Raw genomic sequence first — 122,391 nt, 5'->3', positions numbered from 1 at the left:
TTAAGTATTCGCCAAGATTAAAAAGAAATAGGCTCTAATGCTAGTAAAGGAATAAACTTGGGGGCCTGGAGAGATGGCTCAGAGGTTAAGGGCATTGCCTGCTCTTCCAAAGGTTCTGAGTTCAATTCCCAGCAACCACATGGTGGCTCACAACTGTAATGGGGTCTGGTGCCCTCTTCTGGCCTGCAGGCATACACACAGACAGAATATTGTATACATAATAAATAAATAAATAAATAAATAAATAAATAAGTAAGTAAGTAATTTTTTTTAAATAGGAATACGCTTAGTAGCCAGAGTTAAGGCAAAGAGGTAAAAAAAAAAAAAAAAAAAAAACACACCTTTTTTTCTTCAGTATACTTTATATGTGACATATATACCAGAACATGAGATGCTGTTATAGTTGGGTCAAAGTCTTTGTTTGAATCGGATTTTTTTTTTTGAGATTTCAAGACAGAAATTTATCTGTGTAGTTATGGAACTCATTCTGTAGGCCAGACTGTATGCCCAGATTTGTTTTTAAGCAAAGGTAGGGCCTGCTGCCTTTTTGCTCAGTGCCTGTCTTCTATACAAATTTCTATGTGGTCTGTGAGTTGGTAATTTTGTGGGGTTGACTGTGTGTAAATTTGAGTGTTAGAACAAAGAATGAACGTTGTCACTCTGAGGCCTCCTGGTGTGGGGGAATGGAGCAAGGTCTCTCCATTGTCCTGCAGAAGTCACAATGCTGAGGTGTTTTGGGAACAAATCCTATTTCTAAGGGAAGAATCATGGTTTCACAAGGTTTCCACAGATATGAGAGTGACTATTCCAAAAGACAAGTGTTCCCATAGCTCTGCAAAATGGGATGCTCCATGTGGACAAAGACATATACACATCCCTTGCATCTGCCTATTGGTCTGTTAGCTGTGCATTTACTGTATAGTCTTGTGGGTTCCAACATCTCTCTCTGTTCCCTCAGCTTGTCACCATGGGTATTCCTTTATTGTCATTAAGTCTACTCCTTTTTTTTTTTTTTTTTTTGAATTTTTCGAGACAGGGTTTCTCCGTAGTTTTTGGTTCCTGTCCTGGAACTAGCTCTTTTTTTTTTTTTTTTTTTTTTTTGGTTTTTCGAGACAGGGTTTCTCTGTGGCTTTGGAGCCTGTCCTGGAACTTGCTCTTGTAGACCGGGCTGGTCTCGAACTCACAGAGATCCGCCTGCCTCTGCCTCCCAAGTGCTGGGATTAAAGGCGTGCGCCACCACCGCCCGGCTGGAACTAGCTCTTATAGACCAGACTGGCCTCGAACTCCCAGAAATCCGCCTGCCTCTGCCTCCCGAGTGATAGGATTCTAGTATATATACAAAACATTTGAGACACCCAGTCTGGTGGGACTGATCAACAACTAGATTCTTGAACTTTCCATTCCCTGACAGCCATTGTTGGACTTTACTCTGTAAATTATTCCAATAAATTCTCATATACACACAGATAGGAAGAAAGAGAGAGAGAGAGAGAGAGAGAGAGAGAGAGAGAGAGAGAGAGATTTAGTCCATAAGTTCTGTGACTCTAGAGAATCCTGACTATTATACTGTGATTTTTAGCCAATTAAAGTTTTAAACTTTTAGTTGCTAATTTTTCTATTTATACTCTAATTACACATCTGAAAAGCTTTTTAGCAAATACTTTAGTATCATGTTATAAACATTTTAAAACAATAATCTTTCATATTATAATAAGATAAGCAATATGGGAAAGAGTGAAGCAAAGGGTTGAGCGCTACTTCTGACAAAAATAATTTATAAAAGAGTATGATGGGCTGGAGAGATGGCTCAGTGGTTAAGAGCATCACCTGCTCTTCCAAAGGTCCTGAGTTCAATTCCCGGCAACCACATGGTGGCTCACAAACCATCTGTAAGGAGGTCTGGTGCCCTCTTCTGGCCTGCAGGAATACATGCAGACAGAATATTGTATACATAATAAATAAATAAATATTAAAAAAAGATTATGAGCCATTAGATTCATAACAAGATTTGTCTATTTGTTTGATCAAGTTGATAGGTACTTGCTAGTGGAAAGCTATTTATTAGTTTAATCTTGTAGTCATTTGTTCCTTAAGTCTATTAAAATTTAAAATTAAGTAAATTGATGCTTAAAAGGGAAAAACCACCATCAAAGCTCCAACCACCAAAGAATGGTAAAGTAAACTCTATCTCCAGTTCTAAAGTCACATTTAGAATTGTAATTGAATGATGGGGTTGGAGAGATGGGATTTTCTGAGTTCTAAACCAGTCTGGCCTACAGAATTAGTTCCATAACTACACAGAAAAATCCTGTCTTTTTTTTTTAAGTATTTATTTATTTATTTATTTATTTATTTATTTATTATGTATACAATATTCTGTCTGTGTGTATGTCTGCAGGCCAGAAGAGGGCACCAGACCTCATTACGTATGGTTGTGAGCCACCATGTGGTTGCTGGGAAATGAACTCAGGACCTTTGGAAGAGCAGGCAATGCTTTTAACCGCTGAGCCATCTCTTCAGCCCGAAAAATCCTGTCTTGAAATCACCAAAAAATAAATCCGAATCAAACAAAGACTATGACCCAACTTTAGTCAGCATCTTACATTCTGGTAGCAGCAGTCACATATAAAGTATTTAAAAGAAGAAAAGTCTCTTTTTTGCCTCTGTGCTCTGGCTCTGGCTCTGGCTACCAAGTTCATTCCTGTACTAGCATTAGCGCCTACGTCATTGTAATTTTGTTGAATACTTAAACCAGCTGAGACATTGAGCACTGTGGGCAGAACAACTACTGGATTCTTCACGTGATCTTAGACAAAGGCTGAGAAGCAATCTATTGGATTCTTCAATTGCCATTGGTATGCAGCTGTCCTTAAGTTACCTGGACCACAGCTTGTGAGACATTCTATTTTTTTTTTTTTTTTTGGTTTTTCGAGACAGGGTTTCTCTGTGGTTTTGGAGCCTGTCCTGGAACTAGCTCTTGTAGACCAGGCTGGTCTCGAACTCACAGAGATCCGCCTGCCTCTGCCTCCCAAGTGCTGGGATTAAAGGCGTGCGCCACCACCGCCCGGCGCTTTTTCTTTTCTTTTCTTTTTTTTTTTTTTTGTGAGACATTCTAATAAGCTCGCTTTTTACATAATGGTGAGAATCATTCTACCTGTCCTGTTCATGTAGAGAATCTTGAATACTGCAGTTGTATATTTTATTTACCTGACCATGGAGGAAGACGTGCTGGCTGACAATAGTGCTCATGAAGACATTCTTCCTAGCTCCATTATTCTCTATGTATTCAAATTTCCAGGGGCTGGAGAGATGGCTCAGGGGTTAAGAGCATTGCCTGCTCTTCCAAAGTTCCTGAGTTCAATTCCCAGCAACCACATGGTGGCTCACAACCATCCGTAATGAGGTCTGGTGCCCTCTCTGGCCTGAAGGCATACACGCAGACAAACTATTGTTTACATAGTAAATAAATATTTTTTTTTAAAAAAGTTATCTCATCTTCAAACCAATTGAAACCATAACAAAATCCTTATGGATTTTTATTCTCCAGCATGGTAATATGTATTTTTCTACCATCCTTGCTGCAATCACACAAGGTTTATTGACAGGAACCAGCACACTGGGGCCAAGACTCATAACCCACACAAGGGTAGAGGAGTTTGACCCCAAGTAGCTGGGAGAAAAGGTATTTAAGGGAAGAAAGGACAAGCCAAAGGGGATAGGGAGGGAGTCATTGGAAGATTTCAAAATTACCAGTGATAATCACAAGGGGGTAACTCCCCGTTTCTCAAGATTGTTCTTCAAGATTATAATCTAACTTTGTGGTCAGCCAGTTCCTGGAACAAAGTCACTGAACAGACCAACCTAGAGTTTTGGCTCTATTCTTCCTGTTAGGGGAGGGTGTCTGGATTTATCCTGGTCTTTCACTAGCATAAGCTACTCCATTTAGAAACTAATGTTGAATTTCATTCAGTATGTTAAATTTATTTATTTTTATTTTATGTGCATTCTTGCTTTGCATTCTTAGATGTCTTGTGACAGTGTCATGTCCTCTAGAACTGGAGCAACAGACAGGTGTGGGCTTCCATGTGCGTGCTGAGAACTGAGCCAAGATCCTCTAGAAGATCAGGCAGTGCTCTTAACCACAGTACCATCTCTCCAGTGCCATCATTCAAGTACAATTCTAAATGTGCTTTTAGAACAGGAGACAAAGTTTACTTTCTCATTCTTTGGTGGTTGGATTTCTGATTGTGGTATTTCTCTTTTAAGCATCAATTTACTTAATTTTTAATTTTATTAGGTGTACAGAACAAATGACTACAAGATTAAACTACTAGATAAATAGCTTTCCACTAGCAAGTACCTATCAACTTGATCAAAACAAATAACCAAGTCTTGCCACAGATCTAATGGCTTTATAAATATTTCATCAGAAATAGCTCTTAATACTATGCTCCACTGTTGCCAATATACTTTATCTTATTACACTATGAAAGGTTATTGTCTTCAAATGTATATAATGTGATACTAAAGTATTTGCTAAAAATGTTTCAGGTGTGTAGTTAGAGTATAAATAGAAAAATTAGCAACTAAATGTTTAAAAATTTATTGACTGAAAATCACAGTATATTAGTCAGGGTTCTCAAGAGTCACAGAACTTATGGGTTAAATCTGCAATCCATCTATCTATCTATCTATCTATCTATCTATCTATCTATCTATCTATCTATCTGTGCGGGGATTTATTGGAATAACTTCCAGAGTGCAGTCCAAAATGGTTGTCAGTAAATAGAAAGTTCAAGACTCTAGTAATTGCTCAGTCCCACAAGACTGGGTGTCTCAGTTGTTTTATGAATATGCTATTATCTCAATGAGGTAGACTTCCATGAAATGAAAGAATACCTGTGCTGACAAGGTGAGGGAATGCAGAGAGATGTAGAACCACACGATTATACAGTGTATGCACAGCTGACAGACCAATAGGCAGACCCATGGGAAGTGTATACATTAAAGTCCACATGGAGCAACCCATTTTGCTAAGCTGTGGGAATGCTTGTCTTTTGAAAAACCCACTGTCATTTCTGTGGAAACCTTGTGACACAATTCTTCCCTTTGAAATGTTTGTTTTTTCCCCCAAAACATCTCAGCAATGTGACTTCTGTAGGGTCACAGAGTGACCTTGCTCCATTTCACACACACACACACACACACACACACACACACACACACACACCAGGAGGCCTTATCCTTTGTTCTAACCCTCAAATTTACATAGAGTCAATCCCACAAAATTAGCAGCTTACAGAAAACAGAAATATTTATAAAAGACAGATACTGAGCCAGAAGGCATCATGCCTCCCCCCCACCTTTGGTAACAAACAAATCTGAGCATGCCAAAAGCTGGTGATCAGCAAATAGATTAGATAAGGAGAATGGGTGAATCCAGGAGTTAGGCTTGTTTAGTAACTTTCTAATGTTTGGAACGTGAGGTATTTCCCCTTGAATGCTGGCTGTAATTGTTTCTTCAAAAGAACAAGTCCATTCACTCTTAGAATCAGTCTGGTTTCTTAAGGATGCTGGAGAACATGTTAATACCAGTGGATTCCATGACTGTGGGCCCATTCTCATGCTTCTCTGGCTGTGAAGTGAGTTCCCTGGCCAGAAGCAATACTGTGTGGAATACCATGCTGCTGAGTAAGAAATTCTACAAATGCATTGATGGTGGTTTTGCAGAAGCATTGCATGTACTAAGGCAAATCCATAACCAGAGTAAGTTTCTACTCCAATAAGAACAAAGACTTGTCCTTTCCATGGAGGAAGCTGTCCAGTGTAGTCAGCCTGGCTGTAAGTCCATGTTATTGAACCCATATCTAGCTCTCATCTTTGGCACTATGGCCCTATTCCTCATGGGCCCATTGGACATTGACATGAAGAGTTGGTAAAAGAGGCTGACTAACAGCAGAGTCCTCCTGTCTACTTGAGTATTGAACTCCTTCTCAGCTGCATTCACCTTTTGATCAGCATTTACATGGAATACAAGGATCTTTATACCCTTTTCCCATTTGCAGAGAACATCCACATTCTTCTTCCTCAGATGTCGTCTCTCACCAATTTTCTAATCATGCTCTTTACTAATCCCTGACCATCCAGCCAAACCACTGGACAGAGTCCATCAATCAGTGAATTGTTAGTCACACATTAGGCCATTTCTCCTAGCAAATAAATCATATGGAAGTGTGTACTGTTTGAAATGTAGCCCACTGTGAAGATTGCCCTTCACAAGTATCCTTCATGGTTGTCCCAGAAAGGGGATGTAATCCTGCAGCTGTTCAATTCTGCATGGTTCCATCATGATGTATAGAACCATCAGCCTGACCTTAGTCTTCTCTTCTTCATTCAACGAATCTTAGGGATTAAATACCTCATGAAACTATAGGTGTATGCTTGGCATCAGAAGGCATTGTGGCAGGAGTAGGAACCATTGGCATTTGGCCACTTTTTCATAGAGCTTCTTTATGCCTTCAAGACTTGCTTGGTGCTGATGTCTTATATACCACTTCCATTTGATAACAGATTGCAGTTGTACATATTCGAAGTTATAACTTGATGGAGCCAATAATACCCAGCTCATGATGGGCACTTCAGGACACATGGTAAACTAGTGACCCTCTGTCAAATATTCAGTTTCTCCCAGTGACTGGAATTAATGGCCTATGCTCACATGTTTCACTATATTTATGTTTGAAATTGATTATATGGGCAAAAGTGGCAAATACTTTAAATGAATTTAAGAGGTACTATATTATTACAACTCTCCAGTGCTCCTTTTGCCTTTTGTATGTTATTCAGTTCCCCCCCCCTCTCTCTCTCGTATGTGTTTTTGTGTGCAGACTATTTAGCACAAGCTACAAAATGCACATTGAATTTCCAGCCTCTGTGTCCAGATTACTGCTACTAAAGAAATATACTATCACGTACAGCTTGAAAAAGAAATTTTATGTTGTAAGTCTCTCTTTCTTTTTGTTTTCCCAGTAATAAATAGGCATTGTATTTTAAGCAGGAATCCATAGAAGTTTTATGACTTCAACTTATACAAAGTAGAAAAATTTACAAATAACCCCAAACATTGCAGGATTCTGTTGTGGATTCTGGTTACTTGAAACATTTCTGGATTAATCTAAATTAGCATGTTCCAGCTGCTTTTCCTCTGCTTTGAACTGTTCCCCTTTTTTGTACTGGCAGAAGGAACATGTGGACCACCTGCAGTATCTGTGTTTAATCCACTGGGTCTTCTTGATCCTCAACAGTACTTCTTCTCTCTTCAACTGTCTGTGCCCAGGGTGTAACACATCATTTTCCGGGGACTGGTGATGACTCAGTAGCTTTGCCTGCCTTCTTTCTAAGCCAGTTGTTTATTTCTCTCAATCCTCTGTTGCTTCTCTTTCTTAGACTTCTTCTTGATTCAGAGGCCAACTTCTTGCTGTCATCTGAGCTTGTCAAAAAGGGATCAACTCCAGATGCAGTTGCATTGAGGTGAGAAGATTCTTTAACTTCATCTTTAATTCCAGCACTTGGGAGGAACAGGCAGGCAGATATCTGTGAGTTTAAAATCAGCCTGGTCAATAAAACAAGTTCCAGAATAGCTAGGACTGTAACACAGAAAAATTCTGTCTGGCCGGGCGGTGGTGGCGCACGCCTTTAATCCCAGCACTCGGGAGGCAGAGGCAGGCGGATCTCTGTGAGTTCGAGACCAGCCTGGTCTACAAGAGACAGGCTCCAAAACCACAGAGAAACCTTGTCTCGAAAAACCAAAAAAAAAAAAAAAAAAAAAAAATTCTGTCTGAAAACCCCCTAAAAAAAAGGGCAGTTTTGGTGCACACCTTTAATCCCAACACTGGAGAGGCAGAGGCAGGAGGATCTCTGTGGTTTCAAGGCCAGCCACTCTAGGATCATCAGCTATAGGCTCAGTATTTGTTCACCCATTATTTTTTTTAAAGATTTATTTATTTATTTATTATGCAGTGTTCTGTCTGTATATGTTTCTGCAGGCCAGAACAGATGTTTGTGAGCCATCATGTAGTTGCTGGGAATTGAACTCAGAACCTCTGGAAGAGCAGCCAGTGCTCTTAACCTCTGAGCCATTTCTCCAACATGTTATTCACCCATTCTTAACAAGAATAAAGTTGGAAGGTATTTGTGGCATGGAAGGAATGAACAGATAAAATGAAAAAATGATTTAATGTCATTTTTAACAAATTTTGAAAATTAATTTTAAATTAAAAAGAGGAGCTAGATAGACGCCTCAACAGAGTACTCAGTGCTTTTACAGAGGACCTTGATTCTATTCCAGGACCCTGCAAGCTAGCTAAACATTTGCTCTAACTAATCCCAGCTATCTCCTCCCTTCTTCTGCACTCTGTAGATATTGTGCACAGACACATGCAGGCAAAACACCATATAACTAAATATGTTATAAAGATAGAAGAAAGAAAGAATGAAATTCTACTGTTGTGTCAAACTCTGAGACAACAAGCCAGGGCTAGTTAAAATGGACTCTCATTTGTCTTGCATGAGAGCAGCTGTGGCCTTTTGCCTGGTCAGCCTGCTCAGAACAAAAGCAGCTTTGCTCTGATATTAATAAAGATCATCGTAACTGTTCCTGCAGAAGGACAGTATATAGGACTGTTAGGTGACTCTTCCTTAAAGTTTTCTTGTTTTGTGTTCTCCATCTTTTGTGTTTGTGAGAATTATGGTGTTGGTACAGCTATCTTTTAGATGAAACATCAAGATTGACAATTGACTTTTCAAGTATCATTTTCTTGATTTTAAGCTAAGAACTTATGATATAGTATGAACATGCCAGAGGCATTTCTTTCCATCATTTGTCTATTTGCATTTGTTATTACATGACTTTGAGGTAAGAATGTCCCTAAATATCTCTGCTTTTATGCTGTGATCATGTTTAGGTGTGGATTTGTTAACTGAGCATGCTTAAAAATAGGGAGAACATTACATGAGCATGTTAAGACTTACTATGTAAAATCCCCATGCTTCCTTTGTTGAGGAAAACAGCTGTTTTGAAAATTATTCCCTTGCTCTTCCTGCCTCATGCAGGGTAGATTTTTTCTCATTTCTTCTGTCTTGGCTTTTGAGATGTCTATTATTGGTAGTCAAACTGACTATATCTGGGATTAACTAATACACATAGAACTGATTTTACCTGAGAGATTTTACTCAAAGGTGATGAAATGGGAAAACCCTCCATTAATCTGGAAAACTTGAGATGATATGATCCACCTTTAGCTGCTTGTTGTCACTGAACACTTAAACACCATCACTCAAGAGGCAGAGGCAGTGGGATTTTCTGAGTTGGAGACCAGTCTGGCCTACAGAATGAGTTTCAGAACTACACAGATAAATCCTGCCATAAAAATCACCTGAATAAGCCTGGTCTACAAGAGCTAGTTCCGGGACAGGCACCAAAGCTACAGAGAAACCCTGCCTCGAAAAACCAAAAAAAAAAAATCACCTGAATAAATAAATAAATAAATAAATAAATAAATGAATAAAAATAAACCCAAATAATACAAAGACTATGATCTAACTTTAACCAGGATCTCACAGTCTGGTATCAGCAGTCACATATAAAGTATACGGAAGAAGAAAATTCTCTTATTTTAGCTTTTTGCTCTACCTCTGCCTACCAAGCTCATTCCTTTACTAGTATTAGAGTCCACTTCTTTGGAATTTTTTTTTTTTAAGTTTTTCGAGACAGGGTTTCTCTGTGGTTTTGGAGCCTGTCCTGGAACTAGCTCTTGTAGACCAGGCTGGTCTCGAACTCACAGAGATCCACCTGCCTCTGCCTCCCAAGTGCTGGGATTAAAGGCGTGCGCCACCACCGCCCAGCCTTTCTTTGGAATTTTGATGAATACTGAAAACCAACTTAGACATCGAGCCTCATGGACTGAAAAACAACTAAATTCTTCACTCGATCTTAGACAAGAGGCTGAGTAGTAATCTAGTGGATTCTTAATTGCCATTGGTAGGCAGCTATTTTTAGGTGACCAGGACCACAGCTAGTGAGACATTATAATAAGCCAACTTCCTACTTAAATGGTGAGATTCATTCTACCTGTCCTGTTCATGTAGAGAATCTTGAAAACTGCCATTGTATATTTTATTCACCTGACTTGGAGGGAGACGTGTTAGCTAACAATAGTGCTCACGAAGACATTTTTCCTAGCTCCATTATTCTCCATGTATCCAGATTTTCATGAACACACCCTCTTTATTATTATGCATTTGCCTGGAGGTTGCTTTGAATTTTAGGAATAAAACCCATAAAGCAATGGAAACATCATCTAGCTTTCCAGTGTAGGAAAGACCTGTCATTTTTTTGAGACAGGGTTTCTCTATAGTTTTGAAACCTGCCCTGGAACTTATAGAACAGCACTTATAGAACAGGCTGGCCTCGAACTCACAGAGATCTGCCTGCATCTGCCTCTTTCCCACCTCCCCCCTGAGAACTGGGATTAAAGGTGTGTGCCACCACCACCTGGCAAGACCTATCATCTTGTTTGTGATCTTGTTCCTGCTTTTCTCTTTTTAGTTGGAAATCTCTATGAAAGCCATGTTAAAAGTACATTCAGTTCATCTGACCTCAGCATGAATCCACAGAATAAGCATCTCCTTTTGTAACTTTAAAACTCTCTCTACTTAGTAATATTCTGGGCTTTCTTTCCCCTGTGGGACAGGAAATTACTCCACAAACTAGCTAGCTACTTTGCGTCCAGGAGGAAAAGGGGAAAGTTCCTATGCAGTGCAAGAAGATGACAGTGACTGCTTCTGTAACCTGGGGCAAGGGCATGCATATGTTCTCAGATCTGGAAAAGAATTTTTGATGGGGTGAGAGGAATGACCAGGAACAAATGTGCTGTCTCTTTAAGAACACTATAGCCCTATAGCCCTATGGGTGGTGTTTCCTCCACTCCGGCCTAACTAGCCAATCATACCCTCCAGATGACCTGCCAGTCAAAGCAGGGCAGGTCTCTTCCGGGCAGGTGCCTTCAGGCTTTACTTTGAAGGGGAGCTGGCTGCAGTGGCTTCCTGTGCTGGGGAGCAGTTGCTGGTGCTGGGAAATGATGAACTGAGAGCTTTGGCGACCTGGAGAAGGACAACATGGTGAGCAGGGAAATGCTGTCTCTTGGTGCGAACCAGCAGAGGGTGAGATGTGGGAGACATTATGGTATATCTTCCCGGGATCTAGGTGGGAACCTGCCGCCATATTCCCTGTATTGTGAAGTCCCACGTGGTCCCTGCTAACTCATGGGCCTAGGGGCAGGCCTCTGAATAACTTTGCTCTGTGACTTAATCTGCTTAAAATATTGGGAACAGGAAGCTGTGTGTACAAACACCTTTCTAGTCAACTTCAACAGGCTTGTTGAATCCATGGAAACAAGTTGCCAGACTCAGGCCTACATTCCCCAGTGTCTTTTCAATATTGAGCACATTGCACTTAACCTTTAAATTTAATTGTTAAGAATAAGAGCAGCCCCGCCAGTGCAAGAAATCCAATTAGGTCAAATCAAACCAAATCAAAATGCCCATCGTTTTATTAAGACGATCTCAGGTTGCCAAGCACATGGTGGGGAGACAGGACAGCAGCAAGGAGCTCATGCAGTCCCCAAAAACACGTGTTCCCCCTCTAGGAGGCCCCTTAAATACCCTGTGGGACTGGTCCTGACCCTTCCCTGTGTTGGGGGTCAGGACCTTGCATGCTGGCATTTGGAGTCCAGAACAAAGCAACTCCCAGGCCAGTGGCTGGAGCTAGGCCCCCAACTTAATAATAATATGAATTTATATTTAAATTTGTGGACGTTATCTAAGGCATCTCATGTGTTGGGTAGCAATCCACTACTATACCATAATGTAGAAGAGGAGAATTGGTGATACAAAGGATTTACCAATGCTTAGTGAGTAATTAAGTCTCACAAAGTAGAATTTAGCAGAGGGAGGACAGTGTCTAAAACACCCAAAAGCTAAGAATATGCTCATCAGGGCTGGTAGAGCTTAGGATGCTTGGGTATGCATTGATCACCAGGACTGCCCAGATACTTGGCTACAAACCATCTCCCTAAATGTCTAGACTGGCAAGTTGCCTGTTTCTATTTCAATTGTTCGAAGTGTAATCTGGACCGTGAACCTAAGGCATACTTAAGGATAATAGAATATATTAAATGCAAAATCTGTCTAACCTGCTTACCCTTGATTATTGGCCAGAGATTGAGGCATGCCATCATTAAAGAGACATTCCTTTATTAATCTCCTAAGGGTCTGAAGTGATTTCTCAGTGGAAAGGCATATAAATTCCAGAACTGCTGCATTTCCATCCAGATAGAAAAATTCTTTCTCAGACAACTTCTCTTATGTTGACTCAGTCCCTGTCTGTTGTTGTCCAGGGCAATGACCTTGAGTGTCCTCTGCATTAAACCTTCAAAATTCTTAAATGACTTCAGCACCTCACAGTTTTAAAATTATGCATTTGAGTCATGTAGTTGACTATCCAATGCACTCACAGGGAAAGGATTTGCATATGGAACATCCCTTCTCTCTTCAGACCACAATAGGGAAAATAGTTTATTATGTGCACTGCAGGGGATACAGCATAGGGAATCAGCCACTGGAGCCACCATTATAAAAAGGGCCCAATTGTGATAGTGGGAGTGGTTTGTAATTTCCACGCATGTTTAAATTATTGTCATGTGAATGAACTCAGACCAGAGTACATGGGTGTCCAGATTGGGAAGCTTTTCTTGAGTCAAGGAACATTGAATGAGCAATTAGGCAATTATCCTCTGCAGATATGATCAACAGTCTTGCTTGGTACAGTTATATTGGCTCAGTTATTTGAAAAACAGGCCATTGCCTAACTCTATGTGTCAGGTTACAGATCTCAGTAACCAACATATGTATATGGGCAACATCAATCTATCTCTTATTAATGACATCCCATCTCTCAGGGAAGGGCCTACTCTTTTTTCAAAGTCAATATAGAAAATTTTATTTTATCTTAAAAGTACATTATTATCATCACTTTAAAAACCACTTTTTCTTGTGAGTTCGAGGCCAGACTGGTCTACAAGAGCTAGTTCCAGGACAGGAACCAAAAGCTACGGAGAAACCCTGTCTTGGAAAAAAAATAATAAAAAAATAAATAAAAACCACTTTTTGGTATCAGTTTCAAAACTTTCTTTAAGTATTTAAGTATTGCTGCTCTTCTCTCTATTTGTTTCTGTTTTCCAATGTTTCTAAGTCATTGATAGTTTCATTTTATTTCTTTCAAGTTATGTTGATTTCTGTGTAGAGCAATGTCTCCTGTACTTTAGGCTTGCTTCATGCTATGTAATTCAGAATTATTTTAAACACCTAATCCTGCCTCTGTTGTCCAGTGCTGGGAAGACAGTCCTGCAAATCCTTCTAGGTTTGGCCTTGACTAGTGAGAGAGAAAGAAAAATAGAGCAGTTAATGAGTGTCTGCTAATCATTCTGACTTTTATTGGGGACTTAGAAATGAAGAGGGTTTTGTATAAGAATTGAACTCATTGACTAACTTTGAAGTTGGTGGAGACACAGTACAGGAAGTGAGAGGTTGTCCTGAGGGTGAGAGCTTTCCTCCTTCAACTGAGATTACTTATGTGGAATCAGGTAGTCCATTGTAGATGCTGTATGATTGTCCTGATTGACCATTGTTTGCAGTCCATGAACCTGCACAATTAAGAATCTGGGTAAGGGACTGAACTTATCCTGAAACCTAATTCCTATATTTACAGTAGTTCATCCAAAATAGAAGATCTGGGTTAAATGCTGTGTCCCTCCTTAATAGGACTGCTACTTTTCTGGATTAAGATCTTCATCTTTTGAGAAAATATATGAAATATATTTATTGTGCTCTAATACAAATTCCTAGTCTCTGGAGCACATGGCCATAAAGCTTGTCTCAACTTTTCAAAATAATTTTTGAGATTAAAACTACATCATATTCACATTGTCTTTGTTCCTTCCAAGCCATAACATGATCCCAATTGTTTTCTGATTCAAGGTCTGTATTTCTTTAACAACACTTACACAGTAACAGTAGATACTTTATGAATGGGACCTGTGTTTGTCTGCAGGATTTTGCATCTCTGAGTCAATGGGATGTCTACACTGGAAAGTGAGTGTTCAATGTATTGTCTACACAAAAACCCTGTACTTTGTGTGAGGATCAGGATGTGCTCTAGGCGAGTCAAATAATGTGTACTAAATACAAATTTTCTAAACTAGGGCCTGGCCTGCTGGGCTGGAAAAGCAAAACTGGAAGGACTGTGCTGTCTAAGTCATTTGATCTCTGATCCTCCTATAGAGGAGCTGCTAATATTGTGAGGGCCAGCTGGGTAGCCCTAGGCAGTGGGGGATTCTGGGAAGTGTTAGCAATGGGACGTATTGGTGGCAGACAGTTTGTGGGTTCTTTCCATGATTCTATTCTGTCTCTGCAGTAGGAGTAGTAAGGAAGATCACAAGCTATACCATGGTGAGTGTTGGGTTTTGAGGTCTGTTTAACTGTCATTTCTGCTGTGACTTGGACTGATCATGAACGAGACTGTAGCTATGTTGGTCCATGTGGTTCATGTTGGCAGTGTCCCTTGTCCTCTGAGCCTCCCTGTATATGAATTTATTGGGGCAGGGGAGTCTCTGGAAATTCAGGATATGATGCTGATTCTCCAGAGTGCACACATGGACACTGCTCTTGGTGTGCAGTGGGAAGAGAGATTAGAAAACTGAAGGTTTTGATTCCAGAAGTTCTCAATATTGCATTCCAATTTCAGGTTTGTGTTATAAAGATTACAAATAGTTTAGAAACTGGTAGTAAATGATATTGATCTTCTAGCAGTGCACGATTAGAATGCTTTTAATGTGATCCTGCCACTATCTGCAAAGGTGTGATCCAGTGAAGCTTAGTTCCAAGGGACAAAGGAGTTTCTGATCTGCAGACATTTCTCAGGAGTGCCTTGTGTTGGGCAGGTAGATAGAGCATAATCCGCATCTTCTTGGACCATAATCCATGTAGGAGAAAATAAATTTTAAATCATTTTTCTTTTTTTATATAAACAACTTTATTCGTGACACATTATTTAAAAAAAAACCCATCCCTTTTAAATGAGTTTAAAAACAAAATCCAGCCCACCTCCTGAAACAACAACAGCAACAATACACTGCAAAACTTCCCGAAACAAAGTAGTGTGTTTCCCCAGGGGTAAGTGGAATTTACACTGAATCCACTGGGAGTGAGTTCTTTCCACTACAAAAACCTGCAAAGAAAGATACTCAAGACAGAAAAATAAACAAAAAAGCAAACAATAGTTCACCAGACAAATTTGAGGAGCAGGAGCCCCTAGGAAAGAAAGGCAGAGTTTGCCTAGACCTGAAAGGACAGGAGAAGGCAGGCAGGGTCTGCAAAAGGCAGGCAGAAGATGAGGGAAGGAAACAAGCTGAACAGATTGGTGCCCTTCCAGAACTCTGGGTGAAAAAAGGCCTCCTACCACCCATGCTCACCTACCATTAACCAGGCCCAAAGACAGTGAAGTAGAGCAGGCAAACAGGGAGCAGCTTGCACATTTGAGAAGTGTCTATATTGAATCTCCAGAGGGAACATGGCACCACTGCCGCAGTCCCTGGGCCTGCCCTACTACACAGAGCAGGTCCCTCCTCAGTTAGTTATGGGATTCTCCCCCTTCCACAGTATATCTTTTTAAAAAAAAATATTTTTCCATCTTCTGTTTTTCTTTTAATTCTTTTTTTTTTTGATTCCAGAATCAAGACTGGGAGCTGTTGTAATTGGCAGTTTGGGCACGGTATTGGGCACACGGGTAACCCATCTGTGTGCTGATGGGAATCACCTTGATCTGTCTCCCTCTAAACAGGGAATCATCTAAAGCCAGGGAAGTCCTCACTGACTTTTGTCTAATAATTCTACATATGCAAACCCTTTGGCAAGACCACTGAATTTGTCACAGACTGTAGTAACACGGTTGACTGAACCACAGCCATGAAAGTGAGCTTCCAGCTCTTCTGCTGTTGCACCATAGTCCACATTGCCAACATAGATGGAATTGGCATCAGCCTGCATCTTCTCTAGAGACGTGATCACTGAGCCAGCATTGCCTGGGGTTGTACTCTTATTCATCTGCTTCTCTACCTCATTTTGTAGCTCCTTTAACTTCTCATCCTCTTCCTCTATCTCCCTGACTCCCTGAAGCTTTGATCACATAGCTCTGGGCCCTCAATGATGCTATCCCTGGGTTCACCTTAAGTAGTACTGGCTCTTCCTGCTGCTCCTGGCTGCCAGGGACTCCCCAGGTGTGCCCAGAACCTGTAGAGGGGGGCACAGGACCAGTGCTCTTTGGGCAGGCTGTTTCCATGGTCCCCTGTACCTCTGGCTCTCCCTCCCAGGCTCCCCAAAGGCCCCGGGCCCACTGCTCAGGTACGAATTTCCAACCACCTGCTTCCCCCACTACTCCTTAAATCATTTTTTCTAGGTTGTTTGGGATTGGGTATCAGTAGAGCACTATTTATCTGAAATCAGAAGAAAGCACCAGGGGATGGGGAGCCATCACAAGAGAGCTCCTCTGTTTGCAAAGAGAACGTCTATGTCATGAGGCTTCTGTCTTTGAAAGACATATTAGTAACTAGGGGTCAGAAACAACAGTTTAAGGGTTACTTTGAGATAACTTTGTGAAAGTTGTGTAGTTTCTGTTTATTTAATCACATATAATCAGAGGTAGCTGGGTAACATTGGTCAAGATCACACTTTTCCTTGCCTAAGTTTTCTTAGGTCTTTTGATTAAAAGTTGACTATTTCTGCATCTGCTTTTGCCTTTTTATATCCTTCCCCTTAATTCTTTTACAAAAATTGTGCACATTTTTTATTTATGTATAATTGTGGAAAGTATAGAAGTCATTATACATGAATTTTTATACTAATTTTTTTCTGTAATCTAACTGTAATATAAATATATTATTGGTTATCTTTAAAATAATGGACCTTCATCAATTTTCTTCAGAAAATTTCTTATTTTATCAGGTCATTATTTTTTGGAAAGTTTCTGTTGAAAGACTGCTTTTTTCTTCTTAGGTGCCTGACTCTTTTCATATCCTGGCGTATCTGTGTTTTTAGTGTTGCCCTCTTCATATTTGAATCTTTGCTACTTAAGTGTTGGTATGATCAATACATAATCCCTTGAGCCTTCTGAGTGTTTCCACTGTGAATATTGGTTTGTTATCAGCTGTCCAGTTATAAATTGTTGTGCAAAGCTATTTGTATTCATTTAATGGTGGGAACTTTCATACACAAAATCATAATTTTTATAGATCATCTTCATAAGGATCATCTTTTTCTTTTTTATGTTTTGTTTTTCTTGTTTTTATTAATCTGAAAAAGACTTGACTTACTGGATAAAAGCTTTTATGTGTCTGGGGAGGTGGCTCAGCACATATTCTTTTTGTGGATGACTTGAATTCAGATACCCTACACGCTAGTGGATAGGTTAATTGTTGAAGCCCGTGTTGGTCCAACACAGATAATTATTTTCCCTAACTGGACTGGAAGGGAGTCACAAGGAATGATCAGATGCAACCTACAGGGTCATCCTGTAGGGCAAGATCTCTCGACGATCTCTTCTTGTTTATTATCCAAACACCTTATATATCATCACATAAATTGAGCGGGAAAACACATTAGGCTGTGTCCTAGGCAACCAGGTGAATGGGCTTTTAGTCATGTCCACATCTACCTGTAAGCTAGCTTTCTCATAGGCCATGAATTAGTGTCTCTATAAGACTTCCTCCAAATTACCAAGAAATAAGCACCAAACATTCTGACCAGTTTCAGCCAACACCTCTCTTCAGGAGATCTACATTTCTAACAAAAGAAGAAAGGAGCTATACATCCTTGCTATTGTTATGCAGAGACAGCTTGTCTGCTGAGCTACATGATCAGCTCAGATGGGACCTATAGCTTTTATGCTTGGCTGCTACATCATACACAAATATGGGCCTACAGTTAACAAATCTCCAATATTCCCAATTCAGCAACCTTCCTTTCTGTATGTCACCTGTTTGTGTATCTGTGTGTGTATGTGTCTGTGTGTGTATGTATGATATTCTCTCTCATGCACAAACACACAAAAATAGCAGTAATCTTATTTTCAAAAGTGCTTGGAACTTATAGAGCAGTTGGAGTAAAGCAAGTTGCTTTACATGTACACTGATACTTTAAAAATCTCTTCTCTTGAAATTCCATTTAAAAAGATTTCATTTCCTCACTGTGATGCAGACTTGGATTCCATCACCAGTTGTAGGAAACAACATGGTAGTGATCATAACAGATATCATTTTCCTTATCATAAGAGAATGAGATGCTTTGAGTAATCAAAACTATTTTCTGTAAAGTAAAAACACCAGAAGACTTCAAGAGAATATTGTAAATTTTGGTGAAACAGCCCTTTTCACCAAACCCATTTTCTATTATTGGTAAAGGACAGAACAGGAGTGTACAGGATGTGTGATGGCCAGTGATTTCTTGGGAATTGATTTTGATTAGAATTTTACAGTTCTTTAAGAAACACACACACACACATATATATATTTGTGTTTGTGTCTTGTTTTGTCAATGGAGTCATCTATATTGTTGATTTTGTGAACCATAATTTAATTATATCATTCATTGTCTTTGAAAATGATTGACCTTCTCCAGTTTGTACTCAGAATATTTCTTATACTCTTTGGTGATAAACAGTTTTACATTCTCTTCTTGGTCTCAGATGCTTGCTTCTAATTATTTTTTCATTTATATTTTAATAATAAATCTTGCCTGAAGATCATAGAGTAAAACAGATGCCATGGCCCACCTTACACCCCAGGCAATACTGACACACACCTTTAAACCCAGTAGTCACACCAGTTTGTTGTAGAGTCAAATGCTGGTGTCGCATATCTTTAATTCTATCACTAAGCAGTTGCAGATAGGAAGTAGCATGCCTGGGCAGAGAGAGGAATATAAGGTGGTAAGAGAGAGGAGCTGAGGATTGTGTGTTTTGTAGAAACAGCATTCAGTCTGAGGACTTATAAAGACAGGATACCCCATTTCATCACTCTAGCATAATTCACCTAGGGGTTCCCTTGGAGGGAATGCTGAGGCTAAGGAAAAGTTAGATTAAGAGAAATGAAGACAGAATCATAGGTTAGACTGAGAGGGTGAAAGGTCAATAGAAAACAGCCCGAGTTTATTTCTCAGCCAGCATATATACTGAACACAGTCAAAATGCAGATCAAAAAGCAGTACAGTCAGCACCACACCTCCCTGCACTGTTTGGAGACAGTTTAAACCTGTGCAGTATCCGATTCAGCTAAGCAGCTTCTAATCACTAACAAGGAGTGCCCCTGGCTGCCCTACACTAGCCCAAATCTTTTTTTTTTTTTTTTGGTTTTCTAAGACAGGGTTTCCCTGTGGCTTTGGAGCCTGTCCTGGAACTAGCTCTGTAGACCAGGCTGGTCTCGACCTCACAGAGATCTGCCTGCCTCTGCCTCCCGGGTGCTGGGATTAAAGGCGTGCGCCACCACTGCCTGGTTTAGCCCAAATCTTAATAGAAAAAATGGACTCTTTCAGCTGGGCAAAATCCTTTTTCTGTTGGCTAACACAGATGTTATTCACAGCCCTCAAGGTTACTGGAAGAAGCACAGCAGGCATGCTTGAGCTCAAAGGGGTTCCTTAAGTCTGAAATGACTCCAGATGATCATTATGATTATCAAAATTATGGCAAAATGGATATTTGTTGTTAATCTCTCCCAAGAAATTACTGCAAGCTCTTTGCCAGTGTTTACTTGCTGTCCATTATGATTCAATTTTAACATTAGTAAAAGAGTCCATAATTTAACCTTGGTTAATTCTTGCTAATAGATGAAGTTTCAATTTTCTTTTTAATATCAACTCAGATTTTTTTCCACATAACTTTATAGCTTTTAGTCTGTTTATATGGTAAAAATATTGATTTAAAAATAATATCTTTTCTCTGCAGTAAAATTCTTATAGGGGAATGCATAGAGGTTAAAATGTCTAGAATGAAGACCATGAGGTGGTGGCTCAGCCTTTAATCCCAGCACTTGGGTGGCAGAGGCATATGGAGTTCATGACCAGCCTGGTCTACAAGAGCTAGGAGTAGTACATGTTCGAAAACTAAAGAAAAAGCCTGTATCAAAAAAAATGTCTTGAATGTAACCAAACTTCAGATCCAAACAATCCGTATGTGCATCCTGTAATTTTATTTCTACGAAACCAATTTTTTTCTCTGCTTTAGATGATAATTCTCTTTGACTATTTAAAATCTTGTCACCTTTTATAGTTTGGTTCTAATTACTGTTTTGAATTTTTTACCCAAACAGTGGGATATAGATGGTCAATACCTTGCAGCAATTTCAGAAAATTATTAAGATTCCACAAATAATCTCTCCTAATTTTTAAATTTAGGACTCATTTTTGTAAAAGTATTCTATTTATTTTTATTTATTTATTTATTCTTTTTTAAAATATTTATTTATTTATTTGTTATGTATACAATATTCTATCTGTGTGTATGCCTGCAGGTCAGAAGAGGGCACCAGACCTCATTACAGATGGTTGTGAGCCACCATGTGGTTGCTGGGAATTGAACTCAGGACCTTTGGAAGAGCAGGCAATACTCTTAACCGCTGAGCCATCTCTCCAGCCCCTATTTATTTATTCTTATTTTTTTTTTGAGACAGGGTTTCTCTGTGGTTTTGGAGCCTGTCCTGGAACTAGCTCTTGTAGACCAGGCTGGTCTCGAACTCACAGAGATCCACCTGCCTCTGCCTCCCAAGTGCTGGGATTAAAGGTGTGTGCCACCACTGCCCGGCATAAAACATGCTGAATAATAAATAGACTCCTTTTTGTATATTTTCAGAAGAAATTTTTAATCCCCAAGGAGACAAAGTTTGCTTTACTTCAGCAAACATTTTCTCTAAAGTATGTTCATTTGAATCATCTAATAAAATTCTGTATAATGTTGAAAACTTACCTAACTTGAGTATAATTTCAATTATAATAAGTAACAAACTACTAACCTGCAGGACTTTATATCCTCATTTGCTTATGATAAAACTTTTGGGGACTACAAATTTTCATTGCATGTTTAAGTGAGTTGTATTAGGTACAACCTTGAGTAAGAATATAACATCAAAGACAGTATGTTTTAACAAAAATTATGTCAAGTTTGTATCAAAAGGAAGCATCCATATCTATATCAATGTAAAATGTATAAATAAGTAGTTAATTTTAAAATTAATTTTAATGGTCTACCCTTCTATCTCATCATACATACATATGCCACTTTATTCTTTTTAGAGCAGATTCAGTAATCTACACTTTTATCCTATTATTTCATTGGGTGCCTTTTTTTAGGTGGATGTATATTTATGAGTGTACAGTGGTAGAAACTGGCTATGTCCCTCTATAAATCCAAGCATGTTGTTAAAATAAAATATTAGAGTTTTTGTCTCATATGAGGAGTATGGGGTAAAAAAAAATTTAGAAATTTTTTCATTTTTCTTCATACCTATTTTTGTCTCTATTGTACATGCCATTGAATATATATGTCTATATATGTCTATATAAATAGTGTTTAAGTTTTCCACAATGAACAATGAATTTTCCTGCAGTAATTTTTAAATTTCCAGGAAGAATATTGCCCCCCACAACAACAACTCAACCTGGTTGATATTATTACGTCAGGATGATAATGCTTTTGTTTTTTAAAGATTTATTTATTTATTATGTGTACAGCATTCCTTCCATGTGTGCCAGAAGGGGGCACCAGGACTCATTACAGATGGTTGTGAGCCACCGTGTGGTTGCTGGGAATTGAACTCAGGACCTCTGGAAGAGCAGTCAGTGCTCTTAACCACTGAGCCATCTCTCCAGCCCTACTAAAATGCTTTTAACATCGTTATAGGCTTGATCTCTAAATCACATAAAATATAGCAGAAACAGTTGTTATTCAGTCCTCAGGACTGCTGTTTTCATTGTTTCGTTTGCTTATCTGAGTAACTGTGTGGCTCTCAATTCCTGTAACTAAGGGAAGGCATCATTCCTGGCTCTATTTGTTTTTATGTTATTGGATGATGGTCCTAGAATGTAGGTATTTTTTATGTCAAGTATATGCTGCTGTGCTGAGCTTCATAATGTCTTGAATTTTAAAAATTGACAGAGGGCATCACTCTGATTGCCAAGATGCCATGTATTCATAACATTAGTACTGCCTGAGTATTCTGAGTCATTAACTGGAGTGAAAACAATTCTTTGTGGGAAGTTCAATAAAAATCTTTCAGTTCTTTCTATCTCATTGTTTCTTTCATTCCGGTTTGCAATGGAAAGAGGGACTTAATGTGTATTTCCACCTCTCCTGGACCTGATTGCTTAGACTTGACTGACATTCAACTCAGAGACAAATATTCCCACCTGTGTGTTCTGAGTGTTGTGGTTAAAGGCACAATACTTCAATACACCCAGTTTGTCCATCTTTTTTTCCTTTCTGTAGTCAGTAATTTTTTATACAATTTTCTCAGGCATACAATGTACTGTTGATCTTTTCTGGTTTTCTTTCCCTATGAATAGACATTGCTCTTATAAGGTGATATACCATACAAAGGGTACAGAAATAAAAGAATTGACTATCCTTTTAAATTTCATTCTAAAGTGAGTGTCTATGTCATGGAATAGGAATGGGTAACACCAGAATCATACAACTGTACTTTCAAAGAAGTATGCATTCCAATGTTGCCAATGTCATGCTTACATTGTACACATGTGTGGTATATTTTTGAAGGCAGTGACCTATGATGATGTGCATATCAACTTCACTAAGGAAGAGTGGGATGTGCTGAATCCATCCCAGAAGAATCTCTACAAAGATGTGATGCTGGAGACCTACAGGAACCTCACTACTATAGGTAAAAATAAATTTCTTTCATGTTTCAAAATATGGAGACAACTTTTCCTTGGTTTATGTTGTTGTTCTGTAATTTGATTTAGAAAGAAGGAATATGAGGTGAATAACAGTCATAGTTCTTAGGATAATAAGCTAATTATTGCACAATGTTGAATAATATAACATACATATTCTGGTACTGTATTTTAGGATACATTTGGGAAGACCATAACACTGAAGAACATTGTCAATGTTGTAGAAGGCATGCAAGGTAATTTTCTTGTGCAAGTTTATAACAATGTGCCTCTGATGAGTTTGTAATGTGTATTGACACTTAAACAAAACAACAGTGTAAATAAGCACAGCTTTAAATGCATTGATGGTTATTAAATTCTCACAAATCCATATACCTCAATTTCCTGTATGTGAATTGCATTTGCAAGGCATTCATTTAAGAAGTAGTCAAGGAATCAATGACTAAACAGATATTACCACTAACCATGAGAGCTATATTATAGATCTGTCAGTCTATTTGTTTCTTGCTACTGATGACAGAAACTGTATACACATTTCAGTGATGATGAGTATAGCTACAAAACTTTCTACTAAATCAATAGCCTGTGGTATGCTTTGTATTACTCATATACTTTTTGTGACTGTGCTAAGTTTAGTGAAAGCAGCTGTTAGAGTCAAGGATCAAGGGGCAGATGTTGTAGAGAAACCTTAATATCTATACCACAAGTCTGTGAGGAACAGAAAGTCAAACCATGAGAATTCAATGTGGAAATCTTTTATTGACTAGTCTTCCTTCCCTATATATATCATGTGTTACTCGTGACACAAGAGTATGAGCATAGTGATATGGAAAGATTTAGCATACCTCTCCTTAAGAACAATTAAGAAGAGAAAATATAGTTCCTATGTAGAGTATACTTGTTGAAATTGATCCAAAAATTCAAAGTTAATTCATTTTCTACCATCATTGTTAATACATAAACTCACATTACAAAAAAACACGATGAGTTCTAGGCCTGTCCAAATACTTTTAGGTGTCTTAGTTCACTTAGCAAATGTATAATGATTCACATTATAGTCAAATTTATAAATGCAGTAAAGTTGGTAAAGCACTCAGTGTATGCAGTTCTCTTCAAAAATGTAAAAAATATCCTAGAAAAAATATAGGTATAGATGAAAAGGTAAACCATGACACAAAGGAAATTATCATCACAAATATTTTTTGAGATGCAAAATGACCCCTAATGGGTAAACATAGCATGATTTTTTTTTTTTTTTGGTTTTTTGAGACAGGGTTTCTCTGTGGTTTTGGAGCCTGTCCTGGAACTAGCTCTTGTAGACCAGGCTGGTCTCGAACTCACAAAGATCCGCCTGTCTCTGCCTCCCGGGTGCTGAGATTAAAGGTGTGCACCACCACCGCCTGGCCATAGCATGATTTTAAACAAAGTTATAAAACCATAATGTTTGATTCCGTTTTACAATTGGAAAAAGATATGAAACTAATTCATATAGATATGAGGTTTAACAGTGCGTTGAATGTGGTGAAGCTTTTACATGTGTAAATTATCCATGCAGGATTGAAAGAAATCAAACTGGAGCGACGTTTTCCGTATATTCTCACTGTGCTAAAGCCTTGTCTTATAACACTCATCTTCTAAGGAATGAAAAAACACATACCGGAGAAAAATGCTCTAAAATTAAGCAATTTGATAAAACCTTTGCTTATCAAAATCATCTTCAAATGCATAAAAGAACACATAATAGAGAGAAACCCTATGAATATAATCAGCATGGTAAAGCCTTTACTCAAAACAGTGTTCTTCAAACTCATAAAGGAACACAAACTGGAGAAAAACCGTATGAATGTAATCAGTGTGGTAAGGCCTTTTCTCGAACCAGTGCTCTTCAAATACATAAAAGAATACATACTGGGGAAAAACCCTATGAATGTAATCAGTGTGGTAAGGCCTTTGCACATCATAGTTCCCTTCAATTGCATAAAAGAACACATACTGGAGAGAAACCCTATGAATGTAATCAATGTGGTAAGGCCTTTGCATATCAAAGCAATCTTCAAATGCATAAAAGAACACACACTGGAGAGAAACCCCATGAATGCAATCAGTGTGGTAAAGCCTTTGCACGTCATCATGAACTTCAATTGCATAAAAGAACACATACTGGAGAGAAACCCTATGAATGTAATCAGTGTGGTAAGGCCTTTGCACGTCATTATGATCTTCAAATACATAACAGAACACACACTGGAGAGAAACCCTATGAATGCAATCAGTGTAGTAAGGCCTTTGCATGTCATAGTCATTTTCAAAGTCATAAAAGGACACATACTGGAGAGAAACCTTACGAATGTAATCAGTGTGGTAAGGCCTTTGCACAACATAGTCACCTTCAATTGCATAAAAGAACACATACTGGAGAGAAACCCTACGAATGTAATCAGTGTGGTAAGGCCTTTGCACAAAATAGTCACCTTCAATGGCATAAAAGAACACATACTGGAGAGAAACCCTATGAATGTAATCAGTGTGGTAAGGCCTTTGTGAAAAACAGTACTCTTCAAATGCATAAAATAACACATACTGGAGAGAAACCCTATGAATGTAATCAGTGTGGTAAGGCCTTTGCACGTCATTATGATCTTCAATTGCATAAAAGAACACACACTGGAGAGAAACCCTATGAATGCAATCAGTGTGGTAAGGCCTTTGCTAAACACAGTGCTCTTCAAAGGCATAAAGGATCACATACTGGAAAGAAACCCAGTATACGAGACATTCTGCAGGACACAGCAGATAGTGAATGAACTACCTTTGAAATTTTCTGCTTTGTGGAAGTGTCTGCTGGAAACTATGGGCCTGTAGGCCGAAGATGGATGCCCCAATGGTACAGAGGAACTTTGGGTGACTGTTCAGGCAGCAAGATGTCTCTGTGATTTCTAGAGTTTTGCAAGTTGCTTACTTCTCATTTACTTAGGTAATGTTATATCTTTCTGGAGTCTTTGATGGAGTAGAAGAATAGATATAGTTTTCCTTAGTTATGATGAAGAAAAATAGCTGTAAATATTGTAATTCTTAATGTAACTGTTTTGTTATATGTAATTTTACTATGTTAAAGTGAAAGCCATTCCTTTCTGTTTAAACAGAAAAAGGGAAAATGATGGAGGAAGGTCATTGGTTAATAAAGAAACTGCCTTGGCCCATTTGATAGGCCACCACTTAGGTGGGTGTAGTAGACAGAACAGAATGCTGGGAGGAAGAGGGAAGTAAGGCAGATGTCATTTCCTCTCCTGTCCGGGGCAGACGCGATGCATCCAGCCACCAGGTCAGACATGCTGAATTTTTCCCGGTAAGCACACCTCGTGGTGCTACACATACTATTAGAAATGGGCTAAATTTAAACGTGAGAATTAGCCTAGAATAGGCTAGATATAATGGGCCAAGCAGTGTTTAAATGAATACAATTTGTGTGTTGTTATTTCGGGCATAAGCTAGCCAGGCAGCTGGGAGCTGGGTGGCAGAAAGTGGCCCACAGCTCCTTCAATCATCTCCAAATACATGTAGAGAAACTCTGAAGTTAATGTGTTTAATCTTCAAAAACATGAGAAAACATCATACTGGTGTAAAACTCTATAAATTAATTCAGTGTCATATTGTTTTGTGCTTCATATAAGAGTAAGACTTTGTGTGTAATCAATCTGATAAAGCTTGTGCATATTATCATAATCTTTTGGACCTGAGGAAAAAACTAGGGGCTTATTTTAAATTATTCTGTAAGATCTTAAGCCACTTACAGTCAGTTAACCAAAAGCAGCTATTGTGTAGATAAAAATTTGATAGTGTCCACATCCACAATCTATTTAGGCATTATGATACCTCTTTTTATTTTAGTTTGAACCAGGATTGTATTTGATAAAACCTTTTCTGAAGTATTATGGGCTACAACAAGGGTATTCCAACATTAGGCCTGAAGCCAGAGCCAAAGAAAAGCACTTTGTTTCTGAATCTAGAACTAGTTAAAAAAACAACATCTCCCTGAAAACAGCGAAAACATTAAAAAAAGGACCAGTGAAAGAAACACAATTTGGCTCTCAAACTAGAACCATAAAATCATAAAATTCAATGATGTTTTTAAGCCCAAAGGATACCATTAAGTGAAATATGAGAGTCATGAAGAGTCAAATCTCTCATACGTTTACTTGTACGTTTTGTTTAAAATTTCCTCAGAAGTTGGTGTATAATTATGGTTATTAGAAGATTGGGAGTGGTCATCAGGAAGGTAGATAGAAGGGGTTATAAGGAATAATTGGGTTTTTTTTGGATTTTTCAAGACAGGGTTTCTCTGTAGCTTTTGGTTCCTGTTCTGGAACTAGCTCTTGTAGACCAGGCTGGCCTCGAACTCACCATGATCCGCCTGTCTCTGCCTCCTGAGTGCTGGGATTAAAGGCGTGCACCACCACCGCCCGGCAAGGAATAGTTTTTGAAAAAAATGGGTACAATTAATATATTATGGAAACATCACCATTAAAAATAGCCAGAATTAATATAAAATTTTATGGAATAACTTACTAAAGAAGTGAAAGGACTGTAGGAAATGAACATTAAATCTTTGAAGTAAACAACTGAAGAAGACACCAGAGAATGAGAAGATGTCCCTTGCCCTTGTTAGGCAGAAATCGAGATAGTGAAAATGAAAACCTTTCCAAAAGCAATCTACAGGTTCAATACCATTTCCATGTAAATATCAGAAAAATTCTTCACAGACCTCAAAATAAAAATACTCAACTTCATATAAAAAAGCAAAAAAAAATTACAGGATAACCAAACCAACCGTATACAAAAAATAATTTCTGGAATCATCACATTCCCTGACTTTAGTCTACTACAGAGCTACAGTACTGAAAAGAGCCTGGGATTGGCACAAAAACAGACAGGAGGACCAATGGTACTGATTCTAAGAATTGGATATCAATCCACTCACCTACTACATCTGAATTTTGTCAAAGAATCAAAAAATATAAGATGAGCCCTTTCCCCTGGCTAGCAGCATGAAGGCCGCATGATGCCTGGAGTTACTGTAAAAGATGTTAACCAGCAGGAGTTCCTCAGAGCTCTGGCAGCCTTCCTTAAAAAGTCCGGGAAGCTGAAAGTCTCCGAATCAGTGGACACAGTCAAGCTGGCCAAACATAAAGAGCTTGCCCCCATGATGAGAACTGGTTCTACACATGAGCTGCCTCTACAGCACCATACCTGTACTTGCGTGGTGGTGCCGGGGTTGGCTCCATGGCCAAGATCTATGGAGGACAGCAGAGAAATGGTGTCAGGCCCAGCCACTTCAGCAGAGGCTCCAAGAGTGTGATCTGCCGTATTCTCCAAGCCCTGGAGGGACTGAAAATGGTGGAAAAGGACCAAGATGGGAACCACAAGCTAACACCTCAGGGAAAGAGAGATCTGGACAGCATTGCCAGACAGGTGGCAGGTGCAACAAGAAGCATTAGAACAAAGGATGCTGGGTTAATAAATTGCCTCATTCATAAAAAAATATGTATGTATGTATATATATATGAAAAAGAAAGCATATTCAACAAATTTTGCTGGCATAACTGAATATCAAGGTGGGGAAGAATGAAAGTAGATACACATCTATCATCATGAAAAAAACACAAGTCCAAATGGATCAAAGATTATAACAAAGTCAAATACACTAAACCACATAAAAGACATAGGAAGTATACTTGAACACACTGGCAAAAGAGACCACTTTCAAATTATAACGCCAGCAGCAGAGACACTGAGATAAATAATTAAGAAATGTGACCTTCTGAAACAAATGTTTCTGTGAACCAAAGGACATGATCAGAAATACAAAAAAAGGCAGCCTGTAGTATGGGAAGAGATCCTCACCTACCCCACATTGGACAGAGGAGTGATCTTGAAAACATACAAAGAAATAAAAAAATTAGACATAAAAAGAACAAATAATTCAATGAAAAATGGAGTACAGACATAAACAAAGAACTTTCAACATATGAATCTAAAATTACTGAGAGACACTTAGTGAAATTTCCAAACTCCTTAGCCATTAGAGAAATAAAAATCAGAATAACTCTGATCAAAACAAAAACATTGATGACAACTTAAGCTGGAGAGGATATGAGGTTAAGGGAACACTCCTCTGTAACACCCAATCTTGTGTTACTCCCTTGGAACAGTTCAGGCGCCACTGTACAGTACACAAGTCAGGCAAGGGCCTGGAGATTGAAAGAACACACAAAGAGACCTGGGTCATTCGAAAAGAGATCAGCTGAATGCCGTTTATTCAACCTTGGGGAAATCCTTATGTACCTAGCTGCTACACAAGGATTTCCTCCCAGGCAGGTGGGAAATTACCATGCCAAAGATGGAGTCAACAATGCCCTACAGCTAATCACCAGGCGCTGCAGGAGGAGCACAAGAACAAACAGAATGCTTTAGTTAGCTGGCTGACCAGAAACTGTCCTCAAGATGCACTTCAGGACCTGGGCCCTACACTCCTCCATTGCTGATGGGGTTACAAACTCAGTCTGCTACATTGGATATCAGTATGGTTATTTCTCAGAAACTTAGAAAGCCACCTGCCTGGGTGTGAGGCATGCCTTTAATCCCTGCACTTGGGAGGCAGAGACAGATCTCTGTGATTTTAAGGCCAGCCTGGTCTAAAAGAGCTAGTTCCAGGACAGACTCCAAAGCTAGAGAAATCATGTCTTGGAAAACCAAAAATTATTAAAAAAAAAAAAAAAGCATGAAAGAAAATTAGGAAACAACTTATCTTAAAACCCAGCAATACCACTTTGGATATGTACCCAATGGACACTCAAACATACCACAAGCACAAGTGCTCAACTGTTCACAGCAACATTATTTGTTCACAGTCAGAACCTGAAAACATCCCCTCCACTGAAGAATGGACAAAGAAATTCACATGGATAAAGACAATTACGAGCCGGGCGGTGGTGGCGCACGCCTTTAATCCCAGCACTCGGGAGGCAGAGGCAGGCGGATCTCTGTGAGTTCGAGACCAGCCTGGTCTACAAGAGCTAGTTCCAGGACAGGCTCCAAAACCACAGAGAAACCCTGTCTCGAAAAAGCAAAAAAAAAAAAAAAAAAAAAAAAAAGACAATTACGTCTTCAAATTTATGGGCAAATTTCTGGATCTAGAAAACATCATAAAAGAGTGAGTTAACCCAGACCCAGAAAGAAAAATATAAATGTACTCCTTTTTTCTTTCTTTCTTTCCTCCTTTTTTTTTTTTTTTTTTTTTTTTTGGTTTTTCGAGACAGGGTTTCTCTGTGGTTTTGGAGCCTGTCCTGGAACTAGCTCTTGTAGACCAGACTGGTCTCAAACTCACAGAGATCCACCTGCCTCTGCCTCCCGAGTACTGGGATTAAAGGTGTGCCCCACCACTGCTCGGCTAATGTACTCACTCCTAAGTGGCTTTTAGATATAAAACGGAAGACAACCAGTCTACAATTCACAATGCCAGAGAACATAGACAACAAAGTGGAAACAAAGAGATATACATAAATCTATTCTATATAGGACCTAGGCAAAGACAAGATCTTAGTAAATTGGGAGCATGTGGATCATGGGAAAAGGGGAGGGGACAGGAAGGGAGAGTAGTAGAAAAATATATATTTGAATAAAAAACAGTTAAAAAATCCTTGGTAAACAGCACTTCATGGGTGAATTATACAAAGTGATAGTAAGAAATGAATAGCTGAAATTTGGAACTTTGCTTAATTTTGTAGTTGAATAAAATAATTCCTCTTCCTAAGGCAAACTGATTAATGACATTTAAGTAATAACAATCCACACATATTTTCCAGAAGAAAATTGAAGGTTCATACCATATCTCCCCATGTTCCTAAACCTATACTCACACACACACACACACACACACAAATGAGAGAGAGAAGTGTTTGGTTTTACTTAATATACCTGCACTCATTCTAAATTCATCATTCAACACTGACTTCATGTTTTTATTATGAATTATGAAGGTTGTACATGTCAGAGTGACAGACCCTGAAACTAGATGAGTAATAATTGAATCTTTGACATTTGAAAATACCAAGTTAGAGTGTAAGAATATCTTGGGCTTTACAATAAATCTAGCAGCCAGAATCAAGAGCTGTAATCAAGAAAGTGACCACACACTTTAAAGATTGATTTATAATGTAAGAAACCATGTCCAAGAGAATTTGTATCTTAAAAGCTTTTGCCTGAAGGAGCTCTCACAGCACCTACCCCTTTTGCTTAAATAAGAAATTCCAAACTCAATATTGCTCAGACTTGAAAGTCAAGGGACTTTGTGGTAAGAGGGCAGCATTTGATGGGAGCCTTCTTCTGTTACTGAAGGTAGGACACATCCTGCTTCCTGGAGACCATAACCAGCAGGCTTAGCAAATTATCTTTATTAAGTCAACTAAAAGAACGAACCTACACTGCATGGTGGTGGTGTATTCCTTTGATCGTAACACTTGGGAGGCACAGACAGGTGGATCTCTGTAAACCCAAGGCAATCCTGGTCTAGATAACTAGTTTCAGAAATGTCAAGGCTAAAAAATAATCTGTCATAAAAAACTAAAAAAAATTACAAATTAGTTGTCTCTTATGCACCCACCTATATTTCAGGTACACTGGGGAAAAGGTGGGCAAATACCTCTGATCTTGTAGAAATGCAAGTCTATACAGTGAGTTCCAGGCCAGCCACAGAGGGGGAAGACCCAGCACAGCTGAGTGGAGGAGAACAGTTCATGCCAGCTCGTCCTCAGGTGCACCTTAAACACTGCTCTCTGGCATTTGATCCTTGGGCTTTCACAAGCCTCCATTTCTATCAGTTCACTCAAATTCCACAGCTCTTTGTGGATGCCTGATCACCTTAACCTAATAGTGACTTCAGTTTTGTCTCTGAAAGCCCTCACAACCTTGATGTTATCTTGAGTTATCACTCCTTAGAGCTCCTAACTGAATGTTTTTCAAGCACCTGGAAAACAGAATATGGTACCATTTCTCCAAGTCAGCCTTCATGTCTGCAAGTTATTATTTTCTCTTTACAAGAGGAATGAACTCAAGCAGGGTTACACCTGGTATGTTAGCTTCAAGCCTCCAATTGTGGCCAATTGCTTTGATTAAATAGTTAATCACCTTTTAAAGACTTTTACTATCAGTTTGCATCCTGATTACTTTTTATACTTTTCCCTCATTATTGGGAGACTTGGGCTCAGAAATTCTTTAAGAAGCAAGACTAAGTTAGTTTCCCATGCTATCACTCTTTTATTTCTCCTGGGTCATCAAGGCTGTGATAAAGATGGATTTAGATCAGCCATTTATACCACACTGTTAGTAATGACATGTTCATGAGACTCAGCACTTAGAACAATGATAACTCATCCACAGGGACTAACACTGATACCCAGCACCCACAACTGTGTGTACTTCCAGTCAGAGGGGATTAGACACTGTCTTCTGGTCACCCTTCCACTGACACCCTTACTTGAAAAGTGTGATGAGACATGTTCTAATATTTCAATGACCAAGGGAACACTTCAATGATGGGAAGGCCATTCTATATATTACATCAGAAAAATACCTATTACTAGGTAAAGGCACAATAGAAGCTGAACAAAAGCCATAGAAGGAATAAAATGACTACAAAATAAATTTTAGTAAATGGAGTTGCCACAATATACAACACGTTAGTACCTACCTCAAATGTTTCAAAATAGAAACCAAAATGCAATGATTTCCAGCATCAGTCTTGAGTGAACGTGTTACATAATTTACTTCCTTCAAGGCTATGATGAAAAATAGTTTTTCTTCAAGCTGAAGACAACTTTGATGGATAAAGTCACTAAAAGTTGTCTTCATGAATAGGGCTTTCTGCTTTATGAGTTTGTTCCTATTTCCAAAATTCAATGAGATATAAATAGACATTAAAATATTTATAGCACTAGAGTCATCGCTAGGTGACTAAGAAATTTTCATTCCAAGGACTCAGGTCAGATTTTTAACAGGTTTCTGTAATTTCTGCTACAAATTCTAAGGTGTTTAACTTTTCCAGGATACAGAATGCAGAATTACATTCCCCCCCACACACATCACATCATTACAATAATAGCAAATTTTTAAACAATTTTTCACTCATGAAAATTTTTCTCCTGTAAGCATTTATTAATGTAAAATAGGACTCCAGGCATCTTACAGCTCACTTAGAGTTTTTCTTTTTTTTAAAAACATTTATTTGTTATGTATTCAATATTGTGTGTATGCCTGCAGGCCAGATGAGGGCACCAGACCTTATTACAGATGGTTGTGAGCAACCATGTGGTTGGTGGGAATTGAACCCAGGACCTTTGGAAAAGCAGGAAATGCTCTTAACCGCTGAGCCATCTCTCCAGCCACCCGAGTTTTTCTTCATGAAGAATTGATTCATGTAAAGAGAAAGCAAATTCAAACTTGAAGTAAGAGAAATTAATTCTTGTAAGTTGATGGTATCATGAGGGAAGATTTAGGCTATGAGAATTCACATCCATACACCAGTTCCAGTTCCAAGACTCTGCTTCATGTGGAACATTACAGCTGGGAGTTCTTAAGTTCCAGTTTTAGTGCCATGCTGACACTTTTTGTCATGGCTCTTTCATGGTGATCCTTTTATCAAATAAAACCATGGCCTGAATAAGATGCTTTTATATTGTGAAATAGACATCATATCACAAGCAAAAAGGAGGCAGTACACATCCATAAATATTTGTACCTGAATTACATATTCCATGCAGTTGAAGAGAAGTATAAAATCTAAAAGTTACATTATTGTTCAAATTCATCTTGCAAGTCTTAAAACTCTGGAAGGAAGGATACGCTGACTACCAAAAATTAGGCAATACCAACAGCTGTGAAAAGAAGGTTGCCCCACTAGATGTAGCAATTCTCTTCCTCTCTGAGAGACAGTCATTACACCTGGGCTCTGCTCCATTCTTCCATGAAAACTTCCCAGCAGAAATGTCAGTTTCGGATCTGCTCCACTCTCCTAAGGGAGTCTCCCATAAGAGGTGTCCATTGCTTCTGTGCTCTTCTGAGCTAAGTGAATTTCCAAATAGTGGTGTCAACTGTATCTCGGTTCAACTCCAAGAGATTTTGGGATGGAAGAATCCAGAGTGTGACTTCCTCTGCTGGAAATGGGCAGCTACCAACCAAAGGAGCAGATGACTCATATAGGGCTTCTTGGAGCCAGAGCATTTCAAAGGAGATTTAGAAGGTGGGAATTGGTCAGATTTAAATGCCTGTGTTGAACAAGCTCAGAGATGGGCTAGATTTTGTGCTCTGGGGTTGGTTGGTTTTGAGCTCAGAGAGATAAGGGTAGATTGTATTTCTTTGGCTCTGGTTTGAGAGCCAAAGCAGATTTCTTTCACTGTCTGTTTTTGATTATTGACTGAGTTTTCAGGGTGATGTTGTACCTTTCACTAGTTCTGGAGTTGGGACAAAGTGTTTTCCTTTGTATCTCATTTCAGTACCAGGTTGTGATTCTTATCCTGGCTCTATCTCCTTCCCATAAGACTTCCTAAAATCACAAATTAGGTTTTGTCCATGAGTTTCCTGGGGCAAATAAAATAAAAGCTGGTATCATAATGCTTGAACAGACTGTTGACACTATAATTTTTTTACAGAATAAATACTGTTGGTTAATAGATTGTAAGTGTAATGGATTCAGGTACCTAAAAACTATCAGATTGATTACACACAAAAAGTTTTACTCCTGTAAAAAGTACAAATATTTACCACACTAAGTTTATTTTTTCACTACAGTATGATTATTCTCATGTTTTTGAAGAGTACACTCCTTAAGTTTACAGTTTCTCTCCAGGATGGTTGTTTCATGTATTTGGAGATTATTCTGACAAAGGGTTTGCCAAACAAATTCCATTCACAAGTTTCTCTCCAATCTGTGTTCTCTTCTGCATTTGAAGATGAATAAGACAGGAAAAGACTTTTCCAAACTCATTTCACGCATACAGTTTTGCACCTGTGTGTGTTCTTTGATGCATTTGAAGAGCACTGTGTTGAAAAAAGGCCTTACCACACTGACTATATGCATAGGGTTTCTCTCCAGCACGTGTCCTTTTATGATTTTAAAGATGACTGTGTTGAGCAAATGCCTTACCACACTGATTACATTCATAGGGTTTCTCTCCAGTATGTGATCTTTTATGCCTTTGAAGAGCACTGTGGTAGGTAAGCAAGGGCTTACCACAGTGATTACATTCATAGGGTTTCTCCCGAGTATGTCTTCCTTCATGTACTTGAAGATCACTGTGGTGAGCAACGGCCTTCCAACACTGATTACATTCATAGGATTTCTCTCCAGTATGTGTTCTTTTATGCTTTTGAAGACCACTGTGTTGAGCCAAGGCCTTATCACACTGCTTACATTTTTAGGGTTTCTCTCCAGTGTGTGTTCTTTTTTTTTTTTTTTTTCCGAGACAGGGTTTCTCCATAGCTTTTTGGTTCCTGTTCTGGAGCTAGCTCTTGTAGACCGAGCTGGGCTCGAACTCACAGAGATCCACCTGCCTGTGCCTCCCGAGTGCTGGGATTAAAGGCACAGTGTGTGTTCTCTTATGTGATTAAAGATGACTGTAATTTGTAAAGGCCTTACTACACTGATTACATTCATATGGTTTCTCTCCAGTATTTGCTCTTTTATGCAATTGAAGAAAATCATGATGTGCAAAGTCCTTACCATACTGATTATATTCATAGGGTTTCTCTCCAGTATGTGTTCTTTTACAGTTTTGAAGAGTACCTTGTAGAGCTAATGATTTACCACACTGATTACATTCATAATGTTTCTATCCAGTATGCATCCTTTTATGCCTTTGAAGTTTACCATGACATGCAAAGGCCTTGCCACACTGATTACATTCATAGGGTTTCTCTCCAGTATGGCATCTTCTATGTCTTTGAAGATGATAGTGTTGAGCAAAGGATTTACCACACTGATTACATTCATAAGGTTTCTCTCCAGTGTGTGTTCTTTTATGCAATTGAAGGTGACTATGTTGTGCAAAGGCCTTACCACACTGATTACATTCATAGGGTTTCTATCCAGTATGGGATCTTTTATGGCTTTGAAGATTATGGTGTTTAGCAAAGGATTTACCACACTGATTACATTCATAGGGTTTCTCTCCAATATGTGATCTTTTATGGTATTGAAGGTGACTATGACATGCAAAGGCCTTACCACACTGACTACATGCATAGGGTTTCTCTCCAGTATGTGTTCTTTTATGCATTTGAAGAGTACTGTTTTTCACAAAGGCCTTACCACACTGATTACATTTATACGGTTTCTCTCCAGTATGGGTTCTTTTATGATTTTGAAGAGAACTGTGGTAAGAAAAGGCCTTACCACACTGACTACAAGCATAGGGTTTCTCTCCAGTATGTGTTCTTTTATGCTGTCGAAGAGTACTGTTTTGAGCAAAGGCCTTACCACACTGATTACATGCATAGGGTTTCTCTCCAGTATGTGTTCTTTTATGATTTTGAAGGTGACTATGACATGCAAAGGCCTTACCACACTGATTACATTCATAGGGTTTCTCTCCAGTATGTGTTCTTTTATGCTGTCGAAGAGTACTGTTTTCAGCAAAGGCCTTACCACACTGATTACATGCATAGGGTTTCTCTCCAGTATGTGTTCTTTTATGGTAATGAAGGTGACTACGACCTGCAAAGGCCTTACCACACTGATTACATGCATAGGGTTTCTCTCCAGTATGTGTTCTTCTATGCTTTTGAAGGTGACTATGACATGCAAAGGCCTTACCACACTGATTACATTCATAGGGGTTTTCTCCAGTATGTGTTCTTTTATGCTTTTGAAGAGAACTGTGGTAAGAAAAGGCCTTACCGCACTGACTACAAGCATAGGGTTTCTCTCCAGTATGTGTTCTTTTATGGTTTTGAAGAGTACTGTTTTGAGCAAAGGCCTTACCACACTGACTACATTCAAAGGGTTTCTCTCCAGTATGTGTTCTTTCATGTATTAGAAGAGTACTGTGGCGAGCAAAGGCCTTACCACACTGATTACATTCATAGGGCTTCTCTCCACTGTGTGTTCTTTTATGCGTTTGAAGATTGCCTTGACATGCAAAGGCCTTACCACACTGATGACATTCATAGGGTTTCTCTCCCGTATGTGTTCTTTCATGTATTAGAAGAGTACTGTGGCGAGCAAAGGCCTTACCACACTGATTACATTCATAGGGCTTCTCTCCACTGTGTGTTCTTTTATGCGTTTGAAGATTGTCTTGACATGCAAAGGCCTTACCACACTGATGACATTCATAGGGTTTCTCTCCAGTATGTGTTCTTTCATGTATTTGAAGAGCACTGGGTCCAGCAAAGGCCTTACCACACTGCTTACATTCATAGGTTTTTTCTCCAGTTTGTGTTCCTTTATGAGTTTGAAGAACACTGTTTTGAGTAAAGGCTTTACCACAATGATTACATTCACAGGGTTTCTCTTCAGTCTGTGTCCTTTTGTGAATTTGAAAAGAATTGTGATGAGCAAAGGCTTTATGACACTGATTAGATTCATAAGGTTTCTTACTATCATGAGTTCTTTTATTCCTCTGAAGCTGATTGTCATATTCCAAGGCTTTAACACATTGAGGAATCACTGAAAGTTTCTTTCCATAATCATTTCTTTCAGTCCTGCAAGCATAATTGGAACATATAAAAGCTTTACCACATTCAATACGCTCTTGAACCTACATTTCTCTATGTATTACTTTTATAATTTAGTCCAATTGTAAATAGAAATCAGATATTAAGGTTTTATAACTGTGTTTAAACTCAGGCTTTCTTCTTTAATTAAGGCTTGTTTTGCATTTTTGAAGACACCTGTCATGGTAAATTTCTTTATTACGTGGTTTACCTTTTCACCTTTACAGAAACATTTTTCTTTTCTTTTTTTTTTTTTTTTTGGTTTTTCGAGACAGGGTTTCTCTGTGGCTTTGGAGCCTGTCCTGGAACTAGCTCTTGTAGACCAGGCTGGTCTCGAACTCACAGAGATCCGCCTGCCTCTGCCTCCCAAGTGCTGGGATTAAAGGCATGCGCCACCACTGCCTGGCTCAGAAACATTTTTCTATTTGACATATTTCTCATATTTGAAGAGAACTGGATAACCTCAGAACAACTTTATTACATTCATAAACTGTCCTATACTATGAATCACACTACATTTGCTAACTGAACTAGAACAAACAGAAGTATTTGCACAATTCTAGAACTCATGTGGCTTCTCTGCACTCTGAGTTTCTTTATGTATTAACAGTGATATGTGAAAACCAATTATTTATATAGTTGAATCAATTTCAGCAAGGGTACTCAACATGGGGACTAATGCTTATCTTCTAATTGTTTTTAGAGAGAGCTATGCTGCGTTTTCCCATATTCCTATGCTCATAGGCTTGTATTGCGAGTAATATGTGGGGGGCTGGAGAGATGGCTCAGTGGTTAAGAGCATTGCCTGCTCTTCCAAAGGTCCTGAGTTCAATTCCCAGCAACCACATTGTGGCTCACAACCATCTGTAAAGAGGTCTGGTGCCCTCTTCTGGCCTGCAGGCATACACACAGACAGAATATTGTATAATAATAAATTAATAAATTTTAAAAAAAGAGTAATATGTGGTATACACAGTAAAGGAAGAATCACAAACAAAAAATATCCACTCTGAATTATCACAGTGTGACTTTCTCTTCCTTATAGATGTGTGGTAGATGTATTAAAGTTTCTTCACAACAACTGCCACTGAACTCTAACTGCTTCTCTCACCAATCTTTTTTTTTTTTTTGGTTTTTCGAGACAGGGTTTCTCTGTAGCTTTGGTGCCTGTCCTGGAACTAGCTCTTGTAGACCAGGCTGGCCTCGAACTCCCAGAGATCCGCCTGCCTCTGCCTCCCGAGTGCTGGGATTAAAGGCGTGCGCCACCACCGCCCGGCTCTCTCACCAATCTTAATATAGTAATAAGAAGTATATGAGTAATACAAGATTTACTATGTGCTCTCGGTTTATAGAAAGTCTTGCAGATATACTTATCATCACTTCAATATGTACACATTTTGTATTATGAGCAAAAGAAATAAATGGATTGGCAGATCTACAACATTGCTCTCATGGTGCTAAGATTCAAATGGTGATATCTGTTTAGCAATTTCTCACTTGTCATTTTAATTAAAAGAATGCCTTGAAAATGCAATTCACCAACAGGATGATGGTGGCGCACGCCTTTAATCAGGCACTCAGGAGACAGAGGCAAGAGGATCTTTCTGAGAGACCAGCCTGGTCTACAGAGCTAGTTCCAGGACAGGCTCCAAAGCCACAGAGAAACCCTGTCTTGAAAAACCAAAAAAAAAAAAAAAAAAAAAAAAAAGAAAGAAAGAAAGAAAGAAAAAGAAAAGAAAATGCAATTCACCTACATGAAATTCTACATGGATTTTTCAGACGTTAATAAATCTTCTAGGACACATTATCATTTCATCAGAGGCTCATTGTTTTCAGCATGCACAAGAAAATTACCTTTCATGTCTTCTAGAACGTTGACAATGTTCTTTACTATTATGTTCTTCCCAAATGTATCCTAAAATGCAGTACCAGAAAATGTATGTTATAATATTGAATACTGTGCAACATTTAAGTAGCTATTTTAAGGAAACCTTAGAACCGTGCCTGGTTTATTCACCTCATTCTTCTTCTCCTTTCTAAATCAAATTATTGAAGAACATCATTAAACAAGGAAAAGTTGTCCCTTTATTTTGAAACATGAAGGAAATTCATTTTTACCTATAGTAGTGAGGTTCCTGTAGGTCTCCAGCATCACATCTTTGTAGAGATTCTTCTTGGAAGGATCCAGCAAATTCCACTCTTCCTCAGTGAAGTTGATATGCACATCATCATAGGTCACTGCCTTCTAAAATATGCCATATGTGATAGTGACATGATAGTGACAACATTGTAAATGTATACTTCTTTGATAGTATAGTCATATAATTCTATTGTTCCCTAATCATATTCCAAGACATAGACAGTCAGTTTAGAAGGTAATTGAATAGGAGAGTCTTCTCTGTCATTTCTGTACTCTTTGAATAAGCTATCACCTTACAAGAGAAATATCTATTAGCGAAGAGAAACAAGGAAACAGATCAACATTTCATAGTACAAATGAGAAATTTTTATGAAGATTAACTAACTATAAATCAAAAAATAATTTGGACAATCTGGGTGTATTGACTCATGCATTTAAGCTCAGACCTTCAAAAGCAGAGTCAGGTATATTTTTCTCTGAGTTAAATGCCAGACATGTCTATGCAATCAGGTCCAGGACAGATGGAAATACATAGTAAGACCCTATCATCCAGGAAGTGGTGATTCATGCCTTTAATCCCAGCAATCAGGAGAAAGAGGCAGAAGGGTCTCTGTGAGTTTGGGGCCAACCTGTTCTATGAGAGCTAGTTCCAGGACAGGCTCCAAAGCTACAGAGAAACCCTGTCTCAAAAATCAAATAAACAATAAACAAACAACAAACAATAAACAAACAAAAGGCACTGTCTCCATTACAAAAATTGGTGAATCAAGCAAGAAAAATAGAAGAACTCAGAGGTTTTTACTGAAGTTCCTACAAAGAAGTATGTGTTCACTCCACTTCTCTCTTTATCTTCCAAACATCCGTAGTGCCCTATTTAAACTGTATTACCAATAACATTTTACAAACAGAGCTTTATGTTTAAAACAGTTACAAGTGGACAGATGAAAACATTAGCAATATATATCTTGGGCATAAATAATAAACCCAGGCTGGGAGAGAGATGACTGAGTAGTACCTAGCTTTTGATGGTCTTGAATAAATGTGGCAGAATTGCCAGTACTTATTTGGGAATCATAAATATCCATTATTCCAAGTTCACAAATTCTGAGATCCTTTGATCATGTTGAGGACCAGATACCCATGTGGTGCATAGTCATGCCTACATATAAATTAGTTATATTAATTTTAAAAATGTAAAGTAAGTATAACAAGCAGGAAGAAGTTCATGCACCTACAAATCAATGACTCTGAATGCTTAGGCAGTACTAATGTCACACCTACTGAAAAACTTCCAGACCCCAAAATGAGGAAAAAAATCTACTTCTATCATAGGCAACTCAGACCAGAATACCAAAGAGCAAATAGAAACCAAGGAACCAAACGTGCATCCAAGAAAGACAAACAGAGATACTGGCACCTAGATCTGCAGTCACCTCAAACCCAGATACCTGGACAACAGCACAATAACATGATCAACAACAGACAGAACAATATGTCACTACCATATTCAAACTCTCCTACTACAGCACACCCTGAATATTCAAACACAGTCAAAGTACAATTAAGTTAGATCAACTATGAAGATGCTATCGTCCTTAAGAAGGAAGTGAATGAATTCTTTAAAAACGCAGGGGAAAGATAAATGAAATCTTGGAGAATAATAATAAACCCTTTAAAGAAAGTCAAACAAGCAAACAGTTGACAGAAATGAATATATCAGTTCAAGAATTGAAAATGGAAATAGAAGCATGTAAAATAATGCAAGCTGAAGATATTCTGGAGATAAAAAACTAGATAAATGAAAAGGAAAAACTGGCAAATTAAGGTGAAGTCTATCCTATCTTTGTGAGTCTAAACTTTAATATATAATTTACACACAGCTTAACTAAGGAAAACGTTAACGATATAATCGTTTTCAACTCAATCAAAGAACCCAGGGCATAACATTAGCCTGGAAGGTTTGTGGCAGCAAAAGCAGAACGTCTTCTCCAAAATAACAAATTTTGAAGTCAAGATACCTTTAAAGTATGTGTGGGGTTACCGTAGCAGCCCCCAAATCAATCTCTCTCTCTGCAGTCCAAAAATTCAAAGAAAGCACAATGTGTAACCCAGACTCTGTGTGTATTTTCTATCTTTTCAAGGTCCATTAATTGTTTTACTTATTTTTTTCTTTAAGAACCTTAGTGCAAATTCCTTAAAAAACTATTTTTAATCCATGACTCTGTCTATATTTATCCTCTGTGTTTTAAGCCCATGGACATTTATCTAATAAACTATCACCCACTCAGAGGCCTGTTTATCTGGATGTTTTTACTGTATATCTGTAATCCTTTTCTGATAAGGAGTGTTTTTGTATTTGAAAGCTGCATTTGACTTCCATTTTTGTGCTTTTACAACCCCTTGTTTTAAACTTTCTTAGGGTTTATGTGGATTTAGTTGCCAAAATTTGGTGTCATATTGTAAATGGGGACTACACTTTCATCTTCTGGCTGCCTAGACCCAAATAATCACACACAAACTATACAATTACATCTGCATTTTAAAAATGCTTCAGGCATATTCCTAGTTTGATTTTACATGTTCAATTCATCCATTTCTATTCATCTATGTATCACCACGTAATGTTTTGGGATATTTCACCTTTAGTGAATACATGCACCAACCAGTCTGGTCTGTCTTCATTAAAAAAAAAAACAATTAACAAATGCTGGAAAGTAATGAAATTGCTCTCCAACTACAATCACGTCCTTTTTCAAATTGTGACTCCAGCAGTCCTATTTTCCTGTGCAGTGCACACTCAAAACTGTTGCTTCTATTCTGGACTGAGGTAGAAACCACTCTCCACATGCAAATCCTTTTCCTTTTCCTTTACCTGCAATGGATATTCCGTTTCATAACTCAAATTTATAACTTTGAAACTGGTGGTAGAATCATTAAATTTAAGATTTTAAAGGTGTAATGTAGGACAAGGTCATTGTTCAGGAGAGGAGAAGACAGGGACCAAATCCTTTTATGTCAAGATAAGATAGATAGTGTTAAAAATTTTTCTGAAATACTAGAAGTACTGCAGTTCTAGAATTAATATGACTTCCTAGGGAGAAATCACTCCACATGTTTGCCAAATTAATAAAGAAAAAAATCATTTAATAATATTCACATACATCTCTGACTAATGCTCAAAGAGGGCCCAGGCTAGAATAATTTTCTGCATTTCACATATTTTCTTATCCTTATGTCCTTTAGGTTCAGGCTCCACACTCTTAACAATTTAAATAGAGGTGGAAGGCTACAGGTCTACCCACCTGGACAGATGGAAGACTTACACAGTAAAGTCTTCCCAGCATTATTTCTTACATAAACCAGTGACCTTAAACAGAAAGACCATCACAGGATCATGATATGTCAGACTTTTCTTCCATTTTTACAAGCTTTTCATTAGCCTCTTAAATGAGTTGATGGCCCTGATTTTGGTACATTTCTATCCAGAGTTACAAGATGGAGATTCCGGGGAATGTGAAGGATAGGAAAAGTATAAGGCAGAAAAGATAAAAACAGGTTAGGGAAGTCTTGCACAAGCTATGTCTCATGTCAAGTAAATTTCCTAAGAAGAATAGATTTGGGCTGGAGAGATGGCTCAGTGGTTGACAGTATTGACTGCTCTTTGAGAGGACCTGGGTTCAATTCCCAGTACCCACATGACAGCTCCTAAATATCTGTAAATCCAGTTTCATGAGATCTGATACCTACATACCATCACATATAAAATAAAATAGAATAACTCATAAAATATCCAGTATTTATACTGGCTGAGAAATAAACTTGGGGCTCTTTCATATTGACTTTCAGGCCTCTCAGTCTGTTTTATGCTTCTGTCTTCATTTCTCTTAATCTAACATTTCCTCAGCCTCAGCATCTCTTCTCAGGGAATCCCCAGCTGAATTCTGTTGGTCAGACCATATGGGGTATCCAACTATGCTTGAACAAAATTTACTGCAGTTTCTGTATGATGTTGCTTCGATACAAGGAATTACTTTGCATATTCTTTCCATAAATTAATAGCTTAGCTGGACAGAGCCTTACACGTTAGGGCACCTTGTTAAGATTTAAATGTAAAGCAAGGGCCTTCTCTTTAGCTGTGTAAAATCCTTGAAAATCCCTCTTTCTTTCAATACTGGACAGCCATCAGAAGCAACCTAGTGCATTTTTCCTCAACAAAACATAGATTTTTTTCATTCTTTTTATGTGTCTTTTGCACTGTAGATTTGAAGGCGTCAGCAGTAATAACCATCCAACAGAAATAATACTTTGTCTAAGATATGAGTCCATTAATTTTTAATTCTGCCTTAGTCACTTTCTTGGGACATGGAAAGATTAAGAAAGAATGGGGGCCAAAGTGTCACACAGCTGATCCCCAGCAAACTTTTTATGAAGTTTTCTAAGCTCCTGTACTTACTTACAAGGCCAAAATAAATCAATAGGGCCACAAGGAATAAAGCCAGGCTTGGGCTGGAGGGACCAGAACAAGATGAGGTTATGAGAGCAATCAGAATTATTACATCTTTATCAGAAACAGAAAATAATGGCAATTTCCAGGATCAATACAGTGTAGTTGCCAGGATATCATGAAGACTGCAAGCTATACAGGGAATACAGGATTGTGGTCTCAGACCAAGTGTACTGTTGAACTTCCATACTTCCTTGACCTCTAAGGGATTACTCAGAGAAACAGGGATTAGCCTGAATGACTCACTGCTAAAGGGAGTGCATCACCATGTCAGCAACTTAAAAAGCACACTGTGCCCCAGGAGCCATGGATTTTAATATGAAATAACTAAGACACATGTCTCTCAGGGTAGATGGGCCAATCCAGCTCCTTTGTTCCCTGCAGAGCCTTTTGTCCACTAAAATCCTATAACCTTGACCTCCACTGCTTGCCACTATTTTCAACACTCCTATCTTTAAGGCCCTACAATGACAGTCAGTTAAGCTGTGTAGAGTTTTCTATGACTTTTGCCATCGAAAGTCCTGTTAGCTTGAAAATTCTTCCACAGTCAATATTCCCAAGTCCATTGCAGGAACAAAACCACTTTTATGGTACCATTTTTATTCCAACTTGCTTCTTTGTTCCTGTGATTAAGTTATCTAACCTAAAGTAAAGCAACTCTGGTAATGGACAGGTTGATTTGTTTGTTACCCCTAAGTCAGAATCCACCACTGTGGGTGCTTAGGATAGAAACTCAAGTTAATCATTGGAGGCAAAAGCGTTGGAACCATTCTTTACTGGTTTTCTCTTGTGCTTTGTCACTGTTTTGTGCTCAGCTAGCCCCCTTAATCAGCCCAGGCCCACTTACTTAGAGACATTGCCAACTCAGTGGAAGAGTCTTCTTCCAATATCAATCATCAATCAACATAATCACTTTCAGACAGAAATCAGACATTCTGATCTAAGCACACACTCTATTGATAATTCCTCAGATGACCCTAGGCTTTGTTTTGACAGCTGAGGCTAATTACCACACAGAGGCAATATTGTATGAGAATGTTTTAAAGAACCAAAAATATAATGTATTATTCCTGCCAATCACTTAAGCAGCAAAGACCTAAACATGAGGATAACAACAAATGGAAAACACAGATTGCCAGAAAATGGAAAGAGATAAGGATCTAAGATCAAGAAGAGAAAACTAAAACTGTCACTCCACAGAAACTATTCAAAACAAAAACTTAAGGAACTGATAGCAGAGGAAATATTCTGAATACAAATTGATGAAGGTCCATTATTTTTGAAATTTTAATGATATAATTAGATTATGGTCCATAAAATCAACACAGATGGCACAACGCCAAAACAAGACTCAAAGACAGACCTACGAATATATATTATGGTCCCTTAAACAAGAACTACAAGATTCTAGTCAAAATCAAACTCCAGAAAATCACTGGCCATCACTCATCCTGCACACTCCAGTTCTCTCCTTTTCCAATAACAGAAAAAGGGTTGGGTAAGAAGGGCTCTTCCACCAAAATTCACAAGATTCACTTGACGCCTTCAGATATTTTTGCTTTGTAGAAATAGTTTTGATTACTAAAAGGATCTCATTCTCTTATGATAAAGAAAATGATGTCTGTTAGGATCACTTAGACACGATTTCATTTCCTACAATTGGTGATTGCCTCTAAGTCTGTATCAGAGTGAGGAAGTATAAACTTTTTAAATGAAATTTCAAGAGAACAGATTTTATAAGAATCACTGTGCATGTGAAGTAACTTGCTATACTCTGCCTGCTTTATAAATCGCAAACAATTTTGAAAACAAGGTTATTCCTATTTTTTGAGTATGTTTGTGCATGGGACAAAATGCCTGTGATATACAAAACAATGATTGTCAGATCTCTTGGACTGGGAATAGTAGAGATTTATTAACCTGCAAACTTGAATGTAGGTCATCCACAGGGGTAAAAAATATGTGCTGGACCACCTGCCAAGACACATAATAAATTTTATCAAATAAGCCAAGTCTTTCTCAGATTAATACAAACAAGAAAAACAAGACAGCTTCGGGGGGGGGGGGGGAAGAAAAACAAGACATAAATAAAGAAATGATTTTTGGGAATATGAGGCATCAGAATTAAGATGATATGTAAGGTAAATTTGTAGCATTAAAGGAATACAACTCAATAACTTCATCCAAAAATCTATAAGAGGAAAGCTAATCACAAAGTAACATTCACAGTGGAAACACTCAGAATGCTCATTGGGTTTGTGTGTTAATCACATCAACATTTAAGTAGCAAAGACTCAAATGTGAAGATAGTAACAACTGGAACACACAGATATGCTAGGAAATGGAAAGAGGTAGGCATCATAGATGAAAAAAAACAATCTGCACAGAAACATCCCCCAAACCTCAAACTTAAGGAACTGATGATGTAAGAAATTTTCTGAATAAAATTGGTGAAGGTCCATCATTTTCAAGAAAGTGAATAATAAATTAGATTTCAGTTGTAGATTACAAAAAAAAATCGTATACAGATTCACATAATATGCTTTCTGCATTTTACACAAAGATCCATCAATTAAGAATGGGTACAATGAGTCGGGCGATGGTGGCACACGCCTTTAATCCCAGCACTCGGGAGGCAGAGGCAGGCGGATCTCTGCGAGTTTGAGACCAGCCTGGTCCACAGAGCTAGTTCCAGGACGGGCTCCAAAGCCACAGAGAAACCCTGTCTCGAAAACCCAAAAAAAAAAAAAAAAAAAAAGAATGGGTACAATGTTTGTGAAAGAATAAAGGTGTTAAAGAGAAAAAACCCAAACAAAAGCAGGAATATGTAGTCAATTTTTAATCCAAAGACCAAAGTAAACTTCGGCAAGGAAAGTGTGATCTTGGTCAATGCTCCCTAGCTATTTTTAATTATATGTGTACAGAAATTAAATAAACATAAACTGTTCAACTTTCACAAAGATATCTCAAAGTGACCCTTAAACTGTTGTTTCTGACCCCCAGTTACTGATCTGTCTTCTGAGATGCAGCCACATGATATACATGCTCTCTTTGCAAATAGAGAGGATCTCTCGCTACAGCTCTCCAGATCCTTGTGCTATCTTCTGGTTGAAGGTAAACACAGTCCCACTGATGTCCAATCCCAAAACAACCTAAAAAATGATTTAAAATCTGCTTCCTGCCACATGCATTATGGCAGAATTGGTGGATTCTGCCCTATCTACCTGGCTAACACAATGCACACCTGAGAAATCTCTGCACATCAGAAACTCCTTTTGTCCCCTGCTAAGCTTCACTGGATCACACCATTGTGGCAAGTGGCAGAATCACATTAACAGAATTCTACTCAAGTATTGCTCTACCAGTTCCTAAACAATTTGTAATCTTTAGAACAGAAACTTGAAATTGGACAGCAATATTCAGATATTCAATATTCGAGAAATTAGAACTTCAGCTTTCTAATCTCTCTTCCCAACGCACAACAAAAGCAGTTCCCATGTGTATACTCTGGACATAGATACAACCAGCATTATATCCTTCCATTCTAGGGCTGCAGAGTGGCCCCTTCCCCACTAAATCTACACACAAGGAGGCTCAGAGAACAAGGGCCACTGCAGGCATGAACCACATGGACCAACATAAGTACAGTCTGGATCATGATCCTTCCAAGTCACAGCAGAAATAACAGTTCAACAGACCTGCTCTATACACCACCCCCACTCACCATGGGATGGCTTGTGGTCTTCCTTAAAGCTACCTACTACAGAGTCAGAGGAGAGTCATGGAAAGAACCCACAAACTATCTGCCACTAGTACTCTGATTGGCAATGCTTCCCAGAATTCCCTCATTGGCTAGGGCCACCCAGCTGGGACTCACAATATTAGCAGCTCCTCTACTGGAGGATCAGAGATCAAATGACTCAGACAGCACAGCCCTTCCAGTTCTGCCCTTCCAGCCCAGCAGACAGGGCCCCAGTTTAAAAACTTTGTATTTAGCACACATTATTCCACTCTCCTAGAGCACACACATCCTGTTCCTCATCCAAAGTGCAGGGTCCTTTGGGGACACATTCCATTACACACTCACTTGCCAGTACAGCCATCACCTTGTCTGAGAGATGCGAAATTTTGGAGAACATCAGGTCACATTCATAAAGTAATTACTGCTACTGTGTAACTGTGGTTACTTTGTAACTGTTGTCAAAATGACAGAATATGAATTAGAAAACAATCCAGGCATATTAGGACTTGAAGGTAGCAAAGAGAATGTAAATATGACATAGTCTTCATCTCAAAAATTATTTTGAAAACTTGAAGCACACTTTATGGCCATGTGCTCCGGAGACGAGGGATCTGTATTCATGCACATTAAAGATTTCTCATATATTTTATGTAAAGTTGAATGTGTTAATGCAGAAATGTAGCAGTGCTTTTAAGCAGGGCCACAACATTTTACCTAGATCTTCTATTTTAGATGAAATTCTGTAAATAGAGCAATTAGGTTTAAAGATGTGGTCAGTCCCATTCCAAGATTCTTGACTGCTCAGGTCTGTGGACTGCAATCAATGGTCAATCAGGACAATCATAGAGCATCTACAATTGACTCCCTCATTCCAATAGCTAATCTCAACTTCTATTGAAGGAGGAAAGCTCTCACCCACAGTTCAACCTTTGTGATTCTGCCCTGTGTGTGGTCTTTCTGACCAGCTTCAAGTTGATCAATGAGCTCAACTTTGCACAGGTCCCTCTGCTTCTACGTCCCCAATAAAAGCCAGAAAGATCAGCAGACACTCATTAACTGCTCTATTTTTTCTCATTGACACATCAAGGTCAAACCTGTAAGGAGTTGCAGGACTGTTTTCCCAGCACTAGGCAGCAGAGGAAAGATTGATTAGGAGTTCAAAATGATTCTCAATTACACAGCATGAGGCAAGCCTAAACTATAGGGCACCTTGCTCTACACAGAAATCAATAATCAACAAAACTTGAAAGTAATAAAATGCAACTATTAATGACTTTGAAATGTTAGAGAACAAAAACAGAGACAAGAGCAGCAATACACTGAAAGAAAACATCTGAAAATAACACCAATAAGTGATTTTTTTAAATGACAAATACTGCACTTTTAAGATTAAATAAAGCTTTCTATATTGACTTTGGGTTTTTTTTTTTTTTTTTTTGGTTTTTTGAGACAGGGTTTCTGTGGTTTTGGAGCCTGACCTGGAACTAGCTCTTGTAGACCAGCTGGTCTCGAACTCACAGAGATCCGCCTGCCTCTGCCTCACAAGTGCTAGGATTAAAGGCCTGCGCCACCACCGCCCGGCTTCTATATTGACTTTGAAAGAGCAGGCCCTTCTATAAGAGAGGGGATGTCATTAGTAAGAGATAGATTGATGGTGTCCATATACATATGTTGGCTGCTGAGATCTGTAACCTGACACATAGAGTTAGTCAATGGCCTGTTTCTCAAATCTCTGAGTTGACATAACTGGTTGATGCAAGATCAACCACATCTGCAGAGGATAGTGGCCTAATTGCAAATTCAATGTTCATTGGCTCAAGATGACCTTCCCAATCTGTACACCCACACAAATCATCTGCATTCATTCACATAGGATTAATTTAATAACACATACTGGGAAATTACAAATTCACTGAACCTATCACAATCAGACCCTTTTTCATAATGGTAGCTTCAATAGTTGATTGCCTCCACTGTTTCCCCTGCAGTGTACACAATAAACTATTCCTCCTAGTCTGGTCTGAAGACAGAAGGAATGTTCCATATGGAAATCCCTTACTCTGACAGCATTGCATAGTCAACTACATGACTCAAATGCATAAGTCTAAAACTGTAAGGTTTTACAGGCATTTTTTAGGGGAATTTTGAAAGTGTAGTATACCAAGGACACCTGAGTCAACATAAGAATTTGTCTCAGAAACTATTTTTTTTTTTTGGTTTTTTGAGACAGGGTTTCTCTGTGGTTTTGGAGCCTGTCCTGGAACTAGCTCTTGTAGACCAGGCTGGTCTCGAACTCACAGAGATCCGCCTACCTCTGCCTCCCAAGTGCTGGGATTAAAGGCATGCGCCACCACCGCCCGGCAGAAACTATTTTTTTTAACAGGATGGAAATGCAGCTGTTCTAGAATTAATATGCCTTTCCATTGAAAATCACTTCATACACTTAGGAGATTATTACATCTTTAATGATGATAGACATCAATCTCTGGCTAATGCTCAAAGAGGAGACAGCTAGACAGATTCCACATTTGCTGTTGTCCTTAAGCCTCCTTTTAGGATTAGGCTCTAGGTTACACTTTGAACAATTAAAATAAAAACAGGCAACTTGCCAGGCTAGACATTTAGGCACATAGGAGAGTTACAGAGCAAAGATATTTCCAGGATAATTTCTTCTGTACACTGGTGATGTGAATCAGCAGATCATACTTCAGTGACAGGGGATGAGTATGTCACAGGGGATGACAAAGTTAGGAAAAGTAAAATGTGAAAAGTTAAAAATTTAGGGTGGGGAGGTCTTGCAGATGCCGAGTAAGCTTCCCGAGAAAAACAGCAGCTTGCTGGGCATTGATGGCTCATACCCTTGCTGAGCCAAGGGACCTCTATGAGTTCAAAAACAGCCTGGACTCTGCAGTGAGTTCCAGGATAGTCAGGACAGTCCTACAGAGAAACACTGTTTCAAAAAATTTTGAGCCGGGCGGTGGTGGCGCACGCCTTTAATCCCAGCACTTGGGAGGCAGAGGCAGGCGGATGTCTGTGAGTTCGAGACCAGCCTGGTCTACAAGAGCTAGTTCCAGGACAGGCTCCAAAACCACAGAGAAACCCTGTCTCGAAAAACCAAAAAAAAAAAAAAAAAAAAAAAAAATTTGAAAAAAGGAGTAAAAGAAGAATAGCATCTTGGATACTTCCAGAGGGGAAATGGAAGGAAATGGGAGAATTTTATAAGAAGTCAGTAAATAGCCGGGCAATGGTGGCGCACGCCTTAATCCCAGCACTCAGGAGGCAGAGGCAGGTGTATCTCTGTGAGTTCGAGACCACCCTGGTCTACAGCGCTAGTTCCAGGACAGGCTCCAAAGCCACAGAGAAACCCTGTCTCGAAAAACCAAAAAAAAAAAAAAAAAAAGTCAGTAAACAATATCATATGATTTTGGGAGGAGGTTAGTCAGATAATTACACCCAATTTGAACACAGGGTATCCTCAAGAACTTTACTGCCGGGCGATGGTGGCGCACGCCTTTAATCCCAGCACTCGGGAGGCAGAGGCAGGCGGATCTCTGTGAGTTCAAGACCAGCCTGGTCTACAGAGCTAGTTCCAGGACAGGCTCCAAAGCCACAGAGAAAGCCTGTCTCGAAAAACAAAACAAAACAAAAAAGAACTTTACTAAGAGCACAGTGGCCTGGGGACTGATAACCATAGCTCCATATGATAAAAGGGTTGGGTTCTTAGGACCTAAAGGAACCCCTCCACAAACGCCTTGGAACCAGACCATAACCAGCTCGCCAAAGCATATTCCTGGTTTTAGAGGAGAAGCTTTGTTTTATTATCAATACATCAGGTCCTTAGGGAAACTCACAAGGCTTAGCCCCCTAGGATGTCACGAGATCTCCTAGGAATGTCCCTGAGGGAATAAATAAAACCCTTTATTGATCAGGTAACTCCTCACAACAATGTTTTGCATTTCAAATATATGTCACCTGGTGCCCTATTCCCCATCTGGAAGAACTGTGCTTTTCGAAAGAAGAAAACTGGAACTTTGAGACACATCAGGCCTTAAGGTTGTTTAGGAACCTGTAATGCCTCCTTGAAAAGCTTGCTAGAGGTTTTTTTCTTACATGAGGATGTGCCTGGTGACTGGTTTTAAATCAGTGGTGGCTTCTCTGTAGTAGTTTGGAGCTAAATATCTGGACAATCCAGTTGAACAAAGTGTGCCCTAGCATCCTAAACTCTAACAGCCCTGATTAAAACACTTTTATCTTCTGGGTGTTTTAGAGGCAGCACTCCCTAGAGTTCATTCTACTTTGTGAGACTGAACTATTTCCAAGACATTGGAAAATCCTTTATAGCAGCAATTCAACTCTTCTACGTTGCAGCTTAGAAGTGCAGCGCTACCCAAAAGGTGAGCTGCCTTGACCGTCCACATAGTTAAAGACAAATGGAGATTGTATGTAAAGTTAACTGCAACGTGCTCAATTATGAGAAGATACTGGAGAAACTAGGCCTCTCGAGTATGGCACATTGAAGTTGAGAAGAAAGATTTTTGTACACACATCACCCTGCTCCCAATTCTCTAAGCAGAATAAGCCCACAGCACTAGGTCTACGAATTAACAGGACCACATGGGACTTCACGAGGCAGGGAATATGGCGGCAGGTTCCCACACAGATCCCGCGAAGATGCACCATGCTGTCTGCTGCACCTCACCCTCTGCTCCTCCCCATCTGGAGAAAGCATTCCCTCGCTCACCATGTTGTGGTTCCCCAGATCGCCAAAGCTCTCAGTTCATCATCTCCCTGCAGCAGCAACTTCACCACAGGACAGGAAACAATGGCACAAGCTCCTCCACAAAGGGGAGTCTGCAGGCGGTGCCCGGAAGAGCCCTGCACTGTTTCTGACTGGCAGGTCACTTGGAAAGCCTGATTGGCTGGTGCTGTCTGAGTAGCAAGAACACTGTCCACAGGGCTACAGTGTGCTTAAAGACACAGCACACTGGTTCCTGGCCATTCCAGCTACCTGAGTCAAAGATCTTTTCTAGATTGGCCAAGCTTTGCATTTCAATAGCACTTGCCCCTTGCTCCAAAAGGAGACAAGGTCCTAATCTTGCACTCCACAGGAACTTTCCCCCTTTCCTCCAGGACACAATGTGGCTAACTAGCTTGTACTGTGCACTGTGCTGTGCTACGTGGATGCAGTGATTTCTTGTCCTACAGGGGGACGGGTGCACAGAATATTAACAGCTAAAGATAACTTTAAGGTCACAAAAGATGATTGTTCTCTGGCTTCCTGCTGAGGTCACATGAACCGAAGGTACTTTTTACATGGTTTTCACAGGGATTTCACACAACAGAAAAGAGAAAAGGAGAAACCAGATCTTGAACAATATGATTAGTTTTCCCCAACTAATGGCTGGATGATGGCTCCATTGCTTTATGGGTTTTATTCCTGAAATTGAAAGCAAATTCCATGCAAATGAATAATAATAACAAAGTGTAGTGTTATTAAAATTTGAATACATAGATAATAATGGAGCTAAGACGAATGTCTTCATGAGCACTATTGTTAGCCAGCACATCTTTCCATGGTCAAGTAAATAAAATATACTACTGCAGTATGCAAGATTCTCTACATGAGCAGAACAGGTAGAATGAATCTCACCATGATTGTAAGAAATGGGCTTATTAGAATGTCTCACAAGCTGTGGTCCAGGTAACTTAAAAGTGGCTGCCTACCAATGATAATTGTGAAAATCCAGGACATCACTTCTCAATGTTTTGTCTAAGATCAAGTGAAGAATTCAATAGTTTTTCAGTCCACGAGACTGGCTATTGTGTGTGTTTTGTTTTCTGCTATGAATTTGAGCAGTGTGCTTTCAAGGTCTGGGAAGAAGAGTTTTGGGATGTTGATGGAGATGAAATTAAATATATTAATTGCTTTTGGTAGGGTTGCCATTTTTATTATGTTGATTCTACCTATCCAAAGGCATCTTTCCATTTTCTTGTAATTTCTTCAATTTCTTTCTTTAAGTCTTAAATTTTGATATTAGAGGTCTTTCACTTCTTTGTTTTCTGTTAGCTGAAGATATTTTAAATTATTTGTGGCTACTTGGGAGGCAGAGGCAGGAGGATCTCTGTGAGTTTGAGACCAGCCTGGTCTATAAGAGCTAGTTCCAGGACAGGCTCCAAAACCACAGAGAAACCCTGTCTCGAAAAGCCAAAAAAAAATTATTTGTGGCTATTGTAAATGGTGATGCTCCTCTGATTTCTTTCTTAGCTTCTTTTTTATTTGTATATAAGAGGGCTACTGATTTTTTTGAGCTGATCTTGGATCCTGACAAATTACTGAAGGTATTTATGGGCTGTAGAAGTTCCCTGATAGAGTTTGTGGGGTCACTTATGTATACTATCATATCATCTGTGAATAGCAAAAGCTTAACTTCTTCCTTTCCAGTTTGGATCCCCATGTTCTTCTTTTATTTCCTATTTTCTCTAGCTAGAATTTCAAGAACTATGTTTACTAGGTATGGTGAGAAAGGAGAGCATTGAATTGTTCCTAATTTTAGTGGGATCATTTTGAGTTTTTCTCCATTTAATTTGCTCTATGCTTTCTGTATATTTCTTTTATTATATGAAGATATCTTCCTTGTATCCCTGATCTCTCCAAGACCTTTATCATGGAGGGGTGTTGGATTTTGTCAAATGATTTTTCAGCATCTACTGAGATGATTATATTTTTTCTTTCAATTTATTTATATGGTGGATTACATTGACAGACCATATGCTTCATATGTTAAACCATTCTGCATCCATGGGATGAAGTTAGGTTCATCATGGTGAATAATTTTTTTGGTGTGTTCTTTGATTCAGTTTGTCAGTATTTTATTGAGTATTTTTGCATTAATGATCATGAGAGTGATTGGCATGTGATTCTCCTTTTTGATTCTTTGTGTGGAATTAGAATCAGGGTAACTGTAACATCATAAAGTGAAAATGTTTGTGTGGAAATGCTCCTTCTGTTTTTATTTTGTGTAACCATTTGAGGAGTATTGTTGTTACCTCTTCTTTGAAGTTTTGGTATAATTCTTCACTTAAACCATCCAGTCCTTGGCTTTTTTTTTTTTTAGGTGAAGGGAGGCTTTTGATGTCTGTTTCTATTTACTTGAAGGTTATATGTATTTGAATTGTTCACCAGGTCTAGATTTAATTTTGGTATGTTGTACCTATTTAGAAAATTGTCCATTTACCTTACATTTTCCAATTTTGTGGAATACAGGATTTGAGGTATGATGAAATGATTCTCTGGATTTTCTCAGTGTCTGTTGCTATGCCCTCCTTTTCATTTATGATTTTGTTAATTTGGATGTTCTCTCTCTGCCTTTTGGTTAAGTTGGATAATGTCCCTAAATGTCTCTGCTTTGTGATTATGGTTAGAAGTGGATTTGTAGCCAGGCGGTGGTGGCGCACGCCTTTAATCCCAGCACTTGGGAGGCAGAGGCAGGTGGATCTCTGTGAGTTCGAGACCAGCCTGGTCTACAAGAGCTAGTTCAAGGACAGGCTCCAAAACCACAGAGAAACCCTGTCTCGAAAAAAAAAAAAAAACCAAAAAAAAAAAAAAGAAGTGGATTTGTTAACTGAGCATGCTTCAGGAAAGGGAGAACATTGCATGACCATGTTCAGACTACCTACATAAAATCCCCATGCTTCATTTGTTGGGGAAAACACTGTTTTGAAAACAACTCCCATGCTCTTTGTGCCTCCTGCAGGCAAGAATTTTTTTTCTCGTTTCTTCTGTCTTGGCTGTTGAAATGGCTATTTTTGGTAGTCAAAACTGACTACCCCTGAGATCATCTTATACACAAAGAATTGATTATACCGGAGAGATTTTACTTTAAGGTTTTGAAATGGGAAAATCCTCCATTAATCTGTATAATTTGAGATGATCGGACCCACCTTAACCTTCTTGGTGTCTGTGTACACTTAACCAGGGAGCCATCTCTCCAGCCCGTTTCTGTGCACAGTTTTAACACCATCAGTCATGAGCAGAGCTAGTGGGATTTTCTGGTTTGAGATCAGTCTGGCCTACAGAATGAGTTCTAAAAATACACAGAAAAATCCTGTCTTAAAATCACCAAAAAAAAAAAAAACTGAATCAAAGAAATACTATGACCCAACTTTAATCAGCATTTCCCATTCTGGTAGCAGAGTCGCATATAAAGTATTTTTTCTTTTCTTTTTTTCCTATTTTTTTTGTTTGTTTTTTGAGACAGGATTTCTCTGTAGCTTTTGGTTTCTGTCCTGGAACTAGCTCTTGGAGACCAGGCTGGCCTCAAACTCACATATATCTGCTTGCCTCTGCCTTTCGATTGCTGGGATTAAAGGCATGTGCCACCACCGCCCGGCTATAAAGTATTTTGAAAAAAAAAGTCCTTTTTTTAAATTTTTTCAAAACAGGGTTTCTCCATAGCTTTTGGTTCCTGTTCTGGAACTAGCTCTTGTAGTCCAGGCTGGCCTCACCTGCCTCTGCCTCCCAAGTGCTGGGATTAAAGGCGTGCACCACCACCGCCTGGCGAAAAGTCCTTTTTTTTGCCTCTGTGCTCTAGCTCTGCTTACCAAGCTCATTCCTTTAGTAGAATTAGTGCCTACTTCATTGTAATTTTGGTGAATACTTAAAACCAAATGAGTCACAGAGCCTTGTGGGCAGAACAACTACTGGATTCTTCACCTGATCTTAGACCAAAGGCTGAGAAGCAAGCTATTGGATTCTTCAATTGCCATTGGTAAGCAGCTGTTCTTAAGTTACCTGGAGCACAGCTTGTCAGACATTCTAATAAGCTCACTTTTTACATAATCGTGAGATTTATTCTACCTGTCCTGTTGATGTAGAGAACCTTAAATACTGCAGTTGTATATTTTATTCACCTGCTGATGGAGGGAGATGTGCTGGCTAACAATAGTGCTCAGGAAGACATTCTCTCTAGCTCCATTATTATCTACGTATTCAAATTTCCATGAACACTACTCTTTTTATTATTATTCATTTGCCTGGAGTTTGCTTCAAATTTAAGGAATAAAACCCATAAAGCAATGAAGCCATCATCTAGCTTTCTGATGGGGGAAAGAGCAATCATCTTGATTGAGATCTGGTTCCTGCTTTTCTATTTTCTGTTGTATAAAATCCCTCTGAAAACCATGTAAAAAGTACCTGCAGTTCATCTGACCTCAGAGTGAAGCCACAGAACAAATATTTCATTTTGTAATTTTAAAACTTTCTTTAGTTCTTAGTATTCCGGGAATCCTTACCTTTGTGGGACAGGAAATTGCTCCACTCACCTAGCACAGTGCACCATACAAGTCCCGTAGTGTGCTGGAAGAAAAAGGGAAAGTTCCTAGGAATGCAAGAAGATGACACTGATCGCTTTTGTAGCCAGGGGCAAGTGCTATTAAAATGCATGTGGTCTCAGATCTGGAGAAGTTTTGTGTTGGGGTGAATGGATTGGACAGGAACCAGTATTCTTTTTTTAAATGTTTATTTATTTATTATGTACACAATATTCTGTCTGTGTGTATGTCTGCAGGCCAGAAGAGGACACTTCTTTACAGATGGTTGTGAGCCACCATGTGGTTGCTGGGAAATGAACTCAGAACCTTTGGAAGAGCAGGCAATGCTCTTAAACACTGAGCCATCTCTCCAGCCCCCAGGAACCAGTATTCTGTCTCTTTAAGCACACTATACCCCTATGGGAGGTGCTGTAGCCTCTCAGGACTCACTAGCCAATCATGCACTTCAGATGACCTGCCAGTCAGAAGCAGTGCAGGTCTCTTCCGGCTTTGAAGAGGAGCTGGCACCAGTGGATTCCTGTTCTCGGGTGCAGTTGCTGTTGCAGGAGACGATGAGCTGAGAACTTTGGCAAAACGGAGAAGCACAACATGGTGAGTGAGGGAACGCTGTCTCCTGATGGGGAGGAGCAGAGGGCGAGGTGCTGAAGACACTATGGTGTCACCTCCATGGGTCTGGGTGGGAACCTGCCGCCATGTTCCCTGTATTGAAGTCCCTCATGGACCCTGCTAATTCATGGGCCTAGGGGCAGGCCTCTGAATAACCGTGCTTTGTGGCTTCATCTCCTTAGAGTATTGGGAGGAGGAAGCTCCCAAACTCCCTTTTAGTCAACTTCAACAGGGTGCCTGCATTCATGGATACAACTTGCCAAACTCAGAGAAGCCTCGTTTCTCCAGTATCTTCTCGATATCGAGCACTTTGCATTTAAGCTTTAAATAAAATCTGAATTGAGATTTAAATTTGTGGAGGTTATCAAAGGCATCTCACGTGTTGTGTAGCTTTCCACTACTGTAATATAATGTAGAAGAGTAGAATTGGTGATACAATAGATTGACCGATGCTTAAAAAATAATTAAGTCTCACAAAGTAGAACATAGCAGAGGGAGAACTGCGTCTAAAACACCCATTCTTTAAGTATATGCTAATGAGGGCTGGAAGAAATTAGAATGCCCGGGTATACATTGTTCACCAGGATTGTCCAGATATTTGACTCCAAACCATTTCAAAGAAGCCGTCACCGATTTAAAGGTGGTGGTTGTGCACACCTTTATTTCCAGTACTCTGGAGGCAGAGGCAGATGGATTTCTTTGGGTTTAAGACCAGCCTGATCTACAAGACAGGCTCCTAAGCTACTGAGAAACCCCTGTCTCAAAAAATCCCCGAGTGCAGGGATTAAAGTAGTGTACCACCACTGCCCGGCTAAGATGCTATTTTTCTTCAGAAGCTTACTAGGCATGGGGCGCATCTTCTGCAATACCTCCCCACCCTATCTTTTTTTATCTTTTACTTGTCCAGTCCAGTCTTTCTCCTCCCTTGTGATCTTCACCTTAAAACCCTGTCAGTGAAGAATGACCTGCTGTAACAGGTCATTGGCATACTTAAGAGAATATTCTGAGAATATTTTTGCCTAAATAATTAGACTGGCAAGTTGCCTGTTTCTATTTCAATTGTTCAGAGTATAATCTGGACCATTATCCTAAGGGATAATTATGGATAACAGCATATATTGAATGCAAAATCTGCCTATCCTAGCTCCCCTTGAACATTGGACAGAGATCAATGCATAACATCATTAAAGAGACTTCTCTTTATTAATCTCCTAAGTGTGTGATGTGATTTCTCAGTGGAAAGGCATATTAATTTTAGAAGAGCTGCATTTCCATCTGGATAGAAATATTGTTTCTGAGACAACTTCTGTTATGTTGACTCAGGTGGCCTTGGTCCCCATCTGTTGCTTTCCTGGGCAACCTTGAGTGTCCTCCATATTACACCCGCAAAGTTATTAAGTGACTGTACCAATTCACAGTTTTAAAATTATATATTTGCCGGACAGTGGTGGTGCACGCCTTTAATCCAAGCACTCAGGAGGCAGAGGCATGCAGATCTCTGTGAGTTTGAAGCCAGCCTGGTCTACAAGAGCTAGTTCCAGGACAGGCATCAAAGCTACAGAGATACCCTGTCTCAAACAAAATCAATAAAATAAAATAATGCATTTGAGACATGTAGCTGACTGCCCAATGCAGTTGAAGGAAAAGGATTTGCATGTGGAGCTTTTCTTCTGTCCTCAGACCACAATAGGAAGAATAGATTATTGTGTGCACTGCAGGGGCACAGTGTAGACAATCAGCTATTGGAGCCATCACTATAGAAAAGGGCCTGATTAAGGTAGCAGGAGAGGTTTGTAATTGCCCAGCATGTGTAAATTAATGTCATGTGAATGAACACAGAGTAGATTGTGTGGGTGTCCAGATTAGGAAGGTTATCTTGAGTCAAGGAACATTGAATTTGCAATTAGGCAACTATCCTCTACAGATATGATCGATCTTTTTTTATAGATATTTACTGAGCTCTACAATTTTCTTTGCTTCACTCCCTGCCTCTCAACTCCCCCCTTCAAGCCTCTCCCAAGGTCCCCATGCACCCAATTTACTCAGGAGATCTTGTCCTTTTCTACTTTATACTTCCAATGTAGATTAGATGTATGTAAGTCTCTCTTAGCATCCTCATTTTTGTCTAAGATCTGGGATTGTGGTTTGTAGGCTGGCTTTCTTTGCTTTATGCTTAAAAACCACCTATGAGTGAGTACATGTAATAATTATGTTTCTGTGTCTGGATTACTGCACTCAAAATAATGTTTTCTAGCTCTACCCATTTTATTGCAAAATTCAAGATGTCATTATTTTTTCTGCTGTTTAGTACTCCATTGTGTAAATTACCACATTTTCCTTATCCATTCTTCTATGGAGGGGCATTTAGGTTGTTTCCACATTCTGGTTATGACACACAAAGCTGCTATGAACATAGTTGAGCACATGTTCTTGTGGCACGATTAAGCATCTTTTGATTATATACCCGAAAGTGGTATTACTGGGTCTTGAGAAACGTTTTTTCCTAATTTTCTGAGAAATTGCCACACTGACATCCAAAGGGGCTGTACCAGCTTGCATTCCCACCAGCAATGCAGAAGTGTTTCCATTTCCCCACAACCTCTTCAGCATAAGTTGTCATTGGTGTTTTTATTCCTGGCCATTCTTTCAGGTGTTAGATGGAATCTCAGAGTTGTTTTGATTTGCATTTCTCTGATGAATGATATTGAACATTTCCTTAAGTGTCTTTCAGCTATTTTAGATTACTCTGTTGAGAGTTCTCTGTTTAGGTCTTTACTCCATTTTTTTTATTGGATTATGTGATCTTCTGGTGTCCAATATCTTGAGTTCTTTGTATATTTTGGAGATCAGACCTCTGTCTGATGTGGGGTTAGTGATGATCTTTTCCCATTCTATAGGCTGTTGTTTTGCCTTGTTGATCATGTCCTTTGCTTTACAGAAGCTTTTTAGTTTCAGGACGTCCCATTTAATTGTTTCTCTCAGTGTCTGTGCTACTGTGGTTATATTTAGGAAGTGGTTCCCTGTGCAATGCCTTCAAGTGTACTTCCCACTTTTTCTTCTATAATTTTCAGTGTGGCTAGCTTAGCTTTATGTTGAGGTCTTTGATCCATTTGGACTTGAGATTTGTGCCTGGTGATAGATATGGGTCTATTTTCATTTTTCTATATGTTGATATCTAGGTATGCCAGCATTACTTGTTAAATATGATTTCTTTTTCCATTTAATATTTTTTGCTGCCTTGTCAAATATCAGGAGTTTGAAAATATGTGGATTGATATCCACATCTTCTATTCAGGTCCTTTGGTCCTCCTGTCTGTTCTTATGTCAATACCAGGCTGTTTTCAGTGCTCTACCTCTGTAGAAAGATTGAAGTCAGGGATTGTGATGCTTCCAGAAGTTCTTTTATTGTATAAGATTCTTTTGGCTTTCCTGGGTTTTTTTGTTTTTTCATATGAATTTGAGTACTGTTCTTTTGAAATCTTTGAAGAATTTTGCTGGGATTTTGCTGGGCATTATATTCAATCTGTAGATTGCTTTTGGTAAGAAATATGATTGATCTTGCTTGACAGAGTATGTCGGTTTGGAGATTTGAAAAACAGGACATTGCCTAACTCTATGTGTCAGGTTACAGAGCTCAGCAGTCAACATATGTAAGGGCACCATCAATCTATCTCTTGTTAATGACATCCCCTCTTCTAGGGAAGGGCCTACTCTTTTTTGTAAAGTCAATACAGAATATTTTATTTAATCATAAAAGTGCATTTTTTGGTGTATTGTGACAGGATTTCTCTGTAGCTTTGGAGCCTGTTCTGGAACTAGGTCTTGTAGACCAGGCTGGCCTCAAACTCACAAAGATCCACCTTCTTCTGCCTCCTGAGTGCTGGGATTAAAGGCGTGTACCAGCACTGCCCAGCTAAAAGTGCAATATTATCATCACCTTAAAAATCACTTTTTGGTATCAGTTTCAAATACTTTCTTTGAGTGTATTGCTGCTGTTATTTCTATTTGTTTCTGTTCTCCAATGTTTCTAAGTCATTGAGAGTTTCATTTTATTTCTTTCAAGTTATGTTGATTTCTATGTAGAGCAATGTCTCCTATACTTTAGGCTTGCCTCATGCTATGTAATTGAGAATTATTTTTTTTTAATTTTTATGGATTATTTAACTTTATTTTATGTGCATTGGTGTGAAGGTGTCAGATCCCCTGGAACTGGATTTTCAGACAGTTGTGAGCTGCCATGTGGGTGCTGGGAATTGAACCCGGGTCCTTGAGAAGAGCAGTCACTGCTCTTAACCACTGAGCCATCTCTCCAGCCCCTTGAGAATTATTTTGAACCTCTAATCCTGCCTCTGCTGCCCAGTTCTGGTAAGACAGTCCTGCAACTCCCTCCAGGTTTGTCCTTCACTAGTCAAAGAGAAAAATAGAGCAGTTAATGAGTGTCTGCTAATCATTCTGGCTTTTATTGGGGACTTAGAAATGAGGAGGGATTGGTATAAGAATTGAACTCAATGACTAACTTTGAAGCTGGTGGAGACACAGTGCAGGAAGTGAGAGGTTGGCCTGAGGGTGAGAGCTTTCCTCCTTCAACTGAGATTACTTATGTGGAATCAGGTAGTCACTTGTGATGCTGTATGATTGTCCTGATTGACCATTGTTTGCAGTCCACAGACAATGGCAATCTAGGTCTGGGACTGACCTTATCTTGAAACCTTATTGCAATATATACAATATTTCATCAAAAATAAATGATCTGGGTAAAATGTTGTGGCCCTGCTTAACAGGACTGTTACTTTTCTGGAGTAAGATCTTCATCTTTAGGGAAATACATGACAAATATTTATTGTGCTCTAATACAAATCCCTAGTCTCTGGAGCACATGGCCTTTAGCCTATTTCAACTTTTCAAAATAATTTTTGAGATTAAAACTAATTCATATTTGCATTGTATTTGCACCCTCCAAGCCCTAATATCATCCTGATTGTTATCTAATTCATGGTTTCTTTTTGTTTAACAACAGTTACAAAGTAACCACAGTTACACAGGAACAGCGATTCCTTTATGAATGTGACCTGTGTTTGCTTTCAGGATTTCCCTTTTCGAGGCAATGGGATGGCTGCACTGGAAAGTGAGTGTGCAATGCAATGTGCACACAAAGGACCCTGTGCTTTGGATGAGAAACAGGATGTGGTGTAGGAGAGTCGAATTGTGTGTACCAGATACAAGCTTTCTAAACTAGGACACTGTTTTCTGGGCTGGGAGGGCAGAAATGGAGGACTGTGCTGTCTGAGTCATTTGATCTCTGATCCTCCTATAGAGGAGCTGCTAATATTGTGAAGCCCAGCTGGATGGCCCTAGCCATTGAGGAATTCTGGGAAGGGTTAGCAATGGGGAGGATTAGTGCCAGGCAGTTTGTGGGTTCCCATGATTCTATTCTGCCTCTGCAGTAGGAGTAGTAAGGAAGATCACAAGCAATACCATGGTTATGTTGGGTGTTCAGGTCTATTGAACTGTCATTTCTGCTGTGACTTGGACTGTTCATGAGCCAGACTGTAGTTATATTGGTCCATGTGGTTCATGTTGGCAGTGTCCCTTGTCCTGTGAGTCTCCATATGTATGAATTTATTGGGGCAGGGGAGTCTCTGTGAGTTCAAGACCAGCCTGGTCTACAAGAGCTAGTTCCAGGACAGGCTCCAAAAACCACAGAGAAACCCTGTCTCAAAAAAAAAGAAAAGAAAAGAAAAATGGAAAGTTGTAATTCCCATAAGTACTGGCAAATGTGTCCACCTCCATTGAAGATCAGCAAGAGTGCTGTATTACTCTGCCCTCTCTCCAGCTCTGTGTTGATTATTTATGACCAACATTTATATTTCTAGTACTTTCATCTGTCCACTTGTAACTCTTCTATACAGGCAGTTCTTTTTTTATAAAATGTTATTGGTATTGCAGTTTATGTTAGGGTACTTCAGGGTCTGGAAGATGATTACAGAACTGGAGTGAAAACAATTCTTTGTAAGGACTTCAATAAAAGCCTTTTATTTTTTCTATGGTATTGTTTGTTTCATTGAGGTTTGCAATGGAGACAGGATCTTACTATGTACTTCTACCACTTCTGGACCTGATTGCATAGATTTGACTGTCATTCATCTCAGAGACAAATATACCCACCTCTGTTTTCTGAGTGCTGTGGTTATAGGCAAGATACATCAATATACCATGGTTGTCCATATATTTTTTCTTTCTGTAGTCATTAATTTTCTATATAAGTTTCTCATGCATACAATGTACTGTTGATTTTTTCTCTTTTTCTCTCCCTGTGAATAGATATTGCTCTTATAAGGTGGTATCCTATACAAAGGGTATAATAAATAACAGAATTGATTCTCCTTTTCAATTTCCTTCTAATTATGGAATAATAATGGGGAACACCAGAATCATAAAACTATACTTTCAAAGAAGTATGCATTTCACTGTCATGCTTACATTGTACACATGTGTGGTATATTTTTGAAGGCAGTGACCTATGATGATGTGCATATCAACTTTACTCAGGAAGAGTGGGATTTGCTGAGTCCTTCCCAGAAGAATCTCTACAAAGATGTGATGCTGGAGACCTATAGGAACCTCACTACTGTAGGTAAAAATGAATTTCCTTCATGTTTCAAAATATGGAGACAACTTTTCCTTGGTTTATGATTTTGTTCTGTAATTTGTTTTAGAGAAAGAAGAATGAGGTGAACAACACAGTCATATTTCTTGGGTGCACTTAAGATAATAAGCTAAATGTTTCACAATTTTAAATAATATACCATATATTCTGGTACTGTATTTTAGGATACATTTGGGAAGACCTTAACACCGAAGAGCATTGTCAGTGTTCTAGAAGACATGCAAGGTAATTTTCTTGTGCAAGTTCGTAACAATTTCCCTTGACAGTTTGTAATGTGTTCTGGAACTTTTAAACAAAAGCAACAGTGTAAATAAGCACAGCTTTAAATTCATTGATGATTATTAAATTCTCACAAATCCATATACCTCAATTTCATGTATGTTAATTGCATCTACAAAGTCTTTATTTAAGAAAAAGTCTAGGTAGCAATGCCTAAACAGATATCACCATTTGATTCATAGCACCATGAGAGCTATGTTGTAGAACAGCTGGTTCATTTGTTTCAGGACAGAAAATGTATACATATTTCAGTGATGATGAGTATAGCCACAAAACTTTCTACTAATTCAATAGCCCATGGTAAGCCTTTTATTACTCATATACTTTTGGTGACTGTGCTAAGTTTAATGAGAGTAGGTGAGTCAAGGGTCAAGGGGCAGTTGTTGTGGAGAAACCTTAATATCTATACCACAAGTCTGTGAAAGTAAAACCTTGGGGATTCATTGTGGAAATCTTTTATTTACTATTCTTCCTTTCATATATATATATATGTATATATATATACATACATATATATATATATGAATCATATCTCACTCTTGACACAAGTGTATGAGGATATGGTTATGGAAAGATTTAGCATACCTCTCCTTAAGAACAATTAAGAAGAAAAACTGTAGTTCTCATGTAGAGTGTACATATTCAGTTTTATCCAAAAATACAAAGTTAATTTATTTTCTACCATCATGACTAATACATAAATACAAACTTACATTCCAAAAAACATGAGTTCTAGGTCTATGGAAATACTTCCAGATGTCTTAGTTCACTTACCAGATGTATAATGATTCATAGTATAGTAGAATTATGAAGCAGTAAAGTTGGTAAAGCACTCAGTGTATGCAGTTCTCTTCAAAAATGTAAAAATATCTTAGAAGAAATATAGGTATAGTTGTAGACCAAAAGATAAAACATGGCACAATGGAATTTATCATCACAAATATTTTTCTTGATGCAAAATGACTCCTAATGAGAGAACAAAATATGATTTTAAACAAAGTTATAAAACCTTGATATTTGATTCCTTTTTACAATTGGAAAAAATATGAAATTAATTCATATAGATATGAGGTTCCACAGTGTATTGAATGTGGTAAAGCTTTTACATGTGTAAATTATCCTTGCAGGATTGAAAGAAATCAAACTGCAGAGAAGTTTTCAGTATATTCTCACTGTGCTAAAGGCTTGTCTTATAACATTCATCTTCTAAGGAATGAAGAAACACATAGCAGAGAAAAATGCTGTGAAATTAAGCAATGTGATGAAGTCTTTTCTTATCATGATCATCTTGAAATGCATAAAATAACACACACTGGAGAGAAACCCTATGAATGTAATCAGTGTGGTAAGGCCTTTGCTCAACACAGTGCTCTTCAAAGTCATAAAAGATCACAAACTGGAGAGAAACCCTATGAATGTAGTCAGTGTGGTAAGGCCTTTGCTCAACACTGTCATCTTAAAAGGCATGAAAGAACACATACTGGGGAAAAACCCTATGAATGTAATCAGTGTGGTAAGGCCTTTGCTGAAAACAGTACTCTTCAGTTGCATAAAAGAACACATACTGGAGAGAAACCCTATCAGTGTAATCAGTGTGGTAAGGCCTTTGCTCAACACAGTGCTCTTCAGTTGCATAAAAGAACACATACTGGAGAGAAACCCTATGAATGTAATCAGTGTGGTAAGGCATTTGCTGAAAACAGAACTCTTCAAAGGCATAAAAGAACACATACTGGAGAGAAACCCTATGCATGTAGTCAGTGTAGTAAGGCCTTTGCTCAACACGGTGCTCTTCAATTGCATAAAAGAACACATACTGGAGAGAAACCCTATGAATGTAATCAGTGTGGTAAAGCCTTTGCTTATAACAGTGTTCTTCAATTGCATAAAAGAACACATACTGGAGAGAAACCCTATGAATGTAATCAGTGTGGTAAAGCCTTTGTAACTCAGGCTAATCTTCAAAGTCATAAAAGAACACACACTGGAGAGAAACCCTTTGAATGTAATCAGTGTGGTAAGGCATTTGCTGAAAACAGAACTCTTCAAAGGCATAAAAGAACACATACTGGAGAGAAACCCTATGCATGTTGTCAGTGTAGTAAGGCCTTTGCTCAACACGGTGCTCTTCAATTGCATAAAAGAACACATACTGGAGAGAAACCCTATGAATGTAATCAGTGTGGTAAAGCCTTTGCTTATAACAGTGTTCTTCAATTGCATAAAAGAACACATACTGGAGAGAAACCCTATGAATGTAATCAGTGTGGTAAGGCCTTTTCTCGTCATGATTATTTTCAATTGCATAAAAAAACACATACTGGAGAGAAACCCTATGAATGTATTCAGTGTGGTAAGGCCTTTGTACGTCATCAGGAACTTCAATTGCATAAAAGAACACATACTGGAGAGAAACCCTATGAATGTAATCAGTGTGTTAAGGCCTTTGCTCGTCTCGGTCAACTTCAAAGGCATAAAAGATCACATACTGGAAAGAAACCCTAGGAATGTAGTCAGTGTGGTAAGGCCTTTGTAACTCAGACTAGTCTACAAAATCATAAAAGAACACATACTGGAGAGAAACCCTATAAATGTAACCAGTGTGGTAAGGCCTTTGCACGTCATAGTCACCTTCAATACCATAAAAGAACACATACTGGAGAGAAACTCTATGAATGTAATCAATGTGGTTAGGCCTTTGCATATCAAAATAGTCTTCTCTGGCATAAAAGACAACATACAGGAGAGAAGGAAACTCTATGAATGTTATCAGTGTGGTAAGACCTTTGCACAACACGATTTTCTCCAAATATATAGAAGAACACATTCTTGAAAGAAACCATATGAATGAAATCAGTGTGATAAGGCCTTTGCAGACCCATGTACTCTTAAAAGGCTTAAAAGGAAACATACTTTAGAGATATCTGTGAGTGGAATCTGTGTTAAATCCTTTTTTACAATCATCTCCAAATACATAATATGAGCCCTCTTGTAGAGAAACTCTGAAGTTAATTTGTATATTCTTCAAAAACATGAGAAAAATCATACTGTAGTGTGACGAAACAAGGTCATTGTTTAGATAAAGAAACTGCCTTGGCCCTGATAGGACAGAAAATTAGGTAGGCGGAGTAGACAGGAGAGAACGCTGGGAAGAAGAGAAGTAAGCTCAGATGCCATGCCCCTGCTCTGCAGAGCAGACACGATGATGCAAGCCGCCAGGTCAGACTCGCTGAATCTTTCCCCGTAAGACTGGTGCTACACAGATTACTAAATATGGGTTAATGCAAGAATTGAGAGTTAGCCAGAAGAGGCTAGATATAATGGGCCAGGCAGTGTTTATATGAATACGGTTTGTGTGTTGTTATTTCGGGGCATAAGCTAGCCAGATGGCCAGGAGCCAGGCGGCAGGAATGCAGCCCGCAGCTCCCTCAACAGTAGTGAAACTCTATAAATTAATTCAGTGTCACAATATTTTGTGCTTCATATAGGAGTAAGGCTTTGTGTGTAATCATCTGAGATAGCTTGTGCATATTATGATAATCTTTTGGACCTGAGGAAAAAACTGAGAGCTTATTTTAAATTGTTCTTTAATATGTTAAGCCACTTAGAGTCAGTTAACCAAAATCAGTTATTGTGTAGAAAAAAGTTTGGTAGTGTCAACAATCTTTTTAAGCTTCAGGATACCTCTTTTTATTTTAGTTTGAACCAGCAAAGTAATGGATAAAACCTTATTGGTCACAGAAACAGTATTCCAACTTTGGTTCTCAAACCAGAGCCAAGGGAACAAACTTTGTCTCTGAATCTAGAACTAGACAAAGAAACAACATCTCCCTGAAAACAGCCAAAACATTAAAAACGGCCAGTGAAAGAAACACAATTTGGCTCTCAAACCAGAACCATAAACTACTAACAGTTTCAACAATGTGTTTCAGCTCCAAGGATAACATGAAGTGAAATAGGAGAGGCATGAAGAGTCAAATCTCTCATACATGTACTTTTATACTTTTATACTTTGTATAAAAGTGTCCTTAGAAGTTGGGGTATAATTATGGTTATCAGGAGATTGGGAGTGGTCATCAGGAAGGTAGATAGAAGGTGGTTATAAGGAATATTTTTTGAAAAAGAAAGATGGCTAGAATTAATATGATGGAAACATCACCCCTAGCAAAGGGTGATCATATAAAATCATATAAAATATTATGCAATAACTAACTAAAGAAGTGAAAGGACTGTAGGAAAAGAACATTAAATCTTTGACGAAGACACCAGAGCATGGGAAGATGTCCCTTGCCCTTGTTACGTAGAAATCAACATAGTAAAAATGAAAACCTTTCCAAAAACCATCTACAGGCCCCATATCATTCCCATGTAAATATCAGAAAAATTCTTCACAGACCTCAAAATTAAAACACTCAACTCATTTAGAAAAGCCAAAAAATGCAGGATAGCCAAAACAATCATACGTAAAAAGTAATTTCTGAAGGTATCACATTCCCTGACTTCAGTCTACTGTAGAGCTCCAGTACTGACGAGAGCCTGGTGTTGGCACAAAAACAGATAGGAGGACCAATGGAACTGATTCTAAGACCCAGATATCAATCCACTCACCTAGTACACCTGATTTTTGACAAAGCACCAACTATATAAAATGGAGAAAGAAAGCATATTTAACAAATGGTGCTGGCATAACTGAATATCAACGTGGGGAAGGATGAAAGTAGATCCACATCTATCATGATGAACAAAACTCAAGCCCAAATGGATCAAAGACCATAACATAAAGACAAACACACCGAGCCACATAAAAGAGAATATCGGAAGTACATGTGAACACATTGGTAAAGAAGACCACTTTCAAATTATAACCGCAGAAGCACAGACACTGAGAAAAATGATAAATGAGATCTCCTGAAGCAAAAGTTTCTGCAAACCAAAGGACATGATCAACAATACCAAACAGGCAGCCTAGAGGATGGAAAAAGAGATTCACCTACCCCACATTGGACAGAGGACTGATCTTCAAAACATACAATGAAGTAAAAAAATTGGTCATCAAAAGAACAAATAATAAAAAATGGAGTACAGACCTAAATAAAAAACTTTCAACATATGAACCTAAAATGGCTGATAGACACTTAAGGAAATTTCCAAACTCCTTAGTCATTAGAGAAATGAAAATCAAAACAACTCTGAGATTCCCTCTTACATCTGTAACAATAGGCAAGATCAAAACACTGATTGATGACAACTTAAGCTGGAGGGGATATGGCTGCTCCATTGTTGGTGGGGTTACAAACTGAGTCAGCTACATTGGATATCAGTATGGTTATTCCTCAGAAAATTATAAAGCCAACTGCCTGGTTGTGAGGCATGCCTTTAATCCCTGCACTTGGGAGGCAGAGACAGATCTCTGTGACTTCAAGGCCAGCCTGGTCTACAACAGCTAGTTCCAAGACAGGCTCCAAAGCTAAAGAGAAACCGTGTCTTGGAAAACCAAAAATTAAAAAAAAAAAAAGAATGAAAGAAAATTAGGAAACAACTTATCTTGAAACCCAGCAATACCACTTTGCATATGTACCAAATGGATGCTCAATCATACCACAAGGACAAGTGCTCAACTGTGTTCACAGCAACATTATTTGTTCAGAGCCAGGACCTGAAAACATCCCCTCCAGTGAAGAATGGACAAAGAAATGGTGGTATATTTACACAATGGAGTACTACACAGTGGATAAAAACAATTACATCATGAATTTCCTGTGCAAATTTATGGATCTAGAAAACATCATAAAAGAGTGAGTTAACTCAGACCCAGAAAGAAAAATATAACATGTACTCACTCCTAAGTGACTTTTAGATGTAAAAGAGGACAGCCAGCCTACAATTCACAATGCCAGAGAACATAGACAACAAAGAGGAAACAAAGAGAGACATACATAAATCTATTCTGTATAGGACATAGGGAAAGACAAGGTCTTAGTAAATTTGGAGCATGTGGATCATGGGAGAAGGGGAGGGGAGAGAAAGAGGGAATAGTGGATAAATATATAGTTGAATAAAAAACAGTTAAAATCTTGGTACACAGTAGTTATTGGGTGTATTAAACAAAGCGATATTAAGAAATGAATAGCTGAAATTTGGAACTTTGCTTAATTTTGTACCTGAATAAAATAATTCCTCTTGCTAAGCCAAACTGATTTATGATATTTAATTAAAAAACAATCCACCCATATTTTCCAAAAGAAAATTAAAGATTTGTACCATATCTCCCCATGTTCCTAAATCTATAATCATACATACACACAAACACATGAGAGAGAAGCATTTGATTTTACTTAATATAGCTGCATTCATTCTAAATTCAGCATTAAACACCGAGTTAATGTTTTTATGTTGTATTTTGAAAGCTGTACAAGTCAGAGTGACAAACCCTGAACTATGTGAGTACTAATTGAATCTTTAACTTTTGAAAATACCAAGTTAGAGTATAAAGAATATCTTGGGCTTTTATAGATCCGATGAGCACCTACAAATGAATGGATCATGTATACAATAAATCTAGCAGCCAGAATCAAGAGCTGGAATCAAGAAAGTGACCACACACGTTACAGATTTATTTTGTAATGTAAAAGACATGCACAAGTGAATAATGTGACGGCGTAAATGAATGCAGACAGATTATAAAAGTATATACAGCTCAAACCACAGAGAAACCCTGTCTCGAAAAACCAAAAAAAAAATATCAAAAGTATATACAGCTTTAATAAGGAAATAGACTTACAGGACCACAGGTTCCTGCAGAGAACAGGAAAAGCAGAGAAAAAAGGGCTGCTGGGATCACACCCGGCAGATTTATCAGTAAACATTAGCCCAAGGCAAACATGCCCCCAATGGGTGGGGCTATATCCCTACATCTCCCCCTTTTGTCTAAATAAAATAGAACTAAACCAAATACAACTATATACAATAATAACAAATAATAAATATAACAAACAATATTGAGAACAAAAGGGCCGGGCGGTGGTGGTGCACGCCTTTAATCCCAGCACTCGGGAGGCAGAGGCAGGCGGACCTCTGTGAGTTCGAGACCAGCCTGGTCTACAAGAGCTAGTTCCAGGACAGGCTCCAAAACCACAGAGAAACCCTGTCTCGAAAAACCAAAAAAAAAAAAAAAATGAGAACAAAAGTTTTGCTAAACATTCTATCTCAAGGAGTCTAAATAACATAGAGAGTAACTACAATTATATAATCTTTAACTCCGTCAAAGATCTGAGAAGGGAATAAATATTACTTAACAAATGAGAGATATCCAAAATGTGCAACAATTGACAGAGACAACTGACTACCTGGGCAATCACCCAAAGTCTCGTTTACAATGTTGAGTCAACCAACTTTGGCTAAGGCCTAACATAACTGACATACCATTCTTAGAACTATCCTACCCTGTCTTGGCAGGATAAGACAATCTTGTTTTATCCACTTAGGGGTGTTCTGTATCTTTGTCAGAAGTTGAGGTATGGGCTTTTCTTAACCCAAAGGCCAGTTCTGCCAAGAAGACAAGCTCCCAGTGGAGTGTCTTTGGTGCTCAATGATCTCTCGGGAGTAGAGTGGCATTGCCAGGAGTAATTGTGTCTCATTGGCACATAAATTTTAGGTTAGGTTAAAGGCCATTTTCTACAGCTCTTCAAAGAGGCTGAAGATCATACCATCTATACTAAATATAATCTCTATGTAACTAAAAGACCTGATTAACTTAAAAATAAATATGACAAACATATAATTCTCAATACCTATCTAACTTGAAGACTAAAAGAATAAACAACTGTGCAATATATGAAGACAATGATCTTCAACTGTAAACAATGTCATAGTATCAGAGGTAGAAATGTATAATGTAGTATGGTAGATGTATCAATACAATATAGAGAAAGTTATAAGCATACTCATACAAAAATAGAGGTAGTTACACTCACATTCAATATTCAATATATCAATATACAAGAAACAGTACCAATACAATTTTCTATAAACAGAAATTCACAAATACCAATCATCCCATAAAACCAGTTAATCCCCCTTCTTCTTCCTCTTCTTTTTTTTTCTTTTTTTTTCCTAAGTCCATAAAAATATCACCCCATCCCCTCAACCCTAAACCAACCACTAAAAGATGTCCCTAACCCTGAGGGCAAACTCTGTTGGGAGAGGGGATGCCGTCCTCTAAGATTGCTTCTAGCTGACATGGAAGCGACGTTCTTCTTAGGGGGTCCTGTGAAAGCAAATGATTATGTCTACATTATTCTCAGTGCTCTGCCTGCAGGCCAGAAGAGGGCACCAGATCTCAATACAGATGGTTGTTAGCCACCATGTGATTGCGGGGAATTGAACTCAGGACCTTTGGAAGAGCAGGAGGTGCTCTTAACCACTGAGCCATCTCTCCAGTTCGTGAATTGGTATCTTAAAGGCTTTTGCCTGAAGGAGCTCTCACAGCACCTACCCCTTTTGCTTAAATAAGAAATTCCAAACTCAATACAAAACTATGTATACAAGAAACAGATATCAAGTATAAAGTTAGAATGACAACCAACATAAACCATATTAAACAAGGAATACATTCTATCCTAAGGAGTCTAAGACTTGTAGTAGGAATGGCTTGATTAGACCATAAGAGGATGGTCACTATGATTATCTGATCTTCAACCACATCAAAGGCCTGAGAAGAACAATAACTTGAGTAGACAGGTAGTGAAGTCTAGTACCTTCCAAAAAGTGTAGTAGATGACAGAGACAACTGACTGCCTGAGCAATCAACCAAGTCTCATTACAATGTTGAAGATTAAGATTTCATATCAGAATATAAGACAATATTTAATCAACTGTGCAGTAGGGCAGGACAATGACCTCGAAATGTAAACATTGTATAAGTATCTTGATCAGAGGTTGAGTTATATAATGCAATATGATAAATATACCATAAAATTGTGTCAATAAAAATGTTTTAAACAGAGGTATAATCATGCATATATACAATCTGACAAAATAACTTTGCATAGGTGTTACAAATATTCTAAACAAAAATAGACACATATTCTATATAATATGTTTAATTTGAATTTGTATCAATATACAAAATCTATACCAATGTAAATTATTCATAAATAATAGCTCACAATTATTCTTTTACTCACTATTATTATTAGTGTGAATAAGTAATCTACCTATTATCCCATTCAATTTTTCCTCTTTTTTGAGATCTCTGGGTATACATAATTTTACCCAACCCCCAACCCTATATGAGTAATAATCAACTCTTAAATGTTGTCCCTGACCATGAAGACAAACTTTGTTGGGAGAGAGAATGGCATCTTCTAGAATTGCTTCCAGATGTCATGGGGGTGATGTTCTTTCTACAGAATTATATAAAAGTAAAATGATGGTTAAATTTCAAGATTGCTGTTTTGGATAATTGCAAATGGTTTCTGAGTATTCGATAGGGTTGTTCTGAAGTTCTTTTTTTTTTTTTTTCGAGACAGGGTTTCTCTGTGGTTTCGGAGTCTGTCCTGGAACTAGCTCTTGTAGACCAGGCTGGTCTCCAACTCACAGAGATCCACCTGCCTCTGCCTCCCAAATCCTGGGATTAAAGGTGTGCGCCACCCCCGCCCAGCTGAAGTTCTTATTTGGAACTGTGGCCAGAACGTTGTAAGAAGGTGCACCATATCTGCAGCTTGTACCCATAAATCGGTCTCATAGTGCTATCAGCATCATGCCATCATATTAACCAGGTAGAGACATTGTGGGGCCCCAATGTCTTCTTCTTGGAAGCTGTTCTTTGTTGAAAATGTAAACATTTTTCATGTAGACATATTTTCATTGAAAGATAAGATATAGAGAAAATGGGCATGAAGCAAAGTAAAATATTCCTTTAAAATCTATCTTCTTTCTATCCCAAACCAGAAAGCTGTTGACACGAGACAGAAATTCTAAATTTTTCTTTTAACATCATGCTTGGATTTAGAGAAGGATAGTTATAGTCTAAATCTAAAACCATTTCTGATTCTGAAGTAGAGATGTAAACACAAAGGAGACATCTTCTAATGCTGTAGCCCATACAAAGCACCTAAAAGATTATCTCTCTGGGGTTTGCCTCCTCACAGGTTTACAGATCAGTAGCTGCCCCCTTCCTGAGATGCAAAGCATGCAGTGTGGCCAGAACCAAGAGACAGATCAGCTACTATTCCAGATAATGAGAACAGTGCAAGCCATGGCTTAGAGGCTGCAGCAAAGTCAGCAGGACCTTTAGAGCCATTCACCCTGTGCCATCAGAGCAGCAACAGCACACACCTGCCCTAAGCCAGAAACTCTGGAAGGGAAACACTGTGTTTTGACAGTCTTCCAAGTAATTCTAGTATGTGTGTAAGTTTTAGGACCTCTGATCCAGGCTATCAACTCTCAGATGCTGTTTGCAGGGCTCTTCTGGGGATAGGACCAGAGGTGAAGTGGATGTAAGTTCAGATAAGTTTGGAAGTGCATAATCTACATTGCTTTTTGAGAGCCACCAATAAACATTAGCCATTTAGAGGTTTCAAGAAGTCCTAAAGTAAAGACCTTTATTTCTCATTCACCTTTGGATCTCTGTGATTCTGCCTATTCATACTTCCATAAGTACCCTCTTAGGGATATAATCCTCACTATTCACATGGATGCACTGTAACTTACAGAAAATTAGGAGACTGTCCCCAAGTCACAGAACCTGTATCCATGTGGGAAAAAACCTTAACAATTTTTCTGTTCTCAATACCCTGCATCCACTGTCCTTCCACTCTACTGTGTATCCAGGCATACTTCTGCATTATGTAGTGCCAATATCTCAGTGGAGACCTCCAAATGCCATGCACCGCGCCCCCATGTCTGCGCTGTGCACTGGCACCCAGTTCGCTAGATTCGGGCAAAGGGGCTGGAGGTTAAAATACACAGACACACACAGACAGAGAGACAGTGACACAGGTCATCCTTGAATTCCGCAAGAATGCCCCCTTTATTGTGTTCATGGGCAGAAGTTGGCCTGTGGTCGCACATCAGTCAGCAATGACTTTGTCCTTGTGGATGCCATCCTTCTGCTGCATCTACTCAAGTTTCTCATTTGGCTTTCCAACATGCCAATCCTGGTCACCTTGCTAAAGGTGCCCTCGGCCCGCAGGCCCTGCAAATGCTTTCCCACCTGCTTGGAGCACCATTCTGTGGTCCTATTTTTCTATAGCATCATCATGTTCATGTACATGAAATCCATGAACACAAAGGGCTATATCTCTAACATGGTCTTCACAGTCCTATTTTGGTTCCAAAATAAGTTCTTTTTTTTCCAGTTCTTGAGTCCCTAGTCTGTGGCTACAAATGTTCACTCACTATGCTTACCAACTTTTAATATATTTTGTTCTTGTTCAGGCAAATAAATCTTGCCTGGATATTAGAGGGCAGAGCTAACAACCACTAGTGGACCATAGGATCTGGCAGGAAGTGGATCATGACTTTAATCCCAGCAATTGGGAGATGAAAAAAGAATCTAATTCTCCCATTGGGTTTGGACTTGGGGAGCTAAGAAGTGAATGTGGCTGCTGTGTTGCTTATCTGTTCTGTCATGTTTACCCCAAAATCTGACTCTGGGATTTTATTACTACTACTAATTAGAATCATACTCCAAACAATCATCTTTTTTATTTGAATAATGATTTCTTTATTTTTATTTTTTTTCAAGAATTTATTTATTCATTTATTATATATACAGTGTTCTGTCTGCATGTGCATCTGCAGGCCAGAAGAGGGCACCAGACCTCATTACAGATGGTTGTGAACCACCATGTGGTTGCTGGGAGTTGAACTCAGGACCTCTGGAAGAACAGCCAGTGCTCTTAACCACTGAGCCATCTCTCCAGCCCTATTTTTATTTTTTAAAAAGAAAACAAACTATCTTTATTCATTATACATATCAATCCAAATTTCCACTCTCATTTTCTCCAGTTAGCCTCCCACCCAATCCCATATTCATTCCACAGAGAGAGTGGGCACATTGCTTTGTAGAAGGTCCAAGGCCCTCCCTACTATATCAAGGCTGAGCAAGGCATCCATCCAAAGAGAATGGACACCGGATTTTTGACAAAGTAGCTAAAGTTATACAATTAAAACCTCTGTCTCCTTCAAAAAACACCCATTGCTCATAATTGCTAAGCTATCTCAAGCCACATTTTTATTGAAAAATTATTCTTATACATTTTAAGTAAAATATACTCCATTACTTTACCCCTTTCTTGTCCTATCTACATGCCTTTCCAAATTCTTCTTTCAATTTATTCCTTGTTAAGTGTGAACGAATAGTAGGTTTTAAAAAGTGAGTAAAATCTGCCGGGACTATTTCTGTTGGCTGTGTGTTATAGTTTCAAGACTGACCAGGCTATTTTGAATACACAAATAGAGAGATCATCCACACATGTGGCTAAATCATCCATTTGCAGTAGAATTCTTATCTTTATTGTGCAACATGAGTTTGACATTTATGTTTAGACTGCCTTTGACAGAAAACATTAGTAAGAATAGGAAACTTGGAAGAGTGGTTACCTAAGCCAACACTTCCTGGTGCCATGCCCTTGAAGTTGTGCAGCTTCAGAGAAGGCTATGGACACTGTCCTCCACCAATCACAGTATCCCCATGTCCCAATGGGGATTTTATTAGGAAAAGTCCACATAGCCAGGGATTTCAGGAATTCATGATGGGGAACAAGTTGACCTCAAACTTACTGAGATAGGCCCCACGCATAATCCTGTGTGTTATGATATAGCCGTGCACCTCTAAGTCCAGCTGATAGGTGTTTTTAAAGGACTTATCATTGAATTAGAGAAAGAAATAAAATGAGATTTAGAGGGAGCATCATTGTTTTCATGAGTAGCAATATTTATTGAAATTTTTTTTTTTTTGGTTTTTCGAGACAGCGTTTCTCTGTGGCTTTGGAACCTGTCCTTAGTTCTTGAAATTCTATAATTTGAACAGCCAAATCATTTCATATTTTCTCAATAATGGGTTCTTTTCTTTCTTTTTTTTTTTTTTTTTTTGGTTTTCGAGACAGGGTTTCTCCATGGTTTTGGAGCCTGTCCTGGAACTAGCTCTTGTAGACCAGGCTGGTCTCAAACTCACAGAGATCTGCCTGCCTCTGCCTCCCGAGTGTTGGGATTAAAGGCGTGCGCCACCACTGTCCGCCTAGAAAGATGTATTTACTTATTTATTAAGCATACAATGCTGGCAAGGAAGGCATCAGGTCTCATTACAGATGGTTGTGAGCCACCATGTGGTTGCTGGGAATTGAACTGGGACCTCCAGATGAGCAGCCAGTGCTCTTACCCTCTAAGCCATCTCTCCAGCCCTTTTTCTTTGCATTGTTACTTGCATCTATTTAAAAATGTTTGAGGTGTGTATGTGTGAATACACCTGTGCTATGATGTGTATGTAGCACTGACAGGAAAGCTAACAGAGGTCTATGATCTACTTCCTCTTTGTGAGTTCTAGTGATGATACCTAGGGAACCATTTGGCTGCAAGTGACCTCAATGGCACTTCTTTGTATTTAAAAATTATTCACCAATGAGCTCATATAGAAGTGTGCACATGGAACCACCCAAGTGAAAATATGAGAAACAACTGTAGAAGTCTTATTGGTAACCCAGAGATAGAACTCAGGTTCTCAGAATTAGCAGCAATGAACATTACTAAATGAGGCAATTCTCTGAAAAATTCTCTGAAGAATTCAATTCTTATGTTTTAAGAAAGTGTTATAACTAAATATTTAGCCCTCCGAATGAACAAATTAGATATGTATGACGCTGTAAATATTTTTCTATGCAAAGATTTATTATTATTCAAGATGTCCTGGATCGTTATACCTGTGAATGAATTTACATTTACAATCTGAAAAAAGACAAAAATTTACTGATGTACTATTTCTTCAAATCAAATTTGATCATCACTGATACAGTTCTGTGGGAAGAAACTGTTGTATACTAGGTAAGAAACCTAACCTTAATCACGGTAGAACATCTAGTTATGGTATGAGATACACAACTGATTGCTGAATATCTTATTTTATTGTATTAATATCACATAAATTTTTTTGAATACACACATGAGGTATTAAATGTTTCTTATAATTACATTTTTCAGTCATTTTAACATTAACATTGTTAAATATAGAGAAAACAGAAAACATTGGGAGTTCACCATCTACCCTTGAACTTGTGCTTAGGTGGCAGACATATGAGCATCATGAGTTCAAATGTATCTCTGAATAATTACTGACATCCAAGCCAGGATGAATAACAACAAAACAATAAAAAGGGATTTTGTGAAAAGATGAAAATCAAAACCACGAACAACAACTGACCACCCTTTCACTGACACCCTTACTTGAAAAGTATGATCAGCCCTGTTCTAATATTTTAATAACCAAGGGGACACTTCAATGATGGGAAGGCCATTCTATATATTATATCAGAAAAATACCTATTGCCGGGCGGTGGTGGCGCACGCCTTTAATCCCAGCACTTGGGAGGCAGAGGCAGGCAGATCTCTGTGAGTTCGAGACTAGCCTGGTCTACAGAGTAGTTCCAGGACAGGCTCCAAAACCACGGAGAAACCCTGTCTCGAAAAACCAAAACAAAAAATACCTATTAATAGGTAAAGGCACAATAGAAGTTGAACAAAACCATAGAAGGAATAAAATGACTACAAAATAAATTTTAGTAAATGGAGTTGCCACAATATAGAAAAACTTTAGTACCTAACTCAAATGTCTCAAAATAGAAACCAAAATGCAAAGATTTCCAGCATCAATCTTGAGTGAACATGATACATAATTTACTTCCTCCAAGACTGTGACTGAAAATAATTTTTCTTCAAGATGAAGACAACTTTGATGGCTAAAGCCATTAAAATTGTTTTCATGAATAGGGCTTTCTGCTTTATGAGTTTGTTCCTATTTCCAAAATTTAATGAGATATAAATAGACAGTAAAATATTTATAGCACTACAGTCGTGGCTAGATGACTAAATCTTCATTCCAAGGACTCAGGTCAGAATTTTAACAGCTATCTGTAATTTCTGCAACAAGAAGATCTAATGTGGCTGGAGAGATGGCTCAGCGGTTAAGAGCATTGCCTGCTCTTCCAAAAGGTCCTGCGTTCAATTCCCAGCAACCACATGGTGGCTCACAACCATCTGTAATGGGGTCTGGTGCCCTCTTCTGGCCTGCAGGCATATAAGCAGACAGAATATTGTATACATAATAAATAAATTTAAAAAAAAAGATCTAAGGTGTTTAACTTTTCCAGGATACAGAATACACATTTACATTCCCCCCACCACACACACATACACTATTACAATAAAAGCAAATTTTTAAAAAAACTTTTAAAAATATTTATTGTGTATACAATACTCTGTCTGTATGCCTGCAGGCCAGAAGAGGGCACCAGACCTCTTTACAGATGGTTGTGAGCCACCATGGGGTTCCTGGGAATTGAACTCAGGACCTTTGGAAGAGCAGGCAATGCTCTTAACCACTGAGTCATCTCTCCAGCCCCCTAAAAGCAAATTTTTAATCATTTTTTCACTCATGAAAATTTTTCTCCTGTAAGCATTTATTAATGTAAAATAGGAGACCAGGCATCTTACATCTCACTTACAGTCTTTTTTTTTAATAAAGAATTGGTTCATGTAAAGAGAAAGCAAATATGAACTTAAAGTAAGATAAATTAATCCTTGTAAGTTGATAGTATTATTTGGGAAGATTTAGGCTATGAGAATTTACATCCATACACCAGTTCCAGTTCCAACACTCTGCTTCATGTGGAAGATTACAGCTGTGAATTTTTAAGTTCCAGTTTTAATGCCATGTCTGACACTTTTTGTCATGGCTCTTTCATGGTGATCCTATTATCCTCTAGAACTCTGGCCTGAATAAGATGCTTTTATATTGTGAAATAAACATCATATCACAAGTAAAAAGGAGGCAGTACACATCCATAAATATTTGCACCTGAATTACATATTCCATGCAGTTGAAGAGAAGTATAAAATCTAAGGGTTACATTATTGTTCAGATTCATCTTGCAAGTCTTAAAACTCTGGAAGGAAGAACACGCTGACTACCAAAAATTAGGCAATACCAACATCTGTGAAAAGAAGTTTGCCCCACTGGATGTAGCAATTCTGTTCCTCTCTGAGAGACAGTCATTACACCTGGGCTCTGCTTCATTCTTCCATGAAAGCTTCCCAGCAGAAATGTCAGTTTCTGATCTGCTCCACTTTCCTAAGGGAGTCTCCCATAAGAGGTGTCCATTGCTTCTGTGCTCTTCTGGGCTAAGTGAGTTTCCAAACAGTGGTGTCAACTGGATCTCAGTTCAACTCCACTAGGGATTTCCTGATCCATTCCAGTGAAAGAAGGTGTTCATATGAATCTCAGTCAAGAGATTTATTTGGAAGGGAAGAATCCAGAGTGTGACTTCTTCTACAAGGCTGGAAAGGGGCAGCTGTCTACTGAAGGAGCAGATGACTCATATAGGGCTTCTTGGAGCCAGAGCGCTTCTAAGGAGATTTAGAGGCAGGAATTGGTCAGATTTAAATGCCTGGGTTGAACAAGCTCAGAGATGGGCTGGATTATGTGCTCTGGAATTGGTTGGTTTTGAGCTCAGAGGGACAAGGGTAGATTGCATTTCTTTGGCTCTGGTTGGAAAGCCAAAGCAGATTTCTTTCACTGTCTGTTTTGATGTTTGACTGTGTTTTCAGGGTGATGTTGTATCTTTCACTAGTTCTGGATTTAGGGGCAAAGTGTTTTCCTTTGTATCTCAATTCAGTACCAGGTCGCGATTCTTATCATGGTTCTATCTCCTTCCCAAAGATTTCATAAAATCACAAATTAGGTTTTGTCCATCAGTTTCCTGGTTCAAATAAAATAAAAGCTGGTATCCTAATGCTTGAACAGATTGTTGACAGTATCATTTTTTTCTACAGAATGAACACTGTTGGTTAATAGACTGTAAATGTGATGGCTTCAGGTACCTAAAAACTATCAGATTGATTAGACGCAAAAAGTTTTACTCCTGTAAAAAGTGTAAAACATTTACTACACTAAGTTTATTTTTTCACTACAGTATGATTATTCTCATGTTTTTGAAGAGTACACTTCTTAAATTTACAGTTTCTCTCCAGGATGGTTTGTTTCATGTATTTGGAGATTATTGTGACAAAGGATTTGCCAAACAAATTCCATTACAAGTTTCTCTCCAATCTGTGTTCTTTTCTGCATTTGAAGATGAGTAAGACATGAAAAGACTTTTCCAAACTCATTTCACGCATACTGTTTCACACCCGCGTGTGTTCTTTGATGCCTTTGAAGAGCATTGTGTTGAGTAAAGGCCTTACCACACTGATTACATTCATAGGGCTTCTCTCCACTGTGTGTTCTTTTATGCGTTTGAAGACTGCCTTGACATGCAAAGGCCTTACCACACTGATGACATTCATAGGGTTTCTCTCCAGTATGTGTTCTTTCATGTATTAGAAGAGCACTGTGTTGAGCAAAGGCCTTACCACACTGATTACATTCATAGGGTTTCTCTCCAGTATGTGTTCTTTTATGTATTAGAAGAGCACTGTGGTGAGCAAAGGCCTTACCACACTGACTACATGCATAGGGTTTCTCTCCAGTATGTGTGCTTTTATGCTTTTGAAGAGTACTGTTTTCAGCAAAGGCCTTACCACACTGACTACATTCATAGGGTTTCTCTCCAGTATGTGTTCTTTCATGTATTAGAAGAGTACTGTGGCGAGCAAAGGCCTTACCACACTGATTACATTCATAGGGCTTCTCTCCACTGTGTGTTCTTTTATGCGTTTGAAGATTGCCTTGACATGCAAAGGCCTTACCACACTGATGACATTCATAGGGTTTCTCTCCCGTATGTGTTCTTTCATGTATTAGAAGAGTACTGTGGCGAGCAAAGGCCTTACCACACTGATTACATTCATAGGGCTTCTCTCCACTGTGTGTTCTTTTATGCGTTTGAAGATTGCCTTGACGTGCAAAGGCCTTACCACACTGATGACATTCATAGGGTTTCTCCCTAGTATATGTTCTTTCATGTATTTGAAGAGCACTGGGTCCAGCAAAGGCCTTACCACACTGCTTACATTCATAGGTTTTTTCTCCAGTTTGTGTTCCTTTATGAGTTTGAAGAACACTGTTTTGAGTAAAGGCTTTACCACACTGATTACATTCACAGGGTTTCTCTTCAGTCTGTGTCCTTTTGTGAATTTGAAGAGAATTGTGATGAGCAAAGGCTTTATGACACTGATTAGATTCATAAGGTTTCTTACTATCATGAGTTCCTTTATTCCTCTGAAGCTGATTGTCATATTCCAAGGCTTTAACACATTGAGGAATCACTGAAAGTTTCTTTCCATAATCATTTCTTTCAGTCCTGCAAGCATAATTGGAACATATAAAAGCTTTACCACATTCAATACGCTCTTGAACCTACATTTCTCTATGTATTACTTTTATAATTTAGTCCAATTGTAAATAGAAATCAGATATTAAGGTTTTATAACTGTGTTTAAACTCAGGCTTTCTTCTTTAATTAAGGCTTGTTTTGCATTTTTGAAGACACCTGTCATGGTAAATTCCTTTATTACGTGGTTTACCTTTTCACCTTTACAGAAACATTTTTCTTTTCTTTTTTTTTTTTTTTGGTTTTTCGAGACAGGGTTTCTCTGTGGCTTTGGAGCCTGTCCTGGAACTAGCTCTTGTAGACCAGGCTGGTCTCGAACTCACAGAGATTCACCTGCCTCTGCCTCCCAAGTGCTGGGATTAAAGGCGTGCGCCACCACCGCCTGGCTCAGAAACATTTTTCTATTTGACATATTTCTCATATTTGAAGAGAACTGGATAACCTCAGAACAACTTTATTACATTCATAAACTGTCCTATACTATGAATCACACTACATTTGCTAACTGAACTAGGACAATCAGAAGTATTTGCACAATTCTAGAACTCATGTGGCTTCTCTGCACTCTGAGTTTCTTTATGTATTAACAGTGATATGTGAAAACCAATTATTTATATAGTTGAATCAATTTCAGCAAGGGTACTCAACATGGGGACTAATGCTTATCTTCTAATTGTTTTTAGAGAGAGCTATGCTGCGTTTTCCCATATTCCTATGCTCATAGGCTTGTATTGTGAGTAATATGTGGTATACACAGTAAAGGAAGAATCACAAACAAAAAATATCCACTCTGAATTATCACAGTGTGACTTTCTCTTCCTTATAGATGTGTGGTAGATGTATTAAAGTTTCTTCACAACAACTGCCACTGAACTCTAACTGCTTCTCTCACCAATCTTAATATAGTAATAAGAAGTATATGAGTAATACAAGATTTACTATGTGCTCTCGGTTTATAGAAAGTCTTGCAGATATACTTATCATCACTTCAATATGTACACATTTTGTATTATGAGCAAAAGAAATAAATGGATTGGCAGATCTACAACATTGCTCTCATGGTGCTAAGATTCAAATGGTGATATCTGTTTAGCAATTTCTCACTTGTCATTTTAATTAAAAGAATGCCTTGAAAATGCAATTCACCAACAGGACGATGGTGGCGCACACCTTTAATCAGGCACTCAGGAGACAGAGGCAAGAGGATCTTTCTGAGAGACCAGCCTGGTCTACAGAGCTAGTTCCAGGACAGGCTCCAAAGCCACAGAGAAACCCTGTCTTGAAAAACCAAAAAAAAAAAAAAAAAGAAAGAAAGAAAGAAAAAAAGAGAAAATGCAATTCACCTACATGAAATTCTACATGGATTTTTCAGAAGTTAATAAATCTTCTAGGACACATTATCATTTCATCAGAGGCTCATTGTTTTCAGCATGCACAAGAAAATTACCTTTCATGTCTTCTAGAACGTTGACAATGTTCTTTACTATTATGTTCTTCCCAAAAGTATCCTAAAATGCAGTACCAGAAAATGTATGTTATAATATTGAATACTGTGCAACATTTAAGTAGCTATTTTAAGGAAACCTTAGAACCGTGCCTGGTTTATTCACCTCATTCTTCTTCTCCTTTCTAAATCAAATTATTGAAGAACATCATTAAACAAGGAAAAGTTGTCCCTTTATTTTGAAACATGAAGGAAATTCATTTTTACCTATAGTAGTGAGGTTCCTGTAGGTCTCCAGCATCACATCTTTGTAGAGATTCTTCTGGGAAGGATCCAGCAAATTCCACTCTTCCTCAGTGAAGTTGATATGCACATCATCATAGGTCACTGCCTTCTAAAATATGCCATATGTGATAGTGACATGATAGTGACAACATTGTAAATGTATACTTCTTTGATAGTATAGTCATATAATTCTATTGTTCCCTAATCATATTCCAAGACATAGACAGTCAGTTTAGAAGGTAATTGAATAGGAGAGTCTTCTCTGTCATTTCTGTACTCTTTGAATAAGCTATCACCTTACAAGAGAAATATCTATTAGCGAAGAGAAACAAGGAAACAGATCAACATTTCATAGTACAAATGAGAAATTTTTATGAAGATTAACTAACTATAAATCAAAAAATAATTTGGACAATCTGGGTGTATTGACTCATGCATTTAAGCTCAGACCTTCAAAAGCAGAGTCAGGTATATTTTTCTCTGAGTTAAATGCCAGACATGTCTATGCAATCAGGTCCAGGACAGATGGAAATACATAGTAAGACCCTATCATCCAGGAAGTGGTGATTCATGCCTTTAATCCCAGCAATCAGGAGAAAGAGGCAGAAGGGTCTCTGTGAGTTTGGGGCCAACCTGTTCTATGAGAGCTAGTTCCAGGACAGGCTCCAAAGCTACAGAGAAACCCTGTCTCAAAAATCAAATAAACAATAAACAAACAACAAACAATAAACAAACAAAAGGCACTGTCTCCATTACAAAAATTGGTGAATCAAGCAAGAAAAATAGAAGAACTCAGAGGTTTTTACTGAAGTTCCTACAAAGAAGTATGTGTTCACTCCACTTCTCTCTTTATCTTCCAAACATCCGTAGTGCCCTATTTAAACTGTAATACCAATAACATTTTACAAACAGAGCTTTATGTTTAAAACAGTTACAAGTGGACAGATGAAAACATTAGCAATATATATCTTGGGCATAAATAATTAACCCAGGCTGGGAGAGAGATGACTGAGTAGTACCTAGCTTTTGATGGTCTTGAATAAATGTGGCAGAATTGCCAGTACTTATTTGGGAATCATAAATATCCATTATTCCAAGTTCATAAATTCTGAGATCCTTTGATCATGTTGAGGACCAGATACCCATGTGGTGCATAGTCATGCCTACATATAAATTAGTTATATTAATTTTAAAAATGTAAAGTAAGTATAACAAGCAGGAAGAAGTTCATGCACCTACAAATCAATGACTCCAAATGCTTAGGCAGTACTAATGTCAGACCTACTGAAAAACTTCCAGACCCCAAAATGAGGAAAAAAATCTACTTCTATCAGAATACCAAAGAGCAAATAGAAACCAAGGAACCAAACGTGCATCCAAGAAAGACAAACAGAGATACTGGCACCTAGACCTGCAGTCACCTCAAACCCAGATACCTGGACAACAGCACAATAACATGATCAACAACAGACAGAACAATATGTCACTACCATATTCAAACTCTCCTACTACAGCACACCCTGAGTATTCCAACACAGCCAAAGTACAATTAAGTTAGATCAACTATGAAGATGTTATCGTCCTTAAGAAGGAAGTGAATGAGTTCCTTAAAAAAGCAGGGGAAAGATTAATGAAATCTTGGAGAATAATAATAAACCCTTTAAGAAAGTCAAACAAGCAAACAGTTGACAGAAATGAATATATCAGTTCAAGAATTGAAAATTGAAATAGAAGCATATAAAATAATGCAAGCTGAAGATATTCTGGAGATAAAATACTAGATAAATGAAAAGGAAAAACTGGCAAATTAAGGTAAAGTCTATCCTATCTTTGTGAGTCTAAACTTTTATATATAATTTACACAGAGCTTAACTAAGGAAAACGTTAACGATATAATCGTTTTCAACTCAATCAAAAATCCCAGGGCGTAACATTAGCCTGGAAGGTTTGTGGCAGCAAAAGCAGAATGTCTTCTCCAAAATAACAAATTTTGAAGTAAGATACCTTTAAACTATGTATGGGGTTACCGTAGCAGCCCCCAAATCAATGTCTCTCTCTGCAGTCCAAAAATTCAAAGAAAGCGCAATGTGTAACCTAGACTCTGTGTGTATTTTCTATCTTTTCAAGGTCCATTAATTGTTTTACTTATTTTTTTCTTTAAGAACCTTAGTGTAAATTCCTTAAAAAACTATTTTTCAGCCGGGTGGTGGTGGCGCACTCCTTTAATCCCAGCACTCGGGAGGCAGAGGCAGGCGGATCTCTGTGAGTTCGAGACCAGCCTGGTCTACAAGAGTTGGTTCCAGGACAGGCTCCAAAACCACAGAGAAACCCTGTCTCGAAAAAACCAAAAAAACCCCCTATTTTTAATCCATGACTCTGTCTATATTTATCCTCTCTGTCTTAAGCCCATGGACATTTATCAAATAAACTATCACCCACTCAGAGGCCTTTTAATCTTGATGTTTTTACTGTGTCTCTGTAATCCTTTTCTGATGAGGAGTGTTTTTGTATTTGAAAGCTGCATTTGACTTCCATTTTTGGGCTTTTACAACCCCTTGTTTTAAACTCTCTTAGGGTTTATGTGGATTTAGTTGCCAAACATTTGGTGTCATAATGTAAATGGGGACTACACTTTCATCTTCTGGCTGCCTAGAACCAAATAATCACACACAAACTATACAATTACATCTGCATTTTAAAAACACCTTAGGCATAGTCCTAGGACCACATGGGACTTCACGAGGCAGGGAATATGGCGGCAGGTTCCCACACAGATCCCGCGAAGATGCACCATGCTGTCTGCTGCACCTCACCCTCTGCTCCTCCCCATCTGGAGAAAGCATTCCCTCGCTCACCATGTTGTGGTTCCCCAGATCGCCAAAGCTCTCAGTTCATCATCTCCCTGCAGCAGCAACTTCACCACCGGACAGGAAACAACTGGCACAAGCTCCTCCACAAAGCCAAGTCTGCAGGCGGTGCCCGGAAGAGCCCTGCACTGTTTCTGACTGGCAGGTCACTTGGAAAGCCTGATTGGCTGGTGCCGTCTGAGTAGCAAGAACACTGTCCACAGGGCTACAGTGTGCTTAAAGACACAGCACACTGGTTCCTGGCCATTCCAGCTACCTGAGTCAAAGATCTTTTCTAGATTGGCCAAGCTTTGCATTTCAATAGCACTTGCCCCTTGCTCCAAAAGGAGACAAGGTCCTAATCTTGCACTCCATAGGAACTTTCCCCTTTTCCTCCAGGACACAATGTGGCTAACGAGCTTGTACTGTGCACTGTGCTGTGCTACGTGGATGCAGTGATTTCTTGTCCTACAGGGGGACGGGTGCACAGAATATTAACAGCTAAAGATAACTTTAAGGTCACAAAAGATGATTGTTCTCTGGCTTCCTGCTGAGGTCACGTGAACCGAAGGTACTTTTTACATGGTTTTCACAGGGATTTCACACAACAGAAAAGAGAAAAGGAGGAACCAAATCTTAAACAATATGATTAGTTTTGCCCAACTAATGGCTGGATGATGGCTCCATTGCTTTATGGGTTTTATTCCTAAAATTGAAAGCAAATTCCAGGCAAATGAATAATAATAACAAAGTGTAGTGTTATTAAAATTTGAGTACATAGATAATAATGGAGCTAAGAAGAATGTCTCTTGAGAACTATTGTTAGCCAGCACATCTTTCCATGGTCAAGTAAATAAAATATACTACTGCAGTATGCAAGATTCTCTACATGAGCAGAACAGGTAGAATGAATCTCACCATGATTGTAAGAAGTGGCCTTATTAGAATGTCTCACAAGCTGTGGTCCAGGTAACTTAAAAGTGGCTGCCTACCAATGGTAATTGGGAAAATCCAGGACATCACTTCTCAACATTTTGTCTAAGATCAAGTGAAGAATTCAGTAGTTATTCAGTCCACGAGACTGGCTATTGTGTGTGTTTTGTTTTCTGCTATGAATTTGAGCAGTGTGCTTTCAAGGTGTGGGAAAAAGAGTTTTGGGATGTTGATGGAGATGAAATTAAATATATTAATTGCTTTTGGTAGGGTTGCCATTTTTATTATGTTGATTCTACCTATCCAACGGCATCTTTCCATTTTCTTGTAATTTCTTCAATTTCTTTCTTTATGTCTTAAATTTTGATATTAGAGGTCTTTCACTTCTTTGTTTTCTGTTAGCTGAAGATATTTTAAACTATTTGTGGCTATTGTAAATGGTGATGCTCCTCTGATTTCTTTCTTAGCTTCTTTTTTATTTGTATATAAGAGGGCTACTGAATTTTGAGCCGATCTTGTATCCTGACAAATTACTGAAGGTATTTATGGGCTGTAGGAGTTCCCTGATAGAGTTTGTGGGGTCACTTATGTATACTATCATATCATCTGTGAATAGCAAAAGCTTAACTTCTTCCTTTCCAGTTTGGATCCCCATGATCTTCTTTTGTTTTCTATTTTCTCTAGCTAGAATTTCAAGAACTTTGTTTACTAGGAATGGTGAGAAAGGACAGCCTTGAATTGTTCCTAATTTTAGTGGGATCATTTTGAGTTTTTCTCCATTTAATTTGCTCTATGCTTTCTGTATATTTCTTTTATTATATGAAGATATCTTCCTTGTATCCCTGATCTCTCCAAGATCTTTATCATGAAGAGGTGCTGGATTTTGTAAAATGCTTTTTCAGCACCTACTGAGATGACTATATTTTTTCTTTCAATTTATTTATATGGTGGATTACATTGACAGACCATATGCTTCATATGTTAAACCATTCTGCATCCATGAGATGAAGTTAGGTTCACCATGGTGAATAATTTTTTTGGTGTGTTCTTTGATTCAGTTTGTCAGTATTTTATTGAGTATTTTTGCATTAATGATCGTGAGGGTGATTAGCATGTAATTCTCCTTTTTTTTTTTTCTTTTCGTTTTTCGAGACAGGGTTTCTCTGTGGTTTTGGAGCCTGTCCTGGAATTAGCTCTTGTAGACCAGACTGGACTTGAACTCACAGAGATTCGCCTGCCTCTGCCTCCTGAGTGCCGGGATTAAAGGTGTGCGCCACCAACGCCCGGCGTAATCCTCCTTTTTGATTTTTTGTGTGGAATTAGTATCAGGGTAACTGTAACATAAAATGGAAATGTTTGTGTGGAAATGTTCCTTCTGTTTTTATTTTGTGTAACCATTTGAGGAGTATTGTTGTTACCTCTTCTTTGAAGTTCTGTAGAATTCTTCACTGAAACCATCCAGTCCTTGGCTTTTTTTTTTTTTTTAGGTGAAGGGAGGCTTTTGATGTCTGTTTCTATTTACTTGAAGGTTACAGGTGTATTTGAATTGTTCACCAGGTCTTGATTTAATTTTGGTATGTGGTACCTATTTAGAAAATTGTCCATTTACCTTACATTTTCCAATTTTGTGGAATACAGGATTTGAGGTATGATGAAATGATTCTTTGGATTTCCTCAGTGTCTGTTGCTATGCCCTCCTTTTCATTTATGATTTTGTTATTTGGATGTTCTCTCTCTGCCTTTTGGTTAAGTTGGATAATGTCCCTAAATGTCTCTGCTTTTACATTGTGATTATGGTTAGAAGTGGATTTGTTAACCGAGCATGCTTCAGGAAAGGGAGAACATTGCATGACCATGTTCAGACTACCTACATAAAATCCCCATGCTTCATTTGTTGGGGAAAACCCTGTTTTGAAAACAACTCCCATGCTCTTTGTGCCCACTGCAGGCAAGAATTTTTTTCTCATTTCTTCTGTCTTGGCTGTTGAAATGGCTATTTTTGGTAGTCAAAACTGACTACCCCTGAGATCATCTTATACACAAAGAATTGATTATACCGGGGAGATTTTACTTTAAGGTTTTGAAATGGGAAAATCCTCCATTAATCTGTATAATTTGAGATGATCGGACCCACCTTAACCTTCTTGGTGTCTGTGTACACTTAACCAGGGAGCCATCTCTCCAGCCCGTGTCTGTGCACAGTTTTAACACCATCACTCATGAGCAGAGCTAGTGGGATTTTCTGGTTTGAGATCAGTCTGGCCTACAGAATGAGTTCTAAAAATACACAGAAAAATCCTGTCTTGAAATCACGAAAAAAAAAACTGAATCAAAGAAATACTATGACCCAACTTTAATCAGCATTTCCCATTCTGGTAGCAGATCGCATATAAAGTATTTTTTCTTTCTTTCTTTTTTTTTTCTATTTTTTTTGTTTGTTTTTTTGAGACAGGGTTTCTCTGTAGCTTTTGGGTTCTGTCCTGGAACTAGCTCTTGTAGACCAGGCTGGCCTCGAACTCACATATATCTGCCTGCCTCTGCCTCTCGAGTGCTGGGATTAAAGTCATGTGCCACAACCGCCTGGCTATAAAGTATTTTGAAGAAGAAAAGTCCTTTTTTTTTTTTTTTTTTTTTTGATTTTTCGAGACAGGGTTTCTCTGTGGTTTTGGAGCCTATCCTGGAACTAGCTCTTGTAGACCAGGCTGGTATCGAACTCACAGAGTTCCGCCTGCCTCTGCCTCTGCCTCCCAAGTGCTGGGATTAAAGGCGTGCGCCACCACCGCCCGGCGAAAAGTCCTTTTTTTTAATTTTACTTTTTCGAAACAGGGTTTCTCCGTAGCTTTTGGTTCCTGTTCTGGAACTAGCTCTTGTAGGCTGGCCTCGCCTGCCTCTGCCTCCCGAGTGCTGGGATTAAAGGCGTGCACCCCACCGCCTGGTGAAAAGTCCTTTTTTGCCTCTGTGCTCTAGCTCTGCTTACCAAGCTCATTCCTTTAGTAGAATTAGTGCCTACTTCATTGTAATTTTGGTGAATACTTAAAACCAGATGAGTCACAGAGCCTTGTGGGCAGAACAGCTACTGGATTCTTCACGTGATCTAAGACAAAGGCTGAGAAGCAAGCTATTGGATTCTTCAATTGCCATTGGTAGGCAGCTGTCCTTAAGTTACCTGGACCACAGCTTGTCAGACATTCTAATAAGCTCACTTTTTACATAATCGTGAGATTTATTCTACCTGTCCTGTTGATGTAGAGAATCTTAAATACTGCACTTGTTTATTTTATTCACCTGATCATGGAGGGAGATGTGCTGGCTAACCATAGTGCTCATGAAGACATTCTTTCTAGCTCCATTATTATCTACGTATTCAAATTTCCATGAACACTACTCTTTTTATTATTATTCATTTGCCTGGAGTTTGCTTCGAATTTGAGGAATAAAACCCATAAAGCAATGGAGTCATCATCCAGCTTTTCGATGGGGGAAAGAGCAATCATCTTGTTGAGACCTGGTTCCTGCTTTTCTATTTTCTGTTGTGTAAAATCCCTGTGAAAACCATGTAAAAAGTACCTTCAGTTCATCTGTCCTCAGAATGAAGCCACAGAACAAATATTTCATTTTGTAATTTTAAAACTCTCTTTAGTTCTTAGTATTCCAGGCATCCTTACCTCTGTGGGACAGGAAATTCCTCCACCCACCTAGCACAGTGCACCTTACAAGTCACACAGTGTGCTGGAGGAAAAAGGGAAAGTTCCTAGGGGTGCAAGAAGATGACACTGATCACTTTTGTAGCCAGGGGCAAGTGCTATTAAAATGCATGTGGTCTCAGATCTGGAGAAGTTCTCTGTTGGGGTGAATGGATTGGCCAGGAACCAGTATTCTTTTTTTTAAATGTTTGTTTATTTATTTATTTATTTATTATGTATACAATATTCTCTCTGTGTGTATGTCTGCAGGCCAGAAGAGGGCACCAGACCTCATTAAGATGGTTGTGAGTCACCATGTGGTTGCTGGGAATTGAACTCAGAACCTGTGGAAGAGCAGACAATGCTCTAAAACACTGAGCCATCTGTCCAGCCCCCAGGAACCAGTATTCTGTCTCTCTCTTTTTTTTTTTTTTTGGTTTTTTGAGACAGGGTTTCTCTGTGGTTTTGGAGCCTGTCCTGGAACTAGCTCTTGTAGACCAGGCCGGTCTCGAACTCACAGAGATCCGCCTGCCTCTGCCTCCCAAGTGCTGGGATTAAAGGCGTGCACCACCACCGCCCGGCAGTATTCTGTCTCTTTAAGCACACTATACCCCTATGGGAGGTGCTCTAGCCTCTCCGGACTCACTAGCCAATCATGCACTCCAGGTGACCTGCCAGTCAGAAGCAGTGCAGGTCTCTTCCGGGCAGCCACCTTTAGTCTTGACTTTGAAGAGCAGCTGGCGCCGGTGGATTCCTGTTCTCGGGTGCAGTTGCTTTTGCAGAGAGCCGATGAGCTGAGAACTTTGGCAAAACGGAGAAGCACAACATGGTGAGTGAGGGAACGCTGTCTCCTGATGGGGAGGAACACAGGGCAAGGTGCGGAAGACACTATGGTGTTACCTCCATGGGTCTGGGTGGGAACCTGCCGCCACATTCCCTGTATGTGAAGTCCCTCATGATCCCTGCTAACTAATGGGCGTAGGGGCAGGCCTCTGAATAACCGTGCTCTGTGGCTTCATCTCTTTAGATTATGAGCAGGAAGCTCCCAAACTCCTTCCTAGTCAACTTCAACAGGGTTCATGCATACATGGACAGAAGTTGCCAAACTCAGAGAAGCCTCGTTTCTCCAGTATCTTCTCGATATCGAGCACTTTGCATTTAAGCTTTAAATATAATCTGAGTTGAGATTTAAATTTGTGGAGGTTATCAAAGGCATCTCATGTGTTGTGTAGCTTTCCACTACTGTAATATAATGTAGAAGAGTAGAATTGGTGATACAATAGAGTGACCAATGCTTAAAACATAATTAAGTCTCACAAAGTAGAACATAGCAGAGGGAGAACTGCGTATAAAACACCCAGACTTGCCGGGCGGTGGTGGCGCACGCCTTTAATCCCAGCACTTGGGAGGCAGAGGCAGGCGGATCTCTGTGAGTTCGAGACCAGCCTGGTCTACAGAGCTAGTTCCAGGATAGGCTCCAAAACCACAGAGAAACCCTGTCTCGAAAACCCAAAAAAAAAAAAAAAAAAAAAACACCCAGACTTTAAGCATATGCTAATTAAGACTAGAAGAAAGTAGAATGCCCGGGTATACATTGTTCACCAGGATTGTCCAGATATTTGACTCCAAGCCATTTCAAAGAAGCCATCGCTGATTTAAAGGCAGTGGTTGTGCACACCTTTAATTCCAGCACTCTTGAGGCAGAGGCAGATGAATTTCTTTGAGTTCAAGGCCAGCCTGATCTACAAGAGTTCCAGGACAGGCTCCTAAGCTACTGAGAAACCCTGTCTCAAAAATCCCCGAGTGCAGGTATTAAAGGCATGTACCACCACTGCCCCGCTAAGATGCTATTTTTCTTCAGAAGCTTACTAGGCTTGGACGTATCTTCTGCAACACCTCCCCACCCTATCTTTTTTATCTTTTACTTGTCCAGTCCAGTCTTTCTTCTCCCTTGTGATCTTCACCTTAGAACACTGTCAATGAAGAATGACCTGCTGTAACAGGTCACTGGCATACTTAAGAGAATATTCTGAGAATATTTTTGCCTAAATATTTAGACTGGAAAGTTTTCTGTGTCTATTTCAATTGTTAGGGTATAACCTGGACCATTATCCTAAGGGATACTTATGGATAACAGCATATATTGAATGCAAAATCTGTCTAACCTAGTTCCCCTTGAGCATTGGACAGAGATCAATGCATAACATCATTAAAGAGACTTTTCTTTATTAATCTCCTAAGTGTGTGAAGTGATTTATCAGTGGGAAGGCATATTGATTCTAGAAGAGCTGCATTTCCATCTGGATAGAAATATTGTTTCTGAGACAATTTCTGTTATGTTGACTCAGGTGGCCTTGGTCCCTGTCTGTTGCTTTCCTGGGCAACCTTGAGTGTCCTCTATATTATACCCACAAAGTTGTTAAGTGACTGTACCAATTCACAGTTTTAAAATTATGTATTAGCCTGGCAGTGGTGGTGCACGTCTAGTCTACAAGAACTAGTTCCTGGACAGGCACCAAAGCTACAGAGATACCCTGTCTCAAAGAAAACCAATAAATTAAAATAAAATAAAATAATGCATTTGAGCCATGTAGCTGACTGCCCAATGCAGTTGAAGGAAAAGGATTTGCATATGGAGCATTTCTTCTGTCCTCAGACCACAATAGGAAGAATAGATTATTGTGTGCACTGCAGGGGGCATAGTGTAGGCAATCAGCTGTTGGAGCCATCACTATGGAAACAGGCCTGATTGAGGTAGCAGGAGAGGTTTGTAATTGCCTAGTATGTGTAAATTAATGTCATGTGAATGAACACAGACCAGATTATGTGGGTGTCCAGATTAGGAAGGTTATCTTGAGTCAAGGAACATTGAATTTGCAACTAGGCAACTATCCTCTACAGATATGATCAATCTTTTTTTATAGATATTTACTGAGCTCTACAATTTTCTTTGCTTCACTCCCTGCCTCTCAACTCCCCCCTTGCACCCTCTTCCCAAGGTCCCCATGCACCCAATTTACCCAGGAGATCTCGTCTTTTTATACTTTATACTTCCCATGTAGATTAGATGTATGTAAGTCTCTCTTAGCATCCTCATTTTTGTCTATAATCAGGGATTGTGGTTTGTAGGCTGGCTTTCTTTGCTTTATGCTTAAAAACCACCTATGAGTGAGTACATGTGATAATTATCTTTCTGTGTCTGGATTACCGCACTCAAAATAATGTTTTCTAGCTCTACCCATTTTCCTGCAAAATTCAAGATGTTGTTATTTTTTCTGCTGTGTAGCCCTCCATTGTGTAAATGTACCACATTTTTCTTATCCATTCTTCTATGGAGGGGCATTTAGGTTGTTTCCACATTCTGGCTATGACAAACAAAGCTGCTATGAACATAGTTGAGCACATGTTCTTGTGGCACGATTAAGCATCTTTTGATTATATACCCGAAAGTGGTATTACTGGGGAGAAAGGTTGTTTCCTAATTTTGTGAGAAATTGCCATACTGACATCCAAAGGGACTGTATCAGCTTGCATTCCCACCAGCAATGCAGAAGTGTTTCCATTTCCCCACAATCTCACCAGCATAAGTTGTCATTGGTGTTTTTAATCCTGGCCATTCTTTCAGGTGTTAGACGGAATCTCAGAGTTGTTTTGATTTTCACATCTCTGATGAACGATATTGAACATTTCCTTAAGTGTCTTTCAGCTATTTGAGATTCCTCTGTTGAGAGTTCTCTGTTTACTCCATTTTTTTTATTGGATTATGAGTTCTTCTGGTGTCCAATATCTTGAGTTCTTTGTATATTTTGGAGATCAGACCTCTGTCTGATGTGGGGTTAGTGATGATCTTTTCCCATTCTGTAGGCTGTTGTTTTGCCTTGTTGATCATGTCCTTTGCTTTACAGAAGCTTTTTATTTTCAGAAGGTCCCATTTAATTGTTTCTCTCAGTGTCTGTGCTGCTGCAGTTATATTTAGGAAGTGGTTCCCTGTGCAATGCCTTCAAGTGTACTTCCCACTTTTTCTTCTATAATTTTCAGTGTGGCTAGCTTTATGTTGAGGTCTTTGATCCATTTGGACTTGAGATTTGTGCCTGGTGATAGATATGGGTCTATTTTCATTTTACTACATGTTGATATCTAAGTATGCCAGCACCACTTGTTAAATATGATTTCTTTTTCAATTTAATATTTTTTGCTTCCCTGTCAAATATCAGGAGTTTGAAAATATGTGGATTGATATCCACATCTTCTCTTTAGGTCCTTTGGTCCTCCTGTCTGTTCTTATGTCAATACCAGGCTGTTTTCAGTGCTCTACCTCTGTAGAAAGATTGAAGTCAGGGATTGTGATGCTTCCAGAAGTTCTTTTATTGTATACGATTCTTTTGGCTTTCCTGGGTTTTTTTGTTTTTTTCATATGAATTTGAGTACTGTTCTTTTGAAATCTTTGAAGAATTTTGCTGGGCATTATATTCAATCTGTAGATTGCTTTTGGTAAGAAATATGATTGATCTTGCTTGACAGAGTATGTCGGCTTGGAGATTTGAAAAACAGGACATTGCCTAACTCTATGTGTCAGGTTACAGAGCTCAGCAGTCAACATATGTAAGGGCACCATCAATCTACCTCTTGTTAATGACATCCCCTCTCCTAGGGAAGGGCCTACTTTTGTTTTTAAAGTCAATACAGAAAATTTTATTTAATCATAAAACTGCATTTTTTTGGTGTATTGAGATAGGATTTCTCTGTAGCTTTGGAGTCTGTTCTGGAACTAGCTCTTGTAGACCAGGCTGTCCTCAAACTCACAAAGATCCACCTTCTTCTGCCTCCTGAGTGCTGGAATTAAAGGCGTGTACCAGCACTGCCCAGCTAAAAGTGCATTATTATCATCACTTTAAAAATCACTTTTTGGTATCAGTTTCAAATACTTTCTTTGAGTGTATTGCTGCTGTTATCTCTATTTGTTTCTGTTCTCCAATGTTTCTAAGTCATTGAGAGTTTCATTTTATTTCTTTCAAGTTATTTTGATTTCTATGTAGAGCAATGTCTCCTATACTTTAGGCTTGCCTCATGCTATGTAATTGAGAATTATTTTGAACACCTAATCCTGCCTCTGTTGCCAGTTCTGGGAAGACAGTCCTGCAACTCCTTCCAGGTTTGTCCTCCACTAGTCAGTGAGAAAGAAAAATAGCAGTTAATGAGTGTCTGCTAATCATTCTGGCTTTTATTGGGGACTTAGAAATGAAGAGGGATTGGTATAAGAATTGAACTCATTGACCAACTTTGAAGCTGGTGGAGACACAGTGCAGGAAGTGAGAGGTTGGCCTGAGGGTGAGAGCTTTCCTCCTTCAACTGAGATTACTTATGTGGAATCAGGTAGTCACTTGTGATGCTGTATGATTGTCCTGATTGACAATTGTTTGCAGTCCACAGACAATGGCAATCTAGGTATGGGACTGACCTTATCTTGAAACCTGATTGAGATATTTTCAATAGTTCATCAAAAATAGATAATCTGTATAAAATGTTGTGGCCCTGCTTAACAGGACTGTTACTTTTCTGGAGTAAGATCTTCATCTTTAGGGAAAATACATGACAAATATTTATTGTGCTCTAATACAAATCCCTAGTCTCTGGAGCACATGGCCTTTAACGTATGTCAACTTTTCAAAACAATTTTAGATTAAAACTAAATCATATTCACATTGTCTTTGCTCCCTCCAAGTACTAACACAGTCCTGTTTTCTAATTCATGGTTTGTTTTTCTTTAACAACAGTTACAAAGTAACCACAGTTACACAGGAACAGTGATTCCTTTATGAATGTGACCTGTGTTTGTCTTCAGGATTTTCCATCTCTGAGGCAATGGCATGGCTGCACTGGAAAGTGAGTGTAATGCAATGTGCACACAGAGGACCCTGTGCTTTGGATGAGAAACAGGATTTTTCCTGTTTTGTAGGAGAGTAGAATTATGTGTACTAATTACAAACTTTCTAAACTAGGGCACTGTATGCGGGGCTGGGAGGGCAGAACTGGAGGACTGTTCTGTCTGAGTCATTTGATCTCTTATCCTCCTAGAGAGGAGCTGCTAATATTGTGAGGCCCAGTGAGGTGGCCATAGCCAGTGAGAAATTATGGGAAGGGTTAGCAATGAGGAGTACTAGTGGCAGACACTTTGTGGGTTCTTTCCATGATTCTATTCTGCCTCTGCAGTAGGAGTAGTAAGGAATATCACAAGCTATACCATGGTGAGTGTTGGGTGTTCAGGTCTGTTGAACTGTCATTTCTGCTGTGACTTGGACTGATCATGCACAAGACTGTAGGTATATTGGTCCATGTGGTTCATGTTGGCAGTGGCCCTTGTCCTCTGAGCCTCCTTATGTATGAATTTATTGGGGCAGGGGAGTCTCTGGAAATTCTGGATATGATGGTGAGTGTCCAGAGTATACACATGAACACTGCTCTTGGTGTGCAGTAGGAAGAGAGATTAGAATACTGAAGGTCTAGATTCCAGAAGTTCTCAATATTGCATTCCAATTTCATTTTTGTGTTATAAAGATTACAAATACTTTAGGAACTGGTAGGAAATGATGATATTGATCTTCTAGAAATGCATGATTAGAATGCTTTTAATGTCATGCTGCCAGTAGCTGCAATGGTGTGATCCAGTGAAGCTTAGTTCCAGGGGACAAAGGAGTTTCTGATCTGCAGACATTTCTCAGGAGTGCATTGCATTGGGCAGATAGATAGAGCATAATCCACATCTTCTTGGACCATAATCCATGTAGGAGAAAATAAATTTTAAATCATTTTTCTTTTTTTCCATAAACAACTTTCCTCATGACACATGATTTAAAAAAAACCCATCCCTTGTAATTGAGTTTAAAAAATAAACACAATCCAGTTCCCACCTCCTTATTCCCACTTCTTCCCATTCCCTCCAAATAAAAGGAAAAAATGCAAACAAAAAATGAAACAAAACAAGGACACCTCATAAACACCAACAAAACAACACTGCAAAACTTCCCAAAACAAAGCTGTGTATTTCCCAAGGGGTAAGTAGAATTAACACTGAACACACTGGGAGTGAGTTCTTTCTGCTACAAATCTGCAAAGAAAGACACTCAAGACAGAAAAATAAACAAAAAGGAACCCAAAAAAATTCACCAGACAAACGGGAGAGGCAGGAGCCCCAAGGAAAGAAGGGTAGCTTGTGCCTAGACCTGGTAAATCAGGAGCAGGCAGGGACTGCAAAAGGCAGAGAGAAGATGAGGGAAGGAAACAAGCTGAACAGATTGGTGCCCTCCAGAGCTCTAGGTAAAAAAAAGGACTCCTACCATCCGAGCCCACCTCCCCTTGAGCAGGCCCAAAGAGAGTGAAGTGGAGCAGGGAAACCGGAAGCAGGTTGCACATTTGAGAAGTGTCCATATTGAATCTCCAGAGGGAACATGTCACCACTGCCCCACTCCCTGGGCCTGCCCTACGACACAGAGCAGGTCCCTCCTCAGTTAGTTATGGGATTCTCCCCCTTCCACAGTATATTTTTTGTAAAAAATAATTTTCCACCTTCTGTTTTTCTTTTTTTTTAATCCCAGGGCCAGTTGCTTAAACCACTGTAGAATCCAGACTGGGAGCTGTTGTAATTGGTAGTTTGGGCACGGTATGGGGCACACAGGTAACCTGTCTGTTGTCCTGATGGGAATCACCTTGATCTGTCTCCCTCTAAAGAGAGAATCATCTAAAGCCAGGGAAGTCCTCATTGACTCTTTGTCTAAGAATTCTATATATGCAAACACTTTGGCAAGGCCACTGAATTTGTCACAGACTGTAGTAACAAGGTTGACTGAACCACAGCCATGAAAGTGAGCTTCCAGCTCTTCTGCTGTTGCACCATGGTCCACATTGACAACATAGATGGAACTGGCATCAGCCTGCATCTTCTCTTCAAAAGAAGTGATCACTGAGCCAGCATTGCCTGGGGTTGTACTCTTATTCATCTGCTTCTCTACCTCATTTTGTAGCTCCTTTAACTTCTCATCCTCTTCCTCTATCTCCCTGACTCCATGAAGCTTTGATCACTTCTAGCATTTATACAGAGAATATCATACATAAAAATATTCAAACATACACAAAAAATAGCAGTAACCTTATTTTCAAAAGTGCTTGGAACTCCAAGCAGTTGGAGTAAATCAAGTGGATTTACACGTACACTGATTCTTTAAAAATCTGTTCTCTTGAAATTCCATTTAAAAAGATTTCATTTCCTCACTGTGATGCCGACTTGGATTCCATCACCAATTGTAGAAAACAACATGGTAGTGATCCTAACAGACATCATTTTCTTTTTTTTTTTTTTTTGGTTTTTCGAGACAGGGTTTCTCTGTGGTTTTGGAGCCTGTCCTGGAACTAGCTCTTGTAGACCAGGCTAGTCTTGAACTCACAGAGATCCGCCTGCCTCTACCTCCAGATTGCTGGGATTAAAGGCATGCGCCACCACCACCCGGCTCAGACATCATTTTCTTTATCACAAGAGAATGAGATGATTTGAGTAATCAAAACTACTTTCTGTAAAGTAAAAACACCAGAAGACTTCAAGAGAATATTGTAAATTTTGGTGAAACAGCCCTTCTCACCCAACCCATTTTTTATTATTGGTAAAGGAGAGAACAGGAGTGTAAAGGATATGTGATGGCCAGTGATTCCTTAGGAATTGATTTTGAATAGAACCTTCTTGTTCTTCTTTTTTTAATTAATTAATTTATTTATTTATTATGTATGCAATGTTCTGTCTGTGTGTATGTCTGCAGGCCAGAAGAGGGCACCAGACCTCATGACAGATGGTTGTGAGCCACCATGTGGTTGCTGGGAATTGAACTCAGGACCTTTGGAAGAGCAGGCAGTGCTCTTAGCGCTGAGCCATCTCTCCAGCACCCCTTCTTGTTCTTCTTTAAGAAACAATAATATATACATATATATATATGTGTGTGTGTATGTGTTTGTGTGTAGATTTGTGTTTGTCAATGGTGTCAATCTATATTGTTGAATTTGTGAACCATATTTTAATTATATCATTCATTGTTTTTGAAAATGATGGACCTTCCCCAGTTTGTACTCAGAATATTTTTTATACTCTTTGGTGATAAATAGTTTTAGTTTTCTCTTCTTGATCTCAGATGCTTGCTTCAAATTATTTAATTTTATTTTTTCATTTATATTTTAATAATAAATCTTGCCTGAAGATCATAAAGTAAAACAGATGCCATGGCCAGCCTTACACCTCAGACAATCATGACACACACCTTTAATCCCAGTAGGCACACCAGTTTGTTGTAGAGTCAAATGCTAGTGTCTCATATCTTCAATCCTATCACTAAGGAGTTGCAGATAGGAAGTGGCGTGCCTGGGCAGAGAGAGGTATATAAGGTGGTACGAGAGAGGAGCTGAGGATTGAGTGTTTTGTAGAAACAGCATTCACTCTGAGGACTTATAGAGACGGGATACCCCATTTGGTGAGTCTAACAACATTTATCTAGGGCTTCCCTTGGAGGGAATGCTGAGGCTAAGGAAAAGTTAGATTAAGAGAAATGAAGACAGAATCCTAGGTTAGACTGAGAGGGTGAAAGGTCAATAGAAAGCAGCCCAAGATTATTTCTCAGCCAGCATATATACTAAACACAGTCAAAAGGCAGATCAAAAAGCAGTACAGTCAGCACCACACCTCCCTGCACTGTATTTGGAGGCAGCTCAAACCTGTGAATTAACTGGTTCAGCTAAGCAGCTTCTAATCACTAACAAGGAGTGCCCCTGGCTGGCCTACACTAGCCCAAATATTAATAGAAAAAATAGTCTCTTTCAGCTGAGCAAAATGCTTTTTCTGTTGAGAAACACAGATGTTACTCATAGCCCGCAAGGCATGCTTGAACACAAACGGAATCTTTAAGTCTGAAAGGACTTCCGATAGAAACTGAGTCACAGGTGGGCTCCCACATTGGACTGTGAATTTCATAAAGTTAAGAACTAGTGGCTGGGCCGGGCAATGGTGGCGCACGCCTTTAATCCCAGCACTCGGGAGGCAGAGGCAGGCGGATCTCTGTGAGTTCGAGACCAGCCTGGTCTACAGAGCTAATTCCAGGACAGGCTCCAAAGCCACAGAGAAACCCTGTCTCGAAAAACCAAAAAAAAAAAAAAAAAGAACTAGTGGCTGGGCCGGGCAGTGGTGGCGCACGCCTTTAGTCCCAGCACTCGGGAGGCAGAGGCAGGCGGATCTCTGTGACTTCGAGGCCAGCCTGGTCTACAAAGGGAGTTCCAGGACAGGCTCCAAAGCTACAGAGAAACACTGTCTCGAAAAACCAAAAAAAAAAAAAAAAAAAAAGAAAGAAAAAAAAGAAATAGTGGCTGGATGCTATACTTCTCTAATCTTTCAGCTTTCAGCCCTACTATCTGACTACAGATTTTATGAATAAGATCAATTTGCACTACATCTAAAATCTAATTTTTAAAAAGGGTTCTTCTTAACTCCTGTTCATAATTTTGGGTCTAAATCTCTATCAAGTAACTTAAAATTTAGTTTTTGAATTCTGTATATAAATAAAACACTATTCTCTTTTAACTGCTTTGAGCTTTACTACATACAGCACTTAAAAGGTTTTCTAGTAAACCATGATCATTCTTAGCAGTGACCATTAAAATCTTAAACAGAGGCTTAGGGCCCCACACCATTGATTCCTCCTAGAGTGTGGTATGCCACTAAACTGACTACCTCTCCAAAAGTCAGCTTTGTACTATAAATTATTCAGGACAATTCCAAGATTACTATCTAAGATGGTCCTCATGCACTACACTAGCCAGAACTTGAGATAATTCCTCCACTTTCCCATTACACAAAGACTGGACAAGATTAATACAGGCAATTCTCCCATGAATTGAAATTATCCTAGGTTTATTTCAGGGACCCTTATAGATGCCATTGCCCACAGATAACCAAAAATAATTTTAAAAGCATGGTTCCCACCGGGCGATGGTGGTGCACGCCTTTAATCCTAGCACTCGGGAGGCAGAGGCAGGTGGATCTCTGTGAGTTCGAGACCAGCCTGGTCTACAAGAGCTAGTTCCAGGACAGGCTCCAAAACCACAGAGAAACCCTGTCTCGAAAAACCAAAAAAAAAAAGCATGGTTCCCATATTTCCAAGAGTTGGTCATTCATTAGGTCGTGATTTATATCATCATTGAGGTGGAAGTGGTAACAAGTTACTATGGGTAATGGTAAAAAATATAAACAAAGGAGATAATATTCAGTTATCTTGTTCTGAAAAGAAAAGGGGAAGATATAGAATTAGGATAGATGATAGATTACTAAATTGACTTTAAATAAAAAACAACTATTTGTATTAAATTTACATTAGAATGGATTTTTGTATATTAATACATATTTGAGATTGTTTTTGTTATACTATATGTTTCTAATCTTGTTTAACATATTTTTGTATATTTGTGGAAATTTAAGGTTATTTTTGGTAAAACATACCGTACATACATTTCTACTCATATGTAAGGTTTTGTGTCCAATAAGTCACTTAACAATGTAAAATAAATTCCTTGTCCTTAAAAATTAGTAGTATAAACTATTTAAATTAGTAAAAATACAGGTTAATAGTTACATATTATAATCATACTTATATAGTCATTTCAGGTATGTTTTCAAGGTGAAAAAAAGACATTTCATTTCCATTTTTTTCATGATAGGGTTGCTTTGTATTGCTCTCTTTGTCCTGTAAATCACTTTGTAGACCAGACTGACCTTGAATGCACTGAGATCAACCTGCTTCTGCCACACAAGTGCTGGGATTAAAGACATGACCATTAATCCCCGGCCAAAAATACATCTTAAATGGACATTTTAAATAAGTCATCAAACAGTTCCTATTCCAAATATGGCATTTACAATGTTGTGATAATATAAGGCTTTTATGACAAGACACCTGACAACACCAATCTACTTTAGAGAAATGATAGCTATCACAGAAATAACTATATGGAGTTAACTTTCTTGTTGGCAAGAGTTATTCACTGGTAAGCAACTGTTTTTGACTTAACTACTGACAGTATACTGTCCAAGTTAGATAGGCAGGACACAAAAGAAAGTGACGGCTGAGCTTTGCCATGGCAAAGCAGGACAATCCTTCAAAATTCCTGCTTCACAGAAACTTGGTCAGATCTTCTAGGTGAATAAACCAAAGTTAAAACTCCCAACAGTACAGTGGAATCTTGGGTGACATCTTGGGTGATTGTCCAGGCAGTCAGTTTCTGTCATTTCTTAGGTTTTTAAAAAATTGTTTTTATTGAGGTATATATTTTTCTCTGCTCTCCTCCTTTCCTTTCCTCTTCTACCTTCTCCCATGATCCCCATGCTCCCAATTAGGTCAGAAGATCTTGTCTTTTTCTACTTTCCATGTAGACAGGATCCATGTGTGTTTTGCTTAGATTCTTCTTTGTTATCTAGGTTCTCTGGGATTGTGAATTGTAGACATTTTCTTTGCTTTATGTCTAAAAGCCACTTATGAGTGAATACATAGTATATTTGTCTTTCTGGTTCTGAGTTACCTCACTCAATATAATGTTTTCTGGATTCATCCATTTGCCTGCAATTTCAAGCTGTCATTATTTATTTACTTATTTTGGTTTTTTGAGACAGGGTTTCTCCGTGGTTTGGAGCCTGTCCTGGAACTAGCTCTTGTAGACCAGGATCGTCTTGAACTCACAGAGATCCGCCTGCCTCTGCCTCCCGAGTGCTGGGATTAAAGGTGTGCTCCACCATCGCCCGGCAAGATGTCATTATTTTTATTTGCTGTGTGGTACCACATTTTCCTCATCCATTCTTTGGTCAAGGGAGCATTTAGGATGTTACCAGGTTCTGGCTAATACAAATAGTGCTGACATGAATATAGGTGGATATATGCCCTTAGGGTATATACCCAAAAGTGGTATTGCTTGGTCTTGAGGTAGATTGTTTCTTAATTTTCTGACAAATCACCATACTGATTTCTAAACCAGTTTGCATGCCCACAAGCAATGTAGAAGTTTTCCCTTCATCCCACATCCTCTGCAGCATAAACGGTCCTTAGGGTTTTTAATCTTGGTCATTCTTACAGGTGTAAGGAGGAATCTCAGAGTTTTTTCCATTCATATTTCTCTAAGGGCTAAAGATGTTGAGCATTGCCTTAAGTGTCTTTTAGTCATTTTACAGTCATCTGGTGAGATTTCTCTGTTTAGGTCTGTACAAATTTTTTTCTATTGGCTTATTGGTTCTTCTGATGACCAGTTCCTTGAGCTCTTTATATATTTTGAATATCAGCCCTCTGTTCATTGTGGGGTTGGGAAAGAGCTTTTCTCATTCTGTAGGGTGCTGTTTTACTGAACATTTCCTCTGTATTATGGAAACTTCTCAGTTTCAGGAGGTCCCATCTATTAATTGTTGCTATTAGTGTTTTGCTGCTGGGGTTATATTTAGAAAGTGGTCTCCTGTACCAATGTGTACTTCCAACTTGCACTTCTATGAAGTTTAATGTGGTTGGCTTTATGTTGATGTCTTTGATCTATTTGGACTTGAGATTTCTGCATGGTGATAGATAAACTCTATACTTTCTGTTCACTCAGGTCATATTAATGTCTCTAATGGAGTTAAATACTAGATAATTGTAGTTCTCTCCCTGTTAATAGACATTGCTCTTATAAGGAGAAATCCCATTCAAAGTGTAGAGGAATGACAGAATTGACTCTCCTCTTCAATATCCTTCTAAAGTGACTGTCTGTGTCATGGAATAAGAGTGGGAAACAGCAGAATCATATGACTATACTATCAAAGAAGTGTGCATTTCCAATGTTGTCGCTGTCATGCTTTCCATTGTACACATGTTTGGTATATTTTAGGAGGGCATGACCTATGATGATCTACATATCAACTTCACTCAGGAAGAGTGGGATTTGCTGAATCCTTCCCAGAAGAATCTCTACAAAGATGTGATGCTGGAGGCCTACAGGAACCTTGATACCATAGGTAAAAAAGAATTTCCTTCATGTTAAAAAATATGGAAACAGCCAGGCGGTGGTGGCGCACGCCTTTAATCCCAGCACTTGGGAGGCAGAGGCAGGTGGATCTCTGTGAGTTCGAGACCAGCCTGGTCTACAGAGCTAGTTCCAGGACAGGCTCCAAAGCCACAGAGAAACCCTGTCTCGAAAAAACCAAAAAAAAAAATATGGAAACAACTTTTTTTGGTTAATGATGTTGTTCTATAATTCGACTTAGAAAGAAGAATGAAGTGAATAATGCAGTCATAGTTCTTAGGTGCACTTAAGATAATAAGTTAAATGTTGCACAATGCTAAATGATATAACATACGTATCCTGGTACTGTATTTTAGGATACTTTTGGGAAGACCATAACACTGAAGAACATTATCAATGTTCTAGAAGACATGCAAGGTAATTTTCATATGCAAGTTGATAACATGTGCCTCTGAAGAAAGAGATGGTAACATGTCCAGGAAGTATTAAAAAGCAACAGTGTAAATAAGTGCAGCTTTAAGTGCATTGATGGTTTTTAAATTCTCACAAATCTATGTACCTCAATTCCACATAAGTGAAATACATTTGCAAGGCATTCATTTAAGAAAGAAGTCAAGAAAGCAATGCCTAGCAGATATCACCATTTGAGTCATAGCACCATGAGAGCTATGTAGTAGATCTGCCAATCCCTTTGTTTCTTGCTACTCATGATACAAAATGTATACACATTTCAGTGAAATTAAGTATACTTGCAAAACTTTCCACTAAATCAAAAGCCCATGGTAAGTCTTATATTACTCATATACTTTTGGGGATTGTGCTAAGTTTAGTGAAAGCAGCAGTTAGAGTCAAATCTAAGGGGCAGTTGTGGAGAAACATTAATATCTATACCACGAACAACAAGTTCTGTGAGGAACAACAAGTCAAACCATGAGAATTCAATGTGGAAATATTTTATTGACTATTATTCCTTTACTATTTGTATCATATGTGACTTTTGATGCAAGCATATGAGCAAAGGGATGTGGAAAGATTTTACACACCTCTCCTTAAGAACAATTAGAAGATAACTGGTAGTTCCCATGTAGAGTATACTTGTTGAATTTGATTCAAGTATACAGGTAATCAGTTTTCTACCATCATTATTAATACATCAACAAACTCACATTATAAAAAAGCCCCATGAGTTATAGGTCTGTGCAAATTCATCTGAGTGTCCTAGTTCACATAGGAAGTGTAATATGATTCACAGTATAGTAAAATTTATGAATGCAGTAGAGATGGTAAAGTTCTTAGTGTATCCAGTTCTCTCAAATTGTGAAAAATGTCACATAAAAATATTTTTGGAAAGGTGAAAAGGTAAACCATGACACAAAGATATTTACAATAATATATATTTTTTAGATGCAAAATGATCCCTAATGAAAGAACAAAACACGATTTTAAACAAAGTTATAAAATCTTAATAACTGATTCCTCTTCAAAATTGGAACAAATTATAAAATTAATTCATATAGATATGAGGTTCAACAGTGTATTGAATGTGGTAAAGCTTTTATATGTGCCAATTATCCTTGCAGGATTGAAGGAAATCAAACTGGAGAGAAAAATTCAGTATATACTCACTCTGCTAAAGCCTGGTCTTATGACACTCACCTAATAAGGAATGAAAATACACATAATGGAGAACAACAGTATGAAATTAAGCAATGTGGAAAAGTCTTTGCTCATCACAGCCATCTTCAAATGCATAAAAGAAAACACACTGGAGAAAAACCCTGTGAATACAGTCAAGTTGCTAAAGACTTTGTTCTATATGAGACTCATCAAAGTCAAAAAGAAACACATACTGGAGGGATACCATATGAATATAATCTGTGTGTTAAAGCCTTTGCTGATCACAGTAGTCTTCAGAACCATAAAAGAACACTTAATAGGGAGAAACCCTATGAATGTAATTGGTGTGGTAAGGCGTTTGCCTGGCACAGTCTTTTTCAAAGGCATGAAAGAACACATACTGGAGAGAAACCCTATGAATGTAATCAGTGTGGTAAGGCCTTTGCTAGACACAGTGTTCTTCAAATACATAAAAGAACACATACTGGGGAGAAACCCTATGAATGTAATCAGTGTGGTAAGGCCTTTGCATGTCAGGGTAATTTTCAAAAGCATAAAAGAACACATACTGGAGAGAAACCCTATGAATGTAATCAGTGTGGTAAGGCCTTTGCAGCTCAGGGTAATCTTCACAAGCATAAAAGAACACATACTGGAGAGAAACCCTATGAATGTAATCAGTGTGGTAAGGCCTTTGCTAGACACAGTGTTCTTCAAATACATAAAAGAACACATACTGGGGAGAAACCCTATGAATGTAATCAGTGTGGTAAGGCCTTTGCATGTCAGGGTAATTTTCAAAAGCATAAAAGAACACATACTGGAGAGAAACCCTATGAATGTAATCAGTGTGGTAAGGCCTTTGCTGACAACATTACTTTTCAAAGGCATAAAAGAACACATACTGGAGAAAAACCCTATCAATGTAATCAGTGTGGTAAGGCCTTTGCTAGACACAGTGTTCTTCAAATACATAAAAGAACACATACTGGGGAGAAACCCTATGAATGTAATCAGTGTGGTAAGGCCTTTGCATGTCAGGGTAATTTTCAAAAGCATAAAAGAACACATACTGGAGAGAAACCCTATGAATGTAATCAGTGTGGTAAGGCCTTTGCTGACAACATTACTTTTCAAAGGCATAAAAGAACACATACTGGAGAAAAACCCTATCAATGTAATCAGTGTGGTAAGGCCTTTGCTAGACACAGTGTTCTTCAAATACATAAAAGAACACATACTGGGGAGAAACCCTATGAATGTAATCAGTGTGGTAAGGCCTTTGCATGTCAGGGTAATTTTCAAAAGCATAAAAGAACACATACTGGAGAGAAACCCTATGAATGTAATCAGTGTGGTAAGGCCTTTGCTGACAACATTACTTTTCAAAGGCATAAAAGAACACATACTGGAGAAAAACCCTATCAATGTAATCAGTGTGGTAAGGCCTTTGCTAGACACAGTGTTCTTCAAATACATAAAAGAACACATACTGGGGAGAAACCCTATGAATGTAATCAGTGTGGTAAGGCCTTTGCATGTCAGGGTAATTTTCAAAAGCATAAAAGAACACATACTGGAGAGAAGCCCTATGGATGTAGTCAGTGTGGTAAGGCCTTTGCTGACAGCAGTGCTTTTCAAAGGCATAAAAGAACACATGCTTGAGAGAAGCAGTATGAATGAGTCAGTGTGGTAAAGTCTTCAAATGTACAGAAGAGCACATACCATAGAGAAACTCATGAATGAAATCTGTGTGGTAAATTCTTTGTCAAAATAATCTCCAGATACATAAAATAAAGCATCCTGGAGAGAAATTGTATGAATTTAATGAGTATAGTCTTCAAAAGCATAAGAAAAATCATGTTTTTGAAGTGAAACTCTTTTTTTTAATTTTTTTATTATGTATACAGTGTTCTGTCCATGTGTGTGCCTGCAGGCCAGAAGAGGGCACCAGACATCATTACAGATGGTTGTGAGCCACAATGTGGTTGCTGGGAATTGAATTCAGGACCTTTGGAAGAGCAGGCAATGCTCTTAACCACTGAGCCATGTCTCCAGCCCTGAAGTAAAACTCTTAAATGAATTCAGTGTGGTAGTGTTTTCATTTTATACAGGAGTAAAACTTTCTGTGTGTAATCAGTTTGATAAAGGTTTTAGATAATACAGAAGTCTTTGGATTCCTGAAGAAGATACTAAGGGCTTCTTATTATGAATTAATTTTTAAGATTTTAAGCCATCACACTTATTAACAAAAAGTATTTATTCTGTAGAAAAAAAACTATCAATCCATTCAAGAATTATGACACTTGCTTTTATTTTGTTTGCACCAGCAAACTACTGGACAAAACCTAATTTAAGAATTTATGAAGTCGTATGGATAGGAGATAGAGCTAATCAATGAATTAAAACCTGTTCCTTAAATGAGACCGAAAGGAATACACTTCGTTCCTGCATCCAGATCTAGTGAAAGAAACATCACCCTGAAAACAGAACAAAAAATGTTATAAACTGCCAGTGATAGAAACTCACATTGATTTTCAAGCCAGAGCCAAAGAGAAAACTCTACCATTGTATATCTGAACACAAAATCAACCAATCCCTGAGCAAAAAATTCAGCCCATCTCTGATAATGTTCAGCTCAAGGATTGAAACCCAACCACTTCCCACACTCAAAATCTCCTTAGACGTGCTCTAGCCCTAAGAAGCCCTATATAAGCTGTATGCTTATTCAGTAGGCCTCTGCCCCTTTCCAGCCTTGCACAGGAAGTCACACTCCTGGATACTTCCCTCCCAAATAAATCTTTTGACTGAGATTTGTTTGAAGACCTTCTTTTACTAGAGTGGATCAGAAAATCCCCAGTGGAGTTGAAACAAGGTACAATTGAGAAACTCAGCCAAGAAGAACACAGAAGCAATGGACACATCTTAAGGGATGTTCCCTTAGGAGAGTGGAGCAGTTCAGCAACAGACATTTCTGCTGGGAAGCTTTCTTCAAAGAATGGAATGGAGCCCAGAGAGGAACAGAAATGCTACATCTAGTGGAGTAAACTTCCCTTCACAGCTGTAGGTATTGCTTAACTTCTGGCAATCAGGTTACACTTTCTTTTAGAACTTTAACACTTGCAAGACCAATTTAAATGATAGTGTAGCCTTGTTCAGTTTTTAACTTCTCTTCAAATGTATGGAATAAGTAATTCATGTGTAAAAATTTATGGTTGTGTACTGGCTCCTTTTCTGTTGTGATATGATGTCTATTTCAACTTATAAAAGCATTTAATAGGCCTTGCAAAAAGTGCCAGGCATGGCACTACAGAAGGAGCTTAAGAATTCCCATCCAGCCGGGCGGTGGTGGCGCACGCCTTTAATCCCAGCACTCGGGAGGCAGAGGCAGGCGGATCTCTGTGAGTTCGAGACCAGCCTGGTCTACAGAGCTAGTTCCAGGACAGGCTCCAAAAAACCACAGAGAAACCCTGTCTCGAAAAACCAAAAAAAAAAAAAAAAGAATTCACATCCATAATTTGCCACATGAAGCAGAACATTGGAACTGGTATATGGGTGTAAATTCTCAGTGATATGTTTCCTTCCTCAGGGCAGCATGTCCTAAATCTTCCCAAATGATGCCACCAACTTAGAAAAATTAATTTCTCTCACTTCAAGTTTAAATTTGCTTTATCTTTGCAAAAAATTAATTGATGATTCAAAAATAGTGTAAGGTGTAAGATGCCTCAACTCCTGTTTTACAGTAATGAATGCTTAGAGGGGAAATATGTTCATGAGAGAAAATTGTTTGTTTTCAAATTTGCTTTAATTGTAATTATGTGATATATGTGTGGGGGGGGGAATGTGAATGTGCGTTCTGTATCTTGAGAAAGTTAAAACCTTGGATCTTCTTGCAGTAGGAATTACAGGAAGCTGTTATTCCTGGGAATGAACATTTCTTATTAATTACTTACCCCATGACTTTAGGGCAAAGTTTATTTATATCACGCTAAATTCTGGAAATAGAAACAAACTCATAAAGAGGAAAGCCTTATTCATGAAAACAAACTGTTAATGACTTTAGCTATCAAAATTGTCTTCAGTTTCAAGACAAATTATGTTTCATCATAACCTTGAAGGTAATAAATTGCATACCATGTTCACTGAAGACTGATGATTGAAATCATTGCATTGTGCTTTCTATTTTGAAACATATGAGGTAGATACTAAAGTGTGCTATAGTGTGGCAATTCCATTTAGGGAAATTTACGCTGTAGTCCTTACATTCCTTCTATGGCTTTTGTTCATCTTCTATTGTGCCTTTACCTAGTGATAGGTTCTTTTTTATGTAATATATACATTGATTCAAATAACCAATCATAAAAAAAAAATAACCAATCATGTGTAATCATACTTTTCAAGTAAGGGTATCTTTGCAAAGGTGATTGATTATTGTTCTTGGTTTTGATTTTTATCTTTTTACAAAATCCTTTGAGATTATATTGTTTATTATTCATGTTAACTTGGGTGTCACTGATGATTCGGGGATATAGTTGAACACATGATGCTCATATGTCTGCCACCTGAGTACAAGTTCAGGATAGGTGATGTAATCCTAATGTGTGCTGTTTTCTCAACACAATTTAACAATGTTAATGTTAAAATAACAAATAAAAGAGAGTATAAGAAACAGTAAGCTCTTCATGTGTATATTCAATTTAGTATTTTCATTTCTCTGATATAGATATAATAAAGTAGGCTAATCAGCAATCAGTTGTGTATATCGTACCATAGCTTGATGTTCTATAGGGATCAAGGTTAAGTTTTTAGCCTTGCACATAACAGTCCTTTCCACTGAGCCATATCACTGGTGATTAAATTAAATTTGAAGTAATATTACATCAGTAAATTTCTGTCTTCTGATGTGAGAGTCCCCTCTGTATCCCAGCCAGTGGAATATAAACAGTTAATCCCTGATAAACCTAGAGATGGAAGAGGAACGGAGGGGCAAGAGACATCAAACATGATGGCAAGATGGGATTTCTGATCAAACCGTCGAGTTTATTATTTTCTCAGAAGCTGTTATATAGCAAGTGGGCAAGGAGATGGGGGGGTGTCAGGTCTTTTGGAATTTCAGCCTGGAGACATCCCTAGCTGATAGGTAAATACTGAGGGTCTATGATTGTTGACTAACAAAGGAAAATGCTAATGTTTTCTAAAAGCCTGGTGCCTGCAGGTCTCACTGGGCTAATGTCTTAGGCCCAGAACTTGCCTGGAAAGGTGAATATCTTGTGAACTTAAGGTGGTTGTAAACAAAATGCAGATGTCAAAATACAGGTCTTTGCTTCTGCCCTTTTTAAGTATTAGAATGAGTCAAGTTAAAGGTCATCTTGGAAGATGAGCAGGCATTAACCAGTGTGTGTGTGTGTGTAGGGGGAACAGAAGCCCACTCCTCCCATGTTTAATTAGTGGGGGACAATTCTTTCCAACTCAGTGGAAGAATTTTCTTTTCAGAGTTGCAGATGTCCTTTTGAGAGAAGAGAGTCTAGGTTTTTATATCACTACTTCTGGACATCAACCTCTATGTAATCAGTCCTATTCCTCAGGAGACCCAGAGACAGAATCTATGGTCTTCTCCCTGCAGTGCTTTGCCTAGCACCCCTTTTGCTGGACACCCATGTCTGTCATGGACAGACACATATCTGTGAATTTTATGTGGCTCCAAATTAACCCTCAATCACTCAGATCAAGTCAGTGATAATGGACCTGAATGGGCTAGGATGCCAGAGTCCACCTGTTCATGAACAAACTTAGTGAGCCTATTAAGGGCCCACAGTCCAAAACCCATCAATAATCAAAATCCTCAAAGGGGGTCCCAAAAGGGAAGGGTAAGAGGGTGGTGACCCAGGGGAAACCATCTCTCCTCTTGTTCTATCTGCAAGAGGTAATCAGATCCCATTATAGATGATTGCATATCACCATGTAGTGGCTGAGAATCAAACTCTAAAACTTCCGGAAGAGCAGCTAGTGTTTGTTCTTTGTCATTGAACCATCTCTCCAGGCCCCTATTCAGGACCCTCTTATCAGATATTAAATACTCTTGCGCCATGGCCATGAGATTCTCATTAAAGGAAAAATGAATTAATTGCATCTCACACCTAGTCCATGTTACTTACATGCATAACATTGTACATTGATTGAAGCCATCACGTGAGAATATTTGAATACATACTCAATATATCTTCGTGACATAGATTGATTCTCATAAAACCTGTCAATAGTTGTATAATTTCAATTCATACCAGACTTTCATTGCACCTGTTATCGTATTTTTATATTTCTGAACTGTATTGTCATACTAGGCTTCTATTGCAAGCTAATAATCATGATTAATATGAGATTTATAGTAATAATTATTTAATCTCTAATACATTGTTCTTTCTGAAGATGTTAACCTATTGTTCATATGAACTCAAGTTATCAACCAAATATTTATGTGGGTGGCTTATAGTATTGACTCTGACTTTTCCATATTTTCTACATAACATACCTATTTTACAGAATACACCAGCACATAATTGTGCTTTGTTATTGGGCAATAACAGGAATTTAGGACATGGAAGTATGTGCTTGGAGCAAAGAAAGCATTTATCTCATATGCAAGAAAAAATGAGAAATAATAGGAAAAACCCATATTCCATTATTTAGATGATGGGCTACACCCTATGAGTTAATCCTCACAGCAAGTGCAATATATTAATATGTGCAGCACCTGCAAATGCTTCAAAGAACATGATAAATTCGACCATGTGAACTTTTATTCATTTATTTATTTATTTAATGGTTTATTTAACTTTATTTTATGTGCATTGGTATGAAGGTGTCAGATCCCCTGGAAATGGATCTTCAGACAGTTGTGAGCTGCCATGTGGGTGCTGGGAATTGAACTCAGGTCCTCGGGAAGAACAGTCAGTTCTCTTAACCGCTGAGCCACCTCTCCAGCCCCCATGTGAACTTTTAGAAGCATCTTACAATGAAGGAATTATAAGTGTCCTAATTGTGTAAAAGTCATTCACCCTCTCTTTCTTCCTCCATGTCTCTTTTCCCCGTGTGTGTGTGTGGGGGGGGAAGAGTTACTTTGTTCAGTCACAGGTATTCTGATTCAGTTGTTATTCAGATTAGTATTTGCCTATCAAATCCAGTTTGTTACATCCATACAAAATACAGAAATTTGTAAACACAGTGATATAGTATATTGGCAATAATTTATAAAAGGTAGAAGTAATAACATTGGTAAATTTAACAAAATAGTGCATTTCTCAACCCTCATCACAGCAGTTTCTTTTTACAGGGCACTGTAGATACACAGAGACTCAAAGCCAGTCAGCCTGTTGATAATCAGAGGTTTGGGAGGAGTCAGCATTAAAGGGAGATTTGTCCTTATCTAAATGCTATTTCCATTTCATTAGTAGAAATAGGTTCTTCTTCTTCTTTTTTTTTTTTTTTTTTGGTTTTTCGAGACAGGGTTTCTCTGTGGTTTTGGAGCCTGTCCTGGAACTAGCTCTGTAGACCAGGCTGGTCTCGAACTCACAGAGATCCGCCTGCCTCTGCCTCCTAGTGCTGGGATTAAAGGCGTGCACCACCACCGCCCGGCTCGAAATAGGTTCTTCTTATAAATGTGGTCAGGCTAGACTTACATCTGTAAAGTGGATCTCAAGCCCAATCAAAAAGTTGTTTGCTAATCCCATAATATTCATGCCATAGTTTTTCACTTATCTTACCAGGCCAATCATTACTGGAGTTTGGAAGTTTGACAGTCATGTAAGATTGAGTAGCCCCTTTCTAGCACTATGAATTCTAGCCAATTGGTGAGGAGTTTACAGGTCAGTATAAGCTTCATTTGTTTATGTTCTAGGTCTCATATGTAATGTCAGCAATAGGCTCTCCTTTTTAATAAATTAATTAAATTTAACAGCTTTATTATACTCCATTGTACTACATTTTCCTTACCCATGCTTTATTTGAGGGGCATCTAGGATTCAGGTTCTGGCTATTAAGAATAGAACTGCTTTGAACATAACTGAGCAACTGTTCTTGTGGTCTGATCAAGCTTCTTCTGCATATATTCCCAAAAGTAGTATAATTGTGTCCTCAGATAGACTGATTACCAGTTTTCTGAGAAACCACCACAATGATTTGGAAAGAGGTTGTAAAAGCATGCACTCCCATCAGAAGAGGAAGAGTGTTCTCCTTGCTACTCAAACACAGCATGAACGCTGTTATCTTTAGGATCCTATATAGGATTTTACTTGATACGAAAAAGATGACTTGTTTTCTGTTTTAAATCCTGTAGACAAAGCAAGGGGCTCAGCTCCATCTTCTTTAGGGAATCTGGTACAATGCTCATACTTCTTCCCTCCTTTTACCCCTCCCACACATCCATCTGGAGACTAAAACCTCACGTTTCTACCAAATCCTTTTTCTGTGTCTTAGGTCCCCACAACCCAGGCCCCTGAAGCTTAAAGTCTAGAAAAAAAACACTGTACTTTTCCTCTCTGCAGTCAAATGTCTTCCCTGAGGCAATGAGTAGAGAATAAAGTAGCATCCTGAGTGTAAAGCAGGAAGGTGTATGGGCTGGGTGTCCATTTCTGTATCAGAAGTGCTACTATTGAACCACGTATGGTGGTGTGTGCCTCAAATTGCAGGATTTTAATGGTTGGAGCTGATGAAATAGCATGAAGTCAAGCCTCCCAAGGTTAAACAGACCCTCTCTAAAGTAAAATAAAATAAAACAACATAAGATGAAATACAATGGCTTGAGAAATGACTCAGTGCTTAAAGAGCATGCTTTGCTCTTCCAGAGAACCTGAATTAAATTCCCAGTACCCAGTTATTTAGGCTAACATGTCTGAACCTACATCTCCAGGGGACACAACAACTGTGGACTCCATGGAAACCTCTCCACATAATTGGTACACACTCACATAGACACAAACACACATATATATGATTAAAAATAATACACTACTAAAAAAAGAAAGAAATACAAATCCCTATCTTATCTATGGCCATACTACCCCAAACACACCTGAGCTTGGATGACCAAAGAAGCTAAACTCTAGGGGGATAAGTGATGAAGGGGGTATAGAAGTGAGTTATGATTACTTCCTGCGATATGGGGGGCAGGTTGGGGGTGCTGAATGCTGGAATGCAGTGGAAACCTGTTTTCTTGTTCAGGCTCTTTGTGATGATCTGGGTCCAGGGTCATGTAAGCATATTTTGGAACAGTCTGCAATCTTTGATTTTAATTAATCACCTATTAGCTAAATATCTGCTGGTATATAAATATATACATATATGAATATATGGCAGAACATGGAGTTAATAAGGATGACGTTGGAATTTTTAAGTGCAAAGTCCTGGCAGATGAGAAAATGGAGTTACAATATTCAGAAAAAGAGAGAGAAAAGGAAATATCGTTGTAATGAACTAGACTGGAGGAGCAACAAACTGCAGCTTGTTGGTACTTTTCTCAAGTTTGTCTCGACCTTTGGGCATTGGTGATTCAATTCTCTGTTCTTAAGCTTACAAGAACCTTCTTTTTTTTTGGTTTTTCGAGACAGGGTTTCTCTGTGGCTTTGGAGCCTGTCCTGGAACTAGCTCTGTAGACCAGGCTGGTCTCGAACTCACAGAGATCCGCCTGCCTCTGCCTCCCGAGTGCTGGGATTAAAGGCGTGCGCCACCACCACCCAGCCAAGAACCTTCTTAAAAAGACAAAAATCCCAGATAATTTAGCATTACTTTCATTTGTGGTTGTGGTAATGGTGGTGGTGTTCTACCAGAGCCGGACTTGTAGGGTTTTTTTTAGGATTTTATTAATTAATATTAAAAACATTTGAGGTCTCATTATAACAGCAGAATAGCAAGAGAAAGAAATCAGAAATGTTTTTCTTTTTTTAACCTCAAATTATTTTCTTTTATCATCACCTAAGTCTTCTCATCCCCATACCTTTACAACTTTCATTTACACATCCTAATAACTTGCATTTCCTAAATTACTTTCTTCTCAAAACATTTGTTTATATTTCCCCATACACCAAACCTCCACTTTTGAAATCCCGATTTCCCGATTATATTTAATGTCTCATGACTTCCTTAACCTTTTTTTTTTTTTTTTTTTTTTTTTTGGTTTTTTGAGACAGGGTTTCTCTGTGGTTTTGGATCCTGTCCTGGAACTAGCTCTTGTAAACCAGGCTGGTCTCGAACTCACAGAGATCCGCCTGCCTCTGCCTCCCAAGTGCTGGGATTAAAGGCGTGCGCCACCACCGCCCGGCTGACTTCCTTAACCTTTAAACTTTTACACTTTTATATCTCAAACTACTTCCTCAGACCCAAAATAATACTTAGACATACTCATGACTTAATCAATCATAATTTTGATGTCTTCCTTAAGCCTTTTCTTTATCGAATTCATCAAGGACCTAGGTGATTGATTCCTGAATGTAGAGCAAAATTACAGTGAGTTACTTCAAGAAAAGAATTGTAAAAATTTATTTTGAGACATATTTGGTGAACTGTCCCCTATTTTGACTTTGGTAGCAATGCAAATTGCTTTTAAACCTGGTAACTAGAAATATAATTTAAATGACCTAAAGTGTTATTTGAACAAACCTCGGCCAGTGAGTAAAAGGCATGGCATAGTTTTGTTTATAATGAGACCCTTAAACATTTTTAATGACAGCTGGCACAGTAGGAAATTCTTAACATGACTTAGCATACTTTGCCTATCTGCATCCCTAATTATCCACAGGAGTTCTGAATTAAAATAAATTTACTCTTCAGAGTTTTTAATAAAAGTTAGTTTTCTTAGCCGGGCGATGGTGGCGCACGCCTTTAATCCCAGCACTCGGGAGGCAGAGGCAGGCGGATCTCTGTGAGTTCGAGACCAGCCTGGTCTACAGAGCTAGTTCCAGGACAGGCTCCAAAACCACAGAGAAACCCTGTCTCGAAAAACCAAAAAAAAAAAAAAAAAAAAGTTAGTTTTCTTTATAAATCTAGACATTTATGTTTTAATCCTATAAATAGTTACTTAAATTGAAGTCGTTTTTGTTTAAATTGAAGAAATTTAATTATAAATACAGAATATAGAGAAACATAATATTATAAATCCTTTTATGGTTATCATGAAATAAAATAGTATAATAAAGAAGCCAAAATAATAAAAGGAAAGATACTAAATGGCAAGCAAGAACTGGGAAGCTCAAAATCAGGAGACATGCAGTCTGCTGTATCCATATCTACAGTGATGGCAAGACACAGAGAATACCCAAAATCACCCATTCAAAAACAATCAAAAGACAAGAATACTGTGGCCACATTTTCTTTTTTTTTTTTTTTCGAGAAAGGGTTTCTCTGTGGCTTTGGAGCCTGTCCTGGAACTAGCTCTGTAGACCAGGCTAGTCTTGAACTCAGAGATCCGCCTGCCTCTGCCTCCCAAGTGCTGGGATTAAAGGCGTGCGCCACCATTGCCCTGCTCTGTGGCCACATTTTCATCCATACCTACACTGCTGCCAGCCTGAATCATGCATGCTCAGAAGATACGCCAGTGGTAACTTCCCCTTGGGACTCTGTGTGTATCAACCACAGTGGGGACATTCAGTCCAGCATTGCTACCAATCCCTTGGAAAGATCTCTACTTCTGAACCACCACTTGGGAAAAATTAAATCCTTGACTACACAAAAGAAAACTACTTTCAGCAGAATTCAAAGACATAGAGGGAAAAATTTGTATGACTAAGATACTAAATAGTGAGAAACACTGTAGTTAGTTGTCCTTACAATAGATACATAAATATTTGTCACATAATTTAAAGGATGTAATTCATAGTTGGGTATAGTGGTATATGCCTTTAATCCCAGCATTTTGAGGCATCTGTCTGTGGTGGCAGCTACATGGCCACTCTTCTGACTCTGTCTACACTTTCTATATATTAACCAAGAACCACCCACAATGTTGTAAAATGAACTCAAGCAAGGGTACACCTGATAATTGAGTTTTTAAGTTCCAATTATGGCCAACTGCTTTGGTTAAATATCCAAATATTTGTTAAAGACTTTTATTGTCAGCTTGTTTCCTGATTAATTTTTTGTACTTTTCCCTCATTTGGAGAAGATTTGGGCTCAGAAATCCTTTAAGAACTAAGTCTAAGTTAGTTTCCAATACTATCAGTCCTTTATTTCTTTTGGGCCAAGGATGAGTTAAGATGAACTTAGATCAGCCTTTTACCCTTTACTGTTATTAGTGACATGTTCATGAGGCTGAAAAGAAGGCTCAGCACTTAGAACATTGGTGACTCATCCAGAGAATCTTTGATACCCAGCACCCACAAGACAGCTCGCAACTGTCTGTACCTCCAGTCACAGGAGAGTAGACACTGTCTTCTGCTCATACACTTGGTACCCTCACTGGTCAAACTTCTACATCTAAATTGAATTTCATTTCTTTTTAAGGTAATAGACACATGAAGAAAATCTATTTACTATAGAATCAAATACAGATCTGTCTTTTAGTATTTGCACATTTTGTATCCTATGAGGCCAGAACAGTGCATCTGTTCTTCAGGACCTTGAATTACAGGGAGTCTGACCAATCAGATATGATGTGATGAATCAAACTTGTGTACCCAAGAGGAGCAGTATGACTGAGACAACTCTCCAGATTCAACCTCTCATTCTAATGCTGAAGGTAGAGAAGTCACACTGTTCCTTCTGTCTCTTATCACTTGAAGGATAAAGTCCACTCTAGATGGTTGGCAAAGGATTCATCTAAATGGATGGAAATGGTATATTGCTCATTTTCATTGTTAAGACAGTTCTATGTGAGGGAATATTTAAATTGTTGGTTGAAATCAGTCTGACTCCAGACAGATTTTATTAGGAAAACTTCCATAATTTAGGATAGTCTGTGTTTTGTGATCTTTTGGAGATAGGATATGTCCATGTAGCCATTGATGCCAGGTATGCATTATGTGGAACAAGCTGGCCTCAAACTCACTGAGATGGGACCCACCCACACTCCCATGTTCTGTGATTAGAGCCATGCACCTCTAAGTTGAGCTGAAACGTGTGTTTTTAAAGACTTATTGAGTCATAAAAACATAATGAAAGGCTTAGAAGGGAACATCATTATTTTGATGAATAACAATATTTTCTGAAATTCTGTAATTTAAACAGCCAAGTAATTTCAATAATAATGGGTTATTTTTATTGCTGTGTCAACTCCATCCATTTAAAAATGTTTGAAGTGTGTTTTTGTGAATACACACGAGCCATGTTGTGCATGTAGCACAGATAGGAAAACTCACAGTTGACTATGAACTACTTCCACTTTGTGAGTTTTAGTGCTTAAACCTAAATAGTCATTTGGCTGCAAATAACCTCAAAGACACATCTTTGGGTTTAAAAATTATTTGTGAATGAGCTGATGTAGGACTATGTATAAGTAATGCTGATGTGAACAAATATGACAAACTTTGCAAGAGTATTAGGGTAAACAAGATATAGAAGGAAGGTTATAATTAGCAGCAGGAATAAACTTTAGTAAATTATGCAATCCACTGGCATATAATTTTGGTTCTAAGAAAGTTTTACAAATACATTTTTTACTCGGAGTGAAAAAATTTTAAAAATCTGTGTTTCTAAGACTATTTTCACATGCAAAGAGGATTGACTATAAAAAATTGTCCTATGTTTTTTGGTTCTTGAATGGAAATGCATTTACAATCTCAAAAGAAAAAAGAGCTTTACTCTTGTAATATTTCTTCTGATTGAATTTGAGCACCAATAAGATGACTCAGTGGGAAAGGACTGTTATGTCCAAGACTAGAATCCTAACCTCGAT

General features: G+C 38.6%; 4 protein-coding genes and 3 pseudogenes across 8 annotated transcripts; 3 read left to right on the top strand and 4 right to left on the bottom strand.

Annotated features, from left to right (window-relative positions):
• Positions 1-15,844: 15,844 nt before the first annotated feature.
• Positions 15,845-16,453, bottom strand: LOC130866743 (polyadenylate-binding protein 2-like; annotated as a pseudogene).
• A 6,373-nt stretch (positions 16,454-22,826) lies between these two features.
• On the top strand, positions 22,827-25,823 carry LOC130866742 (zinc finger protein 431-like; the record flags this gene model as incomplete). The annotated part of the gene is made up of 4 exons (XM_057758309.1): positions 22,827-22,830; positions 22,935-23,054; positions 23,243-23,303; positions 24,623-25,823. Coding segments are annotated over exons 1-4 (1,386 nt in total), but the record flags the coding sequence as incomplete, so codon positions are not given.
• A 10,377-nt stretch (positions 25,824-36,200) lies between these two features.
• Positions 36,201-47,046, bottom strand: LOC130867021 (zinc finger protein 431-like). The gene is made up of 6 exons (XM_057758741.1): positions 47,037-47,046; positions 39,952-40,071; positions 39,685-39,748; positions 38,419-38,423; positions 36,675-37,561; positions 36,201-36,590 (listed from the first exon to the last, which is right to left on the bottom strand). The coding sequence occupies exons 1-6, from the start codon at positions 47,044-47,046 to the stop codon at positions 36,201-36,203; spliced, it is 1,476 nt and encodes a 491-aa protein (XP_057614724.1).
• A 10,901-nt stretch (positions 47,047-57,947) lies between these two features.
• LOC130866741 (zinc finger protein 431-like) lies at positions 57,948-67,795 on the top strand (annotated as a pseudogene).
• Positions 67,796-82,571: 14,776 nt separating this feature from the next.
• LOC130866740 (zinc finger protein 431-like) lies at positions 82,572-88,089 on the bottom strand (the record flags this gene model as incomplete). The annotated part of the gene is made up of 4 exons (XM_057758308.1): positions 88,081-88,089; positions 85,358-85,484; positions 85,094-85,154; positions 82,572-83,439 (listed from the first exon to the last, which is right to left on the bottom strand). Coding segments are annotated over exons 1-4 (1,065 nt in total), but the record flags the coding sequence as incomplete, so codon positions are not given.
• Positions 88,090-100,419: 12,330 nt separating this feature from the next.
• Positions 100,420-101,148, bottom strand: LOC130866739 (polyadenylate-binding protein 2-like; annotated as a pseudogene).
• A 5,618-nt stretch (positions 101,149-106,766) lies between these two features.
• Positions 106,767-110,177, top strand: LOC130866902 (zinc finger protein 431-like). Of its 5 annotated transcripts, none has more exons than XM_057758509.1 (4): positions 106,767-106,887; positions 107,252-107,312; positions 108,046-108,081; positions 108,413-110,177. In XM_057758509.1, exons 1-4 carry the CDS (start codon positions 106,767-106,769, stop codon positions 110,175-110,177), a joined length of 1,983 nt encoding a protein of 660 aa, XP_057614492.1. The 5 variants fall into 5 exon arrangements, with proteins under 5 accessions (XP_057614492.1, XP_057614497.1, XP_057614496.1 ...); XM_057758514.1 differs by lacking the exon at positions 108,046-108,081 and adding an exon at positions 107,967-107,984 and having other exon boundaries at positions 107,252-107,315; positions 108,833-110,177; XM_057758513.1 differs by lacking the exon at positions 108,046-108,081 and having other exon boundaries at positions 108,803-110,177.
• The last annotated feature ends 12,214 nt before the right edge of the window (positions 110,178-122,391 follow it).

Source organism: Chionomys nivalis, chromosome 26 (genome assembly GCF_950005125.1).
Source record: "Chionomys nivalis chromosome 26, mChiNiv1.1, whole genome shotgun sequence".
NCBI classification, from domain to species: Eukaryota; Metazoa; Chordata; class Mammalia; order Rodentia; family Cricetidae; genus Chionomys; species Chionomys nivalis.
The sequence above is the reverse complement of the archived record's forward strand: the minus strand, read 5'-3'. Positions and strand labels throughout refer to the sequence as shown.

Coding starts and splice junctions, on each gene's coding strand:
- LOC130866902 (XM_057758509.1), top strand. CDS start 106,767: ATGACCTATGATGATCTACATATCAACTTCACTCAGGAAGAGTGGGAT. Junction 106,888..107,251: donor CAGGAACCTTGATACCATAG/GTAAAAAAGAAT, acceptor ACTGTATTTTAG/GATACTTTTGGGAAGACCAT. Junction 108,082..108,412: donor ATTATAAAAAAGCCCCATGA/GTTATAGGTCTG, acceptor TAATTCATATAG/ATATGAGGTTCAACAGTGTA.
- LOC130867021 (XM_057758741.1), bottom strand. Junction 39,749..39,951: donor CAGGAACCTCACTACTATAG/GTAAAAATGAAT, acceptor ACTGCATTTTAG/GATACATTTGGGAAGAACAT. Junction 36,591..36,674: donor AATGTAATCAGTGTGGTAAG/GCCTTTGCATGT, acceptor CAGTGTGGTAAG/GCCTTTGCTCAAAACAGTAC.